A 144,179-nucleotide genomic window follows, 5' to 3' on the forward strand; every position below is an offset into this window, starting at 1 on the left:
TCTTTAGCAAGCATGATTGTTCTAAACTGGAAAATCCTGTGTGTGAAGAGAGATAGCGTATGATGCACACAACAGTGGGGATGATGAATCCCAGCGATCCCACATTTAGGAAGCAGACTGCTACAGTTTTTTTCATTACCAGGCTTGGTGATGTCATGTGCACAGGCGAGTTTACATCCACACAGTATCATCCATAAAATGAAGTATAGAGATATTAGGAATTGCTCTGACATCTGCTTTCGCAGTTATATTTTACTTCCTGATTAAAACGGGTCACCACAGCAGGTAACCCCACATGTGGTGACAAAACAAAACAAGAAACCTCTGATTAGAAATGGTTTATTATGAATGGTATAGATCCCACATATTTATCTGATTCTAAACTTGATTGGTGACACTTTAATATTACTGCATTTGATGATGATAACCCTTTATTTCGAACATATAAAAGAAACAAACCAATATATATATATGCATACAGTTACACAGATACCTGCACATACATATGTGTACACATATATGCACATATGTACTCAAACAAAAGAAAAACTTACTGATATAAAACAATATCCATACAAGTCCAAAATGGAAAAAGAAGAAGTACGTACATACATTTAAATCCCTACCCCAGCTCAACACTGTTGATTTACCTTATTCATCATTACCCCCACTTCCCCACAGCACTGGCATACATTTGCCACAGAGAAAAAACAAGAAAGGAAAATATATGTTTAAATGTAGATATAATGATAAATATAATTCAGATCTAAATTAGCAAATGAAACTATGAGGTAAGATGGTTGAGGCTTATTTGTGTATGCAGTGGAAAAATCTTTTATTATATATCCTAGATTTGGATCTGTTTTTAACATGGCCAGAGGTTTTTTACTTAATCTGCACTAACTGGTCTAGAAAATTAAAAATAAATATTCACATCTTAAAAGATACAATTAGAATTTATTGAAGACATAAAAACACATCTCACCTGAGTAAGACTGACTGCTCCTGAACCATCATGAGTTCTCCTATTGAGGATTGGCGTCAGTGTCCCTTTTGGCATCTGTGACTGATCATGTGTGTCTATGAAACAAAGATTTAAAGCTGTTTCTGTTGAGATGGCCGTGGAAGGTATTCAGTTCATTCTGATCATGAAAAAAGATATGCCCAGAATTCTAAACCCTCCTGCTAGCTACGTGCTCATGTTTATAGCTACTTAAATTTCATGACAAATCACTGATGTTATTTCATAATTTTAACCGCTAAGAGTCATTTAAAATGTCAGCTCAGAGGAGTAGTAATTTCTTCTTTTGGCTTCTGAGGCTTGATTGAAAAGAGCCCGCTCTGGTAACTGAGGTGTTTATTCCAGACCTCCTAGAAGAATTTGATGAATGAGTGATATCTCTGCTCTGTGTAATGCTCTTACACTTGACAAAGTTAGATAGTCGTTTCTGGCACTGGGAGGATCCAAAGTAGTAGAGCAGGGGATCCAGGAGGCAGTTCAGGCTTCCCAAACACAGAAACACCAGATAGAGTGCGTAAGACCTATCGGGTGCCTCCTGGCTCTTCTCTGTGTTAAACTGCAGGTAGTGTGCAAGCAGCAGACAGTTTGTAGGCATGAAACACAGCAAAAATATCACAAGCACAGTCAAAGTCATCACCACTGCTCTTCTTCTCCTCTGTGATGTTCCTGGAACATCATGTTGGACTCTGCTCAATGACCAGATTATCTGAGCGTAGGACACCACTGTGATGAGCAGAGGTAGGAAGAAGAGGACACAGCAGATGGTGAGGAAGTACTTCTTTAACCAGATGATCTTATCTGTGGAGTGGACATCATGGCAGGTGGTGATGTTCAACTCACTGATGTTAAAAGTCTGGCCGATGGCAAAAAGGGGAACTGAGCCAGCGAAGGATAACATCCACATGATTATGCAGGCTATGATTGCAGCCTGTGGGCTCCTCCAAGTAAGAGAGGCCATAGGGTAAACTACAGCAAGCAGACGGTCCACACTGATGCAAGCTATGAGAAGAACAGAACAGTACATGTTCCAGTAAAAGGCAGCTGTGACCACGCTGCACATGGAAGGGCCAAATTTCCAGTTGTTGCCTTCAAAGTGGTAGGAGATCTTGAAGGGGAGCATCAGTGCAAAGAGTAGATCGGCTAAGGCCAGGTTCACCATATAGATTGCAGCTGGCTTCTTGGGACGGATCCCCCGAGCAAAGACAATCACGGCACAGATGTTAATTGGCACACTAATGAAACAGACCAGCGTGTAGAAGAAAGGTAAAAGGATGGTGGACACAGTGCCATTTAGAAACTTCAGTGCCTCTTCTGAAAGTCCGAAAGATCTTTTATTTGATGAATTATTTGGTGAATTATTATTATTATCAAAGTTAAAAACTGCTGGAGATGCTCCAGATGCTCCTGTTTTAAAAAGAAAATAGACTTGTCAGTGTATTCTAAAAAACAGAAATGAAAGGTTGTTAGCTGGGTATAAAACTATAATGGTAACATTTTCTCAGAGTTTAAAGGTCAGAAACAGACGCAGTTTTAAATCTGTTTGTCCGTTGACTTTCCTTTTCAAACAAAAGAACTAAAACATATCCAAAGTCACATCTTCTCTTTTCTAGTTTTGCCCTAAAACTTGCACAAAACTCAGCGACTGGGATGGTTTGCCAATTAAAAGTCTGTCATCTCAGTTGCAGGCAACTGCAACCAACAAATAAAGCTTATCCATCCATCCATCCATCCATCCATCCACCCAAAATAACATTGATGAGGCTAGTCTTCGGATGCTGCGGTTTGGTCACAACAACTCAGTCTGACCTTTACGTGTGCACAAATGTGACAGACCCAAGAACATTATCTCAAATATATTTTAAAAGGAAATGCATATCAAAGTTTGAATTTCTGAACATATGGTGAATATAATCTGATCTAAAACTTGTGTATACCTTTCAACACTAATGTTCCCTTTCAGATGTGCAAGCTGCCAGTGCCATAGCCATCAGTGCAAGACTATACTTGCAGGCTTTTGAACTGAGAGCTGATAACAAGCCTAAAACAAAATTAATCCCCCTCTCGACACTAACTGACATTAAACAAAAACGTTTAAATGAACTCTTTAAAAAAATCATTAGAAAATATAAAAATATAACTCTTGTCTGGAGGATGCAGTATTTTGTTTTTTTTAAAAAGATTTTGAAATGTTAAATTGTCTCACCACAGAACCGTTTTGTCCATTTTAAAATGTAACATTTTTCTTGAAATAGTACACTTTTTTGGGTTATGTCATGATTTCTATTGAAAATTATTGCATTGACTAAAACATTTTTTTGAATTAGGCTTGTATTTGTTCTAACAAAGATAACAACAAGTAATTTATTTGGATTTTATGAGTAGAGACCAACCAATTCAAGACATCACAGTGTTTTCAAACTTACCTGAAGTGTTTGCAGCAGAAATACAGCAGAAAAAAAACAGAGGTAACAACAACTGTGTTAAAGCCATGTTTGCTTCTCTCTCTCTTTCCTTTTTGGCTTCCTTTAATTCAACGGTGTCTTAAGTGTCTGTTTTTGCAGACAAGAAGAACAAGAACACGCCCTTAATGTACTTGTTTGTACCTGCTGGCTTTCTGCCTGGCATAATTCCAGGTTTCCTTGGAACTCTTACACAGGGAAATGAAACTTTCTGGATGTTGGATAAATTGCTTCTCAGTTCTACATAAATAAGGTTAAAGAGATAAAGATTAAGCCAAATTTCCTGACATTCCTCATTTTTGTGGGCGGACTGTTCTTAAAGTCCTCCCCTGGAAGTTGTTTATTTAATAAATTATTAAAGGTTTACAGATAATTAAAACCTTCTCCATTTACTTGTCTGAAAAGGGTGGAAAAAGTGTCCGTGTGGTCTAATATATAGAATAAAAGGTTCATTGCTGAAAATAATAGTTGAATACATGATCATCAGAAAGATGAGTATTTTCATTGTGAATCAAGCAATTTAATAAATCAAACATGGTTTCAAATGCATGGGGTTATATACTAAAATTAACTTCAGCATTTTTCTATGTTTACAGCTTATAGCTCCAAACCTTATAAAAACATGTTTTTTTGAGTCAATTTTTACAACATTTACAACAATATTTGTAACTTTTTATATTTAAATCTAAACGTTAAGTCTAAATGTTTAGCTAATATGCACATCTATTCTGCTGGTCAGAGGAAATACCAAAATAAACGCTTTATGAAAACCTGCTCTAAAGTGTGCCTGTAGTGGCGAGGACATGTGACTGTGGTCCCCTAACGGTTACTTCTAACCGCCATATGTTGCTTCAGTTATTTCCTACGAGCATATCTGGCGATTTAACTGAAAACATCAGAAGAGCCATTTTGGCGGTCTTTCAGCAGTAGTGCAATTTTAGTGGCTGCAGTCTCCACAATCACCAAAGCACTTGGTGAGTTTATTGTATAGCCTGGTGTACGGGTTGCAGTGTTAGCTAAAGTAGCATTGCTAAGTTACTTTGCTAGCCATCAGCATCCAGAAAGCAGTTTGTTTTGTTTTGTGTTTTGTAGCTAACGGTCCTTCTTGATGTAAAATTTCCTTAGGAATCCAGCAATGCATCTGGACCAACTACATAGACCTACTACCTCCACTGGAATATCATAGCGCTTGGTAGGCTTTATTAGTCATGTAAATTAGCTGGCAGAATTTTATATTTCCGTGGTATAATATTGCAGTTGATTCTCTTTAAACTCACATTTTTGAATTAAATTAGCTCGTGTCAAAGTAGTAATTCTGATTCAGTATACATTTTTAACTTCTTACACCTCTAGCATGAGCAGTGTCACGACATCAGCACCAACAACATTAATCCCACTCACGTGCCCGCCTAAAATACAAATCTCTAGCTAATCTGTCACAGTTTAATTATCTTGAATTGCCCATCTTTTGTTACAGAACTATGCTTATTGGTATAATATTTGCTGTGTTCTAGGATGGTTACCAAGCAAACCAGGCGTCAAATTTCCAATGTTTCAAAATGTTAATTCCCTGAAACCATCTTTTACTGAAGCAACATCTTGTCATGGTCGGGATGAGTGCAGTCTTTTTCCATAGCGCTAGGGCTCCACTTCAGGCCAGAGTCTCCATTAAGCCATCTCACCTGTCTGCAATCAAGCTACCCGTATTTAAGACCAGAATACTCAGAAGTTCTCCACCAGATCTACAGCTAACCAGTGTTAGTGTTAGGCTGCCAAGCTCACTTGTGATTTCCTCAGTATTCTCTCTTATTGTGTTTTCTCTGTTCTAGTAACCTGGCTGGTCATCAAGTTGCTCTTTTAAATAATACTCAGCTTCATTTTGGATGCTGGTCTTCCTCCAATCACACAGTCTGGTTACGCTCACTTCCCCGCTGCACTCCATCTGCCTGCCTCCCTGCCACAGCTTCTGGAGCAGTACATTTTGGATTCACTCAGGAGTGAAACCTCACCCAGACCTTTGGACTGCCCTCCTTCCACGCCGTACTCCACCTGCAACCTGTAAGCCATTAGAAACATTTCCCATCATACTTACCGTTAATCATTGGAACCTAGCAGACTCCCTGTTTACTCTCATTCTAGTGACTCTGCACTTCTTCGCCCGTGTGACAGCCCCTTCTTCCCCCATTGGACCACTTTCATGGACTTTTGAATTTAACATTAGTTCACAAATTACGCTTCTCGTTTCTGGTTTAGTCTCATAGTTCACAGTTCATCGTCGATACCTTAAAAGTATAGGCATAGTTCACAGTTTATAGTTGTCACCTTAAAGTCTTGTCTCACTTATAAAGTAAAGCACTGTTTTCACATCTACTTGTGCCTCTGACTGTGTCTGGCCTATAAGTCCTTGCACCTAGTCCGACCTCTCAGTTGTGACATGTCTATCCTTTCCATTCAAGGCCAACTTTCTAAGAGTTACTGCAAGACTATAATATCTGTGTCAAAATTCAATATAATCAGTGACAATAATTTGGATCAGATAGTGTTCAAGATAAAAACTGAAATTCCAAATTATAGAGAAGTGATGCTGAGGCGACATCTGTGTTCTAAAAACATAGTGGTTCAAAGACAGCATGTAAAAGAGTCACTGTGGAGGGTGTTCTATCTACAGAAAAACTGCAATAGTGAGTTTATTCTGTGCCTCATCCAAATTCCATATTGCATGTAGATGGACATCACAAGCTGATTTGTTGAATGTTTGCTGTTCACGGTGCATGGCTATAGATGTTTCTTCAGTGCTGCAAGAATAATCGAGCTGAAACCATTTACTGCAATTGTTGGAAAATTTGGCAGACCCCTGCACATCAGGAGTGATCATGGAGGAGAGAACCCTCAGATATGGAAGAACGTGTGAGCAAGCAGGGGTGAAGGCTCGGTCTTAATAGGAAGTTCTGTGCACAACTCGAATACTCGGATTGAGCATTTCAACCGACACTTAAACAGCAACTGCAGCCATATTTATGCGCCTGTATTTTATGAATTTGAATAGCTTGGTATCCTCAGATTTTCTTTCACTTTTACCAGGAAGAAACTTCTTGACAGAACCATTACGATGACAGGAGCCTAATTAACATGCTTGTGCAGGCATGGTACCAAACAAGCTATCCTGATTTTTGAGCTTGGGAAAAATCGGGTGATTTCCAGGCAACAGTTTATGTGAAGAGAGGCAGTTGAGGCTTCTTTTCCTTGTTTGGAATAAAGCTTTCCTGCATCAAACGGAAAGATTCATGTCAGGGGACTTGAACGGGCGAGAAGACCTCTATTATGTAAAAACAAAAGTCATCCAAAAATAACTTATTTCTAACAACTTACAACTTTTTAAAGAAACAATACTAACATGTTTGAATATAAATAAATATCAGACATCTAGCTTAATCATACCTGATATAGAAGGAGCTGGGAATGTGCTTCATACCTTGCTCCATCAGTAGCACTTTGTTGGCTTTGTCCGTTTGTACATTCTTGCCTTGACGTCCACCTAGCGTTCATGTCTCATGCCAATTACGTCACGGAACGCTTGGACATGTTGCTATGACAATAACCACGCACATTAGCTTGCACTCTTGGACAGTGATATAACACCAGAGTAAGAACTAACTAAATGAAAACTAAAATAATAATATTACTAATAATAAATTAATTGAAAAACACGGTATACCATTATTTTAGGTTGTTTTTAATATTGTGAAAGAAGCTAAGGGGACAATCATCTTGATCCTGATAGTACATGTTTATTGAAATTGTCTGCTACCTGTGAACGTGAAGTGTCTAACTTGTGAGTGAAGTCTCGGGTGCATCTCTCTGCTGTCATTACTGCTGTCAGCCAGCAAAATAGCCTTTTTTGAGATGATATGTAACATGACTTTCAATTCTTTTAGTCCCTGTTGATTTGACTTTTGTTTTTCTCTGAATGTTTTCTCAAAGATTAAACCTGTTTATGAAATTGCCGGCTAATCACGTTCACCTTAACATGTTTTGTGCATGGAAAATAAGTTTTCTTAATAAATTATAGTCAAGAATATGAAATGCATTTTTCACATTCATTTGGATAACGTTAGTCTAATTATTCATTTATTCGACATAAGGCAGGATTTTTGCTTTAAATTCATGTATAACATAATAATATATATATAACACATATTATTAGGCAATTATTAGGTAGGTAATTATTTAGGTAACTATAGTTTTTCATGTTTTCATGGTAGTAAAGTGGACGTAAAATCATCACATCAAAAATTAAAAAGAAGTGGCAGTTCCGATGGGATAAAGAGCCAAAATAAAGACGCCTGTATACTAGAGAAAACATGGAGTCAGAACAAGTCAACAGGGAACATCTGTTTATTTTCTTGCAAGAGAATAACTCACAGGTTTAAATACAACCATGCATTTAATAGGAAAACACCAAGCAAGCCATTTAGATGAGACTCATACAGCATTACATTTTAACTGATATTTTCCTTTTTTATCTACATCAAGGCTTTTATTACATATTTGCTGTGATCGTTATGCCCCATACTGCCAGTAGCTGTTGATCTTGAACAACTATGATGTAACTTATCAAAGCTTTTGAGGTTTTCATGCAAATGTAAGAAGGATAAATGGGATGAAAGAATAACATCCTTTTATTTTAGTTATTTATTTTTTTGGGTGTCTAGAAATGTCATATATCATTTGATGGTATCCCAAGGTTTCAGTATAAGGGTGTGGTTTGGTGGTTGCACAAACAAAAACAGCTAAGGAACTGCAAGAGAAGATAACTCTTTTTTCTGCTCTTTCACACAGAAAACACTAAATATCCATTACAAATATTCATTACTTGCAGCCCAGCACAGACGTAAGAGCTTCTCTGTAAGATTAAGAGCTTAACTGCATCTTGATAATGGAGATCGCTTGGGTCACTCTCCAGTTATTTAACAGTAATGTGGCAATACCTGCTGGACAGAGAAGCACAGAGACAGTGGTGCAAATTCACAGCATAATAGCATATCTCATTTCTGTCATGGATGTATCTTCTACAAAGATTTTTATGTATTCTAATATATTAAATAGAAAAAAGAAACCTAAGCAGAAAAAAATTATCATGAATAGAGGATATTCCACAAATAGGCAGCCTCACTTATGATACTACACTTTTACATATTGACATATCTATGAGCATTATTTTGATGCTCATATTCATACATTGTGTTATTCCAAATAAATCAATTCATCAAATAAAGAAGCTTGAATTAAATATACATTAATTAATGTAAAGTTTGCACCAGCAGGGGGAAGCATAAAACAAACTATGAGGGCAGATATTTCACTCCATCTCAGTACTTCAAGCTCAATAACAGTTTAATCAATAAACATACATTCAGAAAGAAAATCATTAAAGAATAGAAAAATTAATTTTACAATGAACTTTCACTTTAAATAAACTTTAAAATTAGACATAAGAGTTAATTAAAATGTCAGCACAGTGTGAGAGTTAGTCAGACTAGTAGTTTCTTGTTTCAGTTGTTGAAGATGGAAAGAGTCCACTGATGTGTTTAATTCAGAGTGTTTGGTATTTTCCAGGTTTCTGGTTTTCAGCATTGTTCTTACACTTAACCTCCAGGAATCAGTTGTTGAATGAGTGATATCTCTGCTCTCTGTCACCTTCTTACACTTCAGCATATTGGATAGTTGTTTCTGGCACTGCGAGGATCCAAAGTAGTAGAGCAGGGGATCCAGGAGGCAGTTCAGACTTCCCAAACACAGAAACACCAGATAGAGTGCGTAAGAGCCATCGGGTGCCTCTGTGCTCTTCTTGGGTCCTTCGTTTAATTGCAGGTAGTGTGCAAGCAGCAGACAGTTTGTGGGCATGAAACACAGCAAAAATATCACCAGCACAGTCAAAGTCATCACCACTGCTCTTCTTCTCCTCCGTGATGTTCCTGGAACATCATGTTGGACTCTGCTCAATGACCAGATTATCTGAGCGTAGGACACCACTGTGATGAGCAGAGGTAGGAAGAAAAAAATGCAGCAGATGGTGAGGAAGTATGTCTTTAACCAGGTGATCTTATCTGTGGAGTGGACATCATGGCAGGTGGTGATGTTCAACTCACTGACGTTAAAAGTCTGGTCAGAAGAAACAAGAGGCACAGAGCCAGCGAAGGATAACACCCACATGGTTATGCAGGCTTTGACGGTGGTGCGTGAGCTCCTCCAAGCTAGAGAGTCAATGGGATAAACTACAGCAAGCAGACGGTCCACACTGATGCAAGCTATGAGAAGAACAGAACAGTACATGTTCCAGTAAAAGGCAGCAGTGACCACGCGGCACATGGATGGACCAAATTTCCAGTCATTGCCTTCAAAGTGGTAGGAGATCTTGAAGGGGAGCATCAGTGCAAAGAGCAGATCGGCTAAGGCCAGGTTCAGCATATATATTGCAGCTGGCTTCTTAGGACGGATCCCCCGAGTAAAGGCCAGCAGAGCACAGATGTTAATTGGCACACTGATGGAGCAGACCAGGGTGTAGAAGCAAGGTAAAAGGATGGTGGACACAGTGCCATTTAGAAACTTCAGTGCCTGTTCGGAAAGTCCATCTCTTAAAAATGTTTCATTTGATGATTTATTAACTGCGGGCTCAGGATATTGAAAACCTGCTCCAGATGCTCCGTCCGGTCCTCTAGTATTGTTTGAAGTGCCTAAAGGAGAGAGAGAGATTAAAAAAAAATGTTTCACTTTAACATATTTCAACTATGTAGCTTTAATATAGATATTAAAGCTACATCATTGAGATTATTGGATGAAAGCTCTGTTAACAGAAGGTAGGAATGTTATTATGAATCTAGTGATTTAAGAAATGAAATGAAATACGGATAATTTACTGGCTGATTTCAGGTGTAAATATCTGAATATTTATTATTATTTTATTTTTGTATTAATCCTTTATTTTTCCAGGTAAAAATCTAATTTCCAAGAGAGATCTGGCATCATCAGCAAAAGTTTAAACATTGCAAATTTTAACAACTAGTCACAACTGAAGGACTTTCATTCTAACATACCTATGAACAGGTTGTTAAGTGGGCTCTAAGTTTAACATATGATGAGTTAAAGCTTTCTTATCATTATTGCCTGCAGGAAAGATACACACGGTTATAACAGAACCCACAGAAAACATTTCACAGAAAGCAATTTTCAAGCCAGATTTCAAGTGTAAATACTTCTTTTTGCCTCTTTTTATATAATTCAATAGTCTTAATTTAAAAAATTCAGTATAAAAACTATGATGGTTGATCTTTACAATTTTTTTCACAGGTTACATGACAAATAAATTAGTTGAAGCTCTGAATCAGTAAAAAAGAAACATGCCAAATATTCTGTTTTAAAGTTGTTGAACAAGATTTTAATGTTGCATACTTAACAATTCATGAAAATACAGAGAATTTTTAGAACAAAATGAGAGACTGACAGATAAAAACACTTTGTTTGTGTTATTTTTTAACGGTTAACACATGCAGTAAACACAAATAAAACACAGGTAATCATTCATTTATATGAAATTTAAAAAGTAAATAAATATAAGTACATCACAACTAGAAACACAAAACTCACTTACCAGGAATGTTTGTTTGTTTTTTCTTTTGTTATTACTATTATTATTTTTATTTTCCTGCTATTTTCTTCTTAAATATAACTGCACACTTTCTATATGCTCATGTAAAGCTGAGGAACACGAGCCAAAGAATTTCATTGTGGGTAAATGTGGCTACACTGTATCTGTATATGACAATAAAACTTGAACCGTGAAACTATTATTTCTGCTTGAAAACTGTCCAATTTAAATTTGTTTTAGAAAAAACAATAACATTATGTAGATTGACAAAATCATAAAATATTCCGATTTCATCTCTAACATATCCATCAATTGTTTTCTAAGTGTACCTGTGGTAATTTAACATTAAATAACTCAAAGCTTTCTTACCATTGTTGCCTGCAGGAAAGGCACATGCACACAACAGAACCCACAGAAAATGTTTCCGAGACACTAAAACCATGGCCATTAGGACAATGGTGTTAAATTCATTCAATCTTCGTTCACGTTCCTACTGCTGAATGTTCATTTCAAGTAAATGTGTTCTGCCCGAAGTCCAACCAGTCTGTTCCAAACGTGCTCCTCCACCAGTCAGAGCAAACTCCACTTAGAGACACTGTCTGCCTTTTCTCATTTCACAATCTGCACATCCTCGATATTCTCAGTGAGACTTTCACGTCCCTCCCTTTTAACAGGAAGAAACCTCTAGCTGAACCAGGCTCAGGGAGGGGCGGTCATATGCCATGACCAATAATTTACTCATAAATTATCATTTACTGATAAATTATAATGTACTCATAAATCACAATTTACTCATAAGAGTGAGGCCTTCTTTGGAAAGACACACACACACACACACACACCGCAAAAACACAAAATTAATAATAATATCATATCACAGTCAGAGGTGGGGAATGGAAATGTTTATTTAAATATTTATTATGCTTAAAGTATGAAGTCATACCATCTTCTTGAACAAGGCCCATTTAAACCCACTTAGCCTTGCTCAAGTTAGGACATTTGTAATGTCTCTCTGATATGGGACAAATGAGAGAGGCCAATGAGCAAGGGGTCACTGTACCAAACAATTCTTTAATTACGGTGCTTTTTCCAATTCTTCATTTAGTATTTCGTTGTGAATCGAACCACCCCCAAAATGAATCAAAGCACGCCCAAACGTTTCTTACTTTTTTTTTTTACAATATTTGCTGTTTGTGTGACACACTACTAAAAATATAAAAAGCATACAGTACTTGGTTGAGACGCAATATTTTAAGCCCCCCCAAAAAATGGTTTGTTCCAGCTCGCCTCTCCCCTACTCTGGCTCTAGCGCCCTTTCTGCCAGAGGGATGGTGGCTGAGACGCAGCGGAGCGGAGGTGTGAATGGGAGCTTGAGGATCCTGCACAGTATCTTAGCTGTTCCCAGGACTGCGCTCCTCTGGACAGAGATCTCCGATGTTGTTCCTGGTATCTGCTGGAACCACTCGCCTAGCTTGGGAGTCACTGCACCTAGTGCTCCGATTACCACTGGGACCACTGTTATCTTCACCCTCCACGTCTTCTCGAGGTCTTCTCTGAGCCCTTGGTATTTCTCAAGCTTCTCATGTTCCTTCTTCCTGATTCTGCTGTCTTTCAGTATCGCTATGTCGATCACTACGGCTGTCTTCTTCCAGCCACCACTATTTTGTCCATCTGTATCTGGAAGTCCCACAGGATGTTAGGTCAGTCGTTCTCCACCACCCTAGGGGGAGTCTCCCATTTTGACCTCGGGACTTCCAGGCCATACTCAGCACAGATATTTCTGTATACTATGCTGGCCACCAGGTCTTGCCTGGTGTGGTAGACCCCAGCCTCTATAGAGCTTGCTCCTGTGCTGCCATGATTAGTGCCTCTGTGCTGTCTTTCAGTCCAGCTTTGTCCAGCCACTGGTAGGATTTCTGGATGTCAGCCACTTCCTCTATCTGCCAGTGGTATATACCACGAAGGGGATTGTCCTTCCATGATGGTTCCTCCTCTTCCTCCTTTTTCTTGGGTTTCTGCTGTCTGAGGTAGTAGAAACTGTTGCAGAGATTCTGACCTTCAGCTTGTAATTAGGGATGGGTATCGTTTAGGTTTTATCCGATACCAGTACCAAACCGGTACTTTTGAAACGGTGCCGGTGCTTAAACTGTGCTCGAACCGGTGCTTAAAGAATGAAGAACACACACTTTAGCTGTGTCCCAAAACATCGGCTGCATCCTTCGCAGGACCCGGCCTTCGCGGTCTACGTGGGCCGGGTCCTTCGAAGACCGAGAAGGCCGGAAGTGCGAGGCTGTGAAATGGTAAATAAATGGTAAATGGCCTGTATTTATATAGCGCTTTTCTGGTCCCTAAGGACCCCAAAGCGCTTTACATATCCAGTCATTCACCCATTCACACACACATTCACACACTGGTGATGGTAAGCTACGTTGTAGCCACAGCCACCCTGGGGCGCACTGACAGAGGCGAGGCTGCCGGACACTGGCGCCACCGGGCCCTCTGACCACCACCAGTAGGCAACGGGTGAAGCGTCTTGCCCAAGGACACAACGACCGAGACTGTCCAAGCCGGGGCTCGAACTGGTAACCTTCCGATTACAAGGCGAACTCCCAACTCTTGAGCCACGATCACCCCAAAATGGGACGGTCTAGCCTTCAGATTTGCGTCACCGCCGTGTCTGTGGAGTTTAATAAACTCAGCCGTCTGCTCCTTGCTATCTAAAATATAACAGGACACTGGCGTAAATTATCGACCATCTCACACTTCTGTTTAATCAGTTTTCTGTTTGACGTTTATTCAGCTGTGTGAAAATCCTGGAGGAACCCAGCTGATGGATTAATAAAGTTTTACTTAATCTAATAATCTAATAACTTTGATCTCAGCCAAACCGATTTACTCCAGAACAAATAAAACACCGAAAAAAGGCAAACAATTACATTTTTAAGTTATCCGAGTGACTTATATATCATGTTTAACCTGAGTAGCGAAAGAGCGGGGGTCTGAAAACGATGAAGCCGGGAGTCCGCTGCTCTCGCCGGCTCGAGTTACCATTGAACCCCCCGGCTTGCTATCGAGCGGGTGGGTAACAGACGTCTCCGAAAACGTCGGCGCACTTTTGCAAATATGCGATGTCTTGATAAACCAAGCAGATATTTGAAATTTACACAGCTACTTTCTCGCCTGAAAATATGTTGAAAGTTTATTTTGTGACCCAGAAAGATTAATAAGACTAATTTTAAAACTTAGTAGCGGCCGCCATTGTTGCCAGCTGAAATGTGGCTGGGCCGCGCTATGAATTCTGGGATATGGTGGGCCACGAAGGACACACCCGACCCATCCTTCAAATTCGGGGAAATGAAGGACGCATTTGTCGGCCGCATTTGAAGGAGTCGACGAATTGGGACAGCCTTCGTCGCCTGGCTGTGACGTAATCGGCCTTCAAATGCGGCCTCCGGAGGATGCGGCCGACGTTTTGGGACACAGCTTTTGTCCAAAAACCTCTCATGTTTAGCTGTTTTTTTGTAAAAAGATAACAATGTTAGCCTTTTCTGCAGCTATAGGGCATATATGGTATCACTCTTGGCTGGAAGCAGTGCTTAAACAATTGGAAAACACAAACTTTGTCCAAAAACCTCTCATGTTTAGGTGTTTCCCACTTTTTCTTTGGTCATTTTAGCCTTTTTGGCCAGGGTGAAGATAGTATCTGCCATCAAACAAGAAGACAGCCGCATGTAACTACGACGGTGTTTGCTAGTTCACCTTACATGCATTAATTTAATAACGTGGTTAGCCTACTCAACGTAAATTACACACGAACAACATTAAGCTACTGACCCAGAGAAGAACGGCTGCTGCTGCCGTCATCATCCATCATCATTCTGCTGCACTGGCAGGGCTAGGGGCCAGGACTCTACTCTTCGGGTTCCTAGGGGATGTTGCTAACTCCGGGTCCGATAACAGGCGCCACACCCGCAGTAGATGTGCACGGTGTGAGGTCTTGCAGCAAGCTATCAAATACGGTGCATTTCTCGGCTTTTAAAAAAACGCTATGCGTCGCCAGGTGTTTCATCAGATTCGAGGAGTTACCTCCTTTGCACAGTATCAGCTTAAAGCACTTGTTGCAGGCTGCTAAGTTTGCATCTTTTGCTGTGAAGTACAGCCAGACTTTTGACCGCTTCGCCTTGGGCATTTGTAATCTGTAGCTCTGCTCTAAAAGAACGTACGTACCTGGGCCCGCCTACTACGCTTGCAAAGGTAAAATGATAGGCTAGAATCCAAAGTGTATGACATCTCAGTTAAAAAAAAAACACCGAAATAAAGCACCGAAATGTGCGCTGCTTTTCGGTCTGGTTACTACCGTTTATTTCAGAACCGGTGCCATTACTGGTACCCATCCCTACTCGTAATCCACCTAATCATGTCAGTGCCAAGAATTACTTCCTGGAACCCTGTCGCACAATCATGTCCATGCCACTCAAGTTCATGTAACCTGTGCTCATTAGGCATAGATCCCAGCTCTTGTTCATGTGCATAGTTTTGTTTAGTTTTAGTTTAGTTTCTACATCTATAAATAGTATTGCCACACTGTTGTATATAGTACCCTCACTCACCCCCCTGTAAATAGCTCCTTGCCCATCTCAATAGTGTCTATGTTCTCTCGTAGTGATGTGTCGGTCGAACTAAACGGCTCTTAGAGCCGGATCTTTGAAGTGAACGATGCGAGCCGGCTCCCAAGGGTTTTTTTTCTTTCTCTCTCCCTTTCTCTCGCACTTTTTTTCCCGCTTCACTTCACACTCGATCCTTGAGCCTTGTGGGCAGTAGCAGTTTTTGATAATCAATGGCGGTTGCCTGGGGTGGCATCGTGGTGGGGGGCGGCATCACGGGCATCGGCAAAAAAAAAAAAGTTGCTTGTATTCATGCTGCCCCGACGTCATGCCCGTGCATATTGGGAATAGCATAGTGCGCCTGCTGCTTGCGGCACAGGGAGGAGAGGGCGGGGCAGCGGGGATTCTCTGGCTGGCTGGAGCAGCATCTATTAACCAACTCGCAAAATAAAACAAAATAAAAACAAACCGACAAACACGAAAACACCAGACATTATGATACAGCCTTATAATTTGCACTGATGTTTTTTCAAAATTCTATACGCGAAAAGTGAGCGCGAGAGCCCTCGGTGCGCCTGCTTGCTGCTGAAGTCAAAGTAAACTTTATTGTCATCTCCGCTCCAGTTACAGCAGTGCAAGTAAACAAACAATAAACATAAGAAGAGTAAGAAAATAAATCTACACTTTAGGACTAGGGGTAAAGGGATCAATAACAATTTATAATTTACAGTTTGATGACTTAAAGTCTCACACACAACCCGTCGAAAGAGGAGGGGGCCGGCTGCTTCCAAATAGAGCACATTTCATTCATAATGTTGTAAATCCAAGCCCATTATGTATTCATGATTGAATCCTGGGTTGTGAGAAATCCCAGAAATAAACCCTAGACAAAGCATATCTGTGAACTAAGCTGTAGGTCTATTAGGTTATGTTGTATTGATCCTCGAGTTGGGGGATGGGTGTTCTGGAGTGCAAAATTAAAACCAATGGAAGATGGACAAGAAAAGTTCAAAGCCATCAGGTGCTCAGTTTAGAAAAAAAAGAAAAGAAGAGGAGGAGACACAAGCAAAAGATAGGCTACAGGTAAGCAGATGTGTCATTGGATAATGGCACGTCATGTATCCTGAAACAATCAGAATCAGAATACTTTATTAATCCCTAAGGAAATTATGCGGGTTACAGTTGCTCCAAGAAGAAATGGTAAAAATAGCAACAGTAACAGACTAAACTCCAAACAATACATTATGTTACCGATTTAAATATTAATTAGTCATTGTCAATTGTTGATTTATCTTGTTCTCATTGTATGACGAATTCTGATGGCTGTTTGGTAGCCGTTTGCATATTATGCATACTCTCTCTCCCTTCATATATGTGTGTGTGTGTGTTTTTCTGGTGAAATTCAGTATGGTTCCAACCACAGTTCTATGTTAATGTACAATCCTTAATATGTTTTGTGTGTGTGTGTGTGTGTGTGTGTGGGGGGGGGGCGCAGAGGGAGTGCTCGCCCAGGGCGCCAAACAGGCTAGGACCGCCACTGCTTGTGGGCGGTAGTTACACTTTCAGTAGCAAAGGAACAGAGCAGGAGGGAAAGAAAGAGAAAGAGAGCCAGGGACAACGTCACATTAGAAAGGTATAGTAATGGTCCACAACTATTTTCAGTTGCGGATGATAAAGGATTCAGAAAATTTATTCATGCAGGCCCATATGACAAAGAATGTGCATCTTCGTTTTGTTTTCATATTTTAATTTATATGTAATTGTGTTGTGGTTTGCAGTGTTAAAACTTTAAATTTGTTTAAAAGGAAAAAGCTGAAAATTTAAATAGTTAAAAGTTGAAATGTAAATAGTTGTTTTTTGTATTATATGATATATTTATTACATTTCATGTGGAGTGAATAAATAAAAGTATATTTACGGTGGCCGCTAGAGACAAAGCACATAAAAACTCAGAAGCACGTACAAACTCCGAAGCACGTAAAAACTCCAAAACACAAAAACTCCATAGCACATACAAACTCCAAAGCACGTACAAGCCCCGAAGCACGTACAAACACCAAAACACGTAAAAACTCCAAAACATGTAAAAACTCAGAAGCACGTACAAACTCCAAAACATGTACAAAACACAACAGAAGTGCTCCAGGATGCTATGCGCAGTGTTGAGCTTTTGTTACCTAGTGGCTACACAAGCCAGGAAGTACCAATGACCGGATTTGGTGTGTGGTAGTAAAAGGTAAATGAACATTTTTTTTAAATTATTTGAGTATATATGAGTGCTTGTGTATAAATACACAAACAATACACATATGCTTTCAATTGTGTAATTTAAGTAATCTAGGTAGCTCTGTTTTGGAAGTTCAGTTAACCCTAGAAATGTGTTTTGGAGTTTGTACGTGCTTTGTCTCTAGGGGCCATATATAGGTATATATTTTTTTAATAAACATATATAAATAAAAACACAGGTTTTTTTACATTAGTAATTCCTTTTGTGCATAATTTTATATTGTTGTTACAGTTTTTCTCGATTGCTAAAACACATTTCTTGAAACTACGCCTCATATCCGCACAACAGTAAACACAAATCCATAACATCTCACTCAATTCCCCAAACATCCTATTTCCAGGTCAAAATGAAGCTCTACACCCAAAACTATTCACTCCTGCTGAAAAACCGAACTTTGCCCTCAGACATCAAACACAAGCCCTCAAAAACACACACACTACAACAGAGTTTTGCACACTGGTACAATTAATTCAAAACAATAGTTCCAAAACAATTAGGTTGCTTATGGTTCTCCCCTTCAAAACCCTTGTCACATGATAAACACAAAAGACGCAACCAATGTATGTACAGTGGCACATTGTCATTCATGTACTATACAGTACAACACACACCAGAAACATTATCCCACCACAGCATCTTGTCTTTGGTCTGGGTCAGGCCAGAGAATCTCATCCACATCACAGGCTATATTGGCCCCAGCCAGGCAGCGGGGTAAAATCCTCTTGCATGCCTGATCCACCCCTGGCATGCATCTACTGATATGTCTAGGCAGGCCTCTTCCATGGCCTGAAGGAGGTGAACACGGACATAAGGTTCTCGGTCATACACTTTCCACCGCCATGCCGAAAATAACTCCTCTATCGGGTTTAGAAAGGGGAGTATGCAGGCAGAAAGATATTAGAAAACCTTGGGTTATTGGTAAACCAGTCACGAACCAGAGCAGCGCGATGGAAGCTGACGTTATCCCACACAACAACGTAGTGAGGCTGCTCTGGCTGTGCTGGTTCCCTGTAGTCCAGCTGGAACATATGTTGTCTTAAACCATCAAGAAAAGCAAGGAGAAGCATAGTGTTATAGGGTCCTAGTACGGCATGGCGGTGGAGTACCCTCGTTGGCTGATGGCTGCGCACATAGTGACATTCCCCCACGCTGACCAGGGACATTTACAATAGCCCGATGGCCAATTATGTTCCTCCCCTTTTCCTTCTTTTGGTCAGGTTAAAACCTGCCTCATCCACAAAGATCATTTCATGGGGAACAGGCCGTCCTTCAATCTCAAAGATTCTCTGCAAAACACATAACACAGTAGAGTCAATCGGTACCCTGAACCAAAGTTCAAGAGTGCTGAAATGGCAGCATAAACTGCCATGCTGTGATGGTACACAATACCTTATACAGTATCAAAACTCATACCTGAACATATTCCACACGTTGGTTTTTCACTCTGTCAGAGTTTCGTTCGAAAGGGACTCGGTATGCCTGTTTCATCCGAATTGATTCTTTCGGAGGATGCGGTCAATTGTGGAGAGGCTGATGGCATTTATGCCTCGAAAAAGATGATCATCCTCAATCACTCTCCTTTGAATCTCTTGCAGGCGGATTACATTATTTGCAATTACCATGTTTACAAGTTCCTCTCTTGCTCCTCCGACAAAAGCCTTAACCTGCCTCCACCAGGTGGTCGTCTCTGTGTCCTACAAAAAAATAGAAGCACTCATTACTGTAACTGTCACACATTCATTTTACAGGAAAATAATGGAAACATACTGAAACTCAAGACACATAAATTCAGTAACTTAAACGTTACTGTACAAAGCAGTCTTACTGCAAGTACACCTACCTGTTTTCCTCCCTGAAGGTTCTGATGATGGAGGCAACAGTGAAGCGACTCAAATTTGGTTGTACTCGTTGCCCAGCCTCCCTCATAGTCATCCCATGGACAAGGACATGGTCAACTAAAGTGGCTCAATTTCATCCGAGACTGACTGTCTTCGTGCCCTTGCTCTTCCCCTTCCTTGTCGCCGTCGTTCTCCACCTCCACCTCCTTCACCACCTCCTCCTCCTCTTCCACCACGTCCTCCTCTTTCACCATGTCCTCTTTCTCCACCACGTCCTCCTCCTTCACCACGTCCTCTTTCTCCACCACGTCCTCCTCCTTCACCACGTCCTCTTTCTCCACCACGTCCTCCTCTTTCACCACGTCCTCTTTCTCCACCACGTCCTCCTCCTTCACCATGTCCTCTTTCTCCACCACGTCCTCCTCCTTCACCACGTCCTCTTTCTCCACCACGTCCTCCTCCTTCACCACGTCCTCTTTCTCCACCACGTCCTCCTCTTTCACCACGTCCTCTTTCTCCACCACGTCCTCCTCTTTCACCATGTCCTCTTTCTCCACCACGTCCTCCTCTTTCACCACGTCCTCTTTCTCCACCACGTCCTCCTCCTTCACCACGTCCTCTTTCTCCACCACGTCCTCTTCCTTTGCATCTCTTTGGATCCATTGTTTCAAACCTGAATGAGCTGACTTTGGCCCTTTTATCTATCCATCGCAGGTTCTGATTGGTGTGTGCTAAATTTTGACTCCTAGTGTTTCCACCTGGTTAATTGTGTGCTAATTGGGCTCAAGCTATGCTGACTTAAGTTAACATTATTGCATGCTAGTGCTTTCTACATGACTACATGGTGTAAGCACTGTAAAATGTAGGGATTTGTGTGTAGAGTTTTGCAGTACCAGTTCACCAAATTTGAGTCATGTGTCAAAGCAGGGAATAGTGTTTATAGTTCAGGGAAATGGGTGAGCTTTTTGACCAATAGCATTTATGGTTTTGAAATTTTAGTTTAGAGGCCTGGTTATAGTGTTCAAGCAATCGAGAAAAACTGTAATAATAAGTTAAAGCAACAAAACAACCTGAAGAGCCAGTTGGGAGCCGAAAGAGCCGGCTCTTTTTAGTGAGCCGAGCCGAAAGAGTCGGTTCTCTAAAAAGAGACGGAAATCCCATCACTATTCTCTCGTCACTGTAAATAAATTAATTCACGTCACACTTTGAGTACCTGTGTGCTGAATCTGCCCTTTTAGTCCACTCTGCCTGACGGCCACCGGCATTGACAAGATTGGAATGAAACTCAAAGTCTCCAAAAGTTGATTCTGTTCATCTGAACATAGCGTTTGATTGAGCATGCATCAAGACGAAACTCAAAGTGTTGATCTATGTGATGGAGAACTGGTTAGGAACTAATGGAAAACAGGAAACTAGAACCCTAGAAAAGAAGTCTCCTGGGCATCTGAACCATTAGCCAGACAATTAAGGTAATTTGCCGAGAATTACTTTGTGTCCATGTTTGTTGACATTTATGGGTGAGTGTTATATTACAGACTAAATTTTCCTGAAAACTATAAACAAACAATGATGTAGTGGTGAAATAATGGCTAAATGGCTTTGATAACCACATTCAATCACACCCAGGCCAGCTTGGTGCTAATCTGCAACCTTATGAACAGACAACAACCCTTCGAGTATTCTGTCATGGAAGGTGAATACAGTTTTATTTCTAGTTATGTCATGTGACTTGATTTTTTTTAATTTAAAATTTTTTTGGTTAATACTCAGTAACTGGATTACTTAGAGCAGGGGTGTAAAACTCACGGCCCACATAAAATTATGTCCTGCTCGCAAGATAATTTCATATATCAATTCCTAATGGCCTGTCGGTATGTGGGAGACAGATCTTCAGCCCTGCTGAGAATCCAGTCATTGGGTGGGACTTTATTTTTATAGGAACACCATAGGTCAATCACATTGTGTGAAAGAAGGAAGGGGGGAGACCTTTTGAAGTGTAGTGGTATAGGGCAGGTTCGCAGAGAGCATACTTGCCAACCTTGAGACCTCAGAATTAGGGAGACATTCAAAAGGGCTGTTGGGGGGTGGTATACATATACATATATATACAAAAACTTGAATTTTACAGTGTTTATTTGTCAGATAAAATAAGTTAAATGTCACCGTTATGATTGGCTGGCCGGAAACAGCGGAGGTGTACAAATTCAGAGGCTGCATCCTGCGGGCTACCCGGCTTTCGGAGGTCCCGGCCCGGTTAGACCGCGAAGGCTGGGTCCTTCGAAAGCCGGGTAGGCCAGAAGTGAGCGACTGTGAAATTGGACGGTCTAGCCTTCACATTACACATTACACATTACATCACGAGCTCTCTGCCGTTTACTCCTTGCTATGTAAAATATAACCGGATGCTCGCATAAATTCTTGACCTCACACTTCTGTTTAATCAGTTTTCTGTTTGACGTTTATTCAGCTGTGTGAAAACCCTGAACAAATAAAACACAGAAAAAAGCAAAAAAAATTTCATTTTTAAGTTATCAAAGTGACTTATATATCATGTTTAACCTGAGTAGCGAAAGACCGCGGGGGTTTGAAAATGATGTGCCGGGAGTTTGCTGTTCTTGCCGGCTCAGATATTTGAAGTTTACACAGCTACATTCTTGCCTGAAAATATGTTAAAAGTTTATTTTGCGACCCAGAAAGAGTAATACTAGTAATATTCAAACTAGAGATGGCACGATACCACTTTTTTATGTCCGATACCGATACCGATATCATAAATTTGGATATCTGCCGATACCGATATGAATCCGATATAGTGTGTTTTTTAATCAATAAAACTGTTTTTTTAATATCTTGCTGCATTTTGTATAAGTTCATACTCAAGTTTAAGTAAACAACAACACTAAAGCTATTCTGTTATACCTGTATGTAAAAAATACACTGCACCCAAAATATTTCATAGTTCAGCAATACTGATCAATCTAATAAACTTAAACCTACTCCATACTCCCTATTCTGGTATTTTAAAGAGTACTTAGCAGAAATATTAAGCAACCTAACAAATAGGGTTGCAAACTCCCAGCAAAAAAAAAATAGAGAACCACCCTCCACCTCATGATGCTTAATCGACGTAATCAACTTTAATTTGATGCAGGGTGAAAAAAAATGCACAGAAATAAATTATTTTTCAAGAATAATTAAATAGATTCAACATCTTTCTTCAACAGAATTGCAGACTGCACAGATGGTACCTTCCCAAAGGAAACAGTACTATAGCTTACTAGGGTATATTAGACTTAACAGTTACTATATACAGTAATGGACTTCTATACATTTTACATCAGATTAAAACTTTGGGTGTAAGATTCAGGTAATTATTTATTAAAAGCTAGACATTTTAAATGAGAATAAGAAAGAAAAGTATGTCTTTGTGCCCCCTTTTCCTGTTCATGCCCTATCGGCCCCCTGGCTAAACTTTGCTAGATCCGCCCCTGCACAGTTACCAGCCGTCAGCTACGTAGAAAAGGATCCTGGTGTAGAAAGTAATATTAAATAAATTCTAACAACAGCTTATCAAGCTTAAACGTGCTGCTGTTGTTCAGCCGCTGGTTTCCTCTTTCTGGTGCAAAGTGGGCCAAAAACAAAGCAGAGAGACGGACTCGCGACAGAAAAGCCGATCAGCTGATCATTAAGCAGTTTTACGATTGAAGTAGGAGCAGGAGAGGGAGAGAGAAGGGCAGTCGCTCCATATATCGGTTGTTAAGCTTAACGTGGGAATGCTTTACAAACATTCAGAGATGAACTTACACACTTGCTTTACTTCTCTCTGGGATAACTTCCTCGGAGATGAAATCCTGGTTTGGTAGCGAGGCTACAAATACACACAGCCGCTCAATCACGTGGTGCATACTGCTCCGACGTGCTACGGTTATGAGCCGAGTTACACCATGTCGCAAGTTTTGTGAGGTGTTTTTTTTTTTATATTTAATGGATCGGATTACATTTTTTATTTCTCGCCGATATCCGATCCAGTAATTTAGGTCAGTATCGGACCGATACGTAATATCGGCAGGGCTGGACTGGGACAAAAAATCGGCCCGGGCATTTTGACTAGAGACCGGCCCACCAGGTATTATGGGAAAAACCATAAAGCCTTTAAATGAAAACAAACGTCGTTGTGACAGTGATGTACACTGTCTTGTTGGTATATATGTATCAATCTAGAACTTAATTTAAACCTACACCATCCTCCCTATTCTGGTATTCTAAACAGTACTTAGCCGAAACCCAAAGACTGCTTGGTCGAGTTAACCTCCTGAACTATCTACAACACATGGAGGAAACCTGAAATTAAGACAGAGAAGACTAGAGGTGAGACGTGACCATTATTGAATATTAAAAATAATAAATGACAGATTTAGTGATATTTTCATAAACTATTTATCTACCACATCAATAAACAGCATGGCAGGGCAAAATATTTTTTCTAACATGGCAACCTTTAAAAAGTGAAAGGAGACAGAAAGAAAGGTGAGAAAGAATAAAACTTCCTCACTCAAAACTTACCATCAAAACTTAATTTTGATGGTATTTTACACACAGTACTGGTACAGAATCTAGAAAATGTGGGAAAATACTGGTATCATATACAGTACTTACTTCTGAAGAAATTATATTGGGACCCTGAAAAAATTACAATATGTACAATAATGGATTTCTATACATTTGACAGCAGATGAAAACTTTGGTTGTATGATTCAGATAATTATTTGTTAAAAGCTAGAAATTTTAAATGAGAATAAGAAAGAAACATATTTTTGTGCCCCCCTTTCCCTGTTAATGCCCTACCTGGCCCCTGGCATAACTTTGCTAGACCCGCCCCTGCACAGTTACCAGCTGTCAGCTACATAGAAGAAGGATCCTGGTGTTATTTGTCTCTCAGAAACAGTTCATAACTTCCCTTCAACCCTTCATCCTTCCAGCAAACATCAGCTGATACTAGAAATTAGGGATGCACCGATCCCGATACTGGTATCGGGTATCGGTGCCGATACTGTAAAATGTGTGCGTACTCGTACTCGTAAAAGTCAACCGATACCATGAACCGATACTAATGTAGCCCGGATGGGAATTTGGTAGTAGATACTCATAATTCCCATGGACTTGAACGCCACATAAGGTGTTCACAGTTCACAGAAGAGAACGGCATGGAGAGATGCACGAGGTTAGCTGAACCAAAGTGAGAGACTCGGCTAGTTTTACTGAGGTTAACTTGCACAAAAGAGTGTGTGACTAGAAAGCTAACTGTGTGAGAGCTTCGCAACAGAGTGTGGGTGAAGTGACTTTTTGTTTCAACGGTCGCACCACCGTCCGTGGAAAACTGTGTTTCCAGCCATGACCGCCGAGGCTAAAGGCTAGCCCGGACTGCTTGGCTGCGCCACGGAGGCAGCTGCTATGGACTGTCGGAGAGCTGGACAGTGACTGGCTAACGCGCTGTAGCAGAGACAGCATCGGGTCCGCAGGGAGTGGATTTAGTGTGGGACTGGTGAACGGCGACCTACCGAGCAACGGAACTGTAAGTCAGACTTTTGTGCTCTTACTGGGGAGAAGAGGATTTTTCTCCATCGTCCGGCGTGGGCAGCGATCAGGCCTGCAACAAGTGTGAATGTGAGTGTGTGTGGTGCCCATGTGTGAATATTGTATGTTTAGTGGATTTATATAACGTGTTTTGGAGTGTATATTAGTGAGTCACTTGCCAAAAGGTGATAACATAAGTTGGGTTGTTTAATATAATTTGAAAGGGAATTATTTCATTTATACAGTGTATTTCATTTGGTTAAGGAATTGGAATATCATTTGAGTTTAAAAAAGGGATGTGTTGTACAGTATTTGTCTCTGCCCTTACGTTCAGTAAACGTTTCGTTTGTGTTAAAGAGCTGTGTGGGGTCGTTTCTTTACTACCGGTTAAGTTTAACTTGTGTGTGGCAGAAGTATCAGTTTTTGTACTCGGTATCGGCAAGTACTCAGATCCAAGTATCGGTATCGGATCGGTTTGAAAAAATTGGTATCGTTGCATCCCTACTAGAAATTAATATTAAATAAATTCTAACAACAGCTCATCAAGTTTGAAGGTGCTTCTGTTGTTTAACGCGACCTCCGCAGGTTTGCTCTTTCTGACGCAGAGAGAAAAGCCGATCAGCTGATCGGGACAAATCGCGTTGCTTTTCACCTCAACTTTAAAGTTCGACCTCCTCGGCTGTAGTCGGTCCAGCCCAGAGTCGATCATGACCAACTGGCCAATACACCACTATTCATTTATACCGTTGAAAAAAATAAAAGAAATAAAACCCCATCGGCCCATAAAAACGAAAAATCACGAGCGGCCCACCGGGCAAATGCCCGGTATGCCCGATGGCCAGTCCAGCTATGAATATCGGATCGGTCCATCTCTAATTAAAACTAAGTAGCTACCGCCATTGTTGGAAACTGGAATTGGCTGGGCCGCACTATGAATTCTGCTATATGGTTTTTCAATGTTGTTGTCTGGGTGGGAAATCGGGAGAAATTCGGGAGAATGGTGGCTCCGGCACATTTTCGGGTGGGGCACTGAAATTCAGGATTCTCCTGGAAAAATCGGGAGGGTTGGCATGTATGACAGAGAGGTGGGGAAAACCCTTGATTTAAATAGAAGTGTTTCAGGAAAAAGTGAAATAAATGAGCAGCACCTGGCTGAATTTCAATGATACTGGAGACGGAAAAGCTGAGTGCTGAATTTATAAAATTAGGAGCTTTCTAAAGTGATACCTGTTTTTATTTTCAGCCATTTTCCATTGTGGAGGACCAAAGGTTTCAAACTTGTCCAGGCCTTGAACCTAATATGTGTTCTCCCTGTTACTAATAATTGCATAAAAATAAGGCTCTTATGAAAACATTGAATAAAAAAATTCCTCGAACAAGACTACATTTTCAGTCCTGTATTGAATATTACATAAAATAAACTATATACAAAGTGTCTTTGAATGGCTGAGATGCTGAAATTTCTGCAAGTAGCACAGAGTCATGGCTCAGTTTCTGAGTGTCTGCATGAGTCTCACAAGCCTGAATGTGCGTCTTAAACCATTTATAGTTCTTATGTCACGTTTTGCAGGGCAAGCCGTGTGGTGTTATGAGAAAGGACCCAAGATGCAGGCAAAGGCTGTGATGCGAGTGAGCTTAAGTTTTTTCTGAATGCTTAAACCCTAACTGTGATTCTTGTAGCACAATTTCTAAAACTATTAATACTTATAGAAAAACCACTCACTGAGTTTGCAAAACTAAAAGCACAAACACTGCTTTGCACTCAGTTTGCCATTTTGTAACACACACTTTGCAAACCTGTAGCTACAATCCACTGCACAGCACTCTTTTTGCAGAACTGTAAACACAACTCACTCCTTTACACTCAATTTGCAAAGGATCAACACACTCCTAGCAAAACTATACACATTTATGGCCATTATGTACACTATTTTGCCAACTGTCTGGCACACTGTCACATGTGAAAACTTTTTTAGATAATTAGTTCACTTTGCAATCAGCCTAAGCACTATAATACAGGTAAGCTGTGTGTGTGGAGTACAGTGGAGGGAGCAGGAAGAGTGAGAAGTAGAGGAGGCCGAGGAAGAGGACGTGGAGGTGAAGAAGTAGGATGAAGAGGACAACAAGGACAAGGAGGAGCAAGAGGAGGACGAGGAGGGGGGAGAGGAAGGGTAAGAAGAGTAAGAAATAGAATTGCTGATGACATCAGAGCTACAATAGTGGACCATGTAATCAACCATGGAGTGACCCTGAGGGAAGCTGGCCAACGGGTTCAGCCTAACTTGAGCCACTACACTGTAGCAAGCATCATAAGGACATTTTGAAATGAGAGTCGGTTAGTACAGTCACTTTGCACTAAGATTTGTAGCACTGCCATGCTAATGAGAAACACAACGATACCATAGATGTAAAATTCCAGAAGATATTTTCCCCTGTGCCTTGGACTAGAGCAGCGCTCCCCAACTCCCGGGCCTCGGACCGGTACTGGCCCGTGAGTCGTTTGGTACCGGGCCGCGAGAGTTGAGGCTCAGGTGTGAAATGTATGGTTTTCAGGGTTTTTATCGGTTTTCAGCGTTATTTTGTTATCGTTTTTATCGTTAACTCGCTTTTCCTGGGTCTTTTCACATGTGTTATGAATAAATCTTCTTTTTTTGGTACCGGTACTAGTTTTATTTTGTTGTGTTTATCCGCGACACCTTAAAGGCCGGTCCGTGAAAATATTGTCTGGCATAAACCGGTCCGTGGCACAAAAAAAGGTTGGGGACCGCTGGACTACAGGACATTTCATGTGATGTAGACGAAATTTTGTGGCCAGATCCACAGAGATGACACAATGTAGACTGATTTCTTTTTTTTCCTCAGTGAAATTACTATTTCGTTTTGTCTTGGAAATAAACACTTGTGTTTGTTTTGATGTGTGTGAATAAACACCAGTACTTGAAGTTTGGATCCCTCTATGCTTACGGATCTATGACAAAAGTATGAGCTCAAACTGACATAGCCTACCTTGTGCACAGAGCAAGCAAAAGCCAGATGTGTTTTTCATTCATACCATCAGTGTGTAGTTGGTGCATTGTGTGCTTATTAATTTGATGGCTTGTGTTTACTGTCTGATACAAAAATACCATTTTTACAAAGGTGTGGTGAGTTAAGCAAAGGTTATTCGCTTTTACAAGAAAACTACAATGTTTTGCTGATTGGGTGAAGAGTTTTCTTATTTGTGTGTAGAGTTTTGCAAAAATAGCCAATAGTTACAAAAAATGTGGTCAAGGCATCAGAAAAAACTGTAATAGGCTGGTGTAGAAAATTGCTGCCACACTGCCGCCTCGACCTGGGCTTCGAGTATCCTGATAGTTTGAATGACTCGAGGGAGTTGACTCATTTAAACTAACATAATCATCCTGCTGTCACCAGGTTTCTGTAAGGCAGAGTAAATTGATTTGTTGAGCAATTATTAACTAATGTACTAACAGAGACTTGGAAGAGAGAGACCTAATCTTTAATAAACCACATTTCACATTGTTTTACTCTTTGGTGCTGTTTAGAATACTGTATCCATGTGATTTCTTTATGTTTAAGTCATCTTTTGCTGATTTTAGTTTGTTTTTTGTCAGTTTTGTCAGTTTGGGAGCTTACACTCTCTCCCTGGCTGGTGTCTGATCTTATCTAACGATATGTTTTATGCATGCGCATTGAAGGGAATGTAAACTTCAACACTGAAGTTTACCGGAAGCAAACACACACAGACCAATACCTACTCTTTGACTCCCACTACCCTCTGGAACACAAACTTGGAGTAATCAGTAACCTAAAACACCGGGCAGAAAATGTTCCTTCTAAGCCTGAGGGGGAAAAGAGGTAACACACACATATAAAAAAAGCTCTTAAAACATGTGGTTATCCCAATTGGGCTTTCATCAAGTCAGCAAAGATGCACAGAAAAGAAGATCAGACACCAACTAGGAAGGATCAGAAAGACAAACGCAACAATATAGTCATCCCCTGTGTAGCTGGTTTATCAGAAAAACTCAGGAGAGTCTCCAAGAACAAGATCCCAGTGTACTTCAGACCCAGCCACACACTCAGACAAAAACTGTTTTATCCCAAAGACAAAACTCCTGAACACAAACTTAACAACATAGTGTATCCTATACAGTGCAGCGAGGAATGCTCAGATGTCTACATTGGAGAGACAAAACAGCCACTTGATAAATGCAAGGGACAACGTAGAAGAGCCACCTCCACGGGACAAGACTCGGCTGTCCATCTGCATCTAAAGGACAAAGGTCAATGTTCACATTTTGGACAGAGAAGACGTTCACTGTGAACGACCATCTTTGAACAGAGGCGGTGGCTTACAAGACCAACTGTCTGGCACCCATAATCCAGTTTTGAGATCCCTTCCCAGACGTCTTAATGCCCATCCACATCCTGGGTCGACCTCAATAAATCACATGATATAGTTGGGCTAGGTTTCACAATGGGTCCACCCGAAACCTTGGCTGATTGTGACCCACACCCGTTTTCATGCCTTGGCTCATGCGGACACTCCCATAGGGTTTAAAATCTGGGACTCTCCACTGATTGCGTTTAGAATTGAATAAGCTTCTCGGATGAGAGGTGAAACGTCTGCAAGAAAACTTAAAGAAGTCCAGACACTTTTCTTTCCAAGTAGTTTTGAATTCTTCCCTTACAACAATATTTATAGTAATAATAATAAACACCTTTTTTTAGTAACTTGATTTTGTGCTCACTTATGTTATCTTTGTTTAATATTTACATTTGTTTGATGATATGAAATATTTAAAAGTGATAAACACAGAAAAAAAGAAAAAAGAACAAGAAGGGGGCAAATACTTTTTCACACCACTGTATGTGACTCTTTCCTTACTGTTGTGTACTGTAACTTGATGATAGCTTAGAAATCCCAATCCACCAGGAGATTTGAGCCTGGAAACCTTCGTCCTCAATCCAATTCTTCTTCATCCTGATCCTGAGACAATCAAGGGCTCTTTCTCTCTCTCTCCTTTCATTGCGGTGCTCATTATGGTCTCCCACCCCTGGCCCACGCACCTGCCATCTCCACACTTGCTGCCTATCTTCATAATCCCGAGCACTACTTAAGATGGCAGCACTGTGCTACTCGTCGCTGGATCATTGAGCTATCAGCGTCAGTCGCTCAGTAGTTTGAAAATCTGAATCTGAATCTGTGAGTTGTTTCTGTCAGTTCGTCTCTAACTGAAGTTTTTGTGTGCAGATCTTTCCTGGACCTTTCCCTGCCTGCCTGTAATCCTGTGAACGAGTGTGTGGATGTGTGTGACCCAGTTACGGAGTGAGGAGAGTGATTTGGAGACCTTTTGGAGCCCCCCCCCACCTGGTGTTGTGTGTATAAATAAATTAAATGTCTTCTCTACAAGGATTCCTGGTCTGCGCCTGAGTCCATTAACTAATCGTGACAGGTTGACATTGAACTCATCCAAGATCTTTGATAGATGGTGTCAATTTGAAAATCCTTGGTGACTTCCTTTTTGATTTATTGCATTGAAAAGATTTTTTTAAAACTTGATCTTCTACGTCCATGTCTTGAGGTCTATGTCAAGATCACTGAGATCCAAAATCATCCTAGATTTTTAGTAGTGGTATCAATTGGTATCAATCTGCTGCTGGATCAGAGACTTTCTCTCAGACCATGTACAGAGAGTTAGAATGGGGCCTCCTCTTTTCCCCAGCCTTAACACCGACTCGCCACAAGGCTGTGTACTAAATCCCCTACTGTACACTCTGTACACACATGACTGTGTCAGTACCCACCCAGGCAATGAAGTGATTAAGTTCGCAGATGATACCACCATGGTGGAGCTCATCTCTGGGGGCGACGAGACAACATACAGAGCTGAGGTTCAGAGGCTGTCGGATTAATGTGCAGACAACAACCTGGACCTCAATACAACAAAGACAAAAGAACTTGTTAGTCGACTTCAGAAGGAGGAAGTCTGAGCCGCAGCCTGTCAGCATCAATGGGGGAGTGTGTGGAAAGGGTGTCCAGCTTAAAGTTCCTGGGTGTGCACATAGGCACACACCTCCAATGGAGCTCAAACACCTCGGCGGTTTTAAAGAAGGCCCAACAGCCACTCCACTTTCTGAGAATCCTCAGAAAAATGGACCTGAAGAAGGAGCTGCTGATTGTCCTCCAGCTGCACCACGGCACACAAAAAGGCACTCCAGTCATCAATATGGCCCAAAAAATCATTGGGCATCCTCTTCCCTCACTGAAGGACCTGTACAGCACTCGCTGTCTCAAGAGGACACGCAGCATCCTACGGGACTGGACACACCCAGGACACCGGGTGTTTAAGCTGCTGATGTCTGGCAGGAGATTCAGCTACTGAGGTTGGGGACAAACAGACTTAAGCACAGCTTTTACAACAGGGCAATAGCCATAATCAGTGCGAACAGCTGACCTGATGTTATGGGTTTTCACTGTTTATAAATAAGTGCTTAAAAGCAACTTATTGGCAATAATGTATAAACAATAATATGTATTAAATAGAAAATGGTTTCCTGCAATTAAGTGTAATGGCTTATAATTAGATATAACTGTGTATGTTCTAGATCACTATCTATGAAAAACGTCTTTAAATTCATTGTTTTTCTTTTTATTTTATTCATTCACTCTAAAGACCTCTGCCATCACACTGTGTATCTGCTGCTTTTGTCGGGCAGTATAAATAGCAATTTATCAAAATAGACATGAGTGAAATACAGCAAATAAGGCAAAAACAGTTTTTATAATTCTAACTAGCTTGAAAGTCAATATTTGGTATGACCACTTTTATTCTTCACCATGACTTGAACTCTCCTGTGAAAGCTTTCATGTAATTTGTTTAACTAGTCTTCAGGAATAGTTCTCAAGGCTTCTTGAAGGGCATTCAAAGCTCTTCTTTGGATGTTGTTTCCCTTTGTTCCATTCTCTGACAAGATGATCCCACACTGCTTGAGTAATGGTAAATGGACTGGTTCAGGCACTCAAACCACCTGGTATTTCCATCCAAGTACTAACCAGGCCCAAAAGAGCTTAACGAGCCCCTGTAGTCCCTGAACTATTGTGATAGGTTGGGTTTATATTGGCAGCCATGTTCATAATTTCTTGAAGTACAAACAGCTTGGAGTGTTTTTAAAGACAAGCTGTACTTACACTACATTAATATAAATGTGTTTTCCATTGGCCATGTAACCACCGACAACATAAAGATTTAGCTAACAGGCTAACATGACTGGGACTTCTGTATTCAATGATAACATACTGTAGATTGTAATAAACTCAAAATGTTGATATAGATAAGTGCTGCACAAATGGTTAAGCACTAATGGAACCTAGGAAATTTGTGTCTCGACATGAAGTCTCCTGAGAATCTTATCCATTAGCTGGGAAATGTAGATCATCTGCTTAGAATCAATCACTTTGGGCAAGTAAGCTGAGTGTTATATTACTGACCAGTTTCCAGAAGACTGTACATTTACAAACATTTATCTCCTTGGGGGTAAATGACTGGCAACATGACTTTAAGAATCACATTCAACCGCCAGCTTGGTAATAAACTTAAAATATATAGTCTAATTTCTTTGCAAGTAAAAAATATTAAAATGTTTTATCTTTATTATTTGTGTTTTGTAATGCAAAAGAGTACAGGTCTTTTCGAGTTTGTGTTTATTATCATAAACTGTGCTCCTTGTAGCTTCAACTATAGCAGGAGGTACCTCACAGATGGCTTTGAGTACTTGGTATAGGTTTATAGCTGTGCAAACTGCAGATACAAAATGTATACAAAGGTGGATAACATCAAAATAAAAGACAGAATTTCAAGCTAAGCGTGTCCAGAGGTCAGCTGGACCTCATTGTAAATGCTCTATAGTTTCAGCTTAATTTGTTAATGTCACTGTTTAAATATACCTTTCTGCCACAGGTCTTTTCAAGGATAAATTAACTTTTTAGATTTTGTGTCAGAAAAAGGCTGTACTAACATCTGTAATGACAGCCTGATGACCGATTCTCATCTGCAGCCAATTTAGAGTAACCAATCAAGTTATCTTACAAGTAGTTGGACTTTGGGAAGAAATTAGAGTACCTACGGTAGCACGGGGAGAGCATGGAAACTCCACACAGAAAAGGTGACCTGTGGTTTTAAACCCAGGATCTTCTTGCTGTGAGTGAAATCCACAGTGTAAATTTAGGCCTTTCATAGTGAGATTTTCAGCTTTATTTATGCCATGTTAGTTCATCTAATGGCATCCACCTCACGCTCTAAGAACTGACTGAAATAAATCAAGTAGAAAGATAGACTTCTTTATAAGAATGATACAAAGTTTCAGTTATGCTGTCAATAGTTTTCTTTAAAAAAAAAATAAATGAATAAAAGTTCAATATCTGAAGGCTATTTTTTAGATGTTTATATTTTCCTGCTGGATGATTTTTAAAAGGCTATTTCAAAACGTTTGTATCTAAAAAGATTACTTGGTATGCTATATTAGGCATACTATGTAGCTCAGAGTGATGGAAGTATTGAGGCCCATAAAATATTTGGATGTCTGATCTCTGACAGGAGAGTTGGAGATTTGTAGAGACCACATTTTTGTAGCAGTTTTCATGTGTTTTTTTAAATGATCCATTTTTACACTACAGTTTTTTCTGAATGCTTAAACCCTAACTGTGATTCTTATAGCACAATTTCTAAAACTATTAATACTTATAGCAAAACCACTCACTGAGTTTGCAAAACTAAAAGCACAAACACTGCTTTGCACTCAGTTTGCCATTTTGTAACACACACTTTGCAGAACTGTAAACACAACGGGTTCAGCCTAAACTGAGCCGCTACACTGTAGCAAGCATCATTAGGACATTCTGAAATGAGAATCGGTAAGTACTTTGTAGCACTGCCATACTCTAATGAGAAACACAACAGTACCATACATGCAAAAATACTGAAATTGTTACTTTAAAGAATTGCTAGATGTCCAGATGTTGGGGGCAGAGGCAGAATGTTCACTCCAGAGCAAGAGACCCATATAGTGAACATGGTGATTGCCAATAATGCAATAAGACTGCACGAAATACAGCAGCGCATAATTGATAATGACACCATCTTTCAAAATGTACACAGTGCAAGCATTTCTGCACTAAGTCGTGTACTTGCGCACCACAGAATAAGAATGAAGCAAATTTACAGAGTTCCTTTCGAGAGAAACACAGAACGTGTAAAGCAACTGCGATATGACTATGTGCAGGTAAGCTAGTGTCATTGGTTCTGAATTTGGAAGTGCATACTGTAGTGCTGTGCATGGGCCTGATGTGTTGCATTTGTTTTGTCTTGTCCAGAGAGTGATGGAACTAGAAGCAGATGCAATGGGACATGAGCTACTTTTTTGTGGATGAGGCCGGTTTAACCTCAGTAAAACCAGGAGACGTGGCAGGAACATTATTGGACACCGTGCCATCATCAATGTCCCAGGACAATGTGGTGGTAACATAACCATGTGTGCAGCTATAAGCCAAAATGGTGTTGTTCACCATCATGCAACCATAGGCCCATACAACACTGCACATTATTGCATTCCTGGACACCATGCATGACATGCTCACTGTTCAGAGACCAGAGCAGACCCGATATGTCATCATATGGGACAATGTTAGTTTCCATAGGGCTGCTTTGGTCCGCAACTGGTTTACAGACCACCCATCCTTCATGGCACTCAACCTCCCTCCATACTCTCCATTCTTAAATCCCATCGAGGAGTTCTTCTCTGCCTGGCGCTGGAAAGTGTACGACCGTCATCCTCATCAACAGGTAGCCCTTTTACAGGCAATGGAGGAGGCATGTGGAGATATTGACCAGGCATCATGTCAGGCCTGGATACGCCATTCAAGGAGATATTTTCCCCGGTGCCTTGGACTGGAGGATATCGCATGCGATGTGGACGAAATTTTGTGGCCGGACCCAGAAAGACGACATGATGTAGGCTGATTGTCTTTTTTTTTCCTTTTTTTGTGAAATTCCTATTTTGTGTTCTGACTTTGTCTTGGTTTTGATGAGTGTGAATAAACACCAATACTTGAAGTTTGGATCCTTGTATGTTTACATGACACTATGACAAAAGTGTGACCTCAAATTGACATCTGTACACAGAGAAAGCAAAAGCCAGATGTGTTTTGTATTCATACCATCAGTGTGCAGTTGGCGCATTGTGTGCTTAGTAGATGATGGCTTGTGTGTACTGTTTGATACGAAAACACCATTTTTATGAAGGTGTGAAGAGTTAATCTAGCTGTGTTCGCTTTTGCAAGAGAACTACAATGTTTTGATAATTGGGTGACAGGTTTTCTTATTTGTGTGTAGAGTTTTGCAAAAACAGCCAATAGTTACAAAAAATGTGCTTAAGCAATCAGAAAAAACTGTAAATACAAAACACTGTGAGACAGCGGGAAAATAATATTTATCTATTCATTCATTTATTCTTGTACTCACATTTTAACAAAAAAAGAGCTGCAGTAAAAAAGATATATATACATTAAAAAATTACATATTTTTACAGCATATTCAGATAATTTATTCCGCTTCATCATCATGCCTCTGTGCTGGGACAGGCCTCAGGACTTCATCCACATCACATGTTATGGTCTCCCTTGCAAGGCAACGAGGAAAGAATCCTTTAGCATGCCGAATTCAGCCCTGGCAAGATTCCAGTCCTATCTCACCACATGCTCCATTCATTGCTTGAAGTAGATTTTCCTTTGTGTAAGGGTTTCGGTCGTATACTTTCCATCTCCATGCTGAGAAAAACTCCTCAAAAAGGGACAGTATGGTGGAAGAAACACATTGATAAAATGCTGCTCATTGTGAAACCAATTGTATATTCTTGGACCATGGTGAAAGCTCACATTGTCCTAAATGGGATGCTCTGCCTACTCGTGATCTCTCTACTCAAGCAAAGTAGAGAGATCGCGAGTAGGCAGTAGTAGACCATCCTGGAATGTTGCTAGAAGTTCGGTGTTGTGTGGCTCAACAGTAACATGACTGTGGAGAACCCCATAGCTGCAGCTATGGGGATAGTTACATTTCCACCACGCTGGCCAGGCAGTTCAGTTCAGTAATGGCATTGCGACCTTTTCTTCTCCTTTTTGCTAGATTCAAAATGTATGTTGTCTTCTATAATCCACTGCTGTATTTCATGCAGTCGAATTGCATTATTCTGATGGACCATATCCACAATAAGTGTCTCCTGGTGTTGTGAGCACATGCATGTTCTTCCACCCTCACGTGGCCGTCTTTCAATTCTAAACAAAATACCATTTAGTTATAAGTATACTTGTACACATAGCACATGTATACACCATACTATTTCATTTACAGAACTAAAATTAGTTTGGTGTGTACAGAGAATCTTTGAGCTTGACTGAATGGTTAGGCCTCATGAATACATCTTTGTGGAGGAAGCTGTATTCAATCTCGCAAAAAGCAGAAGAAGAGGTTGCAGCATGTGTTTTCAATTTTGAGTGGTAGTGTGTTAATGATGAAAACAGTGTGTTAGTTGTGTTTAATTTCTGTGGCCTGTGTGCACCATTCAGGGTACAAGTGCACCACATTGCTAAATGTGTTTTGTGTTTGAGAATGTGTTTAGAGTTTTGGTAAATGGGAGATTCAGATTCGCAAATGGTGTCCTAACCAGATGAATAGTGTTTAAGATTTTGGCAACTGTGGGATTGATTTGATGAAAGAGTTTTCATAGTTGACAGTTTAGTTTTTACAATGGGATTTAGTGTTTTAGCAATTCAGAAAAACTGTAAGACCTTTAACATATATGTGAAAAAACAACATGAAATACTTATTTTTAGTTTTACTCTCATACTGCAATTCACTGCTATGCTTAAATAAATATGATGGCTAGGCAACTTAAATTTTTCTCTCTTGTCCTCTCTCCTTTGCTCTGTCTCTCTCTCTCCCTCTGTCGCCTGGCCGGAACTCATGGGTTTCTGCTTTTGGCCTACACACCTGTGGGATGGTGAACACCTGCATCCCATTAGCCTCCCACTATTTACAGTTTTTTACAGACGCTAGGACACATTTCGCAATACTTAGGTCACTTTTGCAAAACTCCTCACACAGTGAGCACAACAGAAGTCTATGTGGGCTAAACTGAGGATCAGTTATCATTGTTTTGGCACAAAATGCATTCAATGACTACATCTCTCAAATTTCATGAATTATTTTCTCACTCAGACACAACAACTGCCAAAAATCTTCGTACGTACAGGACATTTTGCATGCACTTACATACTGTTTTCAAAACTGTTAAACTTATGGTCAAAACAATAACATAATGCAAAACTGAATAAGACAGCAAAATTCAACAGCAATATTTTATTGAAACATATTTTAAATCTAAAAATGCAGTTTAACCAGCCACAGCTGATTCTCATTGTAGATGAACATCTACACAGGTGCTACTCCTTCAATTTCAGTACAAAAGGAGACAACTGCTGAATAGGTTTGTTTTGTGATGTAAACATGGACCCAGCCAGAAATGGAGAAGTGGCTGAAAGAGGAAGAAGAGTGGCTGGGAGGGGGCGAGGAATACGTATGCATGGTGGAAGAAGAATAAGAGGAAGATCAAGAGCTGTAGTCGCAGATGAGATCAGAGCTACTGTAATTGATCATGTAGTAAATCATGGTCACTCACTGAGAGAGGCTGGTCAGAGAGTGCAGCCAAATCTGCAACGCTCTACAGTGGCATGTATTGTTAGAGTTTTCCGGCAAACCAACAGGTAACTTGTATTCTGCAAGGGCATTTGCACATTTCAGAAGTAAATAAGCTTTTGTGTAATTGTTGTTGCATTTCTGCTTAGAACTCAACGGTTACCTCACACAGGAGGGAGAGGACGGATGTTCACTGATGTGCAGGAAACTGCCATTGTTGATATGGTCATCAGAAACAATGGGATAAAACTCACTGAAATTAGACACAGAGTCTTGGCAGACAACGTTACTTTCGCAAATATTCACAGTGTAAGCATAACAACAATTTCTAGAGTCCTGAAAAAACATCAGGTCAAGATGAAACAATTGTACACTGTGCCTTTTGAGAGGAACTCTGAACATGTCAAGCAACTCAGGAACCAGTATGTCCAGGTAAGATCACAATAAAATACAGATCTGTTTTGAACAAAACCAAACACGCACAAAGACAATTTTACAAATTTACTACTGTAACAGCTTATGTTGCCTTGTGGATTTATGTTAGAGAGTCATGGAGATTGAAGGCAGGCAAACACACCACATTTTCATCTTTGTGGATGAGGCAGGTTTCAACTTGGCCAAAGCACGGCGACGAGGGAGGAATGTGATTGGGAAGAGAGCCACAGTGAATGTCCCGGGCCAGAGGGGTGCCAACATCACAATGAGCGCAGCAATATCCACTGATGGACTGCTGTTACACAGACCACTAATTGGGCCATACAACACTGAACGGCTCCTTGCGTTCCTGCATGATCTCTATGGAAGGGTTGTGCTAGGTGAGGAAAGGGATGCGGAGAGAAGGAATCAGCCAACATTTATAATTGTATGGGACAATGTGGCATTTCATCACTCCCGTGCAGTCACCGAGTGGTTTGCAGCCCATCCCAGAATGGAGTCTCTTTTCCTCCCACCTTACTCTCAATTCCTCAACCCCATAGAGGAATTCTTTTCCTCATGGCGGTGGAAGGTTTACGACCATCATCCACATGATCAAATGTCCCTCCTGGATGCAATGAATGCTGGATGCCTGGAGATATCAGCAGAAGATTGCCAGGGATGGATCAGGCATGCCAGAAGATTCTTTCCTAGGTGTATTGCCCTAGATGACATAAGATGTGATGTGGATGAGAACCTGTGGCCAAATGGAGAAGACCGAGTAGATTAGCATTACTATTGTATGTGTATCAGTGGATGGTGTGTATACAAATTCTTGTATTTTGGGATTACTTAGTGCAAAAAAATAAAAATACATAAACAAATATTAACGAATTCTGCATGATGTTCATTCCAGTAACATATATTGAAATTATGAACAGAGATGTGTCCTTGTTTTACACAAGAAAACACTGTGTAATGCTACATGTTGTTAGTGTTTTTTAGGTCATTGTTTTGTTGGTGACAAAGTGTGTTTGTCGGCTGTCAACCTTTGCTAGTGTTCTGGACGAATGAGTTTATTTGAGACCTGAATAAAGTGTTTTGGTAGTTGTAGTGCATTTTGAATGTGAAATGAACTGCTTTGCCAAGCTGAGGGTCAGTTAGGAGAATTGTGTGAAGAGTTTTGCAAAAGTGACCTAAGTATTGGGAAATGTGTCCTAGCGGCTGTAAAAAAAAAACTGTAAAGGGAAGAAGCGAGGCTACTCATGGCTGGATTTTTGTTTGACTCATGTCAGTGAAACCCTGGCTTACAGACTGCTTGCATAGCTCTCGTGGATTGTGCATTTGTTCTAATTCACCTTCTCTTTGTGTATAGACAGATAACCTGTTCCTGTTCCTTGTGGATACTTGAGTGTGAGTGAGAGGAGAGTGGCTGGTAAAGCGTTGTGTGTGACAGAAGAGGAGTGAGAGTGTTTTTCCCCATTCCTGTCAACAGAGTCCCGCGCTTGAGTCCCCTAGTTTACCTTAACAGATGTGATCCCAACTTCCAGTGTGGTTTCCTTGTTTTTCGCTTTGTTTCCCCTGTATTTGACCATCAAAATTATAAATGGGTATTACAGTTTTTTTCAATCGCTAACAAGCGCCTACCCATACTTCAGATACTTTTTCTAAACTCTTAACACAGACTCACACCTACAAAACACAATTGGCCAAATGGATAATTTTCTTCTCAAAAATACATTTTGTTAAATATATACTAACTCTTCATTTCAAAATAGAACACATCTTTCTCTGCACACACTAACTGTACAAAAACACTATAAATCTGACTCAAAATGAAATTAGTCTGTCAAAGAATAACACTTGTTTTCACTTCACAAGGTACATGCAGTCAATCAAAGTACACCAGGTTTCAAAATACTGGCTATTATTGACATTACAAAAACTGCATAGACTTTTATGTTTCAGTTTTACAGGTATTTGCATGCGAAACATGCAATCCACCATTTGACACCAGAAATGTCTTGGTTGGTAACTGTATGTCCACATGTACAGTAATGTTCACATTCAAAAGCATTCCAGTAAAAAGCAAACAAGTTTTTGTTTCTTTACTGTTTACTACAGGAGGTACAGTAGAAACACGGTGTGATAGGACAGAGAAAGTTTTACAGTATTGCTTACAGTGAACAAAATATCCATGAAACACACAAGAGCATTCTGAACAAAAAACAACAGCAAAAAGCCAAGATAAAAAGGGGGAGGGGAGGGGAGGGGCTAAAAAAGGCAAAAAATTTGCATCTAATCTCTGCGATCTTCAGGGTTAGGCCACATGTTTTCATCAACATCACATCTGATGTTATCCAAGTCGATGCACCTGGGATAAAACCGCCTGGTATGTCGGATCCACCCTTGGCAATCGTCAACTGTGATGTCCCTGGAGCCAGCATCCATGGCTTCAAGGAGGGACATCTGGTCATGTGGCTGATGGTCATAAACCTTCCACCTCCATGCAGAAAAGAACTCCTCTATGGGGTTGAGGAAAGGTGAATAGGGTGGAAGGAAGAGACTTACCAGTCTTGGGTGGACTTCAAACCATGTTGTTATTGCTTGCAGTGATGGAAAGCCACATTGTCCCAGGTAATTACAAAGGTCCTCATGTTTTCACCCTCCTGACCCTGCTCTGGAACCAGGCGCTGGTGGAGATCATTGAGAAAGGCAAGCAAGCGCTCTGTATTATAGGGTCCAACCTGACATCTGTGAAGGAGTAATCCTGCATTTGCAATTGCTGCACACATGGTAATGTTTGCCCTCTCTGTCCTGGCACATCAACTGTGGCCCTTTTTCCAATTACATTTCGTCCACGTTGACGCCTTTTGGCCAGATTGAATCCTGCCTCATCGATGTATATGAATTCATGAGGGGCCTGGTTGGCCTCAATTCCATAACTCTCTGAAACAAAGTTTTTGTAAGTCATGTTATTACTGTATACCATACTGTACTGTAACCTAGTATTGTGTAGGTTACCTACTTGCAAAGTGCAAAGCTTATAGAACTGGACATTGGATTGAATATACACTATACCTGGACATATTGTCGTCGTAGCTCCTTGACCCTCTCACTGTTCCTCTCAAAGGGAACAGTGTAGAGCTGCTTCATCCGCACTCTGTGTTTGGACAATGTCCGTGTAATGGTTGTGAGGCTGATTCTATCGATATTGTCAAATATCTCATGGTCGCCACAATTCTAGTTTGAATTTCATGCAGTTTTATTGCATTATTTGCAGCAACCATTTCTACAATGGCAAGCTCCTGATAATTACTGAGGAGCTTTCCTCTTCCCCCAGAGGGTGGAAGACGTTGCATTCTTTAGAAAGACAAAAAATTCAACATATGCATTACTGTATGACCATATTGACATGTCAAGTGAGAATAGAAACAATCCATGTAAATGCAATACTTACCTGTTGGTTTGTTGAAAGATGTGTATAATGGAGGCAACCGTTGACCGCCTCAAATTGGGCTGCACTCTTTCACCAGCCTCTCTTAGTGAAAGACCATGGTTGATTACATGGTCAATGATAGTGGCACGAATTTCATCACTGACTACTGTTCTTGCAGCCCTTGGAATGCCACCACCACGCATTCTTACACCTCTACCTTGCCCTCTCCTTGGGCCTGCTCTTCCCTGGGCCCCTTGCTCTTACTCTTCCTCGACCAGACATTACAGTGTTTGTCTTTTTTTGTTTCCAAAAACATCACTCCTCAAGGTCTTGCCTTATAAACCCCACTGAGTCTAAGCCAGAATGGAATAAGCTGTGGTTGGCCCAATTTACCCAACATAAATCAGCTGTGTGTCAATTATTCAATTGTTTGTTTATTATCAGCTGAGATATATTTTTGATATTGATATTGTTTTGTACTGATATCATTGCAGAAGCAGAGGTTTTTATACTGTATCTAAGGTTTGGAATATTGTTTTTGCTATTGTGGGATGTTGTGTGTTAACATTCGTAAATACTACAAAAACAGTCCATAATTTTGTTGGGAGGTATAGCTTGTCTGTTAAGAAAATGTAAGCATTGTGGAAATGTGTTCACTGACTGCATATTGGGTGAACACGACATGAAATGTGTGAATGGTATGGCCACAACAGACCGATGCTGTGCTAATTGTGTTTAGAGTTTTGCAAATGTGACAACTGTTTGGACAAACGCTTGTTAGCGACTGAAAAAAACTGTAATTGTTATTACTTATAACCAGTGTTGGGTAAGTTACTTTAAATTAGTAACTTAGTTACATTACTAGTTACTTCCATCAAAAGTAACTCAGTTACCTCAAGTTACTTGTTACTTTAAAAGTAACTAGTTACTAGGGAAAGTAACTTTGGTTTTACTCAGACTTCTCTTGTTAATGTGTTGCTTCCATAACTGGATACCCAGCCAGATTGCCAGTCTTCTAGCTTGCTTACTTGCCACAAGTGCACTGTGCCACCTGATAGGTTTGTAGCTTGAACCTATTCGCTGGAACGTTGAAGGCAATGTAATCACACAGCAAGCAAGACACGAAGTAGGCAAAGTTCTTTATGTTTCACGTGCACGGGAGAGAACTGGACAGGCGCCGTTCCTTCGCTTGACCCCAGTTGCTCTCTTCCGCTCTCCCGTAACACTGCTCTTTTATTGTGGTTTCATGAATATGCATAGGTTCATTAACATACGACATCTTATATAGGTATGCATGTGAACAAAGAATACCCTGAGTGTGTGTGTGTGTATATGGGGTCAAGATGTAACCCCAGGAAGACTCCCCAAAGCTGGTGCCAGGAGTCTAGCGGTACATCTGAACAAAAGGCTCTTAGACTCAAACAGATATACGTATGTTTGCTATACCATATATCAGCAAGAGAAGATACGACCTCTCCTAGGAGGTGTATGATCTATGCCAGAACACTCTGAAGAGGAGTGAACGCACTCCCCTCTTCATGCTACACAGAGTTGTTACAGACCTCCTAGGATGAGACATTCTTTCAATCTACAAATGATTATATACTTCTAAGCATATATGAGTAAATATTTCTAAGCATAAATGGCAATAAACAATACAAACCTAACATTTCCCCCCTTTTGACAATTATGCTAGAAAAGTCCCCAGTTATGATCACGTCATGTCTGACAGTGTCAATGCAACCATTTTCATACTCAGCATATGTAAACGTACACAGTCTGACAAATATATTAGCAGTTATCCAAGTTCTCATTAATCTCATTCAATGGTAAACTGCATCCTACGAGCAAACAAATGAATCGTTAATGGTCAAAAGAGAAATTAACATTTTCAAGATCACTCCAGCTTGGTGGTGCTCCTCTGCAAGACATGTAAATCACACGTCTCTCTACAGGGTGGTTTAAGTTCTGCAGGGCGTCATAAATGTCTCTTCCAGTTGTTTCCATCACTGTTCATAGGACCAGAGTCCAAATGTATGTAGAATAGACATTCAAACATACCAGTTGAGTTTATTGTTTGTTAACATGGGTCTCAGCTATCGTGAAAGCTGCAGACCTCTTCAGCACTCTAGTTTTATGGCCTCTCTGCCAACCCCCATCACCTCACTTCAGGCCTCTGTCCTGTGGGGGATACATATGACTCCTCCATTGTCCATCCTCTGCAGGAAAACCCTCTGTGGAAAGGGTGCTGGATCCCGTTATCTTACTGCTGTTATGATTCCAGCAGTCTTCAGAGTGCCATCGTGTGCATAGTACAGTGACACAGCATTAGGTGATGTTCATAGGAAACTGCTGTCATCACCACCATAGCTTCTGGTTCCTGTGCTTCTCACAGAATCATGATGCCATCCTTGAACTCCCCCTGCTCTGTCGGTGGAGCTTGGCATGCTCCCCTCATCCTTCAGGTGCCCGTCTGTCGTCCACGATCTCCTCTGTTGGCCTCTGGAAAGCCCCCTTGGCACAGCTCTCATTCCAACGCAGCTTCGTGGTCCTTGCTGTGGTTGTGGAATCTGATCTCCCAATGGGCCCCAAACAGCTCGACCTTTGACCTCAACCACTGCCTGGGCGCAGTTATGCCTGGAATGGTTCTTGCTTCTCACTGGGCCTCTGAAGATTTCTCAGGAGATTCCTTTCAGCAATACTCTGACTGCTGCACCTGTATTTCCTTGCTAGGAGGAAAAACTTCTATTTGGAGAGCATGTAAAGCATCATCAAACCACATTCTTTAGTTCAGTGAGCTTCTTTTATGGACCATCAAAGTCTCATCTGAACACAGATGCACCACTTGCATAGGTTTAATACCCGCTGACTAACTGTTAATCACACAAAAATCATAAAAACATAGTTTAGAAAACATAGAAAACATAGTTTCATGTAACTCTGTAATTCTGGACCCCTCCTCTTGATGCATGGACACTCCCATGAGTCAACTCATCAAACCCAGATTTCTGTCTGAAAGAAAAAGGTTAGCTAGATCATGTCCCAGGCAACATCAGGGTGTCTCCCCCCTCTGGAGTAGCTCTGTAACCCTGCAATAAAAGATGTTAGTGTGTTTTGCACAGTAAGTGTGCTCAACATCTGGCTCTGCCTGGAGCCATCATACACACCATCATGGCCTGGAAAACAAGATCCGGAAGTGAAATCAACCTTCACACTGGTAAACAATTGTATCATAAGAGTAATAAAGCATCAACAGGACAAGTATCATGTGCAGGTTTTCTCAAATCAGTAAACTACAATTATTGGCATAATTTGCCTCAGACATGGATCATCCCATGTACTCAGTTAACATTAATGTAATCGGTGACTTCCCTTAAGCAAAGTCACTCCATGTATTTAACACTAGGAGCTCAGTAGTGGCCAGCTAATGAGCCCCATATTAAACTATTCCTTAAACACTGCATCTCTTAGTTGCTTTCTCATGTTACTTGTCCGTCTCTGCTGAATCCTCTACATGCACTCTTAGAAAAACAAACATTAGCAACACACATCGACAATCCTGGAGGTCAGGCACAAATTGACAGGTTCCAGAGGTGCTATAAAAAGACCATAAAGACCATAGCTGTGGACAGAAGTGGCACTAGTTTCAACACAGGGAATGGTTTACATGTTATTCACATCATCAAAGTAACCTTTAACATTTCCCCAACAACACAGTGTAACAGCATCACCAACTCATAACCTGTAAGCACAGTCTTCTTCACACGTAAACCCAGAAATCCTGTAGTAGAAAACATCAACCAGCTATCCTGGTATAAATCACATGAAGACTGTAATGCTGTAGAAATGTTAGCGCTGCGCAGGTGTATACACCCTTTCTCACAGTCACCTCCGTGAGCAACACAAGGTAGTGAATAACACCCCTGGTAGATGCGCAGACACAGAAAGTGACATTTAAAAGGTTAAATCATCACACAACCTCGAATGTTGTTGTCATCTTTCCGCTCCTGTAAAAAGAAACACACATAGATTCATCTGCACCTTTGTCAGGTGGGGGTTAACTTCGCACAGTGATGTCAGTCAGTCTGTCAGCTTCTGTCCGCTTTTACCAGTCAGTCAGTTTTATTTTCTCTCACTCATTCATTCATACATTCATTCATTCTTTCTTTGCTGACAGTGGGAATTACCGTCGCATTTTCATTTCCACTTCTCAGCAAAATGACGTCATTTCAAAAAGAAAAGAAGAACTTTATATTGGATTATCTCGCTTAATCCTTTTTTGGGTAGGGACCTATTCTCTAATTGTCCCATATAAGTGACTTTCTCCAGAGCCCATTTTAATGTGGAGAAACTCACTTGCAACAATTTTCTTGACGACGTGTCGTATAGCGCTTCCGTTCTAATCGTGCAGATCTGCTCAAACAGAGATTATCAATAAAACCTTCAGTGCACTGTGAAAGTATCAAAATAAAAAGGCCTCGTTAAGTCATGACACACGCTCCTCATCTCAGGAGGGTAAATCATACTATTAGCATGATTTATCATACCATCATACTAATTGGCAGGCTCAACTTCACAACAAAAGAAAAATCATCAGCTAGATTAATTCAAAACCAACCATCAGCCACACAACACACAACATAAGCCTCATGTCTCATTAGCTATGAATTTTAATCCCCAGGACTGTACTTTTTACTCATTTAGGCCACAAATTTTATTTAGTTTTCCTTTTCCCCATCATCATAAAACATGTGACATGTTGTCATGCATTTCGCAAAAGAAGTTTGTTCTCATGTATTCAGAGTTTTGTATCTGGGTGCAGGACTCACTCGCACATCACAACAGGGACCTCAGTGTTTTAGAGTCTCCACTCTAACAAACCCCATCACATCCCATTCACTCGTACTAGAATTCAGTCACCTTTCATTAATCTAAGAACCATCAACTAATTTGCATATCAGCTATTAACCCACTAAGTTGACAGGACAACAGAAATGCATGTTCAAAATATTATCATAGAAACAGAATTTTCCCTCATACAGTAAAATATTTTGTGCTGCATCAATCAGGCAGAAAGCATCTCCCAATTTACTATATTAACAACTAAATTTATTTTCTGATCACTGGTTGGTCAAACCAGAATCTTTTCTTTTCCCACAAAAATTAAACTGTTGTCCTGCAACATAGTTAGTTAATTGTCAGCATTGGATAAATTCAGCATTTGATAACAAGCGTCTGTTAAATTTACACTATTTTAACACTGATGAGAGATAACAAGCTGATTTTCATTGCATGTGTGTTTGTGTTATTAGGCAGGTTTAATCAATGTCTGTGGAGCTGCATCTCCAGCAGGGCATGTTCTTAAAGCTGCCTTTCCTACACACTTCTCTGCTATTATTTGATCATCATTTTCAACTAATGTGCTATGAGTCCACTGGTCTTTGCATCACACGAGGTGACTTGGACAAGATGATAAACAGGCTCACATACTCAAGATGGTGTCTAATCTTCATGAGCTCTCTTGTGTTTGTGTTAGTAGGGTTAATGCATGTTCTGCTTGTGTGTGTGATTTTGTATATGTTTCTTTTTGCAGTGTTTCAGATTCCTTCACAATTTTCCACTTAAGCAGTCAGTTTTCTTTTCCCCAGGTTTGCTAACCCAAATTTTGATTTCCCACATTAAACAACAGCTTTCCTCTGTGTCCTTACCTCCTCTCACTCTGTTGTCCTCTCCCACTTCAACAGTCCAACAGCCGGCAGTTCTCCTTCAGCTTTGTCATGTGTTCCACTGTCTCTTCTTGCCATTTTACTCCGAAAGTGGCAAATGTCAAACCCCAACAGTCTCCTCAGTTCTCCTCAAACGTTCTTTTCACAAGCACAGTGACTTTGCAGCTTGTTGGAAACACAGTGTCATTCATCCAATCAGTCAGGATGATGGTTTGCTCTTCTTCTCCACTGCTGTTTGTCCACACTGCTGCTGCTTGCTGGGTCTCTTTGCTCAGGACTTTGCTGCTGTCTCTTTATCTGCCATGTTATTGCTCTTTGGAACTGCATTCCTTGTCTTCAGGGAGGAGTGAGAGCTCGCTTGTGAGGATGAGGGACACATGGTGCTGTAAATAAGTTAGCCAGAACCTTGGCCTGAATGTTTCCAATGATGTTAAACTATAACTTTATTCCGACTGCTGCATGGGGAAAACTGATCCAGATCTGCTTTTCATCTGAAAGTGACAAAACTAAGACATTTTCATTATTATTATCACTGCTTAACCAACACACATCTCTCCTTTCTTAAAAGCAGAAAATGAGATTGTAGTTGTTCTTGGCTAATAAACACAAAACCTGTTTCCTATTATTTTTCCATCTACAATATAGATTTTGTCTCTGTTTTACTCTTTTTTTTTCTTTACACTAGCTGGTGACCTGCAGAATCACCACTCTCACAATTGGAGACAATTACGTTTACACAACGCACACACACACTGCGACGTCAGGCACATTCACACTCACTTTTTTCATCTGCATAAATAAAACATATGGCTGATGATATGTGCCATGGTGATCCATAAGTATGATCACAAGTTTATTTAATTATTTTTCAACCCAACAAAGCAAATAAACAAAAACATGATGCTGATGCTATGAACACTCTACACACGAGTCAAGATCCAGGAAAACTGCTGCGCATCTGAAAGAAGAAGCTGAACTCACGGATACGCTACATACTCGAGTTATCATAGTTCTCTTCCCCTTTCTTTGATGAGTTCTCAGCCAGCTCCCGATCTGATAATGTGTAGCTTGCTCATCAGCTCAGAAGAGACCGCAACACAACCTCACACAGTGGTTGCGTGCTTTGCCCACAGTGGCAAAGACTTGCATTTTCATATTCAACTCAGCTTCTCCATCATGTAGTTTTCAGCTGTTTCACACAGGGTTCAGCATAATAGTTGTTTTCACAGGTGTGCTCTATATCTCAACAATGGCTCATAATAAGACGACAGTCTTACAAACAGGTTAAGTGCCTCTATGCACTTCATTAGTTAGAATATTTGCCTATTGTACTTCATCTCATATGTCATTGTACTGAATTTGAGCAACCTTAAGCTTAATGCAGATTACTTTTAACACTTATCCACCTCAATCAAATCTGTGGTCTGGAGTACGGCTGTTGTTGATCAGGGCAAGCTAAAAAATAAATAAATAAAAAAATAATCTAAACATGTGTGTGTATTGGCAGTTTTGACGGGTACTAATCATTTATCACAGGTGGGGTTACTCAGGCTTGCGCTTAGGACACTCTCTAGCATAGTGACCCCTTTCTCTACATGCATAGCATTTCTCCTTCCTTCTGTCGCGTTCCCACCTAAATCCCCGCGGGCCTTCACCTCTCTTATTCCTGCCCCTATTCAGCCCTCTTCCAGTCTGTCCCTGGAAAATGATTTTATCTGCTAGGGAAGCAGCGGCTGCAGAGTTTTGTGACTTCTTCTGTGTGTCTTTAATTCCTTCCTGTGCACAGCGGGTGCAGTTAATGCATGTGAAGGACCCGTTAGAGTTATGATTAACATTTTGCTTCCTAATGAAATCAGCAATGGGTGGGTGAAAGCCATTCACCAGAGCATAACTTAACTGCTGCTGATGTGGGCTGGCCTTCTCTGTACGCTCATCAAGGCTAATGTGTTTTCTGAAAACTTCCAACATTTGAATCTCTTCCGCGACCAGTTTACGCTCATGACAATTATGAGAATATAAATGGCTCGCGCTGCCGGGAGTGAATTCTTGCACGAATGTGTCATCTCCCTGTGAGGCAGTCTTACTTGCTCGGGAACCCATGATAACAACAACAACCGTGTCACAGACCGCGCCTGCTCCGCAGTCATTCACACAAACACAGCAACACTCTTCTGGGACCCTTACCCAGTCGCGCGACTCAAAACCCAGTGAAGGGACGCTCGGGACACAAACCCAGGGCGATTTCAAAACCGGACTCTCACCGGACGCTTGGGCCCTTGGGCGATTTTACCAAAACCTCTCTTTCGGGACCCTAACCCAGTTGTGCGGCTATATAGTCGCTCTCTCAACTTACTCGGTGTTGCTTAGTGTGTAATATCAGCCTCGGATCCCGCCGATCGTCATTCGTCGGGGAGAGAAAACAGACAGCTCATCCACCGGCCCGATGACAAATTCTCACGTCTCGCTGACGTCAGGGTTCTCTCCTCGGTGAATGCCGACTCCAGGGATCCGGCGTCGAAGGACCAATTAATGATAGGTTTGTAGCTTGAACCTATTCGCTGGAACGTTGAAGGCAATGTAATCACACAGCAAGCAAGACACGAAGTAGGCAAAGTTCTTTATGTTTCACGTGCACGGGAGAGAACTGGACAGGCGCCGTTCCTTCGCTTGACCCCAGTTGCTCTCTTCCGCTCTCCCGTAACACTGCTCTTTTATTGTGGTTTCATGAATATGCATAGGTTCATTAACATACGACATCTTATATAGGTATGCATGTGAACAAAGAATACCCTGAGTGTGTGTGTGTGTATATGGGGTCAAGATGTAACCCCAGGAAGACTCCCCAAAGCTGGTGCCAGGAGTCTAGCGGTACATCTGAACAAAAGGCTCTTAGACTCAAACAGATATACGTATGTTTGCTATACCATATATCAGCAAGAGAAGATACGACCTCTCCTAGGAGGTGTATGATCTATGCCAGAACACTCTGAAGAGGAGTGAACGCACTCCCCTCTTCATGCTACACAGAGTTGTTACAGACCTCCTAGGATGAGACATTCTTTCAATCTACAAATGATTATATACTTCTAAGCATATATGAGTAAATATTTCTAAGCATAAATGGCAATAAACAATACAAACCTAACACCACCTACCAATAGAAAGGAAAAAATAATGTGCATACTTCCACGAGAGAAATCCCACGCCTGGACCATTGTCGACTGCCGCCATGATTCTAGCCTACGTCACAGCGTCATGTGCGCTTTTTACATCCAACACAAAACTGCAGTCGTGGTGCTTTTGATTGTACTCAGAACTCAGAAATTCTGCCTTCTGAATAGGAAGATGTAGGTAACACCAGACTGCAGATGAGCTGCATACAGAGCTGGACTGGGACAAAAAAATCGACCCGGGCATTTTGACTAGAGACCGGCCTGCCATTATAGGAAAAATCATAAAGCCTTTGAATGAAAACAAACACTGTTGTGACAATGATGTACACTGTCTTGATGGTATATATGTATCAATCTATCAATCGTTTGTTGTAAGACTCAGATAATTATTTATTAAAAGCTAGACATTTTAAATGAGAATAAGAATGAAAAGTATTTCTTTGTGCCCCCCTTTCTCTGTTAATGCCCTACCTGGCCCCCTGGCAACACTTTGCTAGATCCGCCCCTGCACAGTTACCAGCTGTCAGCTACTTAGAAAAGGATCCTGGTGTTATTTGTCTCTCAGAAACAGTTCATAACTTCAACTCATTCATGTGACCTAAAAGGTAAACCTGTTTCTACATCACCTGTTCAGCTCTGATGATTCAGTAAGAACATCTCCTGGTTTCATCTGCATGTTTCCCTCTCACCAGATAACCAAACCGATATCATGACCAGCAGCTTTACAGCTGTGGCTCCAGCAAACATCAGTTGATACTAGAAATTAATACTAAATAAATTCTAACAACAGCTGATCAAGCTTAAACGTGCTGCTCTTGTTTAGCGCGACATCCGCTGGTTTCCTCTTTCTGGCGCAAAGTGGGCAATAAACAAACAAGAGAGAAAAGCCGATCAGCTGATCATTGATCAGTTTTATGATTGAAGTAGAAACAGGAGAGGGAGGGGGAGAGAATGAGAGAAGAGGCAGCTGACAGCGTAAACACAGAATAACTCCAGCTTTGTGTCTTTTTCATTGTAGCTGAAGTCCGGGACAAACTGTTCCTTTTCACCTCAATACGAAATGCATAATATTTTCTCTGAATACGAGACGATTCCGTTTTTTAGGGCACGGTTGGCAACTCTAATAATTAATCTTATGAACAAAATAAAGTTCAACATCAGTAACATAGCACCCACCCGGCTGTATAGAAACTCCGTCATGCTAGCTAGCACGCAGTACGAAAAAGTCAGCATAACGAAAATAAACTAAACCTAAACTTGGTTTATATGTGACCCAGATAGACTGCAGGTCATAACTTCTTACCTGAAGTTCAGTTCACCTGACACTCGGACCGGCGGCCGCTTCGGGTCTCTCCTCTTGCCTCCACTTTCTCTCATCCACCTGCTGGCCTCCACCACTTGCTAATGTTACTGAATCTGTGGAAGCTCCGCGATAGCCACCACACAAAGTAACGAGTAACGAGCCTATCTAAATCCCAGTAACGAGTAACGCGTTCCTGATTTTGGCATAATAACTAGTTACCGTGCTCGTTACCACAATAATAACGTAGTTACTGTAACGCGTTACTTAATAACGCGTTAGTCCCAACACTGCTTATAACCCAGCACAGAAATAAGAGCCTTAACTGACTCTCCTGTTGTTGATAGTAATGTTGCACTACTTGTTGGAGAGAATAGCACAGACAGTGTTCCTGGGTCCACTTTAGAAAAATGTATTGTTTATTTCTGACATTTCCGTACAGCTGGATTTCAGGATTGGTCTCTGTCATTCAGATGACTATCACCAATAGTCATCTGAAGGCCTCACAGGCCTTTTGAGCTATTACCAGGTGAACTCCCAAAGATGTACTAACCAGGCACAACCTTGCTTAGCTTCCAAAATCAGCGGAGATCAGGTATGCTCATGGTATCATGGCCATAATATCCATATGGTTACGCAGGCTGTGTTCCTTTCATTTTTCAATTTATTTCAATCATGTAAACAATATAAAAAGGAAAAGTCAGGAAAAAGAAAAGCAAAAAGGAATTATAATACTGTACAAAATAAAGCAAATACACCCCAACATCGCTCCACCTCAGTGTTTCCATCACCGATTGAAGGTCAGTCTAATACTACTCACCGTCCAGTGCCATGAACACATACATACATTTTCCTCCTGTTTATAAGAAGCAAGGGGAAGAACGATCATGGAAGAACAATCCTCTACACAGTATGTACCACCAGCAGATAGAAGAAAGACTGACATCCAGAAATCCTACCAGTGGCTGGACTGAAAGACAGTCCAGAGGCACTAATCATGACAGCACAGGAACAAGCTCTGAGCACAAGATCCATAGAGGCTGGGGTCTAGCACACCAGGCAAGACCTCAGGTGCAGGCTGTGTAAAGATGCCTCTGAGAGAAACCATCACATAACAGTATTGTTGCAAGATGCTAGCAGGCAGGAAACACATGGAAGGCCATAACCAAGTGGCTGGCATAGTATAGGACAGGAACATCTGTGCCCAGTATGGCCTGGAAGTCCGGAGGTAAAAATGGAACACGGAACATGCCTTGGGTGGTTGAGAATGACCAAGCTAAGATCCTGTGGGACTTCCAGATACAGATAGACAAACTAGTGATGCTTAACCAACCGGACATAGTAGTAGTGGACAAGCAGAGGCCATGGTAAATGTAGCTTTACAGAGAGATAGCAACATCAGGAAAAAGGAAAGAGAGACGCTGGAGATACCAATGACTGAGAGGCTTCACTTCTCTGCACCTCTTCCTGGCCTAAGTATTGTAAAATATGTTTGCAACAACAAAATGAAAGCATGGATCCATTCTGCCCTGTATCAACAATTGTAATATTGTGAGCAATAGTTTCTTGGCACACATTGGGCCCCTTAGTACCAATTGGGCACCATTTAAACACCACAGCCTACCTCAGTGTTTCTGCTAACCATGTCCATCCCTTTATGATGACAGTGTACCTGCTGGTGTATCTTTTGATGGTGCCTTCCAGTAGGACAAAGCACTATGTTGCAAAATGGCTTCTTAAACATGACAGTGAGTTAACTTGACTCAAATGGCCTTCAGTCACCAGATCTCAGTCCAGTGGAGTACCTTTGGTATTTGATAGGATACAAGATTTAGATCATGAATTAATAAACTGCTCTGTAAGTGCATAAAGGGGACTTTTTTTTATTCCCACGCATCTGCTTCTAGGAGGTTTGCACTTGTATCATGCTGGTATGAGAAGTGCACTTCAAAACAGACAAAAGAAGAAATGCCAGTGTAAATACATGACACCTGGGACTTTTTTGTCTTTATATTAGTTTGCTATTTTCCCTTATGGGGAATAAAATTCTTCTCATAGATCTGATCGTTGTGAAATTACAGTACTTTGCAAAAAGTCCTGAGTAAGCCCTCATTTCTATAAATTTTGGTTTTAAGGAGCCAGATTTTTTTTAATCATTTTATAGTTAATATAGTTTATAGTTCTTCTGGCCTTCTGCAGAACTATGGACATTGGCTGCTTTTTTTTCTCTTTCCATTTTCAGTGCATTCATTGCACCCATTTCCTTGAAACTACTCAGGGTGGCTGTCAAGAAGCCATTCTTAAGAAAGGGAAACAGGGAGAAAAGGTTGAAGTATGCCAGATTACACACAAACTAGACTAAAAGTCAGAAGGTTTTTGTCAATACATAGTTTGTGGCTGCATTTTAGCCAGTCGTGTTGGGGATCTTGTCAAACATTGATTGAATTATGAACGCAGTCCCATTCATACAATACCATCTGGGAAGTATCTGATTGGCAATTGATTTATTTTTCAGAATGGTAATTATCCCAAATATATTGCCAATACATTTAAAGCATACTAAAACAAAAGGCAGCAAAAGAAGAGCTGTGGACTGTCCTTCAAATCTGTTCTGCCTTATATATATTTTATAATTTATAAAATTATAAAATATTTATATTTTATATATTTTCATGCTTCTTTACACATATTTCCCATTTTACTAGGAAAATATAAAGAATATAAAGGGGTTACTCAGAACTGTATTTTATAGGAAAACAGTAGGTGAGTGATAGTTCCTGTGGGTTGTGGATAATTGTACTCATCACTTCAAAATTATACATGTCATGCCGATAATGGAAACTGTCATCTCTGTTTAAATGTCCACTTTGACCAGTAAATCTATCAGCAGTAGCCGCTATTTCTTGTTTTGTTTTAAATATTCGGCTACATCCACCTGCACCTCTGAATGAAAGGTAAGGCAAAAATTCTAGACATTTTGATTCCAGCCGCTGAGTTATGAGTTTTATGACATTGCAGAACAATTTAGGACACTTCAAGGTGGAAATTCCATGATTCAGTGTGTGATAATTCACGAATTTCTTATATTGCACTGACCAATTCATAAATATGTATCGAAATTAATCCTTACACATGACTAAATACAAGATGTAAGTGCCAGGGGAGGCATCCCCCCCTCTGTCCCCTTCTGGCTGCCGGTGCCTCAATTTTATCCCACAACTTAGACATTCACATTACTCACACTCTCATAACACATACATATAGGATCTTGGGAGTGGGCACGCTACACGGAATCCAAAAGACCATCAGGGTGTACAACCTCACCCCTGGCGTCGTTGCCCACCTCTCAATTTTAAATGCATGTAGACATTGAGGGCTATCAGGAGGGGCTATGCGCTTACCTGCTGCTCTCTGGCAGGTAGCTCCATGCCCTCCTGGGTTTTAAATGCACCTTAGAACACACATGCATCAACACTACATATGAGCGGGCGGAGGGAGGTTTGGAGTCTTCACACACACCCGTTCTCTGCAGCCTGTTGGAGCGGGGGGGCTGGGAGGAGGAGTTGGCCGTCCGACTGGGGTCTGGAATGTGGGGCCTCCCTGCTGCTGCTGAGCCGGGGCAGTCTGCTTCTCTCCACCCCAGGGAAAAGGGTAACACCACCTGGGTCTGGGTGCAGTTTCCCCCTCCGGGGGCAAGGGTACCTATAAACCTGGGGCTTTGAGTACGCTTGGGGAGTGTGATTGTGTGTACAGTGTCTATTTATGTCTGTCTCCACGTTGGGTGAGTGTTGAGTAATTGCATATGAGAGCATGAAGGTGGGAATGGATGTTTGTATCTGTGTGTGCCTGTTTGTCTGTGTCTATATGTCAGGTCGGGTATCAGACGCCACCTCTCTAGGGACATCTCAGGCCCTCCAAGGTATGGAGGCCTATCTCCCCCCACCACTTCTCCTGCCAGTGGCAGACGCCCTCAGACATCGGTGCGTTGGTGGTTCTTTGTGTCTGGGGATGGGCATCCGGGTACCCACTGGCTCACTCCTTCGTGGCTGCTTGTCGGGGCCTGGAGCCTGGGGCTCGCTCAGGCCACTTCGGGGGTGGGGTGCCCTCGGCCTCTCGGCCTGGGGCTCGGTCACTCTGGCACAGCTGGCTGCCGGCGGAGCTCAGGGGCACATCACTGCAAACCCCCCTGGCTTCTGCTCCGCAGCTGCTGAGTGACCCCTCATCTGGGGCTCTCCTCAGCTCTTTCTGGGATAGTGGCGCGGCTGCCCCTCTGTTGGTCTTCCTTGGTCTCTTGTGTTATGAGGGCCTCTGGATGTCTGGAGTTTTGATCTCCTCCATACCTGCTTCATGCCCTGGAGGACGGGGCTGTGGCCCCCCACACCCTCTAGCAGATCATTACATGAAGTTGTTATTATGTTGCTCTTTTTTTTCTTCTGCTTGTTTTCTCTTTTTTCTTTCTCAACAGGTGATCCAGGTGATTGATATATGTATTTTTTGTCTGCTTATTTTGTTGGTTTTTGTTTTTTGCCCTTTATCCCCATCCCTCTTCCCCACTGTTTTTCTTTCCCTTTCTTTCTCCCCTTTCTTTTCCCCAGTCAAGTCTGTCCCGTATTTAACAAGTGAAAATAAAATAAAATAAACAATAAAAGGTGAATCAAATGGACCATTACGGCAAGGCTGGGATGGTCCATTTGGTAAAGTAAATCCGTTGGGCATCTTTCTTCACCTTTAGACAATAATTCTGATGGCAAAAGAGCCAAACGGGACAGGCAAAAAAATAAATAAATAATAAAAAAAAAAAAGATGTAAGTGCCTCACTAGAAGTGAAGGTAGTGTTGGTCCAATCTTGGATAAGCATAGCAATATAGAACTGCCTACTGGAGAGAAAAGGACATTGGTGCAGTAGGATGAAGTGACACTTTCATAAGAAATTCATCAATGCACACTCTCACCAACAGAGGGAAGCATGAAACAAACTATGAAGGACAACATTTTTTGTTTTGGGGGGGGGCTGTAAATTATAGATGACATTGAGACATGCTTGTAGTGTGAATCAAAATCAAAATATTTATTCAGTGACAAAATGTTGCCAAAAAAAATAAAAATAAAACTGGTATATGTAGAAAAAACAAAAAGTCATAAGTAACTGCTTTTCACTGGTTATATATATATATAAGCACTTTAAAACAAGCCTAGCAAACAGTTTAAAAAAAAGGACTGAATAATACTTAAAATAAAACCAATACTTAATACAGAACAGTGAGCCTTTATATATATATAGGGTGCATAAAATAATAGTATTTCAAAGCAAAGTCTTATCTGAACTCCCTTCGTTTTTCAAAAGGCATAATTAGGAATCCAAACAAAGCTAAACCCTATATATAGGCTTAAATTGTTGTTTCATAACTACAAAAAAAAAAAAAAAAAAAAAAAAAAAATCACATTTAAGGATTCAATTAAAATGTCAGCTCAGTGAGAGTTAGATGAGTAGTTTCTTATATTGGCTGTCGAGGTTTTCTTGGAAAGAATCCACTTTAATTGAAGAGTTTATTTTTGAACTTTCTGTACAGCTGGATTTCAGCATTGGTCTGGTGCTGGACCTGCATGAAGTAGGTAATGAATTACTAATATCATTTCTCTTTGTAACCTTATGACACTTGAGCACGTTGGAGAGTTGTCTCTGGCACTGGGAGGATCCAAAGTAGTAGAGCAGGGGATCTAGGAGGCAGTTCAGACTTCCCAAACACAGAAACACCAGATAGAGTGCGTAAGAGCCATCAGGTGCCTCCTGGCTCTTCTCTGTTGTAAACTGCAGGTAGTGTGTGAGCAGCAGACAGTTTGTGGGCATGAAACACAGGACAAATATCAACAGCACTGTCAAAACCATCACTATTGCCCTTTTCCTTTTGTGTGAGCTTCCAGGGAGCCTTTTTTGGAGTTTGCTCAGCGACCAGATGACTCGAGTGTAGGACACCACTGTGATGAGCAGAGGCAGGAAGAAGAGGAGGCAGCAGAGCGTGAGGAAGTATGTCTTTAACCAGACGATCTTAGCTGTTGAGTGGACATCATGGCAGGTGGTGATGTTCAACTCACTGATGTGAAAAGTCTGGTCCGATGTAACAAGAGGCACAGAGCCAGCGAAGGATAACACCCACATGGTTATGCAGGCTATGATTGTGTTCCTTGGCCTCCTCCAAGCCAGAGAGTCAATGGGATAAACTACAGCAAGCAGACGGTCCACACTGATGCAAGCTATGAGAAGAACAGAACAATACATGTTCCAGTAAAAGGCAGCAGTGACCACACGGCACATGGACGGGCCAAATTTCCAGTTGTTGCCTTCAAAGTGATAGGAGATCTTGAAGGGGAGCATCAGTGCAAAGAGAAGATCGGCTAAGGCCAGGTTCAGCATATAGATTGCAGCTGGCTTCTTAGGACGGATCCCCCGAGCAAAGGCCAGCAGAGCACAGAAGTTTATTGGCACACTGATGGAGCAGACCAGCGTGTAGAAGGAAGGTAAAAGGATGGTGGACACAGGGCCAGTTAGAAACATCAGGGCCTGTTCCGAAAGTCCTTTTCTGTCTTTGGTACCATTTGAAGAACGATTTAATGTGCCGTTTTCATCATAATCTATTGGTTCATCCGTCACTGACTGGTGTAAGTCATACAAAAAGCCCCTTCCGCGTGGAGCAGCTGGGGAGAGAGAGAGAGAGAGGGGGGGGGGTCAGTCCGATCAAAGGTACAAGAAATGGTAAAGTTTTGGCTAATCCAACAGGAAGATTACAATCTTCATTTGGTATTAAACACTTTAACATACAAACATATACTACATTTTACTAGTTCCAGATTATACATTTCTAATTAATCTAATTACTTTAAGATCGGTTTTGTCCATTTAAAAAAATTAAAAAAAAAATCAATTTCAATTTTAACAATACTTACCAAATTTAAAATCGCTAATTAAATCATTCGTTGAAAACTTAAAAAGTACTCTTATTTGCTACTGTTTTATTATTTCTGCTTGGAAGGGAAAACACTTCCTCAATGACTTTAAATTAAAACAAAGAAAACCATCAATTTTATGCCGACTAAATGTAGCTAAATCAACACATAACATTCCCAGTGAAAGTTTTAAACAGTGTGCAGGGAAAGCCAGAGTTTTAAACAAAGTAGAAAGTTTTCTTACTTGCGTTTTCTCTTGCGTAGGCAGCACCGAAACACGACGCAAGGCACAGATAAACTAACAGAGACATCGGAAGCATTCTGCTCACCGGTGAAAAATAAAACCACTAAACGAGAATAAACTGATGAAATGTGCGACGTTAATACTCTCCGTACACGTTCCCAGTCTACCCAGGGTCCCTCTGCTATCGCTCTTCTACAGGAGCACGTCAAATGTGGCTTGTTTACGCCCAAATTTCGGCTGGTCAGATCCTATCGCGCCCCTCCACCAATCAGAGAGGTCTGCACTCAGACACATTCCTGTGGTGTGATGTCACCTTTCCAGTCACACAGCAAGGTCAAGATCTAATCAAAGACATGCGAGCAGCATCGACCCCCCAAACCTCGTCAACAAATTAGGACCGTTTTAATGATGTAAACGGTTAGAAAGCAGTTCATAGATTTTGTCTATTTTAAGTAAAAAAACAACAACAAACAAACTATTTTTTAAAATTATCCAATGAAACCTTTTACCTGTCTTGTCGTTTGTTTTAACACACGATGAAAAACAAAATTCGACTGAGAAAGGGCTTATAACTTAGCATATTTCAAAGAAAAAGTCACAATGTGTTTCAAATGGCACATTTAAAGCAGTGTGGGCTTTTTTGTTTGTTTGTTTTCTTTAGACAGTGAAGTTAGATGAGCCACATAAACTCTCCTCTCAACCCAGGAAGCGTGACTAACACTGCAGAAAGTTGTGTCCTTTTTTCGGACAGCACATTGAACTCTGCCTGAGAGCTGCATTCTATTTGATGAGTAATAAGAAACAATGATAATGAACCACAGTAACCTAGTAGTGAAGGCACAACAACAGCAATTTATTTATCACCACTTTAAACTGATCTGTTCTTTTTTTCTTTCTTTCTTTCTAGCCAAATATGAAAAAGCTGAGATTTTCTGTTCTTGTGATGTGAACATCCAGCAGCACATTTCAAAGTATTAACTTCTGGGAAAATGTTTTGGAATAAACAACTTTGTTTGAAGTGGTTTAACTTATCCCTGCAGACTCTTAACTGCTTCCTTTGTTTGTGACAGAAGGCAAATGGAAAGCTCTATAGGGTCATTAATTTTGGAGCAAATATATTTTCAGACAACAAAAGCCAAACTTTTTCCCCTTTCCTTCTTTCTATTTTTTTTTAACCCTTTGTGATGAGATAAGATGTTGCCATTACTTTTTTAGACATAATTATAAAATTATAAATGTGCCTTTACATTCTCTGTTCCCGGTAGCAAATTGCTCTCCACATTTTTTCCTTTTTTTGTCTCTGTGACCGTACATTTTTGTTTACTTGCCTATGTAAACTGTTTATCCAGATTGCAATTGCCTGTCTTTCCAGGAAATTACATGATGATGGCACTTCCCACTGGTGAAAATGACCAAGAGACAACCAATACAATAACCAATCATACAAGTTAAAGTAATGGGAGTTTTTATATTCATGTATCTGCTTCATAAAAATCTATATTTATAAAGTGCTGGGATGAGAACAGAGGACAGTATTTAAAACCATCAAAATGAAAGGCACCTTTGCCTTGAAATGTGCTGATTACTTTGTCTGTGTAAGATGAAAAGAGACTTCCTGAGGGAGGGATGGGAAGTAGGGATTGTCAGCAGCTGGACTTTTTCTCCTTGCTTTTTGCTTTGGGTTTTTGCTTTCATGCTTTTATATTCACTCAAACTCAGAGAGGCAACCCCATTTCCTCCCAGAAATATTGGTCACAATGACTTGTTTCTTATTTAAACATTCTTACATATATAAACATAAAATCTATAGTATCTGCAGTTTTTGCATTGGTGTATGTTACCTAAAGCAATAGTTTAACATTTTGGGATAAATAAATTTGCTTTCTTGCTGAAGGTGCATATCTTGCACAACTATAAAGACCCACCCAAAGTACTTGAGAATAAAGACTGGAAAGCAGGAAGTATATCTATTTATTTGTTTATTTTTGCAGGGCCTTTTTATGGCTTTATTTTTGATAGGGACAGTGAAGACTGACAGGAAAGTGGAGGAAAGAGAGAGGGGAAGACGTGGCAAATGGCCATGGGTCGGACTTGAACCCGGGCTGTCATATAGTCCATATATATCGCCTATCTATACCAGAAAAGCTCAGCAATTATAGCCTACATTATTTTCTTCATTAGGACTTCCTGACAAAAATAAAAAATAACCTGGAATCCCCGCCTGCCTGCCAGTAGCCCCTCTAAATCTCCAGCCTTAGTCCAGGAGTGAAAACTCCGTCCAATGCCACCTATTTCCTGGTTCATATCAATATAGACATCAAGCATGATTTTGTCCTGTTGAGATTTGAGGTTTTTTTCAAAGTAAAACAGCCGGTGCCTGCAGCAATAATATTTCTTGCATGAGACCAATCATGATTCATGTGTTATTAATCATGTTCATGTCTTCTTCATAGTCAAGACTGCGATTCTGGAGTCTGCTTGAAAACCAAGGAGTTTTGGAATACGTGTGCATTCTCTTGGATTTTGGATGTTCTAAATATCTAATTAATTATCTATCTATGCTGTGATCCTGCAATAGTTTACCTCAACCTCTGCTGAAGAAATGTGCTGCTTTCTCTGTGAGTTTTAAATTACATGGAAAGAAGTAGGTGTGCATATAGATAGTTAAAGCTTTTTTTATATTTATTGTATTCCTCTTGTATGCCTTAGTGCATGACGATTAATTGATGCAAAACCTAAGGTATTTCAGTCATGATTCACAAGGTATTGATCGTGTTAAAGTTTTCATAGTCAAGCCTTCAGTTCTTGGTGTGGGGCAAAAAACTGAGCAATACTGGCAGTAAGTGTGTATTCTGGTGAATTCCGTATGTTGTAATCATAATGCTGTAAACTGAACTTTCTCATGACTTCCTCAGTATGACTGGTGACTTGGCCATTCTTTAACATATATAAATAACAAATAATAACTAGTAGCAGAAAATTGGTTGGCAAAATGAAAGTCACAGTATTTACACAAAATGTATTGAAGACACATAACATTTGATTTTCACCAAGAAGAAGCAGAATTTGAAGTTGATTATTTTTTTGATGTTATCTAGAAACTTCTACATACACGATACCACAAAACCACTTAACTCAGGGTCCATGATGAAACATGATGAAGTCCCAAGGAAGCTATGTTAGTTAGTTCAACACAGCATTGCAGAATATGATTATATCCCCCGAAGGATGATTAATATACTTTTGGTAGCGCATTAGTGTTAGTGCATTAGTATAGGATTTTTTGTATGAGGATATCTTCTGAAATGAATTTCTACTTTTTGAACTGCTAAATGCACCACTTTGCTCTCTAGACACTCCCCAAGTTAGCTGCTGCTTTAGTGTTGGGCAGGAAGGAAGCATTATGCTTTCAAATACTTTTTTATTTCTTCAAACAATGAGTGTTGTGACAGTGTAGGAGAACAATAAAAATGATACTATAAGGCTCTAGGACTGGCAGTATATTTCTCTGGGTTAATGGCTGCCAGGAACTGTTTTCCTGTACATTTTTGTTGTGAGAAAAAGTACAGTTTGGTATGCACAGTAGAGGACATGTTGTTCCAGTAGCCTGCAAGGCTTGGGGAGTTTCTAAACTAACAGAAGTTCATTCGTGCAAATAGAAGGAGGCAGGATACAGACTGTGGGAGATTAGCTCCAGAGCAATGTCACTGGCAGACATCCTGCTTTCTGTTTTTTTAGCGCCTGTAACAGCTGAAACAAATGTCTTACTGTCGAAGACTTTAGCATTTGTTTTTCTTTCTGTTGGCAAGTGTATACTGTATTACTGTTTTTTTAATGAATACACCCATAACAATTTTATGTGCAAATACTCAGATATTTACTTTAATGTAGTTCTGAGAAATACAGACCATATAAAAAAATATATATCGGAAGAAATGTAACTGTTGGTGTTTACTTCTTTGAGCTGAATTAGAAATTGAGCATATTCATGTAAGTCATTACAACACATCAGCGCCTTTGAACAAATAGCATGTTCATGCCAGCCTATGCAACACGAGGGTTCTTGCACTTGATGCTTTTAATGTGTATCTTTAAAGGAGTCATAGCATTTCATTTGTTCCAGATTTCGTCATGTTACAGCCTTATTCCAAAATTTATTAAATTTATTTTTCAACTTAAATTCTATGCACAGTACCCAATAATGAATAATGAATGGTACAAGTGAACATGAACATGAACAAGAACAAGAAAATGTGTAAAACTCAGATAATCAAATAAGATTCAACAGCATGTGATTCAGCATATTTGAAGGAATTGAACTTCTCTAAATTCATGTTTTGTCCAAACAAATAAACAACAAACTACAAATTTCTGAGCTCATAAATCCACCATCTTTTTATAATGTTCATGAGCTGCACAGTTTCTGTCAATGAGAAGACTGGCACTGCATAGATTCAACCAGAGAGCTTCATGTAGGAGTGTATCCACTTAAGATTGTTAGAGTTGTCTGGCTCTACCAAACTCCAGAAATGCTGAGAATGCTGCTGAAATTTAAGCTGGACATCATTTTGGAGATTTATGATCTCCATCTCCAAAGGACCAACACTGAGAAGCTCAGCCATCTGCCCTGACAACTGACTAATGTCAACATCTAGGGATAAATGTCACAGAGGGCTCCAGTTTCTCAAAGCCATAGAATCTGTCTGAAAACTCCTGTCCCAGCTTGGACACCAGTTCACAGAATCTGTGTCCATTAAACACCTTTTCTGCTCCTGAATGGGACTCCAGTATCTTTGCAACTGAGATGAAGTGCTTAAGTCTTTTATTTATCTGCTGGATATAAAAAGAGAATTTAGCTGTGAACGCCTTCACAGAACTGATCATTTCAAACACTGTTTTGTCTCTGCCATGCAACTGCTAGTTCAGCTGGTTAATTCTTTCAGTCACGTCCACTAGGAAAGCCAGGTCCAACAGCCACTCAATATCGCTTAGTAGTGTGGTATCCTCTCCTCTTACTCACATAGACATTCACTGTGTATGCTATTGCTTCCTTGCAAGTAAATAAACGCGTTGGGACACATTACTGTGTGTCTAACTTCATAAGGGAATTTTTCTGACAAGTTTTCTGTTTTCTTTGTATTATTGTAGGGTCTTTACCTTACAATATAAAGCACATTGAGGCAACTGTTGTTGTGATTTGGTGCTATATAAATAAAATTGAACTGAATTGAATATATTGTAAAAGAACTCAAGAAGTGAAAAATGTCAATCGATACTCCATTTTCTAAGGCAGGCTAACTTGTTTGATAGAATTTAAGGTGTTTTTTTATTCCTCTCCTTGAGAGCAAGTGGCTACATGGATAAGTAGTTCACATATCTAACTATCAAGCAAATTATTTGAGTATGGGAGGAGCCATTAATGCATTGACAGCTGTGTCAGGAAGACTATCTGTTGCAATACTCTGTCAAATCAACTATATGTAAATAAGAGAGTGGTAACTAAAAGATGCTAAAGATCATTAGAGGGTATTATACGAGAACTGATCTGTGTCTAAGCTGGTTCACAGGGATCCACACACTTGCTGCTGAACACAATCTGACTGCTTATCTACTCTCCTTATTCTTATAAGGAGAATTTGTGTCTGAAAACTTCAATGTCAACTGCAGAGAGAGACACATATATCAGATTTTAGCATCTGTTGATCTAGAGCTGTGAAATCCAAAAATAGTACTTAGATATAGAATATTTCCGCTTGAAAAGATTACAGAAAGAGGAACTTTTTTTTTAGACTTGCAATCTGCTGAACTAAACTAAACTAAACTACTAAGTAAAATACAATATTTGCCACTAGAAAACAGGAAGCAGCAAACATAAGAAAAGAGCTGAGTATGAGATCTGACAGAGAACACAACAGCAAAATGTCAGACATCATTCAACTGAAAAATAGGCACATTTCTTCTTTGCAATTGGACAAAATATTTTCTTTTTCTAGAAAGAGCATTGGTCCACTGATTTAAAAGAAAATTAGAGAAAAGTGAAAAAGGAAGTGCCCCCACCCCCACTCATTTCTCATTAACACTAAAAAAAAGACAGAGTTAAATAAAGTTTAGCATGTTCCTGCTGGCAAGCATATATCTACAAGTACCTTGAAGAAATATCCTTTCTTCTATTACAGATAGGATCAAGATGACAAAAACACAATCGCATAATTTTTTAGAGAGTCACATTAACGTCATGTCATCTTTCTTGTTTCAAGACTCTGTTGACAATAATTAATTTCCTAGGTTGACCTTGATCAGACAAAAGTACTGATGTCAAAGGAAAGTACTGGAGTACTGATTTATTTTAGTATTTTCAGTGTTTGAAAGTGTTCCTGTTTCTTTATGTTTTGACTGTATCATACCACACTTTTACTAACCAAGTAACTAAAGAGGAAGTTGGCAAGCACTTTTCCCCAAAACCACTGTGACACAATACAGTTTTAGCACATGACTGTGAACAGCACATTTTTCCTCACCTTGCCCTCTAGTGACAGTACACAGAATTCCATGGCAGCAGAGTAAAGGCTTACAAGATTTAAATGACACCTGCTGTATGATAGCGTAGTAGTTTACACCTTTTTAACATCTGGTGTAAAAATGTGATAAATAAAATATGCAAAACTACCCACTGTGGTAACCCCTTGTAAACAAGGGATACTACTACTAGTAGTAGTAGTAGCTTCTCTTCTACTGTTGTGTAGAAGAGTGCAGATAGACTTTTATATTCTGTAGTACTGGAAATTTTAACCTTTGCAGAAAGAGGTGAAAGGTATTATATTGCTAAAAATCCCTGGAAGTCAGAGCCATGGGAAGGTCCTTGAAGTTGAGGGTGCTGAAGTAAGAGCGTGCATGTATTGAGTTGGGGGTAGTAATTTCTGAGGTATAAAATATATATAATATATTCCATCTGACTCCGCTGCACACAGCAGACAAACATAAACAGCCAAAACTTAACTGAACTGGTTGCACAGTTGAGAAAAATACTTAACACAGTATTTGTGTCCTGTTTGTTTTATTACACCAGACACAGAGTCTGCTAACTCCAGTCCAATCTCTAGAAATCTTTAAAAACTAATACACCTACTGGTAGAAAAAATAATGAAAGGTCACTGATGAGGGGAGAGGGAGCAAGAGACTGAGAGATGGATTGGGGGCATGGCTGCAGTGATCCAGATGCTGTGCTGGTCCATCGTGGTGAAGAGAGAGAATATAAACTATAAAGTATAGAATATAAACTCTCAATTTGGCAACTATCTTGACTGTCATTAATTCTATGATTAATTAACTTTCAGTGTCAGTGTCAGAAATGTTTTTTTCTTTTTAAAATTCAGTAATGTATTAATTATAATGGAAGATATGATAAACATGACATTAAAAAGTAAAAGTGAAAAATATATTCAAACATTAGTTAGATCCCTTTGGAATCTAACTAATGTTAGATGGAGTTGGAATGAGTGAAGAAGCAGCCAGCGCCCAAAGAAACTCTGGAGAACTATCAATTAAGATCATTTAAAAATATTTACAATGTAGTCTGGCTACTTGGAAGAAATATGTAAAGAAAAAGCTTGAATCCTCTACACAGCACTGTAATATGCCTTTATTGTAACATTATGTGGTTTGATTCACTGCAGTGGCCAACTTTTAGAACAATTAGTCACACCAGGTCATGTATAGATAAACTTTGTCATGAAATTCTTTTGCATAAATATTAATATATCATGATTATTAGTTTGCTGTAAATAAACCTTTTGTCCTTTTATGTTTTGTCATATCAGATAAATGTGTCATATCTTACATACTATAGGCTCCAGGCCCTCTGTAGCCCTGACAAGTATAAGCGAAAGAGGATGGATGAATATTTTCATTGGTCACAAATTTCTTGTGCCAGATATCTCTGACTGTTACTGAAACATAACTTAAGCACAGCCTTTATCATATGGAAGGAACAAATTAATGTTTTGACTTCCTGCAGTGGTGTGGCTGATATTTGTCTCAGTTTGAGATATTTTGAGTAAAAGGATGTTGATATTATCTCTGGATGTTATTAGTCTAAAGACTGGCATTACATTGCTGAAACAAATGCACCACTGGAAGGAATGTGTAGAAATGTAGATTTGCACATTTCTATTCGAGGGAGAGAGAAACAAAATATGGGGAAGATACTTGTTTTATTTGTTTTTGCTCTCTGCATAAGCGGTACACAGCTGAAAAAAGGTAAGAGAAGTTTATAAAAATGTAAGAGCAGATTTAAGTGTTTTTTCATGGAAATTGACAGTTAAATTTCCACAGTTTCATTATTAATATAAAAACACATGATTTTGTCATTGAATGGTTTATTATAGAATGGCTTTGAATAGTTAGTCAAGCATTGCCTTGTGCGGCATTGCCTTGTGCAGCCAAGCATTGCCTTGTGTCAGTTTGAAAAGTTTCTATATTTTCTGTCATGCATATTCATCTTTGGTTTTTCAATCACAGAAACAAGCGTGGCACTGAGAACAGTTTTCTATTAACAAAATATATAAGTACATGAATTACCATTTCAAGTTGTGTTGCATTGTCCATAGACTGTATACAAATACGCTTGGAATCTATGTTGGTACAAATATATTTGAAAATCATTTATATTTCGAATGAACAGCATTTTCATTTTTGTGTTGGTTGTTTTTTTTGTTTTTTTGCAGCAAAAAAGAGGTGGGGGGAGCAGAAAAACAGCTCTGAGGTTGCTTTTCCCATGCCCAGAACATTTAAAGGAACCCCAGTGATTAACATTCAGCCCTTCCTAAATGGGACTCAGACTTCCTTTCTAACTTATTCCCCTCCAGCTCTGCACTTGCTCAACAACAGCACCGTGGGGTACCTCGGTGGTTCTCTGAGCACCCGAGTCATCCCCATTATTTACACATTGGTGGTTACAGTTGGGATTCCAGCCAACATGTGTTTGCTAGTGACTAAAATCAGAAAGGTGTCTTCTGCCATCCTCTACTGCAGCCTGGCTGTCTCCGACCTCTTCCTCCTCCTCTCCCTCTTCTTTAAGGCTCACTACCATTTCCATGGAAACCACTGGGTTCTCGGAGAGACTGCTTGTTGAGTTGTTACGGCATGTTTCTACGGCAATTTCTACTGCTTGGCCATGACGCTGGCTTGCATCAGCATTGAACGCTACCTGGCTGTGGTATACCCATTCATATAGAAAAGTATGCCCAAGAGGCTGTGTGCTGCCTGGGTGAGCCTGGCTCTGTGGGGGGTGTTTGGTGTCGCAATCATCCCAGAGCTCATCGTCCAGCAGAGCTACTGGCTCCCTCAGCTCAACCGCACAACCTGCCATGATGTGTTGCCCCTGGATCACAGCTCTCATATCTTTCTGCTCTACTATCACCTGATTCTTATCATCTTATTTCTTATGGTTCCGCTGGTGGTTACAATTGCATGTTTTGCCCGAATCATCAACGAGTTAACAAGATCACACTTTGACTGGGGAATGTACATCAAGGCCAGCTCACTTGTGTTTAGTATCTTCCTGGTGTGCTTTGTCCCCCCTGGAGTCTTGCACTTTCTTCATTATGTCCAACTGTTTGTGGATGGATCAGAAACTTTGTATGTGTACTTTAATGCGGCAGTGTGTTTGTGCTGTGTCCATGCCTGTCTGGATCCCTTCCTTTTCCTTCTCGTGTCCAAGGCTGCACACTCTAGGTATCATTTTAAAACTTTCAAGAGCAAGACACGGAGCAGTGTCTTGTTAACACGTAACATGTAGACTAAGTGTTAGCAATAAGTAATTATGACTTTTTATTTTTGTACCCCATCATGAGGAAAATGATTCTCCTTGGCTGCTATCCAAAGAGAAATCAAAAATACCCATTCTATTCATTTAAAACTTGCAGTTTACCTGAACCTCATTTTATCTTTGTTTAGTTTATGTGTGTGTGAGACACATATACAATTGGAAATGAAAAAAAGAAAGCACTAACAGGTCAATTTATTAAGTACAGCTTACTAGTACTGAAATGGACACCATTTTGCCTCCAGAACTCCTTTAATTCTTCATGTAATATTTTCAACAAGATGCTGGAAATATTCCTCAACAATTTTGCCTATATTGACATGAAAGCATCTCGCTGTTGCTGCAGATTTCTCAGCAGCACATCCATGATGCATGATGTGATTAGCCAAGAAGTTAGCTATTGCTTTTAAAAACTATCACAAATTAATCAACATGAGTAACCTAAATCTTGCTAAGAGCAAACCTAACTTGATAATATATTTGTTATATTGCATAAATAATAAAGAAAATATCTGAAACGCTTACCATTTATTCCAGAAGAGAGTTTTTGAGGCATTTTTTCTTTTCCCTCCATATTCCAAAGCTATGACATCACAATAACATGAACGGTCAGCTGCAATGTTGATCCTGGATGAACATTATTAGGATGGAATGCCACTGGGTGAGACCATGTCAACTGTAGCGTCAGTTGTATTTTCTTAGCTGACAGGAGTGGCATGTGGTGAGGTCTGCCTCTGTTGCTTCTGCTATAATCTTTCTGCTTCAAAATTCAATGTGTTATGTATTCACAGATTGTCTTGTGCATACCATGGCTTTCACAAGTAGTTTTTTGAGGTCCTGTAGTCTTTCCTTTCAGCTCAAAGCAGACCAGCCATTCATTCTGACCTCTGGCAAGAAAATGACCCAAAGAACTGCTGCTCTCTCAATATTTTGTCTTTTTCTAACCAGACCATCACTTAAATCACCTCTTTATCAGGACATCTTGACTACATCTGCAGGTTCAAATGCATTGAGGTGATGCCACATGACTGGCTGATTATGTATTTGCATTAAGGAGCGGTTGAACAGGCATGCCTAATAAAGCCAGTTTGTGGATATTAACTGACATTTCCCCCATTTTTGGGCCAACAGTGGGCCTCATTAAATTCCAGAAAGAAAAAAAAAAACAATACAAAAATATTCAATGTGTTTGTCAGCAGGATTCTGACTCTTGTTTGGGTTTATCTCAAGGAGCAGCTCCACACACAATAAACACTGCTGTGTGATTAGATGTTAAGCTAACACACTTATTTTGCAGGCAAGCCAGTATTTCTGGTAAACGCATTTTTTATCTGTGAAAAATCAGCACACTTAAATTTCCTCTTGCTTACTTTGGCTCTATAAGTAGCACATGACGTTTATTTTCTGAGTCTATAATACTAAAGGCCTTCCTGATGAACACTCCTGATGTTGCGCTGAGGCTCATAGTTTAAAATTTGTACATTAAATTATGTGAAAAAGCACAATCTTTCTACATGTTGATCTATAAATTGTGTTTAGGAGAAAAGGTTGTGGGAGTCACAAAAGCTGTTTGGGGGAACAAAAGCATAACAGCTGAAAAGAGCTCATGCAGGAGACATTATGTCACAAAATGTGGCATAAGCCAAAGAATATCACTTCCATGTACTGGGTTGGCCCAATTTTTAATTTTCACTAATGGATGCATTTATTATTAATGTGGGTCAGTTGCAATCCACATTCACACAATGTGAGACTGAAGATTTCATTGTAGTCCAACTTCCAGCTATTTAGACTTGGGTGGGAACTAACTGGAGCTTCACAGGCTTTTCCCGAAAACCATAGGAGGAGAATTTCAAGGAACAGAAAACAAAAGCAAAAGGAAGACACTGGAAGGTACTAAATTTTTAATTTTCAAAAAGTCTATTAAATTATTGATAGAAAAATCAGGGGCAGCACGGTGGCACGGTGGTTAGCACGGTTGCCGCACAGCAAGAAGGTCCTGAGTTCAATTCCACCATCAGGCCGGGGTCTTTCTGTGTGGAGTTTGCATGTTCTCCCCGTGTTTGCGTGGGTTCCCTCCAGGTACTCTGGCTTCCTCCCACCGTCCAAAGACATGCAGTTTGAGGTGATAGGTTAATTGGATAATCCAAATTGTCACTAGGTGTGAATGTGTGAGTGAATGTGAGCGTGAATGGTTGTCTGTCCCTGTGTGTTGGCCCTGCGACAGACTGGCGACCTGTCCAGGGTGTACCCCGCCTCTCGCCCTATGACAGCTGGGATAGGCTCCAGCGCCCCCCGCGACCCTGGAAAGGATAAGCGGAAGCGAATGGATGGATGGATGGATAGAAAAATCAGTTGAATTAAAAGGCTGTGTATTACATGGTTTACTGTCAACATGCATGGGGGCAATAAATATGTGAATGAAAAATTAAGGTGGCTGGAAAACAGTTCAGGTAAGCTTATTACATTAAGTAATTTTCATATTTGTTAATCTGAAAGTGCTGTGAGCCTGCACCTGCTACACTTGCCTGTTTTATTAAACTAGACATGATCATATTATTATTATTATTAACAACTTTTTTCAAGCTCCATCTTCTCTGCATCATATAAGTTGACCAAGGTGGTTAACAAGATGAAACTGTCATGATGCTAAATCACTCAAGCTCATTTAATTGCTAATGCTAACAGACTAATAACTGATGTCAGAACTGTGAAAGCTGAGCTGGCCTCTCGCTAGCCCAGCTTCCGTCTTTGTTAACAGGACACTGACACGCCCTCAGAGAAAGAGAAGACTGCACTTTGTTATGAGATGAAATAAGCACAGTCTACAACAGTAATAGTCAATTGTGGCCACAAGATGGCAATAATGTAAAAGATGAATGCACATATTATTGACAGGTGAGGAGTTTTACAATAGCGCTGTCTGAGATTAAAGGAGAGAGAGATCCCTTCATGTGAAGAAGGATAGTCTCCTGTGACAGACTGAATGTACTATCAAGCGAAAGCCAATCAGAATGCTCCCTGCTGGCACGAGGAGACTACTGGTGGAAGGGGAGTGGAAAGGGATCATGGTGGAAAGACTGGAGCTAAAGTGTTGCTTAGAGTTTTGGGGGGGTGTTCATATATTTTGTCCAGAATGTGTGCGTGCAGACAATCAGTAAATAAATTCATATTGTGCTTGTGATAGCATAGTTTGGTCCAACTTTCCATGTGGTCACTGTTGTTTATATTTGCGTCATTGGACAGTTCACTACTTTGCGTGCTGACACTTGAACAAGCTCATATGACTTGCATAGTTTAGGGAATACTTTGTGACTTTATTGTTGGTTCACTGTGTAGACATATAGCAAGCACTATCTATATGTTAGAACACATAGCACTGAGGCCTCAGTACTCATTATTGCTTTAGAATCTGTTTATTTTAAGTATTAATTTCTGGCGTTATGTTTGAGAAATAAGCAGTCAGAAAAATAAGATCATGTCCAAATAGATGTTACATTGCAGGTTTATACAGAAAATATTTATCTGTTTATTATTATGTCATTTATTCCTTGTTACAGAGCCATGCCCCTTTACATACAAACAACAGCGCAAGTAATTTATTTTTTACACTTAATTTCAGTAAACTGCATTATTTATCATTCCCCAAACCTATTCCTTAAATCTACTGCAATACTTTAGTACGTTTTAATTTAAGTTTATTTATAATGGCATTTTATAGATATTACCATGATTTGTTTGGCCACAAACAAATCATACAAATTTGTAAAAATTCGGATGTTGTCATATCCGTTTTACTTAAAAAATGAGTAGTCTGAGGGTTTGTGTGAACAGAGTGACTTAAAATCAAGTCATACTAATACACAACTGTAGTTTTATAACAAATCTAAAAGACTTTAAATAATTGGTTAGTCAAATTATTAGACTTTGAGATTATTCCTTTTAACGGCCCAATACGAGTAGGTGGGCATGTATTGTGTAGCTTCATGTTTACCATTCTCTTCCATATTAGAGCCTTCAAGGGGCTGCTGTTATGATTTGGCGTGAATACATGAAGTCTATAAGTTCTTTGCTATTTATTTTCTGAAAGCTTTAAACTTAAACTTTTCGTAATTAGGAAATAGAAACAGAAAGTAACACAATGGGACAGCAAGTTTGTTTTGTTCAGTTACGACACAAGAAAGATGCAGTTACTTCAGACATACCACTCGCACCACTCTTAAGAAAAGAAGGAGGGGAATCATGCTTAGTATGACTATGAAAAAAGTGATTTCTGCCTACGTCACGACTGTTCGTGGTAGACAAAATGGGTGATTTGTAACTGGTCGTAAATGAATTGGAATGACTTGAGGAAGTATTCCTCCTCTGTCCCCTCACGGCCACTTGTGCCTCAATTTTATTCCACAACTTAGACACTCATGACACATGCATTTAGGTCCTTGGGGGTGGGCATGGTGTCCAGAGGGGGGTCTGTTCATTCAGCATCACCACTGGTGCTGGTGCCCACTTCTCAATTTTAAACTGCATGTAGACATCGAGAGTCACAGACACACACACACACTATGTTGGTCGGCTGCTGCTTCTAAAAATATCTTCTATTATTAGTACTGTGTGCTGTTCAGCAACATTTATTATTTATTCTTTACTATTATTTATGCATATGTCGGTTGTTTCTGTGATTTCTCTGCTGTGGCAGGTGTTGAAGCAGAATATGTGTTTCTTCCCTCTCTCCCTTTCTGTCTCTATCCCTCTTCTTCTCCTCTATTTTTCTCTCCCTCTCCTTGTGTTAAATTTCTTCCCAATTTCTCTTTCTTCTTTTTCTCCATCCCCTAGTGTTGTGTGTTGTAACTATAATAATCCAAAATAAAAAAATCCTAATCCTAATGACTATCAAGTGTAACATTATGGAAAATATCATAATGGTCCACTTTGGAAAGTAAATCTGTTGGGCCTTTTTTGGCCTTCAGACAACAATTCTAATTGACACACTGCCGGACAAGACAAGAGGAAAAAAAAGAAAAGAAATGTAACCAGGGCAGGATGGTCTCTGACTTTCACTGAAACATAGATTAAACATAACCTGTTAGTCCTCCTCAAGTTTGGAAAGAACATTCTAAAGTTTCCATTAAGTTGACTACAGTGGGGAGCATTTGGTTGTCTCAGTTTGAGTCATCTGTGACATTTGGAGTTTGACGTCACAACAGGAAGTTGAGGTCATCACTGGGGCACAACAGACCCTGATACTGATGTTACTTCTTCCCTCTGTTAAAAATATACGCCGAAAACAAGGCCTGGGTCACATCTGTGATCAGCTGGATGTCTGCAATAATAAAATATTCTTTGATAAAAGCAGAGAAAATACTCAAACAATCCTTTCACCAGCATGTGTCCTGATCTGCCTAACCCTGATCACTTTCAAGCATATTAAGTTTCCTGTAAATGTAAAATTAAAATATAAATAACATGCCAAAAACACAGCACAACTTAAACTGCAGTAACGGAAATCTTCTGAAAGGTTTCTGAACCAAAATAAGTCATGTTTTTAGTAAGTGTACCTGTCCACAAATAGCTGCAGAAAAGGAAAGGAAGACAAAGCTGCTCATGTTGAGGCAGGCTTATCGTCTTCACACAGGCATTTCCTTGCCTCACCACTTTTTCCTTTTTCTGTGTTACCTCTTTTCATAGCTCCAAACTTAGGCATCATATAACTTAACTGGAATGAATGCAGCACTAGGAGAACTGTGTGAAAATGTACATTTGAACATTTCTATTTAAGACAATGAAAATGATACACAATACACATGGGAAAAACTGCGTAGAAAGTTCCTCAAGTACTGAGATTTTAGGTAAAAAGTGGATCAGTATTTGTTTTGGCAAAGATACAGCAGCAATAAAATAGTTATGCAGTAAACAGAGGAGACAGTGTAGGGAAGTTAAACCCATTGTGGTTCATATTCAAAACGAAAGCAAAGGTAATTCTGTGTTGGGTGAACGTGTGATTTTGTTTTTTTCTTACAAGGGTCGGCTTTCAAGTTCCTCCCACAGAGCTAACGGAGAGAAGCAGACTGGGGTGACAGAAAAAAGCAGTGAAAACAAACAAAGAAGAGACTTGCTAGTGACTCTTAAGCTGAGAGCCGATCAACAAGAAGAAAAATATGGGGAAACTACTCCTGGTTTTCTTCGTTTTTGTCCTCTGTATAAGCAGTACACAGCAGAAAAAAGGTAGGAGAAGCTTGTCAAAATTCAACAACAGCTTTAAGTAACAGTTTCATGGACTTGAGAGATAATCTAAAACATCTGGGGGTGTTGCTGAGGGTTGGCGAGTAGAATGACTGTTTGGTAAAAACTGGCTGAAACAGGATTTGAAGCAGATTCATGACCCTGAATTGTTTATTATATATATATTTTGAATAGTTAATATTTCAATATCTTGACATCATATTGTCCAGCTATTTCAGTGAGAGGATTTTTTGGTATTTTCTGAGTTTCCTAATCATTTTTGGTTTGTGAAATTTAAGTCAGACAAAAGTGTTTTGAGAGCATTTGGCTACAGGTGAAATTAAATATCTAAATACCTAGCACATTGTATAGATACTTTGAACCAGTACATTTGAAATCTGTGTTGGTACAAATATATTTGAAAATCCTTTATATTTTGAATGAACTGCAGTAATTTTCATTTTTGCATTGGTTTGTTTTTTTTTGTTTTTTTGCAGGACAAAAGAGGCGGAGGGAGCAGAAAAACAGCTCTGAGGTTGCTTTTCCCATCCCCAGAACATTTAAAGGGGCCCCAGTGATTAACATTCAGCCCTTCCTAAATGGGACTCAGGCTTCCTTTCTAACTTATTCCCCTCCAGCTCTGCACTTGCTCAACAACAGCACTGTGGGGTACCTCGGTGGTTCTCTGAGCACCCGAGTCATTCCCATTATTTACATGTTGTTGGTTATAGTCGGGATTCCAGCCAACGTCAGTATCTTGTGTTTGCTAGTGACTAAAATCAGAAAGGTGTCTTCTGCCATCCTCTACTGCAGCCTGGCTGTCTCCGACCTCTTCCTCCTCCTCTCCCTCTTCTTTAAGGCTCACTACCATTTCCATGGAAACCACTGGGTTCTCGGAGAGACTGCTTGTCGAGTTGTTACGGCATGTTTCTACGGCAATCTCTACTGCTCGGCCATGACGCTGGCTTGCATCAGCATCAAGACCTACCTGGCTGTGGTATACCCGTTCATGTACAAAAGTATGCCCAAGAGGCTGTGCGCTGCCTGGGTGACCCTGGCTCTGTGGGGGGTGTTTGGTGTCGCAATCATCCCAGAGCTCATCGTCCAGCAGAGCTACTGGCTTCCTCAGCTCAACCGCACAACCTGCCATGATGTGTTGCCCCTGGATCACAGCTCTCATATCTTTCTGCTCTACTATCACCTGATTCTTATCATCTTATTTCTTATGGTTCCGCTGGTGGTTACAATTGCATGTTTTGCCCGAATCATCAACGAGTTAACAAGATCACACTTTGACTGGGGAATGTACATCAAGGCCAGCTCACTTGTGTTTAGTATCTTCCTGGTGTGCTTTGTCCCCCCTGGAGTCTTACACTTTGTCCATTACGTCCAACTGTTTGTGGATGGAACCGAAACTCTGTATATGTACTTTAATGTGGCAGTGTGTTTGTGCTGTGTCCATGCCTGTCTGGATCCCTTCCTTTTTGTTATCATGTCCAAATCTGCAAGCTCCAGGCTTTACTTTATGACTTTCAAAGGCAAGACGCTGAGCATATCTTTCTAATGGAAACCTGTTTAATAGTGTTAAAAAATAAGTGATCTTATTTCTTATTTTTGTGGCTGATGATGAGGGAAATGTTCTCCTTGGCTGGAATCCAAAGAGAGATCAAAAGCACCTTATTTTTCATTTAAAACTATAAATGGATTTCATTATTGTTGTATTAACCTTATTCTATGAGTCATAATTGTTGTTTTATTATAAAAGTTCTGTTTTTGGCCACCCACGTAACTGCTATATTTAAAAACTGGAAAACAATAAGAAACTTGAAAGTGTAAAAGAAAAAAGAAAACAAATGTATATGTACATATATGTACATAATACATTTTCCTGTTTAATGACAGTAGTGGCAGCAAGATTTACAGCATGTAGGGTCATTTTATGCTTACTGTAATTCACAAGTTTCTTGAAAAAAAATGTAGTGTCGTGATACATAAAATATGAGTTTTAGTGTCTGCCATTTGGTTGTTATTATAATAGTATTTTAGTAAAGGTACTGTAATCTGCATAAACAGTTCATTAGTGTAAAACGCATCCACACATGTTCATGTTCCCTGAATTTCATTTTTCTCTCTACAGTGTTTACAGTAATTTCCCTACTATTTGCTGTTTTGTAACTACCCTGAAGTTTTGACTGGAAGTTAATGTTATGATGGGCCTTAGCTAAAACATAGCTGCATCCCATATCCACAACAATCAAACAGAAAATAAACAAAATAATGATCAAAATTTGAAATAATCTTTGTTTTTGCAAACAAATCGCTGTGTGTTTTTATATCAATTTGTATATGTATATAGTATATGGGTGTATATAGAAGATGAAAGGATGTATATTATTTTTTAAAGTAAATAATAAATATATTTAATAAATGTGTCAAGTAAGAATACTATACACCTATATTTAAAAAAAATGATTTCACAACATTTTTGAACTTTTAGAGTAGTATATAACTATATTCTATACATTTCTGTATCTACAGCTTTCCTGTGAACTTTTGAAATAGATAATCAGTTATTAAACTACTCTACTTCTCTCTGCTCTCTACCACTGACTTGGTATTTCCTGACCAGCCCTTGACAGGATGTACAGTAAAGTGACACTGAGGAGTAGAAAAGTCTACTACTACTATGTTAAAATTGTGTCTATGACTCACTTCTGGCTGTAACTGACATTAATGATAAGACAGTTTGCTGACATTAATCTTTATTCTTCATTAAAGATTCTTTAACTGTGTCTTTGAATAAGGGCATGCAGAGAGAGTTGCATGTTTTGGTCAATTTAATATGAATTACACCATCTGCTGGTAAAAATGAAAGTTCAACAGTTGCTCAAATGAAACTCTTTATTCAATATGTAGATACCAGAGGAATCCACCTTTACACTGCATTCACTAGAGCTTTTTATCAGCCTTATCAAAATAAATCATATCAAGGTCAGATTTTTATCTTTACACACACATCTGCACATGTAGTTTGACAGCAGGGCTTTTCAGATCTGAAAGTCTCAATGTTGGCACTTTAACCCTTGCTCCAGTGACAATAATAACTAATCTAACTGGAAATCACCCAAAAAACGGATCTGACAACCCCTGCTGGAGGTCAGTTTGTAGTAAATACAGTCATCTCATCACTAGCATGCCCCTTCACAATGACACAGATGAACAATTCAGTTTAAGGAACACCTGTCCACAACAAACCTGACAACACACGAGAATGATACATTCACCTTTAACCCGGGAATCACATCTGTTAACCTCCATAGAGGAACAGCAAAGACACCAAAATGGCATATAGCACACAAAACAGAGGGACTTGAGTAACAAACATGCAGGATTTCAGTCTGGAAACTGTGATGTACAGTATAACGGGTTTGTTCAGCACAAGTGGAAGAGCGAAGGAGAAGCCACAAGGCAAGGCCGAGGACAGACAGAGATAAAGCATCAAACACAGGAAAGCAGATTCATATCTTGAAACAGCTGCAGTCCATTTATATTGGTTTAAAAGGAAATAATCGGTCAATAATAGGTCCTTTACCACCAAAAATTAAGATATATATGAGACATGAGAAACATAACATAACATACAATAACAGCATCACCAAAGCTGACAAAAATTATGAAATTCCAATGATTTTTTGTATGATGGAACAAATGCAGAACAAACTATAGGTTTATTTTTTACTAATGACCTAATGTGTGTTAACATCAACTCATTAGCACTGAAGCAGGAGGTTATTCAAGCATATAAGTCACAAAAAATAATGTTTTACAAATATCTTTTTGTTTTATTTTATTAGATATCCCTCTCTGAGGTCACTGTAGTTTTCTTTGTGGTGCTCACAGTGCTGAAAAGTGTGATTTGTAAATATTTCCAAATATATGTGTTTCCTTTGCAAATTAAGAAAGAAATACTGTTGAAGCCGACTTTCATGGATTATCCAAAAATAACTAGTATTTCAGGATAAACTGTACTGTTGACTCCCCCCAGTGCTTGATTTTGGAAGGTGAACCAAAGTTAGGCCCAAAGTTGGTCCACTTTGGATCTAAGTGACTACTTGGGTCCATACTGAAATATGTCATTGTTCATGTTCCCCAGAGGATGTATCCTACTTAATAAAGCAGTTCATTTAGTTTTCTCCATATGTTTAATTAGCTAGATGGTTATTTTTGTCTTGTATGACATTCACCTCCAAAAGACACTGACTGCACTTGTCTGCACTGGACTACAAAATATTTATGCTAGCACAGGAAATGCACATGATAGCTTAGCTAGCACGATAGTGCAATGCATCCAAGGCTGAAGAGTCTTTAAAATCTTAAATAAGTGAGCATCACAAACAAATTGTATTTGCAATCTTACAATCCTAGCATGTTAAATATAAACCAGGAAAACAGGTTTTTTTTGGGGGGGGGGGTTCTTGTTTTTTTAGAATTTGGGTGACTTGGCCTTTTACACATGGCTTTTAGCTTCAATTCATGACATAAATCAAAATTTAAAAACATCAGTTACTTGGTTTAAGAAAAAAAAGAGAAAAAAAATATTTGTCCACATAGTGTTAGTCTAGATATACATGCAATAAACTTACAGTCGTAGTCAAAAAGTTCTACATAGTCATCATGGGCATCAGTGTCATCTGTTGGGCTTTCAATGAGTTCTCTGAACTGTCCTTTTTTCCAGGATGTAATAATTGTACAGCATACAATTCTTTAGTCCTTTAAAACACAAAAATTGTGTGCACAAGTTAGAATTTGTTTTGGATATTTGGTTAAATGTTTTTTTTTAGCAAGTTATACCTCGACTAGAGGCCTTTGGTAGCACTGAACAAGCTTCTGTGGTTAGGAAATAAGTTAGATTGTTCAGGAAGTCTGAAATCAACCTGAAACTGCTGGAACACTAGCATCACTGTCCACATTGAAGCCAGTTTTATATCACCATGGCCTGAGAGGTTGTGGACCAGGAAAGAAGCCCCTGAACCAAAATTGACACCTTCAAGCTTGAAAGATTTATGGTCAGATGAGACAAAGACTGAGCTGTTTTGCCACAATGACAAGAGGTATGTTTGGAGCAGTAAACATGAGGCTTTCAAACCTAAGAGCACTCTACCAAATGGCAAGCATGGGGCTGGCATCATAATCCTCAGTGGTGGTTTTACTGCCAGTGTACTGATAGAGTGTGCGGTGGATGAAATAATAAAAAAGAGAGATTACCTCAGAATTCTTCAACTACAGCTGATATCAATAGCTAGGTGGTTGAAACTGGGGCACAGCTAGGTGTTCCAACAGCATAATGACCCCAAACACACATCAAAGCTGGTTTTGGAACAGTTTAAGCAGGCTAACATTATACTTCTGAAATGGTCTTCCCAACTAACCAGTTTAGATGAACCCTGACACTTCTGCTAAGAAGAGTGGTCAAATGTCCAACTAGAATTATGCCAGAAGCTTGTTGATGGTTACTAAAGTGGTTGATTGAGGTACAAATTGTTAACAGTCATTTAACCAATTTCAGTGGGTGTATATACACTTTTAAATCTGTGTGGATTTGACAATAAAAACAAAATTCACCTTGTGCAGCCATTTCTTATTTTTAGGTAAGTAAATGAAGATGTGTGCGGTACAATCATTCCACCCTGAAAAAAGAACCATTCAAAGAAATCATTAAAAGCCCAAATTCACCATGATATTCATGGCCATGATGAGTGTATACAACCTTCTGATCACAGCTGTACATACAGACAGAGAGAGAGAGAGAGACACGCAGATGTGCTCAGTGCAGTATCAAGAGATAGGAATGAAAAAAGAAAGATAGAGCAGCAAAGCTTCCAGCAAGGTTTGGAAGGAGAGGTGGGCTTGACGGTAAGAGAGGCACGACATCTGAGAAAGGCCTTTGAGTTTCAGACGGAGCAGCAGCAAGGCAGGAAGAGATAAACAGGGTGACAAAACAGACCAAGTGACACTATGAAGAAACCAGGACAATGAGACAGATAGAGAGGGGGGAAAAGATCCAAAACATAATTTGATACCAACAGACGTTTCCTACAGTATAAATTCTTTTTGGCAGATGGAATTAAAAGAAAGAGCAAAGCCCTTCATGGTGAGCTAAGCAATACAGACATGAGAGATGCAGAGAGGAAGCATTCAGACAAAAGGATTCCAGGCCCAAAAATGTCTCTTACTGTAAAAAGCAGAAAATGTAAACTTCTTTTCACTTTAGAAATGTAGCTGCTGAAGCTGCCAGTTTGGACTAAACTACTGTATATATCATTATTGATTTTTATGGCCTTGTTATTCTTGCAAATTGCAGCAAAAGGCTTAAGTATCATCAACCTATTTTATCAATGGAGTGAAAATTGTAGGAGCAAAGTTCAAACACAGTAAATCGCCACCACAAAAAAAAGAAAAGCACATTGGTAAAGCAATAAATAAGACATAAATTAATAAATAAATAATAAAACAGCCTGTCTAATTATAAACACTTAATAAATAATTTCTTTTTAAGCAAGCCAACATTGCCAACTTTCAAGTTTTAACTCAAAACAATACCTCCTTCCCCATCCTGGTGCTATATGTTGATGACAAACTTGCTTTAGGTTTATTTATGATATTTCATGATTTTATAATGAACACTGAAGATCCTAACCAATGTCCAATGATAACTGTACCATATACCATTAAAAGTGTTTTCATTGTTACTGGTCATAGTTACTGTAATGACTATAGCATGAGGTATGAGCAAATAATTTTCTCAAGGGGCCAATAAATAAATGGGGACTACTTATTAGGCTTACACTAATAAGCTGAACTCAGTTTTGCTCACAATTTAATTTTATATCTTTATAAACTTATTGGGCAGACATCCACAACAGTCCCAATTTCTAATTTGGCCCCTTGAGAAAATTAATTGCCCAACACTTTACAAGAGGGTAACTGTTCCTATATGTAGTTACAGTCACACATTGATACATGAAAAAGGTTACTGCTACAGAAAGCAACTATGGAATGAAAAACTGTCTACAATAAATAAACAAATAAAAATAAAAACTTTAGAAAACAGATGAGACTTGTACACACAGTAAATTAAAAATGTCCTAATAGCTATAATAGAGAAGGCTAAACAAGTAATTAAACTGCAGCATGAAAACTGTGACTGTGTGTGACATCACCTGTCTGGGAAAAAGTAGAGCATCATTTGCTGACAGATGTTTATCACTTGTGTGTCATGTTCATAAATGTTTTTAACTCTTTAGTTTTGGAGATGCTCATATGGATCCTTCGGCTATATAACTTTTACAAATTTAAGTAAAAAGTCACTGGAAAGATTCCTATAAACAGCTGCAAGCAAGAAACTGAACTCCTGTGCTCAGTGTTTTGTGCAATCGTGCATGAAAGATCTTCAGTTATTTTGGACTGTGTGTCCTTTGTTGACTAAGGGCAAGCAAATTATTGACCAGCATGAGCCACACGAGGTAGAGCCTCAAAGCAAGTGTCTCATGCCAAAAGCTTGACAGTTGGCAAACCTGAGCTGCTGGTGGTGGCTCCAAATGCACATGTAAACAAAAATGTCACACATTTCCTTTAATCAGCACACAACTGAGTGGAACTCGGAAGGGGAAGGTTGCTAGAAGCCCAAGCCTTTTGTAGCTTTGGCACATGCATTTGTGGGCTGCATGTGTGAAACCGCCCATGGTAGTGCTGAGCTGCAATGAGCTGCTGTTATAAAGACTTTAATGGCCACTGATAAATTTAGCTTACTTCTCAAAAGAATTTTTTCTTCTCCAAATTCCTGCAAGCATGCCAATAGCTCTGGTAAAAAGTCACTGGCATAACATTTGATATTCTAAATGAAGCTCCTCTGTACACCTACTGCTCTGCAAAACTGCATTTCATTATCCTAATTTACCAGGTATTTCTCTCAGAAATAACAGAATAATAAAACTCGTCATGAATCTGAGTTTGTGAACATATTCCGCATATTTTATGAAAAAAAGTAAATAAAAAAACAAACTGCAAAGCTAGTTTCAAAAATATTTTAACAAATCACTTTCTATAAATAAGTTGCTATTCAGTAAACTGAGAAAATACCTGGTAAACAACATACTGTTCTGTGCTGAGGTTTACATGAGGACATTGGCACGTGTGTCTGGCAGTCGGAGCCCCACTAGCCCACCGCCAACCAACACGGATGATGCCAGCAAAATGGGAATGGCCTTGGTGATGCCAACCAGAGAGCCAAAGATCAGGTTGCCCAGCACTGCTGCCAGCTTACACATGGCATTACAGAAGCCAAATCCTGTGCCCCTACAGACAAAGAGGAGAAGAGGGTTACACATGTACAATAAGTATGTCTCATTTGTTTCTGAACAACATGAAACACCATGTTTTCTTAAAAATACTGCTCCAAATATTCCAAATGTGCAGAAATTTAATTTCTATTCAGTTCTTGCTGTAATCAAGGGCACCAGAAGAACTTTTGATTACTAATACAAAGTCAAATCTCCTGATTGCCACCAGTTTAGAGAGCCAGAAAAAGCTGTAGATAGTACAGAAGCCTTGGCATGTTTTTGTAATCACTCAGACTCAGTTATAGAATAAATTTGAGGTGAGAAATCATCTGTAGTTAGGTTGAAAATCTTGAAAATCTCTAAAATGTTGTTTAGAAGTTGTTGTTTTTTGTTTTATTTACTATAGTTCATAATAAAAACTGACATGAGCCCTGAAATACAGTTTCTGATGTAATTTCTGCACCGGGCGTTTTATTATGAACACTGACCAGCTTCCCTATGCCTTTACTGTGTCTAATGTCTTGACCTCCAAATATGGTCTGTGAAGCTTGATGTGACTTCTGTGAAAAGCATGGCTATTTCAAGGGATGCAAAGTTGAGAGCCACTTCTAAACACACCACAGTGCATCTTGTAGATTTGCATGTATTGTCTTGAGTATGGGCTCTCCATTTAGGCTCACATTAGTTGGTTTTTGCAGTGACAGGAAATAATAACTCCCTTCAGATATTTTCAACCTAAAGTAATGAGCATGTTGTGAAAATGTAAGTAGTAAAAAGTAGAGGTATTTACTGTATGTTAAACTGTAGAGAGTACAAGTGATAAGTTGTCAGAAAAATAAATGCTCAAGTACAGGTGCCTTAAAATTCAACTTAGTACAAAATACAAAGTATTTGTACTTGTTTACTTCCAACCTCTGTCTAGAATTAAACAGTCCACTGTCGTGACAAAAAAAAGACTTCCAGTACTGTGAAGTGACATTACAGTCTGTGAATGTCCTCAGTCTTTCACTAATAAAAGATTCGAGGTTGCTACATATCAAAGTAAATTTGAAATTATTTATCACTCCCCAAACTTCACAACTTGAATCAGTGTTATAGCACAGCACTGCTTAGTTTTATTCAAAGATCAAAGCAAAACTTCATAGCATGAGAAAAAACTCGATTTTTTTGTTCCAGAACTTTTTGTTTGTTGTTGTAATGTTTCTTGGCCTTAGGACTCTGCAAGACTAGTTGTTGAAAAGTCTTGAAAAACAAGAAATAATAAAGACGTGTTCTTCTTTATCTTTCTTTCATATGGGTGAACTGACACGATAAAATTTTGCACACATATTGGTTTGCTCAGTGATAAACCACAGTGCCACACTATTTCCTGTATTCTAAGTTAGTATATGCAGTAAGTGCACCACTCACCTCCTGTCTGTTGGGTACAATTCAGTGGTGACCACATCCAGGGAGTTCCAGGCGGAGATACTGAGGCCGTTGTAGAGACAGAGCATAAAGATCATCATTGACTCGCTGGTGCCAAACCAAAGGAAGAAGCAGCTGATGCCTGATAGCACCATGGAACCTCCTGCAGAGCACAGCATGAGTTTTACGTCTTAAACTTGAAATAACTTAATTCACGTCACTAGAGGTCACTGCAGGCACAAAAGCCAACTGCACATGACACTAGAACAACAAGGGGAAAAATTGCTATTCATATCACACATCGAAAGGAAATCCTACCTAACATGCTTAGGCGTCCTATTTTGTCCATGAGGAGAGCAGAGACAATGTTTCCAGGAAGCACAGCCAACGTTCCCAGGAAGTTGACAAAATAGACCCAGTAGGCACTGTAATCGTCATCAAATGTCATCTGACAGCCTGTCTTGTTGTGGTGAAAAGAGCTGTTGATCACCCTTGAATTTGTCAGCTTGGTGTCATCAATATCTGTAAATGTAGAGGATAAAGAAGAAAGTTTTTACATGTTGACTCGGGATTAAAAGTTTGTATCTGATTGTCACGTTTTACTACCACTTGCTATTTACTCGAACAGTGGCAGACAAGACATTATGCATTGTAACCTGGAAACCAACACCTAACAGTATATTCAAAAGCACAAAATTCATAATTTAAAAGTGTTTACTCTTTTAGTCTTTATTATATCCAGACAAAAATGAGCTTTAATCTCAAATTTGATCATGACTCTTGGGCTCAGAACTATATAAAATACAACTAATTGAAAAAAGTGAACAATGTATAACCTAAGACCAGATGCAAGATGTGAAGAAGCAGACAGATGAATGTTGACATGGAGCTGACAAAAAAGGGTAAACATAAAAATGACCCAAGAACACGAGAAAGTTAAAAAAAAAAAGAGAAGATTATGAGTGTAAGAAACAAGACATCATTCATTAATATGTTAGCTATTTGTTAGCTTCAGATGTATTGATAGGCACATTTGATCAAAGCCATTCTTTCTCCAGTCATTATGCCAGTTTAAACTAACTAGCTTCTTTGTATAGCATGTTTTGCCTGCTAGCTGAGAAAACTATGATTTGGGATTTGCCTGGTTTATGTGGCTAACAGTTATTTTGCCTGCCATTGCTACAAATTTTTGAATTTCATTGACATTCCATGATGTCTTTATAAGTTGCTAAATAACTGCTAGCTTCTTCCTGTCTGAACAACCCTTTACATGCAGTCCTCTAAAAAGCTAACAGCACTTAACTTGATGGCGATGATGCTATGCATCATTAGAATACTGACTGGTTAAAAAGTTTGCTTGGACAGGATAGGAAATGACACCACAGTCCATTTAACATTACTACAGAGAGCCAAATTACTGCAGCACTACCAGAGTTCTTTGTCTGTCTTCTCTGCAGGATAAAGGACTAAAGACTAAAGGACAGACTAAACAACTACGATGCTGGTTCATGCTGTTTGAGTAAAACATCCATTGTGTGGCAGTTCTCTGGACAGAAACGCTTTGTTGATGCCAGAGGAGAGGGGCTAGACCATCTCAAGGTGACAGGACGGGAGCAGTAACTCAAATAATCACTCGTTAAATCCAAGGTATGCAGAAGAGCATCTCTCAAACACAACACGTGAAATTCTGCTCTCTAGAGACACATTTCAAATTGCAAAAAGACTTCACGTCCCATGGAGCATTACTGGCAAACCCGACGTGCCCCTGCTGTTGCTATGTTCAGCGCTTTCCTGAGTGCTGAAGGGAACTGATTTTCTACCATGTGCTCCCTCAAGATCTGATTCAGCTCCAATTCTCTCAGACCATTTAAAACACCTCTCCTGCTTTTGCCTTTTGTTTCAACTTGTTTCTTTGTCAGCCTTAAAATAACTGGATTACACTTTCATAACTTAGATTTATCAACAGTACAGTTTGACACTTTTGGTGCTGCTGCAATTTTACATTTGTTTCTGAAAAAGAAAACAGTAATCAGCAAGACCGCCTTAGTAAAGAATCCACATGCACAGAGAAATATTTCGAAATAACTGTCTGACTAAACAATCACATAAGAAAATGCATCACTGCAGGAGTCATCATGTGGTTACAAACTGCCATTTTCAGTCCTCCGAAGCACAGCTTGGCCCACTTTTTTTGTTGTTAAATAAAGTCACAGTTAGTTCAGAGAGGCAATCTGTGCAGGGGGCACAGAGGTTAAGCAGTAATTTAGAGGCATAACACAGAGATATATAAATGCTCAAAACCATTCTTTCTTCTCTGAGCAAGAAGTTTGGATCCATAATGAACTGCCAGACAGAGGCACGGAGCCTGAGTGAGACTTATGATTAAGGCAACAAGAGCCTAATAGGATTTTCTGGGGTGGAAGGAAGTACCTTTGTTCTGGACAGGCAGAAGAGAAGTGCCCTGAATAAGTGTGCATTTTACAGATGTGGTTTACCTGTGTTGTAAAAGAAGGAGTCTACAAAGGTACAGTTCCTGAAAAAGGATCCTACTGAGGAGACATCTTCAAAGTAGCAGTTGAGAAAGGATGAGTCGATGAATGTGACTGCCTTAAATTTCATACTGATGAACCTAAAAAATAAAAATAAAAAGTTATATAGAGTTATTGCAAGAAAGAAGCACCTACTGACAGGGATATGCAACACATATTATTGACAATTAGGGTGATGACAGATAATTTTCCCTCAAACCGGGGAAAGCGAAATGCAGAGTCACTATTTCAGTGACTGCACAGACAACAAAGGCAGGGATGAATTGCTGAATGCAAATCAAACGGTCCAATTTCAAACTTCTTAAGATGGAATATTAGAAATTAGATGTAACAAAGGCTTCTAGATGGAAGGGAATAGCTGCATTTAACCTGATACAAATCCTAAGCAGAAATTTGAAATATTTCTACTAATATTTTTTTATTTTTTGAGATACAATGCCTTTTACTTTTTACTGAATTAATTAGGCATTGAGGACATCTGTAACTGAACAGATAAAGCACTTAAAACCAGAATGTATAATATTCTTTATAATACTAATACTAATAGAATAATAATAATAATGCTGTCCACATTTTTTTTTATTATTATTCAGGAACAGGAAAAATAATCCAAGTTGAATTTTATTGAAGTGCTGGTCAGCATGATAGCATCAGCAAACTGTTTTTTGTTTATTTTCTCTTCAAAAAACATATTTATTCAGCTCAGTTCCACTCCATATTTTTCCATGGTCAGCTGCACTCCATCTGCAGTGGATCTATTCCCCACCAGTGGTATATGTCCCACAGTTTGAAAACCACCAGCATCTCCTCCCTTCAGGATGTCTGGCCTTAGCAGTCAGTTATCTATGTGTTCTATTTCACACCACGATGCACAGTACATGATACTGTTTTTGATTTAATCTCTTATAATAAATGCATTCTGGTCTCCAGTGAGAAGGCAAAAAGAACAAAAACAGCATATCAATGTGTCTTCGCTCGGCTCTCTTTGTGAGAATTGTAACCAGGAGGAGGAGGAGGACCAGATGTGTGTATATGGGTGAAAGAGAGACCATAAGAAAGAATAAGGGAGAGAGATAAGCTTTTTAATTTCCTGGTGGCAGACGAGAAAGAGGAAAGATTTATATTACCTGCAGTGGTGTGTTGTTTGCGGGAATGACAAATAGTACTGCTATCCCACAACAGGACAAGCAGCTTTAAACACAACGTTGTACTAAAAGACGCTTACAGGATCACAATGTGTTACACTGCAGCTGGTTTTAATAATTTCTCCCACTCTTGATATCGGTGTCTGAGAGAGCTGAAGATCACTGGAAAGTATTCAAATAGAAGTCAGTTTGTGCACCAAACCTGCCGTACCTGTCATTTACAAAGACCCCATTTCTGTGGATCTGGTTCTCCAGGGTGAAATTGAAAGTGAAGTCTTCAATGCGTTCATTGTTATGAATCTTTACTCTGGAGGCGTACTCGTCAGCTTGAAGGTGCTTGATGACATCTGGGAACCACACAGACAGCCCGTAGTACCTGAACACAGCAAAAGATTCTGTATTAAATTGTGTTACATATGGTCATTTTTAATAGCCTCTAGTAATCACTTTCTCTATTCCCCATCATCTTATTCTGCAGAATTGCGTTAAACAAACTGGTTAAAAGATCCACTGCCCTCTCTCATCTCCATACCTTCTCAGGTATCCCATTTGGACCAAAGGCTTTTCCACTCGGCATCCTCATCATAGCTGACCACACTTTGTTCTTATTAATCCTCCACACTTGCTGATTCACCATCTTTACTCCATCTCCACTTGTCTCTCTCTCTCCCTTATTTTCTTCAGTCATCAGCTCTTCATAGTACTTCTGCCATCCTCTTAACACACATTTTATACTTACTAACACATTTCGATCTCAATCTTTAATCACCCTGACCTGCTGCACATCCTTTCTGGCTCTATCTCGCTGTCTAGCCAATCGATACGCGTTAGTTTCTCCTTCCTTAGTGCCCAGACTCACCTACATCTCAATATATGCTTTTTTCCTTTGCTTCTGTCTTAACAGTACAGCCAGGCTCCCAGTGCTCCTGTCTTTTTCTTTATTTTCTTTGCTAACATCTCTCTTTGAGTTGTCTTTCCACAAGGCTCTATATTAAAAGAACAAGAGTCAGATGCAACACTACTGCATAACATCTCTGCTGAGAAATATTTGTCTGGGTGTACATACATGCAGATGGTTAGGTGGAAGGTAAAAGACAATAAACTGGAATCAGCCTGTAGTAGATGTTTAAATGATACTGCTTTGTCTAAATTGCCACAAAGTCATTAGGACAGTGCAGTGTTAAGTCAGCACAAGTTCAAAGCCATTGCCCTGATGTTGATGTTTTCTTGCAGGTAGAGTATGAGGTGTAATTAAACACCAGTTTTTTTTTTAAAAAATATCATTGTATTTGACTTGGGTGTCAAATGGAAAAAATCCAGTCAATCATAGTAGGTGTGTAACAGGAAAACTCATAAATATGTTGTAAAATAAAAGCAATGAAAGACAAAAATTAAATGTAATCTAACTGACCACGGCTCATCAGGCAGATATAAGTGAGAGAACATCTACTTTGGTGCCAAGCGCATTACAGAAATTTATATTAAGCTGGAAAATTCTAGTGATTCAGCTATGCATCATCCAGAGCTAAAAACAGCATATCTGAACATGATCAAAGCCAACAGTAAAAACACATTCAAAGTGCAGAAGTAGATCTGTATGGGATGTGTAATAACTTTCTTACCCAAAGGACAAAGTAAACCAGACTGCAGCCAGCTTCATAGTGTTTTCTTTCACTGGGTGGTTGAAACATTTCATGAATGTCAACCAGATCTGATATAAAAGAAAAAGGTTTTGGTGAATTTTATTCATAGCAACCATAAATATTGACTATGAAAGAAAGTGCAGCAAAAAAAAGTGAAGGTTAACAAAAAGGTGATAAAGAGTCTCCTACTCCTCTGAGTTCAGCCCTGATCTTGAAGAGGACCTTGAGTACAGGGTTGGCTGACTCATTCTGCATCTCTACCAGCTCATCCAGCTGTTTGGGGATTTTTATTCTGTTCACCTGCAGGGGGAGACACTGATCGGTCACCTGCCAATGGCTCTGCAGCAGCAGGAATGATGAAGTGCAAAGCCCAGGGTGTACTCACAGTGAAGACTCTCTCTGGCTCTCCACGGGCACGCATGTTGGTGTCATGGATGTGTTTGAGCACCATCCAGGCCTCGTCGTGTTTACCCATCTGGGGAATAGTTAACATAATTTGGATATATATGCTGGATTTCAATATTTACACTCCATATACACAGTGAAGTGGGCACTGAATGTCTGTTTTTATAAAAATAAATAAATAGCACATGTATGCGATTTATATATCTGTGCGACCTTCACCTCTATGCCCCAACCCCAGCATCAGAATCTCCACACTGCTGTCCTAATAAGTACGCTTATTAAGAAGAGCAAGATGAAAATAAGCTTGTTGCTCCTCTCCGAGCAAAACGATTTTGTTTCATTTAATTTGTTCTTTTTGATAAAAGGATAATATAAAACAATTATTGTACATAAACTTCAGTTTCATGCAAGGGCATCTAACAGATGGTATCCACTTTGTGAAAAAAAAAAGCTTCATTGTGTGCCAGTGATTTATTTTTTCTTTGCAGCCATGTGTTAGGGAGGCAGCATCAGAGAGAGTGACTCTAAGAAACTGAACAAACTGATAAAGGCTGGCTGAGCTCCATGGGGAATACTCTGAGGTCCCTACATGTGTTGTGTAGAGAGGGAAGCGACACAAAGTGGTCATTGCAATGAACAACACTACACACTCTTGCTACACAACATACTAGTTGGACAACAGGCTCTGTCAGAGACTCCTTTAGACTTCTATTCCTCCAAGGTGGTATAAAAGTCTTAAAATGGGAAGCATTTAATGCTCACTACAATAGCCATCTGGAGTTTAGGATTCCACTGTGTGTAGGGAGAGGAGACTTCTCCATTGAATGGTAACACATTTAAAACTGCAGACTCTTTGTAACATCTGCTTTTAACTTTAAAATTCTAATTCTTTTTGTTTATTACACCCCAGTGGAAGTCTTAGTAGTACACTTTGCATCTCCCTCTATGAACATTTTATTTGTAATAATAAATAATGATCAGAAATAATAGAGAATAAATAAAAATTCATAAAGTTTCAAATTTACCTGTTACAGTTTTACTTTCCATTTTCATGTTCTTTATATACACTACTACAGTAGTGAGCGTTTAAGTTTCAAATAATGAGGTCAGCATACGTAAGTAATTACTGTAATTTTTTCATCTCTTGCCTAATAGGGCGCTAAAGCTCACCTACCTGTAGTTTAATATGTATCTTAGTGGGCTGCCAATCAGAAAAAAATTGGCTTAAAAAATGGCATCAAGACTGTTTTTCACTACGGTGTGACTTTGTATGAGAACAACAAGAATCATAATTATTCTTTTCTTTAAATAATAAGGCTAATGGTTCTCTGTAAGAGTGTGTTTTCTTTATAATGAAGAAGGCATGTTACCCAGTCCATCAGTATGGCTCACTAATGTGATTTTAATTGAGCTTCATGGCAAAGAAGAATGAACAAGTTGCAAGCAAGCAGGAGCAGTTCATATACTAAACATCTCCTTTACCTCCAGGTAGAAGCGGGGGCTTTCAGGCATAAAAGTGAGAGCTACCACTGCAGAGACACAGGGCAGCGCACACACCACCACAAACACTCGCCAGCTGTGGAACTGGTAGGCTGATCCCATGCTGAAACTCCAGCCTGCACAGAGAACCATGCACACACAAGGACAATTAGAAATAATGTGGCATAGCATCACGTTGTGAGCTCAGTCCTCGTTGCACGAGAAGACATAAAACTTAAATTCAAGCACACATGTATACTTGCTGTAGTTTCTTTTTTCTGTCCCTCAAGGTTGGACAGAAATGCAGTTAGTGGGATTATGTTAACCGCTAAATTCCCCATAGGTGTGAATGTGAGCGTGAATGGTTGTGTGTCTCTCTGTGTTAGCCCTGCATCAGCTTGGCAACCTGTCCAGGGTGTACCCTGGCTCCCACCCTATTGTAGCTGTGATAGGCTCCAAAACTGACCATTGCATTAGTTCAGGTAGGCCATAAAGTCAAGCTGCAGCATTCCCGTCAGATCAGCTGATCTGAACTGCCAGACCACATGACTCAGCATTTTTCGACATCCAACTGGAAAATCACTTAGGTGTGGTTATTTAAACTGCTTTAGCTGCTTTTACAAAACTGTGCCTGAAAACAACAGTTTGTGGTGTCTAATGCACTGTATTCACAATGGGTTGTTAGAAAGATTTAATCCTCTACAAAATGTTATAATAGCATTCTAGTAGAGCTTCAATGAGTCCCCTTAGGATTTGGTCCCATCATAGAAAAAACAAAAGAGACAAGAAATGATGTCTTTAAAATGATCTAATTAAAAAACAAAAATACTTTAATTATCACTTTCTAACAATATGTGGGTCACTATGTGTGCTGAAAAAGAACAGAGATCTTTTGACACTGGCTCCATTCCAATAGTAAAATCTGAAAAACATGAAATCCAAAAGTACTCTGTGAATTCTCTAAAAGTTTCAAAAGCTCCAAAAGACATTCTACAATGACCATCAACAAGTTGTAGCAATAGAGGGAGTGCAGAATTATTAGGCAAATGAGTATTTTGTCCACATCATCCTCTTCATGTATGTTGTCTTACTCCAAGCTGTATAGGCTCGAAAGCCTACTACCAATTAAGCATATTAGGTGATGTGCATCTCTGTAATGAGAAGGGGTGTGGTCTAATGACATCAACACCCTATATCAGGTGTGCATAATTATTAGGCAACTTCCTTTCCTTTGGCAAAATGGGTCAAAAGAAGGACTTGACAGGCTCAGAAAAGTCAAAAATAGTGAGATATCTTGCAGAGGGATGCAGCAGTCTTAAAATTGCAAAGCTTCTGAAGCGTGATCATCGAACAATCAAGCGTTTCATTCAAAATAGTCAACAGGGTCGCAAGAAGCGTGTGGAAAAACCAAGGCGCAAAATAACTGCCCATGAACTGAGAAAAGTCAAGCGTGCAGCTGCCAAGATGCCACTTGCCACCAGTTAGGCCATATTTCAGAGCTGCAACATCACTGGAGTGCCCAAAAGCACAAGGTGTGCAATACTCACACCTGGCCAAAAGTAAGAAAGGCTGAAAGACGACCACCACTGAACAAGTCACACAAGCTGAAACGTCAAGACTGGGCCAAGAAATATCTCAAGACTGATTTTTCTAAGGTTTTATGGACTGATGAAATGAGAGTGAGTCTTGATGGGCCAGATGGATGGACCCGTGGCTGGATTGGTAAAGGGCAGAGAGCTCCAGTCCGACTCAGGCGCCAGCAAGGTGGAGGTGGAGTACTGGTTTGGGCTGGTATCATCAAAGATGAGCTTGTGGGGCCTTTTCGGGTTGAGGATGGAGTCAAGCTCAACTCCCAGTCCTACTGCCAGTTTCTGGAAGACACCTTCTTCAAGCAGTGGTACAGGAAGAAGTCTGCATCCTTCAAGAAAAACATGATTTTCATGCAGGACAATGCTCCATCACGCAGCGTCCAAGCACTCCACAGCGTGGCTGGCAAGAAAGGGTATAAAAAGAAAAACTAATGACATGGCCTCCTTGTTCACCTGATCTGAACCCCATTGAGAACCTGTGGTCCATCATCAAATGTGAGATTTACAAGGAGGAAAACAGTACACCTCTCTGAACAGTGTCTGGGAGGCTGTGGTTGCTGCTGCACGCAATGTTGATGGTGAACAGATCAAAACACTGACAGAATCCATGGATGGCAGGCTTTTGAGTGTCCTTGCAAAGAAAGGTGGCTATATTGGTCGCTGATTTGTTTTTGTTTTGTTTTTGAATGTCAGAAATGTATATTTGTGAATGTGGAGATGTTATATTGGTTTCACTGGTAAAAATAAATAATTGAAATGGGTATATATTTGTTTTTGTTAAGTTGCCTAATAATTCTGCACAGTAATAGTCACCTGCACACACAGATATCCCCTAAAATAGCTAAAACTAAAACAAACTAAAAACTACTTCCAAAAACATTCAGCTTTGATATTAATGAGTTTTTTGTGTTCATTGAGAACATGGTTGTTGTTCAATAATAAAATTATTCCTCAAAAATACAACTTGCCTAATAATTCTGCACTCCCTGTATATGATGGAGTGGCTATATGTTTGGAAGCCATCCTGTCTACTCACACAGCAAAGTCTGTATGCAAAAATTAACAATAGAAAAGTGTATTAGGATGGACATACACGCGTGTGTGTGTGTGTGTGTGTGTGTGTGTGTGTGTGTGTGTGTGTGTGTGTGTGTGTGTGTGTGTGTGTGTGTGTGTGTGTGTGTGTGTGTGTGTGTGTGTGTGGCGCCTGTGGCACTGCTCTAGCCTGTACCAATACAAACCTCATTAGGGGGATTATGGCTATAATGGACTGGAGGAGATGGCTGACTGATTCAGATACTCAGCAAGATTTATGTCCCTCCTCTACAGTAAGTGAACACTGCTAAAATACACATACAGTACACACACACACGCACACACACTGTCCTTGGCCATTGCTTAGTGGTATCACACAAATTTTAAAGCATGACACACTTGCACACACACAAGCATGCACAAAGACTCACAGACAGAAAAGTCCTAAAGAGACCTACCATACATGTTGCACATCACATTTGAACTGGCCATTTTGTTATTGAAATTTAGGTGCTTCTTTATTTTAACACAGTTTTACCACCTTAAAAAGCTAAAATCTCTCACACACACACACACACACACACACACACACACACACACACACACACACACACACACACACACAGTTATCTACAAGTCAATGGAAAGAGCACTGCGGCAGAACTTATTACCCACACACTGCTGCATCTTGTAGAAAAAATGTGTTACAACACTGGCGTCTAATCAATTGACCTCAATTATAAGGCTCTGCCAGCCCTCTCACACTCAGTCGCTCCTGCACTCTGACGGCCACTGGAGAGCTTTAGGATGTAAGCTTCTATCTTTAGATTTTTAGGAGTCATTTATGACCTATAAAACAGAAATACCTTTCTGTGAATGCTTGTGAGCTTCACCGCACACTAATTTTTCTTCTTTTTTTCTCATTAAACGGTTACTTCTAATTTTTGGTGCTTATACATTAGTAGTAGTACTTGCAGGGACAAAACACAATGCAACTATTTTTACCCACTGACTCAGAGACATACTGAGTTTGTGCTCTGTTTTACAATAACAGTATTCTACTGACAAAATCATGGTAAAGCATTTATGAGAAATCCCATGTATTTGTCACGGAGATTTCCCTTTATTACTGTATTGCTTTAAAAATGTGTCGCAGAGGGTTCTGCAGCACCCCCTGCTGGATAGTATAGAGCCTGCGTGTCTAAAACTACTTTAAGTTAAAGTAGTTGTGGACAAAGTAAATAAATGAATACATACATTAAAGAAAAAACATTTATGTAATGAATTTATTTGCAGATTATTTTTCACATCCTACTGATATTTTGATATCACTAAGAGTTTAATAGGAAAGCTAAGATACTTACTTGCCATGTGTAGTCAGTACTGTCATGGTCTTTAATTTTGTATTTGTATTTGCTGAGTCCTGGTCCCTGTTTTGATATTGTGTTGTCTAGTGTTTCTTTATAGTTACTTCCCTCTGTCTTTTCTGTATTTTTGTTACCACTTCTTTCCTCCTTATTGCCATTTCCTGTTGTTTAGGTGCCTTTTATGTAGTTTCACGGTAGTAGTTCCTAAAGGTAGATACTGTTACTTTACTTTACTGCATGGGTGCGAGGAAGGGAAAAAAAACCTCAATGTGAACTATTTTCAAAAGTGTGAGCCCAAAATTCAAAATTCCTCCAAGTTCATTTAGTGTGAAATGAAATCAGAGGTAGTGTTTGTGAAATGTGAAGTTGCACAGATTGAAGAAGTTTGCACTTCCTCAACATGTTTTCTTTACCTGCTTAAAAAAGTCAGTGTTGTCGCTTCATTCTAAATAAGAACACCACTTGGTGTAAGTACTTAATCAACCCTGTGCCCACACACTATAGTGTCACACACTCACAGAATAGTCTCCAGCAGAGACAACATCCTGATGGCCAGTGTCCAAGAGCAAACTTCATTATATCTGATCACCAGGACCATGGAAAACAAGAAGCTTTCCTCCTCCTCCCCCTCCTCCTCTCCTTCTCTGCTCCTCTGTTGTGTAACAGTCTCACTCTCTCACTCTGTCTTTGTTTTGCCTCCCTTTAGCCCTCTCCTGTATCCCTTCACCTTTTGATTATGCCCGACACAGCCCTCATAAATCAAGTGCCCTCTTCGCTTCTCCTTCGCCATGTCTTCCTAATCTATTTCTCTGCTCCTCTTTCTTTATCTGCAGCCCCCCATTCCTGATTGATTTCAGTTAGCTCATTTTTTGTTCATATGGTCTGACACACCTCCTCCTCTCTTTCACTATATGAGATTAACTATATGAGTCATCTTTTTAAAAAATTTTTCACAACCTCAAACAGTTTGTCATAAAATTCCAATAAACGAGCAAAGCCATTGATTTTCCATTATAGTATACTGCTCCAAAAAGGATTTGATTAAAAAGAATGCTCTTTTAAAATAAAAGTGCTGTATGTCCAGATGAACCTTGCTTTCCTAACACAACTCTGTACATTTTAGTGCCCTTCATGCATATATTCATTGTGCAACCTGACAGACACTTTGTTGCTTTTTTGTTCTGCTGTTATTGCTGTGGTTTCCACCTACATCGCCACCTGCTATGTGTTTGTGTGCCCCCCTGATGGGTCTTGATTTCTAAATTAAGCCCCACGATGGGGGAATTATTTGCGAGGCTCACTGGATGTTATGTATCATGTTGTGATGTACATGCCTTACTACGGCAGGGGGTATCATCAAGAGTGGAACAGTACCGCCAAGTCCAACTTTAATGCCTTTTCTTTTTGCGGTAATGTTCAAACTGGTGATGTGAGTCTCTCCTAACAGTGGGAAACCTCTCCACTTTGGAACCTGGGCCAGTAAAGTTGTGAGCACATTGCATCACTTTGCCATTAATTTAAATAAAACAATGTCAGCTTTTGCTTATACTTTGTGTTTATCTGTGTGTGTGTGTGTGTGTGTGTGTGTGTGTGTGTGTGTGTGTGTGTGTGTGTGTGTGTGTGTGTGTGTGTGCGTGTTCCTCTGGAAAAAACAAAAAGAACATATGTATGTGTATATATATATATATATATACATATATATATATATATATATATATATATATATATATATATATCATTCTTATTGTTTGTTTTGAAACAGGCTGCTCATTATCTGCTGAAATGCCGTAAATTGCCTTAACTTGGATGCAACCGAATTCTTGAGAGATTTGCAAAATCACACAGGTTTTAATATATAGATTGTTTTTTGGTATGTAGCACTTTTATACTCTGAATACTTAAAGTCTCATTTTCCCAATCACACACACATTCATACCATACGTACAACTCACACACATACTCACACTCCAGTGGATGCATCAGGGGGAACTTGGAGTTGATCTAGCATACTTCGACATGCTTGTGTAACCTTCTGATTCTGATTTTGATCAACCTTCTGATTCATAGGTGATTCGCCCTACCTCTCGAGCCACAGTCGCCTCGTTACACAAGGTGGAATATAAAAGATGGATATACTATAACGTCTCACGCTGGTTAGTGAAAACCTTGAACTAGGTATTTAGTCATCACCATTTTGTGATAAGCAAGGAATGACACTCACTGTTAAATTGAGGAATACTGCATAGTCATTGGTTAGAAACTTGAAACTGACAAATTTTGAGGAAGCAGTGTATCCTTATTTTATCCTGCTTTCTGACTCTAATAAATCATACTTAGAATAATTTCTAAAAGAATGTATTCAATATTAATTTAATTTAGCAATTGAACACATAAACTTGTATACAACCTGCGATTTAAAAAAAAAAAAAATTAGCAATCAGACCAGTCACCACTAAAAAGGAGGGTAGGCAGAGGAAGTGGTAGTGGGATATACTGAAATAAATGTGATGCCAGCACACGACATTCTCGCACGTAAAATGTGTTATCCACATCAACAACTACTCTTTCAGTTGAAAGAGTAGTTGCCAAACAACTAACAGATCATCTGCAGAAGAATGGGTTATTTGAAGAGTTTCAGTCAGATTTCAGACTCATCTGACTCATCACAGCACAGAAACAGCTTTAGTGAAGGTTACAATTGACCTTCTTATTGCCTCTCACAGTGGACTCATCTCTGTGTTTATCCTGCTAGAATTCAGTACAGCGTTCGATACTGTTGGCCATAATATCCTATTAGAGCGATTAGAGCATGCTGTAGGTATTACAGGTACTGTGCTGCAGTGGTTTGAATCATATCTATCTAGTAGACTCCATTTTGTTCATGTAAATGGAGAGTCACACACTAAGGTTAATTATGGAGTTCCACAAGGTTCAGTGCTAGGACCAGTTCTGTTTACATTATACATGCTTCCCTGAATAATCAGTCCCCATCTTATCTTAATGACCTTATAGTACTATATCACCCCATTAGTGCACTTTGCTCTCACACTGGGCTTACTTGTTGTTCATAGAGTATTTAAAAGTAGAATAGAAGGTAGAGTCTTCAGTTTTTAGGCCCCTCTTCTATGGAACCAGCTTCCAGTTTTTTCGTTAAGTTATTATTGTTTGCAATATAAAACACTTTGAGGCGACTGTTGTTGTGATTTGCCATTGTATAAATAAAATTGAATTGAACTGAATTGTTAAAACAGAACTGAACAGAAATGAAGTTGATGACGAATACCTGGACAATAACATTGTAGTTACTGGCAGGTTTTAGGTATGTTAACAGATGGTTTCATCTAACCACCTGCAAAATATGTGTTTTAAGTAATTGCCTGCTGGTGAAAAATATGAAATATTATGCAAAATATTACAAAGCATCTACATAGTTAACCATACTGGCTATTTTCCAGTCTCAAGGCCGTTAGAAGGTAGCTTATCTTTTGTTTTCTGTAATCTCTACATCTGATTGGCTAAAGTTAGCCCATAGTGGCTACAAGCATGACTTCAAAGGATGTCCTATATACCAAGAAATCTGGCATGTCAGGATGCAAATATCTATTATTACCTCACTTGTCTGTTCCAGTTCCAGTGCAGCCTTGTTTCATTCAACAGAGGCACAATCAATTTGTGTTCTCAATCCAAAATCATCGATATCTTTATCTCCTCCTCATATGATGAGCATTAGACACTTTATTCTCTTCTTTGCAGTGGAACAAAACATCCATAGACTATAGCTTCCATAGAAAACGTTACTGCCAGGCTTTTACTGATGTACTCCAGTGATTTAGCATTACATGCTTGTGTTACAGGGTAGCAGAGTAGTTTCGTCCCTAGTATGGGTCTCCATTAAACTTCAGTGCTTAGTTCATTGAGTATTCCTCATAACACACCTTGGCAGCATTATTTCATTATATATTCTGTCCATGACGAACACCCACATAGGTTATACCACTTGTCCCTGATTTTTAATACCATTTTATTATAAATGTGGTGATATAGTACTTTTAACATTATTGGTCCATTTTCTACCATCAGGATTATTTTTCACAAGTCCTCATGATCCAAAGAAGATTTCATATATCAGTTTTTATAGACTGGCTAGGACAATGCAATTCAATTCAATTTAATACAATTTTGTTTATATTGTGCCAAATCACAAAAACAGTTACGTCAAGTTACTTTATGTTGTAAGCTAAAGAACCAACAATAATAAAAAGAAAACCCCAACAAATAACCAAGCACTTGGCGACAGTGATAAGGAAAACATCCCTTTTAACAGGAAAAAACCTCCTGCAGAACCAGGCCCAGGAAACAGCAGCCACAATCAGCCAGGAGTGAGGGGAAGGAGACAGAGCTAAAGAAAAACTGTGGAAGAGAAACTGTGGAAGAGAGTTCAGAGTAATAGTTCTGATGAATTAGACTGATTCATTAAATGTGAAAGATAGATGATAAATAGAAGCACTTTTACATCATCCCCTGGTTTTTGAAGTCTCATGTTGAGGCCTTGAACACCTTATTGGTGTTTTAAAAATAGATGTGATAAGAGAACAGTGAATCATAAAGCACTGCGTGATCATACATTAGTGGCTTCTCATTCACAGAGTAGGTAATAGGTAATAACGTCATGTTGTATTCAGTAACAGTGCAATCTAGCAATTGAGACCATAAACTCATTATGAAAGTGTTTATTTAAGGTAGATTAAGGAAGACAAGGGCTGTTTTCTTTCTACGTCTGTACAATTATTTCATTTTGGCAACCAGAGCATTCGCCCTCTGCTGGCCATTGAAACGAATCCCAGTTCAGGGTATTTCCACATTGGACTCTATGTTAAAACGTCTGGCCTTTCTTCACTGCGATCATCTTACCTAACTTCTGTCCTGTCTCCTTCCCTCTTCCCAGAACCAGTCACACGATGACTGCCTCCTGTTCAAAGGGAGTTTTTCCTTCCCACCTTCGTCAACTGCTCAGAGGGTCGTCTGATTGTTGGGATTTTCTCTGTACTATTGACACAGTCTCTACCTTACAATATAAAAGACCTTGAGATAACTGAACTGAATTGCATTGAATTGGAATGACTTCCTAAATCTGGTTGGGTTATGTGTTCATTGTAAACTCTACTAATTTGATAATATTCAAAAAAACAAAAATACAAAATAAAGGAGCAATATCCACAGACTATTATGAAGTGGGAAAATGCAATAACACACTTTAACATTTTTATGACAAATTTTTTCTATTATTTTAATGATTTCCCTTTAGTGCTGCTTTGCTGTCATGTTAATGTAACCTTTTTTAGAAGTGGTACATCATGTCACTCACCATAGTGTGGGATGATGGCCCAGGCCATGGCTGAGGCATAAATTCCTCCAATCATCCAGAACATGCACAGCCAGCTCAGATGCTCTCCTCTCTTCTCGCGAGCCAATACCTCCGCAAAGTATGAGAATACTATCGGTACTGCTCCACCGATCCTGTAAATACAGCTTGCTGTAATTAGCTATGCATGCTCAAAAAGGCAATCCTCATTTGCCTCATCAGCGCTTGCAACAATGAACATTTATCACAATATCAAACTGATTGATTGTTACAGAAAACATTTCTTCATTTGTCATTGTGAATTGTACAAACGTCTGAAACTTTTTTTAGAACAGTAAGACAAATCATGAGACAAGAAAAACTCAAGTTACATGTATTGAACATGCTGTTTTCAGTTGTCATGCTGTATATAATGAATGCACATTATTCTGAGTAGTTCATGTTTCAAAGCATTTGTTTGGTTTTTGTGGATGATTTAAGGGCTTTTTTAATGTAGCTTTAAAATTGGACTTTGTGTTCAGAGTTTTGAGTGAAGGGAGCGAGGTTTCCAGAAATGTGTCTTCGCACATTTTTTGTTCATTCATGTCACAAAGTAGATTCCACACTGTTCTGGCTTATTTTCTGAGTCTTACCACATCGTCAGGAGGCAATGGCACTGTCCACTGCAGCTTAGTATTTGTTTGCACAAACTGTGCTGTCATCTTCTTGACCAAAGAAAATGAAAAATCACCACACTGTAGCACACAGGATATTACAGTCTTTGAGCCATCTTTGCTGCTTTCTATTAAACTTGCTTATTATATCATTTTCCAGAATCACAGGTTGTGTGGCCTTTAAATTTAACATAGTGAACATCAAATTGTATAGTTCCATATTAGTACGTTGTTGTATCTTGTGTTGATGTGAGGGATAGGTGCACTGAACTGAACCCTTTCAGCGAGGTGTCAGTAGAGTCAGAAGGAGCCCATCTGTGACTGCAGTGACTGTCCCCATTTTTTTCACAGCCTCAGAGTGTCGTAAATATTTGAAGAGGAAAATCCAAATGGCAAATCTTACTAGTGTATCTCTTAAAATTAGAATATCATCAAAAAGGGTTTTTTACATAATTTATTTCAGAAACTTACATTTTCATGTAATCGTTAAACACAAAGCCTTTTTGTTTTAATTTTGATGATAATGGCTCATAGTTCATAAAAATACAGTATCTGATAATGTAGTAGTTATTTGTACAGATCAATCAAAAAAAAGCATTAACAATACATAAAACTTCTGAAAGGTATGTTCATCTATGTACAACTTTTTGAGATGCACTGGTTTTGCTGTCAGTGTTATGTTTGACTACAGTGTTGCAAATAAGAGGCAGATAAAGAGCAATCTGCATTTGTTTTATTATTATACATTTGTTTCTGATTCAGTTCAACATTAATTAGCTGAATTTAATATGGATAGATGGCTTTGGAGAAAAACAAAGATAGCATGTATTGAAAATGTTGAACTTCTCCTTTAAAGTCTGATCTGAGCTGTAGCTGTTATATCCCAAATGTCTCACTTGAGCAGCCATCTGTGACATTTTAATTTCTCACTACATGTCGACACTAAGCGCTAACTCATGAGGAACAAGTAAAGAACCTGCATTGTCATATGCTTTGTATTACCTGAAAGATGTCAATATTAGATAATCCATCCATTTATTCATACATTTTTTAAGGCTTATACATCTAAGATGAGGTGATAGAGCCTATCCTAACTAACACTTAATTAGAGGTGGGGTACACCCCTTTCCATTTTACATAAAGTAAATAAAATAAAATCAAAACCTTTTCAGATCATCAACATTACATATTCAAAGAAACTGCTATAAAGAAGGCTTAAAGCAAATGAAAATGTATGTGGTTTGTTTTCAATTCTCAAAAAAAAAACATGTATAAAGTATCCAGTAAATATTCAAGAATCTGATGAGATTGGGTCTTGCCTTTTGTCCTGCTTCCTTTACGTCTGAGTGGGAGAAACTTATAGTAAAAGGTTATACATGTATGAAAATACTTGTCTATGATATTCATTCTAAAAATGGCAAAACCTGTTTAAGGTTTTGCCAGTGGAGTGACTGATACGACAGACTGGTTTAGAACATTAAGTAAAATTTCTCCTGCATTTTAGCTTAAAGAGTTAAGAAATTCACTAAAACCTAATCTGTGTGAATTCTTTGTTTTTTCACTATGGCACTGTGAATGTCTTTTCCTATTTGCTGAGACAGCTTCCGATAGCAAAGTTAACAAGGTAGGGAAAAACTTAATGAAACAAACAGTGAAACACACAGCACTGGATGCCAGATCGTATTTTTACCAGAATGAGGATGTAAAAGAAAGCAGAAAATCTCAGTGACCCCTTACAAAGCAATGCCTCTTTGTTCTTATTCCCAAAGGTATATGTACAATCATAGATACTATCCCACACCATAGACTACTTTCTGCATACAGATTGACAATTAAGTGGTGACATAAAAGCTAAAGCTGCTAATGAAATTTTAAAGCCATTAAGGCAGAAGCTGTTTTTCAGATGATGTGAGGTTTACTGATTGCTTACAGAACTGTAATTAAATGCACAAGAGCTGAGTGCAGCTCAGGTAAACCAATCATGAATGCCCTCAGGCACTGTGGCCCATTCTGATTTGAATATCCATTTTGGTCTAGTTATGAAGCAGCACCAGCTTAAGCCATCACAACTTGATCTAAATGTTCATACAGTATACTATCTGAAGAGGATATCATGTCACTGAGATGGGAGGGCTGTCAAGGATCTGTGCAGCCAAGCAGACCATGCTAGCATTAAAACACCCAGATGTTCATTTACACTACCAGCTGATTTCTGCAGACCTTTCTCTTTTGCTTTATTTCTTCTATACCCCTGGGTACGAGGATGAGCTGATGCCTGGCAGTTAGAATAACCTCTTATCATGTGTTTTGAATTTGGAGGAGGAGAGACAGCAGAGGAAGTGGTGGGAAGATAGATCAGAGGGTCTGCAGGAGCATGAGAAGAGGAAAGTTAAACAAACTTACCCGAAGCCAGACACCATGCGGCAGAAGAGGAACATACTGTAGCCCTGGACAAAGGAGGAAAGGAAGGCAAAGAAGCCGTTGACTGACATGGATATAAGCAGGCACTGTCTGCGGCCCACTTTGTCTGAGAGGCCTCCCCAGAAAAAGGCTCCAAACATCATCCCCAGATACACAATGCTGCCTGGAGGAGGGGAGGCAGGGGGAAAGACAGTGGTAGAGAGAGAGAGAAAGAGGGAGAGCTATAAATGATCACAACCATCTGGAGTCAAGTGTTTGTTACTGAAACCGCTGAGTAAACAAAATCCATTTTACATTTTGGAATATAAAAAGACAGTTTCAGCACCAAGTTATTCTTGCATCCTCACAACACACACAGCTTTTAAACTAGAGTTCATTTCAGAGAACAAAAACCTGAACTCCATCACTAAAACTGAATTAATGTACACTTACAGTCTGTACTTAAACTACAGACTTTAAATTATCCCATAATCTATCATCCAATTATTGCTTTACATCTGTTTTTTTTCTATCAGACATGGAAGAAAATTAGAAAAAATTGAATACAAAATAGAATTTTTATTTTTTCGTTTAGACACAAAAGACAAAAACAGATTTCTTTGATATTTGTTATGTCTAGTTATTTGTTTTTACTCGCTTACGTTCTGCTACGCTAGATGGGCATATGTTAGGTATTTACGGTAGGGTTCTAGTGTTAAATGCATTAAATTACAAGAGCTGCTCAGTGTCCTAACAGCAAGTTAGAATGTTCAGTGCTCACAAACAATAATGTGGTTCAAAAACTTCGGCTTAGAATATTTATCTATTCAATGGGATCTCATAATGTGGTAACTCAAGATTTTTTTTTCTCCTTTTTTTGCTGAAAGCCTAATATTGTATATTTTGTGGTGTAATGAAGATTTGACCATATATTAAATTTCTCCAAATCAAATCACTGTCTGACAACTGATATTTCTTAAAGTGTCTCTAGGAAAAATAGAGCAGCAGTTGACTTTGTGGCTCTGCTTCTAAATCCAGGTCTTTGTACTGCTGCTTACCTGTGCAAGCTTGGGGTCATTTCCCTTCCCATGCAGTAAAGACATTGGGTGGCAGTGGTGGAGAGGGGTTAGGGTTGTCCTGTAAACAACCCACTTTTCTCCCTATGTCCTAATAAAAATGCTAATTTGCAGAGGAACGTGTTTGACATGGCAGCACCTGAAATAATCCTGGCATAATCCTCCCCCCTCTATGTTTGCGGTGATGGGACAGATACGCTGAAAGTAAAGGGCCTTATCAAGCTGGGCAGACATGACGCTTAGAGCTAGTGATTCATTACAGGTGACAGCCCCTGGATCTATGCACTTCAGCTGCAGAGAAGGCTCTCCTATAGGCAGAAGAACATAAAGGTGAAGCTTCACTCGAGCTGTCTTACAAATATCAAACTGAATATCAAAATTGCTGCATTCTGCACAAACTGGTGACACTTTTTGATTTGTGTAGCTACATCTGAACGTGTGTACTGAAGAAGATGCTATCTGGGAGCACTAGCTCATTTGTTTTATGGCTTCACTCACGCTGAGTTTGTATCTGTAATAAAGGGGGAGGGTGATGGGGCATCTGAGAGGCATTCTGAGATTGGATTTGTGATTTCCTGCTGGGTTCAAACTCAGGTCAGACCTTAAGGGCCTTTATGCAAATTAGCAAGGGTCAGTTAAAGGCACTGAAGCACATGGGGAAAAAGGGTTTAAGTGCTTTTCTCAAGCAGGAAACCATACATACAAATGCATTTTAAACATCCCAGTGGTATAAATACTTCCATATAAAAGAAATTAGTAAGTGAGACTGCTTAACAACAGCAGGACCAAGGATACTGAAAGCAGTGCATCCATCCAGTAGTGTTTGCCGTAGAGCACCATGGGTATTCATGTAGATATTGAAATTGTAACTGAAGGCCACTAATTGCTAGTTTCACCGTACTATGAATAGTGACATTAAATATCATTCATTCATTCTAAGAAAATATACATAAGTTCTTTGACTATACAAAAAAAGCCCAAACCAGATGTATTTTTTTACTCTGCAGTCAGTTGATTCAGTTTGTGTGTGGGAAGAAAGTTTATTGCAGACTTCAACTTTTATAAACATTAGTTTTTAATGGAATGTGAGTATAGAGTGCAAACTGAATCCAGATATCACAGCAAAACATGTAATAGATATGCCATTTGATTATGTCTATTTGACGCTTTTCCTCTCCAAAGCGTGAAAAGGACATGCTTGCAGTAAACTGCAGTAACAGCAGAGGGAGATATTTTATTTCAAGCCAACATGAAAATAATGGCAGTGTTTAAACAGACAGTATTAACACATTTGCATGTACATACATATTAGCCGCCTAGCTTAATCGTTTCTGACAATTACGAATCCTGGAATGCATTTCATACGTTTTTTGCTCACTACCGACTTCGTGGCTTTAAATATATTATTTCCCCTTGCTGGTAATGCTACTTCTGCATGCGTGCCGATTTCACGTTTTGGATAGGCAAAGCATGAAATGGACACGGTGGATCAGCATGTCTATTACTTGCTTTGCCGTGGATAGACACAACTATCCACTACTGCTAAGCCACAGTACCTGCAAAGGCAGCATGTCAATACAAAGTTGACTCCATGCTGACCCCAATTAAGCAGCCAGAGCCTGACCTTTACGGTTAAGAAAAGCAGCGATAGCAGTCTAAATTGTCTTTTTCTACTTCTATCCATACCCGTTTCTACCGAATCTCTTTGGCAATCACTGTAAAGTTCTCTTTGGGATGGTTTTAAGCTTTCTTTCAGTTTTATGTTCACACTTGTGCTTATTAGAATAAGGATTTATTTGGATGGATTTAAATGATAAATGTGTGGCAGCGCATCTGGGCACATGTTATGGAGCAATACAAATGTAACAAGTAATGTAATATTTCTCCAGGAATGCAATGTAAAATGAATAAATGCATAAATAAAACAGCCTTAGATTACTTGTTACTTTTACAAAAGTAAAGATAAAGGACTGCTTTTTTGACCAGATCTCTCTTGTAAAACAGCCTGTGTTCTCAATAAGTCTAACACATTACTTTTTTGTGAGTTACAATCCCAACCCTGATTACCAACTACCAAAGAAACCAGCAAAGTTTCCATTTCATCAGTGTTACTTGACTGTGCACATTGTCAGCATACTACCTGATCAGTTATTAGATCATGAATATGAAAATAAAATGACATGATTGTGTGACAGTTCACTTGATGGATGTTATTTGAGATAGTTTACAAGATTAGAAACCTACTGGTATAGCAGTAAAATCAAATAATGTATCATAAATAAGTGATTTATGCATGAATCATACTCAATGGTTAAAACAGACAGATATTTAAGCCCCCAAAACATGCAATGGTCAATCAGCCCTGGCACCAGAGTGATTTTTTTTGTCAGATATTGCAATTCAACAGTGTATTCAAATTTTATAGTTCCATATTTACACTGATAAGGCATGACATTAGGACCACTTACAAATGTAGTGAATAACACTGATTATCTCTTCATCACGGCTGCTGTTAGTGGGTGGGATATATTAGGGAATAAGTGAACATTTTGTCCTCAAAGACCTCAAAATCCTGGACAAGATACTGAACCCCAAGTTGCTCTCTGGTGTGTTCATCAGTATGTGAATATTAAAATGAAGAAAATTTGGTGTAGACTGGATTAGCTTGGATGAATATTGGTGATTGTGGAATTTTATATAAAAAGCTTGAGTAGAAAAGTATACCATACCACTTCATTTTTAGCCACCTAGATGGATTTGGAAGTTTACTCAGTGTGTGTTCAGATAAAACATCTAAATGACAAAATTATATATGGTCCGTAAAAAGTTCTAAAAGGATTACATTGTACAGCAACCTCTTTCACAGAGTATCACAGCCATGGTCAACCACCCTAACACAGATAGGGGTTATGACTCACCTCCATTTCTCAAACACTTATAGTACCAGGACCTCATAAGTGCAAAGTAAACCTTACTAAAGTTGTTCTGAAAACACCCGAACTGTTAAGTGTGAAGTGTTAATCTTCTTCTTAAGTAAGACCAGACAGTGTCTGCTTCTAATGTTACACTGTGTAGCTTTCGTTGCATCCAGTGGGATTATTTCAGGAGTGGAGTCTCAGCAGTCTGCATGCATGCCACTTCCTTTTCCACAGTAATTAGCTCTTATGTGCAAGTGTAATTCTCTCTTGACACATTTCTGCTCTGTTTTCTCATCCTGTCACCATGCAATGTCCTGGCATGGATGAGAGGAGAGCTTCAGGATTTCAACAGATGAGGGGATTCCCTGAAGACCACCTGTGATTGACAGGTGGTTGCTGCAGGGAATCATAAAAACAGTTGGTTTCAGGGAGGGAGGAGGAGAAGACCCCTGGGAGCAACACACATTCTGGCATTAATTAAATCAACATGAGCTAATCTTTTTTCTTTTTTTGTCAAAGATGAAGCTTTCTTAAAATACTCAGGACTTCTGGCTCTCCTATGTTCATCTGCTCCATGTTAAATTACAAAAAATATGATAGATATATCAAACACACAGTGATACATATTTACATTTATCCATTATACAGGTAAGAAATTCATAGATTATAACAACAATCAAAAGATCAGGTAGAGCTCTCATGTGTTAGTTATCTGTGTGAGAAGAAAAAAGCAGAAAATAGAATGTGTATTGTGTTACATTTAAGCAGCTTGTGTTACCAGTACAATACAGACACACAGCTCCTTTAAAATTAAAATCTGTTACTGCTAATACTATACACTAACAGCTACTTTATTAGGTACACCTGTTCTACTTATTAGGTACAACTGCAGACAAGGTCAAGATGACCTGCTAATTTTCAAACCAAGCATAATGGGGAAGAAAGGTGATTTCCAACATGGTTCTTGGTACCTGACCACAAGTTACAGGTCTGAAATACTAATACAGTCTTTTAGAAACTGCTGATCTACTGGGATTTTAAGGTCTGACAAAGATGTAATATCCAATGAGTAGCATTTCTATGGGCAAAAATCCCTTTTTGATGTTGGAGGTCAGAAGAGAATGGCCAGACTACTTAGAGCTAACGCAAAGGCAACAGCAACTCCAATAAGCATTTGCTTACAACCAGGATATGCAGAATAGCATCTCTGAACCTACAACCCCCCAAACCTTGAAGCAGATGCAGTAACAGAAGACCACCTGGTGTGGTCTTCTCTTACTGCACACCAGACAGCTAAAAAAAGGAAAGCGATGGTACAATTGATATAACGGCATCAAAATTGGATAATTGATGATTAGAAAACATGTTCTGGTCTAATACCTCCATAATAAAAAGGCATTAACCTTCACCGAATACATGTCCAGCTGAAAAATCTACAGTAACTGTGTAACAATATCATATTAATATAGATCAAAATCTAAAACTAACTTAATAAACCTAATGAAAGAACAGTTAAAAGTAAGTGAAAACAACAGTGGCCTGGATAACAAACTACTTACTTCACCAACAGCTTACAAATGTTGTCACTCCTTTAAGCAGGTTCCTTCAGTCACTGCTAAACTTTAACCCCCCCAGTAACCAATGAGCATACTCTGACAATAATTTACAAAATGGACTTAATGTTTTTCTTCAGTATTACCTAAAATGAGCTATTGAGACCATAAACTGATCTTCAGGTTTTATTATTGTCATACACAGGTAACAATGGTAATCACCACCAATAATGAAATTCTAGAGCCCCCTCAATATTCTATGTAGAAAAGCAAAACTGTACATAAAGTAACACTTAGATAAAAATAAAAGAAAATATATGGATAAAGAAAATATATAGAAAAGAAATATATATATAAAATATAAAGAAAAAAAAGAAAATATATATTTAAAAAAGAGTCGAATAAATACACAGCTTGAAAGTGTCTGGGCTTTTATAGGATCTGAAGTCTTTCAACAACCACAGCTATCGTTCACTGGTGGCCTTTAAAAAGATTCCAGATTTAAGGCACTTCCAGGTTGACTTCAATTCTCAGATCAGGAGGCTAAATTCATCTTTTATGCTGTCTGAGTGTTCCCTCTCTTCTCTTTATGTAGTGATGATGAACTCTAAAGGCAAGAAGTATACATCATTGACTTTGGGCCATTATGAATACACCATGTGGGTACCTGTGGACCATTTCATGTAGCTGTATGTACTCAGAATAATAAATGTAAGTATTGAAATATGCAATTTGATTATTGATCCTGCTTTGACCAACAATTCTAGTCTTGCTTTAACAGGTTAGCACTTCATAAGTTTTCAAATTGCTTGTGTGAAATTGTTTACCCAGTCAGCTGATTACTGATTACAGTCAAAACAACGATTTCACTCAGATCCTTATTTTCTCACACATAACAGTGCAAGTGGTAAGTGTACAAGCTGGAAAAATTCACATGTGACACATGGACTTTTTTCCCCTTCAGATTTTCTCAATAATAAAGTATGCTAAGCTCTTAGTCTCTCGTGTATTTAAGTAATATCTCCTAGGACGCATAATCAGTGATGTTTCCTGGGTTCATCAGATGTTTTGGGTTTCACAACAGCAGACATCCTCACCCAGGTGACCCTCTGTATCTTTGCTCACAGATTGAATGACCATCCTCTAAGCCATTCCTGTAATGTCCAACCATTTAAGAACTTTGCACAATGAGAATCCTGCAAAGCCTTACCATCATACTTCTATAGGCTTATAGAAAGTCTTCCAGTCCCTCTTCCTCCCTTCTTCCACCAGTTCTTAGTACCTAGCTCATTTCCTCTTTTGGCTTCCTCAATATGCTTTCTAGGGCACTGCAGATGAGATGTTTTGAGGCTTCAGAATGATGATCAGGTTTGGTGTAAGTGATGTTTTAGCAATGTGTTCTAGGAGCTTCGGCTGCTTTCCCAGAACTTCAGCACCAGCTGTGATGCCAATATATCCAGTCAATAAGTTTTAGACTGAACAAAAAATCGTGACCTTTTGTCCTGGACATTAAGTGGGTGAATAGCTAACAATGTTGTCCTTGGTTGTGAAGAGGACATGTTTAGCCTAGGTTTTTAATTAGCTAACCTCAAGCTGCACAGAGCCTATTTATCACTCTGCTGTGCTGATAAACTTCAGGTGTTTGTGGTGTTTGTGACTATAAGTACGTAACCACAGCATGCAAAGCTGATAGGCTTAAAAAATATCAGCTGGCCAGAATCCCCTTTAAAGTCTTCTTACTATGCTACACCTGCAGCATGGCTTCATCTGAGCAAGCACACATTTGAACTAAAACAGTCAAAAAGGCTGACTGTGATGCAGGAAAACACCGGCAGACAAATTAAAGCCATATGTGGTGGAGGAGAAAAGGAGAAGAGGACATTTAGAGGAAGTGTACAAAATCTCAGCCTCTCTCCTTTTCTCCCGGGAGATACGTGAGCCAGTCTACCATAGCTAAACTGCGGTGAAGCACAATGCTGCAGAGATTAACTCTGGCCCATATCTTCAGATCGCCAGTGAGGCTATGAAACACAAAGAGGTTGTGTTAGAGAGTAAGAGCAGGATTACAGCAGGAGGGTAACAGAAAAGACAGGGAGTTTAAAAAAGTGGAACATCCCATATCAAGATAGCATTTCACCTTTTACGTTATATTAAAGGGAAAGAAAGTATTTGGAGTAGATCAGGGACAGAAATATAAAAATGAGAAAATTCCTTTGTATAAATAATAGATCTATTTGTGTTAGTAAGGCTTTGACCTGGGACTACCCAGACCTTTAATAGGTGTGCATTGAAAGCCAAAATTGTGTAGAATAGCAGCAAGTAATCAATGATAATATATGTGGTACTTATTTAGTCATAAACAGCATAAAAAAGGAGAAACTGAGGTAAAGATGGGTTGCAAACTGACTTGCAGATGTGCTGCAACAGTAGACAGGCTAAAAGAGATTAAGTGAATAGTGTGCCCTGTCTAAAATATACCTGTTAAATGTTATTAGCTTGACCATCAGCCTATGTGGGCTGTCATCAAGATCAGCGGATGTGCAGGGACTGCAGCTGAGCTTGGCTGCCAGATGTTGTATTATAAGAGAAACATGTTTAAAAGAAAAGGTTATATAAATAATTATTCATTTATGGGTGTTATTTAGTTTGTATCAAGCTATTCTATCTAAAATAGTATCATAAAATCAAATATATCATAATTATGCATGATAAACTTCATTTCCTGAGTTATGGCCAAAAACAAGTTCTGTGAGGTCACCTTCCCTTTTGCACTTTTATCTACCCAATTTTAATCTGTTTGTCTCTTGACTAAATTTACTGAAATATGTTCTCAAAGATGTGAACCTAAAACTAAATGTGTCAGGAAGTTGCCAATATTATAAGGCTGTGAGATATCTTTAATCTGAAATCGGTGAGGGGAGAGCCAAAGGTTTTTTAAGTTATATCACATATATATGTATTCAGTCATTCAGACCTCACAAACACTAATGTACGAGCTAGCATGAGTGTTTTAATCAAATATAAGCAGATATCTCTATCATTTTAACATTGTTTTTCCTTTTAACAAGACGTCTACTGAAGCTTAACTTACTGACCATTTCAAGAGTCGCTGACCTTAACAGAGAATCTGTGATAAAAATCACTAATGAGTGCTACTGTGTAATGTTTATTCTTTTAAGCATATCTGCAACTGAGCACATATACGCATCATCTATTTATGCAGCGTGTGACAAGTTGGTGAAATGACTCATTCTTTCTATTCTTTCCCTGCTGTCTCCCACTGAGGGATGAGTCAGAATACAGGAGAAATCTGGGTGAATAATAAACCATCTTGCTCCCCCAAACAAGAAATAAGGTTAGTACTCTCTTCTACATGTACTTCTGGTAATAAAGCCACACTAAGATAACGTAATAAGAGACAAGGATGACTTTTTGTCTCAGAATCTCATTAAGTGACAAAAACTTTCATTTAGCACAAACACACTGAGAAAAATATCAGTGCCAAGCTAGTATTTTTATAGTTGTGTTAGAGATGATAAAGCCAAATCACACACCATCCACATTTAAACATACAGATACATACTGGCACACAAACAGACAACTTTTCCCTAGAGTGGGAGAGATCCATCTAGCTTAACACACCTCCTACTCAACTATCCAAATACCTGGTGCCATGACAACCCACTGGCAATTCCTAAAGCAATGAGATTATGGCTAAAAGTGTCACACACCACTTAGTTTCTCTGCATATCAAATGTCATTAAAAGGACAAATCATGTGAAGGTTACGATCATGAAACTAATTCTGTCAACACCCTAATACTTCTATAACTGTCATATAAATCTTAACTTAATTTATGAGCATCAATAAGATTACGCTCCATGTCTACAAAGCTGACTTTGCAGAAGCATTAATGTCTCCTGATAGCAATGTTAGGTGACTTTTAGATGGTTCATTAGAGTGCTTCAAAATCAGAGTCTAGTTGTAACTTGTTGTAACAAATTGCCTTAAACAAAAAGTAAGGCAATTTGTTTTTGGTCATTTATTTCTTTTGTTTATTTTTGCCAAAATGAATTGTTACAACAAAGTAATAATTACCTAAACACTGATTTCAATATTTCAATATTTCAATATGGCTCAGATGCTGACTCAGCTATATCAGGTATGGGTGACAATGAATTAATCTACATGGCAAATCTATTCAATGTAATTCCATTTAGTCTATGTTCACTCTATCTAAAAAAATAATTAGCTTGATGCTAAACAGTGCACCAGTTGCTAGAAGGAGTGCTTGAATGGCATGGAAGGAGCTGAAGAATGTCTCATTAGCTATGTCCTTTATACTCTCTATGTCAATGATAGAAAAGAACAGTAAAGACTCTCACACTGAGCTGAAATGAAACAAGTCACACACAAAAATTGGTGAATTAAACAAATCGCATTGCTTAACTTAACAAAAAAAAATCATGTTTTATCTAAAAAAAAGTTATGAAAGTTTAAGAATGTTTAAGCCCAGTCTATTGTTGTCTTAAAGATGAAGACATTTTATTATTTTATTTCTATAAATTATTGCCATGCTAACATTGCCATTAGCTCAAAACACTACCACTAGCACAACTATATACTCAACCCCGTTGCTTAACTATGGTGCAATAAAAATCACTTTTTAAAAAAAAAAATCTGAATCTTACTTCAAACTAAAGAGTAAAACAAGACTAAAAACACACTTGTTAAGTTGAATAATGAAAACTGGACCCTGGTCACTTAATTGAACAATCTGACTAAAAAATGGATATAAAAAGTTCTTCTAGAATAGCAATCTGATATTTAACAGCTATCTCTAATTGGCTCGGAATGGCCCAGTCAGTTTTTATACACAACAGTGAAAAGTATATTGTATGCATTAAGATTAATAGCCAGAGAACTAGACATACACTAAACACATTTTCTTTGCTAGGAGGACTTTGATAAAGTTCCTCTTGTTTGTCTTTATCTTTTTGTTTCATTTTATTTATTTATAGTATTATTCACACTAGTATATGCATAGCCAGAGCTGACAGGTGTGGAGGGGTAGGAGAAAAGTGAGAAAGAGCGAGAGAGTTGCAATTCTGTGCAAATTTGGTTTTGGTTCTTCCTTCATAGACTGGAACAAAACACTACAAAGCTCTCCAAATGCATGTGTTAAGACAAAAGCTTCAGTCTGCACAGGGGCACCAAGCTCGGTGGCCTACTCTCCCCTTCACTTCTTGTTGTCTTCACTGTGCCAGTAGCAGTAGCAATCCAAGAAAATAGAAATATTAAAAAGATATTAATAAAGAAATTAATACTATAGGATAAGCATTTTACTGATGATGTAAAACTTTTCCTTGGCAATTCACAAACCTCTCTTCTGAAGACTGTCACATTAACAGATGAATCGTCAGAACTAATGCCATAACGTGAATGTCGAACTCTATTTTAACCCTATGCTGCGACCTTCTTTTTTAAAAAAATATTTGACTGACATTTGCCCTATATCGAATAGAGACAATATAGATGGACAAGAAAGCAGGACTCAAACCCCTGCTGCTTTCTGGCAGCCATGTCATCGCCTGCTCACACACTGAGCTAAGCTCCACCGCAAACTTCTACGTCACCTGATGTGCACCTCCTGAGAAATGTAGCTACATGTTGGGTCAACACATACCACAACAACTTGAGTTATGGGAAGATGTAGGGATAAAAGGAGTTTCTGGTTATGTGAATTAGGACATAGATTTCCCACAAAAGTCTACGTCAAGTTTTATAGATAAGTTCACATCTATATCAGACTACTCCATTGAATGGTGTTTGGCTCTTAATTGTTATTTTCAAAACACCTCCACCAGTCCACAGTCAGGTAACATTAATCTCTGATTTCAGGTATTTTCAGTCCCATTTCCATAGGTGTATAAAATCCAGTTCCTAGCCATGCAGTTTACTTTTACAAACATTTGTGAAAGAATTGATGGTTCTAAAGAGCTCACTAAATTTGAGTGTGGTACTCTAATAAGATGACACTATTGCAACAAGTTATCTCGTGATATTTCTTCCCTATTAGATATTCCACAATCAACTGTAAGGAGAAGCACCTACAGCAACTCAGCCATACAGTGGCAGACTACGTAAACAGAGCTCCTGTAAACCCGACTGTTCAAAACACTGCTGACTCAATAACGGCATGGTCCCAAACCTCCTCTGGCATTAGCATGAGCACAAACACTGCATGACCGGAGCTTCATGGCATGGGTTTCCATGGCTGAGCAGCTCTTGTAGTTACTTAAGCTCAGCCTTAAGGTTTACATGTATTTTATTTGAGTAGCTCCATTTTGTGGTAACTCTGTTTCATGTTCCTCATTGATGGTAGGGTGATATCAGTGGTGAAAAACAGTAATATTCTTACTCTGCAATGTAACTTTGTAAAAATGCAGACTTCTTTGAAGACTGAGGAAAACTCTTTGGACGTCAAAACCATTCAGTGAATAATGCCAAAAATGTAATATTTTTCTTAATATAACATCTTTTTCAAAGAAAAAAGAAAACCTTACCAAGCCATCCAGCACCAGAGTTGGGAACACACATGTCTGTCTCAGCGCTGGGCAGGACAAAGCCCACTACAAACACCTCCACTCCATCTGACATGAGTGCCAGACCTAGAACAAAGAACAGCTGCCACTGGAATCTCCCATGGCCACACTCCTGCATGATCAACTCATACTGCTGGGCGAGCTCTTCCTCATCTGCTTGTCTCTCATTTTCTAGTTCCTTGCGGCTCTTTAGGCTATCAGACACTGGCTGGCCCAGAGCCACCTGACCATCCCGTGGCTTCCCATCATTGTATGCAGGCACTCCTTGGTACTCCCCCTCATAGATCTCATCTTCATCATCGTGACCCTCCGTGGCATCACTAGAGGCCCCGTCCTCTTCATTGGTTGCATTGTCAGCATAAAGACCATCTTGTTGAGTATAACTGTTGTAGTTGTTCTCTTCTTCATCCTCATTTTGGAAACGATTGTAGCTGCGATGGGTTGAGTATTCATCAGAGGCTCGATCAACAGCTTTGCTGAAATTTTTGGCAGCTTGCCTTTTGGCTTCCTTAGCGATGTCCTTGGCACCTTTGACCAAGGAAGTCCTGTTGTTATGCGTTTCCTCCATCTTGGCACGAGGGTAACAAGCACTAAATTCAGCTTTAGTGCACTTTTATTCCACCAGATGCAATAAATATAAGTTACTTAGTTGTTTTTTTTATCTTCTATTCCCAGACAGAGCAAGATTTATGCTAATGTATTACCCCTGAAATACCAGCCAACTGCCAGAAGATTAGCAATTAAGTAATGATGTCTAATTCCATTGGATTGCAGTAACTAGACAGTGCTGAAGAGAAGACAGTTGATCTCAGACTGGCAAGATTCAAAGTCCAGTAACCACTCAGGAGAGGAAACCTGCAGGGACAGACAGAAAAAAGCAAGTTTAGCTTGATTAAAGACTGCCAGTCACAAATACCTGCCTCCAGTATTTCTTGGCACACTCCAAAAGAACATTTTTACACCGAGACAGCCACACTCCCCACTGATGTTGACAGAAAGCGCAGTCTACTAATGAAATGAAAATGATGTACTAGGAAGAAAAAGTCACCGAGGCCAAATTTTGCATTTTTGAAGTTGTTAGCTGAAAGTAGCATTGATGATTTAAAGAAACTCTACATACCATGAGTCAAATGTGTTCTGTTATGCTCATAAATGTAGCTGCAATATAAATCTACTGGCATAAAATAACTATTAGTGAGTAGAGAAGCTATGGATAAAATATAAAGTAAAGGTTTTACTGGCCAAATTTTCTATGATAGTGAAATATCCTCTGATATTCCTGAATACAAAATATCCCAAACCTACACTACTGCTGTACTCTCAGTCTGGCTGAAATATGCTCCTATTTATGGTTTGAACTACATAGAGAAAAAAAGCTATTTGTATGAGCGCATCAAGAAACCAATGTCCAAGCAAGTGCACAAATAAGCAATACAGTAGGTATAATGGTGTGCTTGCTGTCAGAGTTTCATTTAATTACAACTCAGGCCCTTGAAGTACTTCTAGAGTACACTGTACCACTCAGTACAGTGCTTTGTATTCAGTTCTTGGACATGATCTGTTCACACATTATTAGTTTGTTGATGGCATGACAACAGTAGTCTAAACATAATTAATGACCAACCCATGAAGCATGATGTGTTGACATCAGTGGCTAGAAAAGTGTAACTAGGTGTTTGTGGTCCCTGCACGTACACTAAATGACAAAGTACTGGGACACATACACATTACACCTACAGGATTTGCTTGGCCATAGAAAGTAATATGTTGAAGTTTCCAGCACACAGCTGTTGTGCTGATGTTAATGCCAGAGAAAGTTTTGGAGTGAATCAGCTGAGTGTTGGTGAATTTATGCATGTCTCTGTGTTTGGTGACTTTACATGACCTGCTACTTCATGCCTGTGTTGATGTAATTCCTAAATATTTCCAAGACATGTCACAAACTAACTTGTTGCAGTGGCAGCATCCCACAATCAAATTCGGTGAGCTTTTTGAAACAAAAGCCATGCAGTCTGCCTGTCTATAGGTGCTTAATTTTATACATCTGAACTCAAAGCTTAAGAAATGTGACTCAAGATTTTTGCCCATATTGCGTATTTTAGAAAATGTGAAACAATTTATTAAATTTATATACAGCATTGCTCAAACATCTCCAATTTGCATAAAAATGCTATGGCCCAAAGTTTGACTATATAAAATGAGTGATGTGAAGGTTTATTTTCATATATTAAACCGTTTTTAAGATTTTTTTTTTCTTTTTTGAAAAATGGCCAGAGGCATTGAATGTGAATGAATATCTAAAAAACTATTAAAGATAAAAGCCCAATTTTCACTGGTCACTCTTACCGTCAAAATAAATCAGGATTTGTAATTTGGGACAGATATATAAAAAATATCTGATAATTGGCTTGTTAAAAACTGATTTGTGTCAGAATCTTGGCTACTAGCAGCAGGCCTTTTCCATCATGGATGTCATGGATGGACTGAAATCTGGGGGAATTTGAACACCAGGTAATTGCCTTGGGCTCTTTGTGATGTTCTTCAAGCCATTTAGGAGCAGATTTCGCAGTTTGCTGGTATGCACTGCCCTCCTTACAGAGGCCACTGTCATTAAGGAGTCTCACTGCCATATGGGTGTGGGCTTGATTTGCGACAATATTTCAGTGGGTGTGGATATGACAAAGTGGAATTTGGCACATCTACATGAATCCAGGAGCTCAAGGTTTCCACTGCAGAACACTGCACTGTAATGAGACTGTCAATTTCATTCACTCCACCTGTCAGTGGTTTTAATGCGGTGGCTGATTAATGTATATCTTGAGCATTAATGATACTTTCTTTGCATGGCGCTGTGATTTGATTGATCAAAAATTTATTTTCAAGCCTGTTTTGTTTTGTTGGCATTAACATGTTAGAATTATAATTTCACAATGCTGAGTAATATGTTGCATTTCAGCACCACTGTCTGTTGCATTGTTTTCTGTTCTGTATGTCAGGTTTGCTTTGTATTTGTTTTTTTGTGTGTTGTGTTTTTATACATGCAGTTTACATTTTTGTTAAGTCAGAATAAACTTTATTGTTCTGAAAAGATATCCATAACTATATGTTTTTCTGTTATGCATTCAAAAACAATACATCCTTGAAAATGTGGCTTTTGTCGCTCTGTTTTATGTCAAAGTTGATTCGTTTCTGGCTCATGTTTCTAGGCTGGGATTACATGTCAGCTAGCATGACTGACTCTCCTTAGGGGACTCTGTGCTATGACACTGGTGGGGCATTTCAGAAGACCTGTCAACCCACAAGGCCAAGCCATATGAGCACCCAGCAGTCACTGTACCCAAACACTGCTGCAAGAGAAACATGAGAAAGCCTCTGGGCCATCACTTTCCATTCCAAAGCCATTTTAGCATCACTATATTACTGACAAGGCAATCATAGAGTCCACACTGAACAAATGGTCAAGTGGTGTTTTACAAGCCAGGTATGTGAGAAAGAAGGCTCGTCGACTGAGTTTGTTTAATGGTAAATAAATCCTCGATAAATCAAATACTGCTTTATTCTTCTTAACTTCAATGCTGACCTCAAGAAAAAGAGCAGTCACTGGCATCTACTTAACAAAATTACTAGTAATGGCAAACAACCTGAAAGAGTAATTTATCTATGGCTACACTCTTTTTATTTTAATTAGAAGCATTAGAAGCAAATTGTAAGTACTTCCTTGTAGATTCTAGTACGCATATCAGTAAGACAATACATTGCAGTCACACAGTAATGTGAAATGATTTTGTCTAAGAGCAGATGAAAACCTTAACACACTTCTGCATTTCTGTGTGAAGTCTTTTGGGTGGAAAGCATACAGTGATGTGTTAAGACTGGGTGAAGTACCCTATTGACCGTGGCAGGTTGATGTATTGTGCTTCTACCACCTTTGCTCTGCAGCATTAGATAAAGCATCAGTCGGACTCTGTCATTTGAACACAAGCGCCAGAGCTCCACAACGACGTAAAGCAGATTTTGGTGCAATGCAGCAGTCAAATGATGTGGCGAAAGTGCCCTAACTAACTTTGTGCACAGGCAGATGATGACACACTACCCCCCCACCCCCCACCCCAGGCAACAATTTCCAAAGAGACAACACTAATTCTGTGGCTACAGGACAACGACATAATTTACACTGGTTCCATGTGTCCTACAGTAAAAAAAAACAAAAAAACAAAAACAAAAACATGGATTACAACCTGAAGTGGAAAGTGAAAAATTCTACAAGGTTAGATGTTGGAATATCTAATCTATCTGATGAATCAGTGCTTACAGTTTCAGGCTCAGGTATGTTACTGTTTTGTGTAGACATGTGTTATGGCAAATATTACGTAGACCAGATGTGGACTCAATGTCCCAACATACCTATCACCTAATTCATACTGTGTGCACCTTTGGCTGAGATGAGGCACCCAGACTCAACCTGAGTCAACATAGTCATTCAAGGCCATGGGCGCATAAACCTATAGATGTCGATTTGGTTTGGGCCAAACATCCATTATTCTCTGGATCAGCAATGTATTTTTAGTGTTTGGAGAGAACTTTTGTAAATGTAATTTGTCCCATTTGAGGTGGGAAGCAGGAAATTCCAAATTCACAGTCAGAATTTTCAGCTAGAAGCCCCCATTAAGTCGGTCTTACCACCAAAACACTGTACTACCACTGGTGTGTATTAGTAACTTGCTTAACACACCACATACAGAGCACTGGACAGGTTCTATCCATAAACTTGCTGAAGCATTCTTTTTGAGCACAAAAAACAAATATTGCATTGTACTCTTGGTAATGCAAGCAAAACAAAACATTGGCTTTTTTTCTTACTATTATTATTGGAACACAGCTAACTCGGGTTTGACGTTGTTCCCAGCTCCAACATTTGACTTCTGAGGTAAAGGATAGTGGCAAGCTAAACTAATGTGCCTAGCTACTGAAGTAGTAGATGCAGGATATATTTCAAAATTACAAAACTACATAACTAGAAATATCTAAGGGCAGATCACAATGTGGTTTGAAACAGATTATGTAGATTATCTTGTCAGACCTTAGCATCCTGTTTAATAACTAAATAACTACATATTTAGTTATTTATATAAGAGCCCTATATAAATCAAACAAGATAGTATATAGTATATAACACTCGGATTTACAGTATACATCAAACATTATTGGTCAACTATGACATTCTGTGCTTTTATAATGCACAAAAGAGCTTCCATTCAGCATACCACTGTGAGTACAGAAGCACATTCCTCCTTCCAAACTTCCCCTCATTTCTAACCACACTGCTCCTCCAAACTGAGCACTTGATGCCTCTGACTAAAGGTCGAAATGTGTGATAAACCTCATGATATGCTCTGAGAGTTTCCGCACCAAATGGTCAGGAAGAAAATAGCCAATCAACTAACTGTCCAGCAATGCTCAGAGAACTTTTTATAAAAGAGGGAAATGGATAATGTTGTATAACAGTCACCCGGGTCTGCGTGTAATCCCTGGTCTCCATGCTAATCTCTACTTTCCTTTCGCTCTGGCTCTCAATCTCTCTTCACCTCCTCCATTTTTCTCCCTCTCTTTCCCTCTTCCATCTCTCATCTCGCTTATCCAAGTGCGCCAAGAATTTCAAAGTCATCATCTTGATGGTAATGCAGAATATGAAAGACATGCCTCTTCTGTTGACATTTCATTATTCATGATAGGCTAACCGTTCTCCTCCTTATGCAAATGGCCATTAATGCTGACATTTAGAAGTCTTTCAATATAGTTTGGGCTGCAGAGATAATTCTTAAAAGTCCAGTCCAAATGTCCAGTCTCTTTTTGAAGCAATCTTTAATCCATTTCCTCACATACACATATTGCTGATGTCAGAAATTACCTACGGTTATACAATAAGTCACCACACTTCAACCAACAACCTTGGCATTTCCTCCAATAAACAGCTAATATCGTTTATGGCCACTTCTATTTTCTTTCTGATGGCGACTCCCCATGCCTTCTGCTGTGACGCAGTTATTGGGGTTATTATTACAACAACCCTCATGTTGTGATTTTAGCAATCAGCAAAATTCCTGCAAGTTCTGAATCAGCAGTCCGCGGAGGGTGAAGGAATGATTTCCTTGCAGTCGAGCTGTCATGGCCCGCTGACGCCATCCAAAAACATTCATTAATCACTGGCAAACACACACACGAAAACACTAGATGCCTGCAAGCACACACAGGTCCACTTTGGAGGTGCTTGCTATGAGACTCAGTAAGACATATTCTTATGACACAAGGTAAAAGGAAGAAGCAATTTTGCGCAGTATATTATTCAATTTGAAACTATAATTCAATGTTGATAATATCAAAATCAGCAACACAAAGCATGCCAACTCAGGAGCATAAGATCCAGTGAGTGCATGCGACATGCTGGTTGACAATATGTGAGTGTAAGCGGTATGTGCAAAGCCCTACAGGCTCTCTACGGTGCCCACAGATGGCTGCAGTGAACATTTGTTCATGCACATCATGTGAATAAAATTACATGCCAAGCTCTGCAGATGCTACACAAGAGAAGTTTAAGTTTTGACAGAAATAATACAGAACCTCCCATGTGGTTCCACATGTAGACATGCAATATGAGTACTTTTATAGTGGTACGATGGGTAGGTAAAGTAAGCCTTGAATTTGGATTTGCTGCCTGTAGGAGACAGAGAGTAAAAATTTTAAAGCACTGACCAGAGTTGGTAATTCACCCGAATATTATTAAAATTAGCAGGACAAAAATGTAACAAGAGAATGTGCTTTCTATAGAAGACTGTTCTATTTTCTACACTCAGTAACATTTTCCTGACTCACTGAGACATCTAAAAACTACATACTTTAGAAGCATTAACAGTACTGTAACTGTATTGCATGAAAGGTGTAGCAAAGCCTGAAGAAAACCTCACAACTGTCGCCAAAGCAAAAAAAGAAGAAGGTATAAAACGTTTCGATCCCTATTGATCTCAGAAAATGATGAAACATTACGCCCTGTTCTAGCACACCTCTTATCTATGTGTATATTTAACACCTGGTTGTTTTCTAATAAAAGGTTAGAGGGATACCTCTCCATTGTAGTTTTCCCTAAAATTGACACAAAAGATGCAGTGTGATCAAACCACTACATAACAAATTTTAGAGGCCACAAATGAGTATTTTCCACAGAACACAGAGGGAGTGGAAATAACTAAAAACTTACAAGCAAACCCCACTTGACTCCTTTGATCAGAATCCCAAAAGGCCATTTGACAGTTGTGAAGGTTTACTGACTGCTTGACTTGGCCAGCTGCTGTAGAGGTCCCTCTGTAGAAGTCTGAATCGTGTGTGTCAGTTGTCATGATCAGTGCAATGCTCAGTTGAACTTTCTGTATTTTTAGGCTTTGTCAACATGTCAGAATCCACCCCTTTGTATTTGTTTGTCTCTCTCCTTATGCTGTTCAAAAAAGGGGACACTGGAACATCCTTTAACTTTTTAGTGGGATTTTTGAATCCAGCCCTCAGTGGGTGGATGATGACTGCTGTTGCATCATTTTGTTCTCAGCAAATTGCACAGTGCCTCTCAGAAAAAATTTCCAACTTAAATATTCACTTTCAACCAGCCAGTGAAGTTCAAAGCAACAGACCGGGTGTGAGTGTGTTTGTTCAGCTCAGCTTCTGAATAAAGTCAGATCTCTATAGTCACTCCAGTTCTTCCTGGTATCTCGCTGTTGTACCTTCTTGTCCTATATGAAACAAATTCATTGTCCTATACGTGACACATTAATTAGGCCAGGGATACTAGAAAACATTTGGTCAGGTGGAAACATTTTAACTCATTATGATTTCAATTAACCTCCACACAGTAAAACAGTGAGCTGCTGAAGCATTAGACATGAAGGTGGCTTCACATCGCTGATCTCAGCAAATGAAGTGAATTTTACAAAGGACTCTCCCACCTTTGTTGGCATACTGAACACTGAATCCAGTTAAAAGAAGACATAGTCATAACGTGCTACTAAATAACTGCACACAATGGATTGAGAGAGAAATTCTTCACTTATGTCCACATGAATCGCCTGACGTTACCTGCCCTGCTCTCTACAGGCTGGTGACCGCCTGACAGATTGTATCCTGACTTTCTGCCCCCACCATCTGTGTGACGTGTGCCTCAGACATGCTAGCCAAACCCTCCTTTGTGCATACTGTCCTCAAACAGAGATGAAAATTGAGATTAACAAAGAAGAAGAAACGACTAATGTGAATAGATGAATGGATGTTTTCATTGCCATCTCGCGTGCTAAACCAAACACGGAGGCACACGGGCCTAAGGCAAACATCAATTTACTGACTTGGGTGTTTGACAAATATCTATTCAAATGGAACATTTATCCGGTCAAGAGAACTGCCTCGAAGCGAACACCTGGTCACAATTTCCAGAAGGATGAATGGGGAAGTTTGGGAAAGCTTTATGCAAAAGTCATCTGTCACTTTCCTCTTTGTTCCACTTGCAGCGTTTTTACTACTGCGGCTTCTACGCGGCGGCGCCACCGGGTGAGTATAGCGCAGAGCACGAGCGGGAAGGAACATCAATCACCGCGCGGCCCTCTGACGCAAGTGGCGTCCCATAATTAGATTTCGGGCAGCCCTTTCAATGCTCCCTTGCGAGACGACGTCGCACTACGCTGTACAGTTAGATGGCTCTCCTCACACCGCATCGAGCACTGACTCCTGATTAATGGATGAACCTATCTCCCCCCCTCCCCTCGTCCTCTCTCTCTCTCTGTGCGCATGTTACTGCAGATTTCACTCCGGCTGCTCGTGCGCGCTAAGCGGAGGGGGAAGCTCGGGGTTGCCTCGCCGTGCGTGCACCGACTCGCTTTTTCTATGACCAATGATCGCGTCAGGATGGTAGCACCCCCTACCCATCACCCTTTCCATGGACACACACACGCATAGCAAAAAGTCGCTGCATTGCTCCAAGATGGAAAAAAGGCTAGACATAAAAAGATATTTAAAAATAATAATAATAATCAATAAAACTTTGGCAGCAGGCAAAAGCTGACACACGCCTCAGAATCTGCTCTGATCATCAAGAAAATGAGGAGCTACTCTGATCAAACACAGTTCTGTGGTGTGGATTTCTAATTCTAAGATGCTCGCGCTGGGCGACTTCGAAAGTTGCCCAACTTTCCCGTCAATCATGAGCGCGGAGCATTTTATTTTTTCTACTGCAATTTTTTTAAGCAGCAGGTGAATACGAAATTTCCTCTTACCGTTGCATTTAATTACAGTTATACAATCCAGACTAAAGCGTGGGTGATGGATGAGATGAACTTATAGTTGCTGATATTCAGTGAGACAAATAAATAAATGCTTACAATTTCTAGTACATCGAACCGAACTCGAAGACTCTGAAGTGTCCGTTCCTTGATTTGCGTCTCTACACGGCCACGGAGGTAGTGAGCAACGAGCCTAGATTAATTCTTTCTTTCTTTTTTCTTTTTTCTATTTTTTTTCTCCTCTTGTCTTCTTCGATGCAGCGGTTTCTCTGCTGCAGTCCAAGAAAGCCCAGGGATGCTGATGGGAGGTAGGAAGCGTGAGTGAGTGTGTGAGTGTATGTGTGTGTCTGTGATGGGGAGCGAGTGGGAGAGGGAGGGTGCAGGAGCAATAGGCAGACTGAGATCAATAGTGGCTTTGCATCCTACGGACAATAGTGAGCATTTCCGTATAATAGTCCACAGTACGTATTCGGCGAAGGTTCCGTGACGTGCTACAATCACAAGCTGCTGGGTTTAGACGTAAGATGAGAGTAGGGGAGGGCTGAAATTTGGCTCCCGGGGAGAAGTTTGAAAAGAAGCTGCTGGTTAAAGCTGCAACTTCACTAAAAAACAGTTGTGCAGTGCCTAAATCCTCTGAAGTGCTAATGTACAAAAGCGGCTTCTGTTAACACTGCAAAATACACCCCAGGTTTCTTTTTTTCATGACTTGACCTATAAAATGTGAGAAAATTATGAGTATGTACTCTCACCAGCCACTTCATTAGTTATACCTTGCTAGTTAGTAGAGATGGCACGATACCACTTTTTTATGTCTGATACTGATACCGATATCATAAATTTGGATATCTGCCGATATCGATATGAATCCGATATAGTGTGTTTTTTAATCAATAAAACTGGTTTTTTTTTAATATCTTGCTGCATTTTGTATAAGTTCATCCTCAAGTTTAAATAAACAACAACACTAAAGCTATTCTGTTATACCTGTATGTAAAAAATACACTGCACCCAAAATATTTCATAGCTCAGCAACACTGATCAATCTAATAAACTTAAACCTACTCCATCCTTCCTATTCTGGTATTTTAAAGAGTACGTAGCAGAAATATTAAGCAACCTAACTAATAGGATTGCAAACTCCCAAAAAAAAAATAGGGAACCACCCCCACCCTCCACCTCATGATGCTTAATCGATGTAATCAACTTTAATTTGATGCAGGGTGAAAAAAAATGCACAGAAATAAATTATTTTTCAAGAATAATTAAATAGATTCAACATCTTTCTTCAACAGAATTGCAGAATTCACAAATGGTACTTTCCCAAAGGAAAAAGTACTAGAGCTTACTAGGTTAGATTAGACTTAACAGTTACTATATACAGTAATGGACTTCTATACATTTTACATCAGATTAAAACTTTGGGTGTAAGATTCAGGTAATTATTTATTAAAAGCTAGACATTTTAAATGAGAATAAGAAAGAAAAGTATGTGCCCTCCTTTTCCCTGTTCATGCCCTATCAGCCCCCCTGGCTGCACTTTGCTAGATCCGCCCGTTACCAGCCGTCAGCTACGTAGAAAAGGATCCTGGTGTAGAAAGTAATACTAAATAAATTCTAACAACAGCTTATCAAGCTTAAACGTGCTGCTGTTGTTCAGCCGCTGGTTTCCTCTTTCTGGTGCAAAGTGGGCCAAAAACAAAGAAGAGAGACGGAGATCAGCTGATCGTTAAGCAGTTTCACGACTGAAGTAGCAGCAAGAAGAGGCACTCGCTCCATATATCGGTTGTTAAGCTTAACGTGGGAATGCTTTACAAACATTCAGAGATGAACTTACACACTTGCTTTACTTCTCTCTGGGATAACTTCCTCGGAGATGAAATGCTCGTTTGCTAGCGAGGCTCCAAATACACACAGCCGCTCTATCAGGTGACGCATACTGCTCCGACATGCTACGGTTATGAGCCGAGTTACGCCGTGTTGCAAGTTTTGTGAGGTGCTTTTTTGATATTTAATGGATCGATTACATTTTTTATTTCTCGCCGATATCCGATCCAGTAATTTACGTCAGTATCAGACCGATACTGATAAGTAATATCAGATCGGTCCATCTCTAATAGTTAGTATTGGTTTTGGCTACATAATTTCCTTAATTCCTGATAGTTTTTGGTCCTTTCTGACATGACATTGTCCCAAAAGAGCTCTATTGAATTTAGAAAATAAATAAATTTTTCTTACTAAATATAGTGAGGCAAATAATTATTTGATCCCCTCTTTATAAAAACTCTGTGAAGCCTCCAGGTCTCATCTCCCTCCACAGATTTTTATTTATTTATTTATTTATTTATTTTATTGGACTGATGTCTGGAGACAGCACCAAAGAATAATGTTTCCACCCCCATGCTTAACCGTGGGGATGGTATGTTTTTTAGCTCATGCTCACCATTTCTCTTTCTCCAAAAGGGCGGCTTAAGTTGATGCCAAAGAGCTTGATTTTGGTTTCATCTGACCAAAATAACTTTGCTAAATAATTTAGAAGTTCACAGGCACTTCAGTCCATCACAGCATTCTGTTTTACAGAAGGTGTTCTTAGCGTTTGTGGTCCCAGCTGCCTTGAGATTATTACCAAGCTCCTCTTGTGTGCTTTTAGTCTGATCGACCACCTTTCTCATGATCATCCTCACCCCATGAGGCAAGATCTTGTGTTGAGCAACAAACAGAGAGCAACTGATGGTTATTTAATATTTCTACAATTTCTGAATAATCACACCAACAGTTGTCACCTTCTAACCAACTTTCTTGCCTAATGGTCTTGTCTACACGATTGTAGACCTACACAAGACCATCTTTTTGATCTTGCCATGGTGATGGAGGCTTGATTGTGAAAATAACTTCATCCACAACACAAGGTTAGTGTTTAATATGTTGCTGCATGGCTTTAATTACTTGTCTTTGGTCCATACTGAAATTTTACTTAGCCATGGAGGCATTCCTTTTTGAGGTGCCTCTGAAAGCACCTTCACCAGCACTTGACCTGAGGCTAGTTTTTCCTGCACCAGATCAGTCATTATGTTAACAGAGATAGCCTAAGGTGAACAAATGAAACTACTTTCTACCATGGGTGTCTGACATTGCCATCAATCCCATAGACTTAGCAGTATTTTGTTTCTTATTAAAAGCATTACAGTCAGCTATGAAATCACCTGGCGTTTTACTGTAAAAACAGGTCACTCAGAGTTCCCAATGCTAGCATTCAGAGCTTTTATAATTGACCTTGAAGAAACAGAACCTTCCTGGCTAGTTTTAGAATACAGTACCAGAGAAAAGGTGCTGCGCAGATGAACTGTGTGGCATCCTAGGTTATCTGTTCAACCTGAGCCTGTCACTGGGGAAAGTACCACAGCTGTGGAAGACCTCCTGTGTGGTACCGGTACCAAAGACCTCCCATCCCAAGGACATCAGCAGCTACAGGCCGGTAGCCCTGACATCACATCTGATGAAGACCCTCAAGAGGTTGGTTCTAAACCATCTGCGCCCCCTGGTGAGGTGTTCATTGGATCCGCTGCAGTTTGCTTACCAGCCTGGCATTGGGGTGGAGGACGCCATCATCTACCTCCTGCACCGAGCTCTGACTCACCTGGAGAAGCCTGGAAGCACTGTGAGGATCATGTTCTTTGATTTCTCCAGTGCTTTTAACACCATCCAGCCACGACTTCTGAGAGACAAGCTGGAGCTATCGGGAGTGGACCACCACATGTCCCAGTGGATACTGGACTACCTCACAGAACGTCCACAGTATGTGAGGTCACAGGGCTGTGTCTCTGACACGCTGGTCTGCAGTACGGGGGCCCCACAGGGAACTGTGCTGGCACCGTTTCTCTTCACCCTCTACACTGCAGACTTCTCCATCAACTCCCCACGCTGCCACCTACAGAAGTTCTCTGAGGACTCAGCCATAGTCGGAGGACGGAGGACGACTCAGAGTACAGACAGTGGACTCTGGACTTTGTTGACTGGTGTCAGCAGAACCACCTGCTGATCAACGCTGGGAAAACCAAGGAGTTGGTGGTGGACTTCCGGAGACGCAGACCCACCACACTGACACCGGTGAACATCCAGGGAGTGGAGATTGAGATAGTAGACTCTTATGGGTACCTGGGTGTTCACCTGAATAATAAACTGGACTGGAGCCACAACACTGATGCTCTTTACAGGAAGGGTCAGAGCAGACTCTACCTGCTGAGGCGGCTGGGGTCATTTGGAGTACAGGGAGCGCTTTTAAAGACCTTCTATGACTCTGTGGTGGCATCTGTCATTTTTTACAGTGTGGTATGTTGGAGCAGCAGTTTATCGGCAGCTGAGAGGAAGAGGTTGGATAAACTCATCAGGAAGGCCAGCTCTGTTCTGGGATGCATCCTGGACCCAGTGCAGGTGGTGGGAGACAGAAGTACTCTGGCTCCCACCCCATGCATGGAAATGTTGCTGAACTGCAGAACTCCTTCACTGACAGACTGCTGCATCCTAGATGCATGAAGGAGCATTTCCGCAGGTCCTTCCTCCCTGCAGCTGTCAGACTGTACAATCAGAACTGCTCCCAACAATCATAGATGTTTACATCAGCACTGTAACTGCAATAAGTTAATCAACCGATTCGCACTACAACCTGGTTTGGCTCTTATCTGTAGTTATTTTTATTTAATTTAATAACTGTACAGTACTCTCTGTATATAGTAACCATTGTCCTTAATGTAAATATGTAAGAAAAATTGTGTATGTTTCTGTTCTATGTCCTGTGTACTGTTTGTTTGTTTGTTTGTTTGTATATGTGTCTTTTTGGCTGCTGTTACAACCAAATTTCCCCTTGTGGGACAATTAAAGGATTATCCTATTCTATTCTATTCTAAAACATAGCTTTTAGTTTCATGTTTGTCACTGAGAGCTACTTTATCAACCGCCACAGGAACATCATTTCTAAATTCCTCAGTAAGAATTAAAATGGCTGTTTTAACAGCCTTGTCGAGGTGTTGTTTTCGTGGACACATAGCAAAAATGATGTTCACCTTTGTTTGAACCTTTGTTTGCTCCATCTTGCTATTAAACACATAAAAGACTACCTCAATTTCACCTTCTCAACAGGCTGACTATTTGTATTCATATCTCATTCTTCCTATGAGAACTAGACCAGTTTCAGTGTGGCATTGCTCTGCAAAGCCACAAGCTGTACTTTGGTTCAGCAAAAAAATATAGTCTGTTGTTAAAGTTTCATAGAACTTCTCAATTTTCGCCGATATAAAACAAGTGACTACAACAAAATTTACAAGTTCCTGTTGAGGCAACACAAACCACCTCTCCATTGATAAGCTTTTAACACATTCACAGAGCCACCAACGCACACAAACACAGAACTGGTTTTATGAAGTGCAGTTACCAACATATACCTGCACAAAGCCAAGAGTAAGGAACCGAAGATAGTTAGCACCAGTAGCAGTTACTCAAGACCGTTTTATACCACAGAGTTTATATATGATTAGGACCATTGCTACCTTGATACTAGCAAATCAAATTCAAAGAATAAACACTAATTGTCTTACAACACTAAAGTACACTACACTACACTTAGGCCACACAAAAGCAATAGTGTCTGCAAAAAGCACGCGACTACTCAAACGCAAAGATGAACATTAAGCTTCTCCTGCTAATCATGTTAGAATACCTGGGTCGTTGACCCAGTGTTTTGAAGTTTTGCATAATTATTTAACTTTGATTTTGTCATTATTTATCATTTCTAGTCTTTTGGGCTCAATGTTAGAGTTTTTAGTCTTCTGGATTCTGTCTGTGTTCCATAGTTGCTCTGTCTCACCGTCTGCTCGTCAAGTCCGTGTCTCTGTATTATGTTTCCTGTTTTACTTTGAAACTCTGTGTCTCATGTCAGTGCTTCTAGTTTGCTTCCCCTGTCTTGTTAGGCCTGATTTGTCCCAGCTGTGTTTCCCTCCTGTCCCCCGTTCCCTGTTTGCTCCCTCTGTGTATTTAAACCCTGTGTTTTTCTTGGTCTATGTTGTGATTTGCATCATACCTCACTGTGTGTTCCATCTGCCTGCCTTGCATATCTAGTTTATTTGTATTCTTCAGTTTAGTTAGTTTGTGTCCAGTATTAAAACTGCATTTTTAGTTCACCTTTTTTGCCTCCGTTAGTCTGCACTTTTGGGTTCACCATTCCTACCTGCACAGAGTACATGACAAATCAAGTCTCATAGTGTGGTATTTTTTTATATCACAGGTTCATGTATAGAGTTTTCTCAATAATAATTCAATAAGCAAATGCGTTTGACAACACGGTAGAGATGTTGATTGTTTCCTGTCTTATCTTAGATGTAATAGAAGAATATTGGATTTCAGCATAACATCTATTCATTCCAGCAAAAGTTGTTTTGTCTCTTCCTTTTTTTTCTTCTATATTTCACAGCTGACTGCACTTTTTGATTACTACGTTTTTTTCTTTCAAGACATTACTCTTAAATGATTTATCATAAGTTCTTTATTTTTTTAAATGTGTATTTAAATAAATGTTGGTGTTTCATGAGTGAATGATTTAGAGTAATCAATAACTTTTGCAGTTCAAATGGTTAATGCAGAAGATGTGTTTATGGCTGCAAGGAATTGTTTGTTTGTTTGTTTGTTTGTTTGTTTGTTTGTTTGTTTGTTTGTTTGTTTGTTTTAGGTAGCTGGCTCTTGGCTACATTAGCCCCAGCATAAAGCAAAAGAGCCATTTTGAAGTAATAATAATCCAAGTCACAGATTTAAGGCAATCAATAACTTCTTATATTTTTAGTTTATTCATTTTTTTGTATTACAGAGACAGTAACAAAGGCATATGTGTAAGGGAATAGGAAAAGGGAAATAAATAATTAATATCAGCTAAAATAAGATAGTTGTCTGCTTGACTTTCCATTACTTTACATTTTAATCACACTGTGTGCTTGTCTATATGTGCTTGCACAGCTTTTTTGCATGTCTACACTCAGTATTATATGACATTCATATCCAGGAATTACATATACCTTTATTCCTTCTGATGCACATGAAGAACCCAACGCCTCTGACTGGCTTGTTGGTTGGATTTAGCCATAAGGACTAGTGACTGGACCAGTGTATGACTATCAGGATAAACCAAGCAGAAGAGACGGTGGGTCACAACTTGGCAATGCAATGAAAAAGAAATATTCTCTGCTGCCTACCCATACTTTTGGTTTACTTTAAATAACAGCATGAATGTATGTATTTTTATTTGATTATCAGTGTGAACTTTGACAAACAATCTAGGTAAATCAATGCTGTTAGCCACCCAGTTGTCCTACTTAACTAAAACTTCAAAATACATTGAAAGCACTTTTTAAGAGCTGGACTTCATTTATTATAAAAATATAAATTACCAACATATGCCAGGTGTTGACATTATAGGACTAATACAATTTCCTAATGTTTTTAATCTTATAATTGTGACATACCCACGGTTATACTGTGATTTTCAAATCAGGTCTACAAACAGAAAGCTTATAAAAGAAAAAAAATGGTCCACAGACTTGCATGGTGAGAGAATAGTCCAATTTTCATATACTGAGAGCAAAATATGCACTTCTTCTGCAACAAATGTCCTCACTGGAGGAACTTGATTGAACTTAATGAAAGAACAGTCTTATGTATCACTGTTTATAACACTGGACACTTATCCTTTCCTGGATGGTCTGCCTAAAACAAAAATATTCATGGTTTGAGTTCAGAGCATAGCCACTTCTTCAGAAAGTGCCACTCCTCCTCTGCCTGCACTCAGCGTCTTTATATCTGTTCCTTTTAAAAGGTGTTGTGGTGGACCACTAGAGGGCTCCACTCACACCCAGTGTTAAGGAAGTGTGTTCCTGTGTTGTGTGGCGCGATGTGTGCAGTTGATGTTGGAGAGGAATAAAGAAGGAGTGAGAACTGAGAGCTCTGTGCCGTTAATGCTTACCTCCACATTGGTGACCCCTGACTCGAGCATGCAACGGGCCGCAGATAACGCAGACTCCGCTATGGATGCATCAGCGGCCACCGGACCTCCGCCTCCTGTTGCAGCTACGTTCGCTGTGGCGCTGAAACTGCCGGACTTTTGGCTCCATGACCCCCGTCATGGTTCGTTCACGTGAGGCTCAGTTCGCCCTTCGCGGCATCTCGGCTGACGACACGGTATCACCATGTGGTGGCCTCGCTCGACCCGCTGGCCACCCGTCGCGCGATGACGCTCCTCCGGGACCCACCCGCCCAAAGGAAATACGCCGCCCTTAAAGAGCTGCTTCTTCGGCGTTATGCCCTCTCCGACGCTGAACGAGCCGAACAGCTCCTCAACCTGTCAGGCTTGGGTGGCGGTACCGCGCTCGAGCTCATGGAGAACATGCTATCGTTGCTCGGGCCGGATGACGGGGGATTCCTCTTCGTCCACCTCTTCCTCCGCCAACTACCGGCCGCCGTGAGAGCTGTCCTTGCAAACTCCCCGCTTCTGCCTGCGAAGGATTATCACTCCCTGGCTGAAGAAGCGGATCGCATTCTCCTGGCTAGCCGCACTTTCGACGTTCACGCCCTGGCTACAGAGACCCGCCGGCAGCGCCTTCCACGCCTCCACCTGCCTCCCGGAGCATCCGCCCCTTGCTGACGGCAGGGATTGCACGCTGGCACCGCCGAAAGAGCATCTGTTTCTACCATCAGCGTTTTGGCGACAGAGCGCGTCGCTGCCTGCCGCCTTGCGCTTTCACGGCCCAGGGAAACAGACCCGCCAGCGCGCCATAGCAGCCGCGACCGCTGGCAATACAGAAAGGCTGCTCTTCATAGAGGACTCGCGCCCGGAGACGTTTCTCGTGGACTCCGGCTCCCAGAAGAGCCTTCTTCCCCTACCGCTGCCGACGGACTAGCAGCGAACTGTGGGCCGCAGCTCATGGCAGCTAATGGCTCTCCCATCAAAACGTTTGGGGAAAGGTTGGTGACTGTTTGTTTTCATGGCCGGGATTTCCAGTGGAACTTTGTTGTTGCCGCTAGTTCAGTACCTATTTTAGGTGCTGATTTTCTGTGTGCTCATGGACTGCTTGTCGATGTTGCTAACAGACGTTTAATTGATGCTCTCTCGTTTTCTTCGCTACCCTGTTTTACTCGGGCTGCCGAGCCCCTGATTCGGGCTAATGTAGTGACCTCCGGGGATGCTTTTCAGCGTTTGCTTTTAGAGTTTCCATCGCTGTCTGTCCCTAATTTCTCTAGCACGGTAACGAAGCATGGGGTTGAGCATTATATTCCCACGGTTGGGCCCCCGGTGTTCGCGCGCGCGCGCCGCCTCGACCCCGCGAAACTGTCCGTCGCTCGGGAAGAGTTTGCAGCCATGGAGCGCCTTGGCATTGTACAGCGTTCGAACAGTGCATGGGCCTCTCCGCTTCACATGGTGCCCAAATCGGACGGTCGGTGGCGGCCATGCGGAGATTTCCGCCGTTTGAATAATGCCACGGAGAATGACCGTTACCCCATCCCCCACATTCAGGATTTTTCTGCCAATCTCGCTGGAACGTCGATTTTTTCTAAAATTGACTTGGTGCGGGGGTATCACCAAGTTCCCGTGCGCGCCGAAGACGTTCCTAAAACCGCTGTCATTACCCCCTTCGGCTTGTTCGAGTTTTTGCGCATGCCGTTTGGCCTGAAAGGTGCCGCCCAGACCTTTCAGCGGCTGATGGACTCCGTTTTGCGTGGGCTGCCGTTCGTTTTTGTTTATCTGGACGATATATTGGTGGCCAGCTGCTCAGCGAGCCAGCACGAGTCCCATCTGCGCCAGGTTTTCCAGCGTTTGGCAGCGCACGGCCTGATCATCAACCCTTCCAAGTCCCAGTTTGGGTTGCCTGTTCTGGATTTCCTCGGGCACCGCATTTCCGCTGAAGGTGTGGTTCCGTTGCCCGACAGAGTCCGGGCCGTTTCAGCTTTTCGCGTCCTACATCGGTTAAAGCGTTGCAGGAGTTCTTGGGATGATAAATTTCAACCGCTTTCTCCCCAGAGCTGCCCACCTGCTACAGCCACTCTATGCTGCCTTAAAAGGTAAAACAGCCAAAGATCCTGTTGACTGGCTGCCGGAACGCATCCAGGCGTTTTCCGCAGCCAAGTCTGCGCTGGCTGACGCCGCCTGCTGGCCCACCCGCTTCCATCGGCGGAGATCGCGCTGACCACCGACGCGTCCGACATGGCAGTGGGTGGGGTGTTGGAACAGCGGGTTTCAGGTCTCTCTGGCGCGCTCGCCTTTTTCAGTCGTATACTCAGGGATGCTGAACGCAAGTACAGTGTTTTTGACAGGGAGTTGCTGGCCCTGCACCTCGCAACACGACATTTTCGTTTTTTCCTCGAGGGTCGGAAATTTACTGCATACGTTGACCACAAACCTTTGACGTTTGCGATGCCCAAGGTCTCTGACCCATGGAGCGCACGCCAGCAGCGCCAGTTGGCGGCCATTTCAGAGTTTACCACAGACATTCAGCATGTGGCTGGTAAGTCCAATCACGTCGCTGACTGTCTCTCACGTGTGTTGGTTTCTCCGGTGTATGTCGGCATCGACTACGCTGCCATGGCCGCTGAACAACGTGCTGACCCGGACGTCCTTGCCCTTCAGTCAACGAAAACGGGCCTCGTGCTGGAGGACACCCCGGTGTGGGATGGCGGTCCGCACCTTCTTTGCGACGTTTCCACCGGCCGCCCCCGCCCAGTGGTTCCCCTTTCCTGGTGTCGGCGTGTTTTTGACTCGGTGCATGCCCTCTCTCATCCCGGCGTCCGGGCCTCGGTCAAGCTGGTCAGCGCCAGGTTTGTTTGGCCGGGCCTTCGCAAAACGGTGAAGGAATGGGCGGCGGCTTGTATCCCATGCCAACGCTCAAAAATCCACCGGCACACGCAGGCACCCCTCGAACCTTTCCGTGTCCCCGGTAGGCGTTTCGATCACGTTCATATAAACCTGGTTGGTCCCTTGCCGCAGTCACAGGGTTTCACGCACCTTTTGACTGTGGTGGACTGCACCACCAGGTGGCCGGAGGCGGTACCCCTGGCGTCCACGACAGCGGTGACTGTGGCCAGAGCATTTTTGTCAATGTGGGTTTCACGTTTCGGTCCCCCTGCTGACATTACCTCGGACAGGGGCCCCCAGTTTGTTTCTGAGCTTTGGTCTGCTATGGCTGACGGCCTGGGGGTCAAGGTCCACCGCACCACGGCGTACCACCCGCAAGCTAACGGGATGTGCGAGCGGTTTCACCGGTCACTTAAGGCCGCGCTCTGGGCTTCCTTAACAGGTGGCGACTGGGTCGACCGTCTTCCGTGGGTTTTGCTGGGATTGCGTAGCGCTGTTAAAGAAGACCTTGGGGTTTCCCCGGCTGAACTGGTCCTCGGCCAGCCCCTCCGGGTCCCCGGGGAATTCTTACCTGAGAGCCCTCCCCCATGTTTCGATACCTCTTTGTTGCCTTTTCGCCCCCCAAGAGACTCATTTCCTGTTCCTGGTCCTGTGCACCACTGCCTGCGTGACACTTTTGTTCCCAGTTTGTTGGACTCTGCTCGTTTCGTTTTCGTCAGGCACGATGCCCATAGGACTCCGCTGCGTCCACCATATGACGGGCCATACAGGGTTCTTAAACCAGGCAACAAACATTTCATTTTGGACTTTGGCGGTCGGCAGAAGGTTGTCTCTGTTGACAGACTTAAGCCTGCACATGTTATGCAAGAGGATCAGGTGGTCCCGGCCCAGGCCCCTCGCCGCGGCCGCCCACCTGCCACCGGGCTGATGGATTCTGGGGGCATGTGTGGTGGACCACTAGAGGGCTCCACTCACACCCAGTGTTAAGGAAGTGTGTTCCTGTGTTGTGTGGCGCGATGTGTGCAGTTGATGTTGGAGAGGAATAAAGAAGGAGTGAGAACTGAGAGCTCTGTGCCGTTAATGCTTACCTCCACAGTGTCAGTGACTCATGATTCTCCAAAAAATGTTAGAGGGTAAAAGAGTTTAATGCAAAAGTGTGGGCAGAGAAAATAAGCAATCCCCAAAAACTCATCCTATTCTGCACGGCTAGAGAAGGGCCATTATGAACTTCAGTGAATGAGCACTCCTCTCCTCAGCTTTTAGAAATAACCATTATGGGAGAAATCACATTGAGCGAGGAAGACGCTTGGAAGGACATCCCTCTTAGTCAAATAAAAATGTTTTTGCATTTCTATCCAGCAGCTGTTGTTTAATGTAAGGTTTGAAATGAATAAAATAAAATACAAAATTATATCAAGACACACACACGTGTACACACAACACCTGTCACTAGTTTGCTCCTGTAGTAACATCATGAGCTCTGTTCAGAAATCATCATGTAGGTATATAAAGTCATACATTTTACCATGATTATCATCTCACCTTTTCTCTTATTTTCCCTTTTTCTTTTCATGAACGTCACCAAGTCATTGATCAATCAAAAACAATGCTAATATGCAGGGTGAGAGGTGAGTGGGTGGAAACAGTGAATGGAGAAATAGTAAGAGGACAGATGAAGAGATTTCTGTCCTGTGTGCCACTGCATGCATAATAAATTGATTGTAATACCAACCATGACTCCTTTCAAGTGCTCTACTATAGCTTTACCATCAAGGATTTAACTTTCTGACTGAGGCCTGTAGAAGCTGAAATGTAGCTGTTAGGCTATTAGCAGTTTCCTTGAGCATCGCACAGTCTGACCTCAGGGAGAACTTGCACTGCATGTTCTCTCCAGCAAACTGCCAAAACGTCTGCCTTTATAAAGGCTTCTTTATACAGTTGCTCATAATCAGTTAATCAAGTGCATTTGCTTAGCTCTTAACTTCTTTTTAGTTTTTCACAGGACTGCATAAAATCCCCTGAAAACTTCTTTTTTGACATGATTGTATTTCTTCTTTACATCTAGAGAAGATATAAAGGTGTCTGAAGTCTAAGAACAGAGCTTCACTAAGCATAGTGTTAGTTCTAGGATTCCAGAGAGTCACTAGGAGCCAGCGAATGGGCAGATCTCAATGCCCAAGTCAACAATTTCCTTGTATGACCAAGCACACAACAGCTGGATGGTCACAGAACAGTCCCATGCCACCAAATATAAAGTACTGGTAGAATAACAAGATTGCACATGTGAACAGCAAGTCTGTGTAAAACTACATTCTCCTCCAAGAAAATCAGATTAACCACCTCCAGTTCACAAATAAATGTAACTTAGTTAATATATGTATGAATTCAAAAGTCTTACAGGGCTCTCACAGATTCATATGACATGAGTTATTTGTAAAACTTGACAAAATTATAAGTCAGAGCTTCTATATAGCAAATCTGGTGAAAGATGCCAAGAATCATCCAATTTGGGTATTATTTGGGTGCCCAGAAAGAAATCTATGAAGCTGCATTATTAAAATTAAACTCGGGTGTCCTTGGTCCTTGATCACACACCACATTGCAGACTCATTTTTCATCATATCAAATTCAGCTCACACTTATGACCTGCTCACTCTGTCAGCCCAAGAGTCTGTGCAATGTAATCTTGTAATTAGCTGCTTCAGCGTTAAAAGAAATGGATCCAGAGACAATTTTGAGAGGATCAAACAAGCTGCATCACAATGTCAACATGCTGTGTCACTTGAGTACTCAGTGCTAACGGCTCAAACCACACTGGTCTTGGAACTCTGAATTCCACACACCTTAGTGTATCTTTCAGTTTGGCAATATCTTCTTGATAAAACAGGCATCCACGTACCAGTCAAAGTACAGTACACAAACCACCACGTTGGTGTTGGTCACATTTTACTATGATGTCAGATAGACAGACGCATAATATGACAACTATACTAGCTGCACTGTAAGCATGCATTAAAAAGTGTGTGTGTGTGTGTGCGTTCACATGCATCTGTATGGCAGCACAACTACAATGGTTTAGTGAAATACTGTAAACTCTCATTTATATAGGGCTTAATATATGAAAATAAGTGTTCTCAAAGGCTCTTCTAAATGCACTTCACTTTTTTGCAATCTTCTCCAAAACTCTCAATATTACACCCTTGGGCTGTACACTTCGATAATACACTGCAAAATTGTTTTGAGTAATTTAGTTGGATGTGTGATATGGAGTTTAATTGATTTCTAATTATACGCCCTGGTGGGTGCATAATTTTATAGGTAAAAAAACAAAGCAGGTTGTTAGCAAGGTCTACTTTAGAATGCATCAGGATGCACTGCTTTGTATTCCGTGTAATTACACACTCCACTCATATTCCTGCTCTTACTTAACACATACACACCTCTGAAAAATGTATTTTGAGAGGTAGATAATTGCTTGTTTTTGCTTTAACTTCCAAACTACTGAATAAGTACTTCAAAACAAGACCGACTGATTCATGAAAACTAATAATTGTGTGCCAGTTTGGAATTAACAAGACAAAAATTTGTTGAAAATTATAAATTTTACTAGTTTCGATTATGATTTTAAGATTAGAATTAAAACATTAATTTCATCAGAACTTATTACTGATTTCAAACCTGATAAAAAGCAGTGTCAGATAATTTCTAGCACCCAATGAGAGTGAACGGAGAATTCCCTTCCGATATAAATTCCAAGAATTTGGCCACCATCTAAAAACTTGGTTCAATTTTGAAATTTTCAACACACAGCTTTTTTTTGTTTTAGTTATTTCTGACTTTTTTTTTCCATCTTCTCATCAAGCAGCATCAAAAGCTCAAGGTATTAAGGAACAGGAGGAAGGGCCTGTGGAATAATAGGTTAAAACAAGGTTAATTACATTTCTTAACACACAGGGGTAAAGTGCTGGAGACAAGGAGGTGGCTGAAAGACTGTGAGATGAAGGGAATAAGCTCAAAGGGGTAGAAAGGAGGGGTTAAGAGGTATTTTTAATGTTATGAATCCCACCAGGATTTATTCTATGTCTGAAAAAAAAATTGGCCTCTTCCTAATAAATTACTGGAAATATATGCATTTCTTGATGTTCCCAGCAACAGCAGTGTGAGATGTCGTTTGTCAATTGTTAAACAGATAATCATATAAATGCAGTCAGTGAGGCAGATGAAATGCTATTTTTGATACCTATTCATTTTGCCTAACCTGCAAAGTTCCATGACAACAGCCTGATTTGCCTTGGCCCTGTGATCTTTTGTGCGTCACATGGTCGAGCCCCAAGGAAAGCAGATACTTTTGTCTACAAAGCTTCTGCAAATGCCAAAGTGTCAAGTCACTTTGCCCCTTGGAGGAAAAAAAATGACACACGCATTCATATTGAGGCAGGAGAGTTTGATATTTTATTTATATATTTTAGCTTCATAGATGATCTGATTTGAACAAATTCACATTATGTTTTGTTTCATGTGCTTATTACCTGGTCTTTTAATGCAGAGTTTTCAAGCAAACATCACAGCAGTATTTATCCATTATGACACTTGGCTGTTTAAGTGTTGTTATATTGGAGATTGATTGCACAGAGGGACTGAAAACTTAGAAGCACAAAGCAATCAAGAAAATACTTTTGAGTAAGTACTTTAATACCTCACATTATCACTCTTGTCAGTAATTTATTTTTCCTCTCTGTTCAGGCATAAATGCAGCAACACAAAGAAATAGCCTATTTTCCTAGCACTGAAAGGACCGAACAGTTCCTTTCGACATGAATCTGATGATGATGATGCTGAAAAATGCTTTGGGGCTCCACCTTCATCTCTTCTTTCATGTCTTCCCATCACAGGAACAAATGGAAGACCAGTGATTATCAAAGAGGAAAATAACATCTTTGAAGCTCTCTACTCTCCACAAACCTGCCTGTGTACTAATTATAAGCACTGCTAATGACATGTGCGCATGTGTAGGTGTAAAGATGCTGTCGAGTGGATGTGTGAGTAAGTGTCATTTGAAACTTAATGCACTGAGACAAGTGTGGGCGAAAGTATAGGAAGGGCACATCAGTCAAAGCAACATGTAATCACATTTACATTACATTAATACATTAGGTTAACATTAAGTTAACCTAAGGACAAGGACACCTGGACCAACAAATAGAAAAACACATGCTTATTTATAAAACTACAAACAAAAAAAGCATCTTCTGTTCTCGCCAAAGAAATGGGAGAAAAAAGACTTCAGATTTCAGGAACAGCTGGAAAGGAAGACGGGGGTGGCAGCCTCAAGGTTCACGATCCATAAGATGAAGAGCACTGTTCACAAAAATGTGCTGAAGGTACAATAGAGGTAGATTTTTCTATAAAGATAGAAATGAACACTGACTCAGTTTATCCCTCTGGTGCTGAACAGTCTAGTTGTAAGATATCAGGATGTGGAAATAAATAACTCACCAGTGGTCACCTAAAGTCACAGATAAAAAACAAGAACTGGTAATCAAGGAGAGGTTCAATGAAACTGCATGTGGTGGTGTGGTAGAGTAATAATATGCAATATGTATAGGTAATAATTTGTTTGCTAAAGCCTATTTTAAAAATGCACTTGTTCAGGCGTTCATCACAGAAAAAACTTTGTTTGCTATCAGAATCAGAATCAGACAGACTTTATTTATCCCCAAGGGGCAATTAAGATACAACAGAGCAGCATGACGTTGAAGATAAGGACAGGGCATAAACAGGCAATAAGAGTGAGATAATAAATACACAGAATATACAGTATATACACAGTTTTTAAAATTACACAGTTTTAAAATTAAAGTGACTGAATAGGTGAATAAATAACTGTGACTAAAAGTGCTATATACAGTTGTGGTCAGATGTTTCCATACACTTTTAATTAGAATGAATGGTAATTTGGGGCTTTAAATGATTTCTAGGGTGGAATGATTGTACAGCATTAATTATTTTTAAAAACAAAAAAACAAGAATTGGGTGTGCAAGTTTGAATTTATTTTAGAGTTTCTCTCATCCACAAAGCATAAAAAAACCCTCAAATATACACCCTCACTAATATTTGATTAAAATCCCTAAGCCCAGCCAGATCTTTGATAGATACCACCAAGGTTCTGGCATAAGTCTGGCTAGATATTTGACCAGCTCTTCTTGGCATAATTTGTAAAGTTTATTTAAATTGGCTGGCTTTCTGGCACAGACCCAGCTTTAAAGAATAGTCCACAAATTTCAATACGTTTAAGGTCGAGGCTTTGGGAAGGCCATTCTAGAAGTTTAATATCAGCCTCCTTTATCGCGTTTTAATGTGTTTGGGATCACTGTTCTGTTTGAACACCCAAGTATCCGAGTTTCAAACCTCTAGCTGTTGATTTGAAGTGAAGCTTGGAGGTAATCCACCTTCTTCATTATTCCATCGACTTGTACTTGCAATGTACAAGCAGCACTGAAAGCAAAACAGCCCCAGAGCATGATGATGCCACTACCATGTTTAACAGTTGGTCAGTGTTCACAGGTTTGGAAACTTAATATTTACTCCTCTAGGCTACCTTATAATTTTGGCTAATATCTAAATCTTTGTCTAGTACGTTTCTCCAGAAACCATATGGTTCAAATTTCAGTCAAACCTGAAGGTGTCAATTTTGGAGTGAGGGTCTGTTTTCTTTAAGGGTGACATTGGTGTTCTAGCAGTTTCCACTTCATAACAGGCTTGAGCCTAAGTGGTTAGTTCATGAACATCCTAATGAATTTCTTCTCATTTGAGGGTGAGAATCTGGGTCCTCTTCCAGATCTTGGCAAAATGATAAATACCACATACTTTGTATTTAGATACAGTTTTTTGAAGTGATGAAATTTCAAGTTTAGAGACCTTCTTAGATCTATATTAAGCTCCTTTCACTTTCCCAATTTTCTGTATTAATATATTTGAACCTGTAACTTTTGCAAAAAAATAT

The 144,179-nt window shown here is 39.9% G+C and overlaps 7 protein-coding genes and 1 long non-coding RNA gene across 9 annotated transcripts; 4 read left to right on the forward strand and 4 right to left on the reverse strand.

The window, feature by feature from the left end:
- Nucleotides 1-323: 323 nt before the first annotated feature.
- On the reverse strand, nt 324-3,533 carry LOC116315919 (proteinase-activated receptor 1-like). The gene is made up of 2 exons (XM_031734366.2): nt 3,445-3,533; nt 324-2,425 (listed from the first exon to the last, which is right to left on the reverse strand). Exons 1-2 carry the CDS (start codon nt 3,509-3,511, stop codon nt 1,284-1,286), a joined length of 1,209 nt encoding a protein of 402 aa, XP_031590226.2. The 5' UTR covers nt 3,512-3,533; the 3' UTR covers nt 324-1,283.
- A 777-nt stretch (nt 3,534-4,310) lies between these two features.
- On the forward strand, nt 4,311-5,827 carry LOC120440827. Its single transcript, XR_005613552.1, has 4 exons — nt 4,311-4,454; nt 4,606-4,672; nt 5,310-5,538; nt 5,620-5,827. It is a non-coding gene; the product is annotated as an uncharacterized LOC120440827 (long non-coding RNA).
- A 2,030-nt stretch (nt 5,828-7,857) lies between these two features.
- Nucleotides 7,858-11,721, reverse strand: LOC116315923 (proteinase-activated receptor 1-like). The gene is made up of 2 exons (XM_031734370.2): nt 11,495-11,721; nt 7,858-10,214 (listed from the first exon to the last, which is right to left on the reverse strand). Exons 1-2 carry the CDS (start codon nt 11,571-11,573, stop codon nt 8,983-8,985), a joined length of 1,311 nt encoding a protein of 436 aa, XP_031590230.2. The 5' UTR covers nt 11,574-11,721; the 3' UTR covers nt 7,858-8,982.
- Nucleotides 11,722-37,967: 26,246 nt separating this feature from the next.
- LOC120441086 lies at nt 37,968-39,384 on the forward strand. The gene is made up of 2 exons (XM_039614760.1): nt 37,968-38,612; nt 38,725-39,384. Exons 1-2 carry the CDS (start codon nt 38,367-38,369, stop codon nt 39,382-39,384), a joined length of 906 nt encoding a protein of 301 aa, XP_039470694.1. The 5' UTR covers nt 37,968-38,366.
- An 18,255-nt stretch (nt 39,385-57,639) lies between these two features.
- Nucleotides 57,640-59,642, reverse strand: LOC116315897 (proteinase-activated receptor 1-like). The gene is made up of 2 exons (XM_031734327.2): nt 59,419-59,642; nt 57,640-58,925 (listed from the first exon to the last, which is right to left on the reverse strand). Exons 1-2 carry the CDS (start codon nt 59,492-59,494, stop codon nt 57,712-57,714), a joined length of 1,290 nt encoding a protein of 429 aa, XP_031590187.2. The 5' UTR covers nt 59,495-59,642; the 3' UTR covers nt 57,640-57,711.
- Nucleotides 59,643-67,566: 7,924 nt separating this feature from the next.
- On the forward strand, nt 67,567-68,548 carry LOC120441087 (proteinase-activated receptor 3-like). Its single transcript, XM_039614761.1, has 2 exons — nt 67,567-67,674; nt 68,142-68,548. The coding sequence occupies exons 1-2, from the start codon at nt 67,611-67,613 to the stop codon at nt 68,546-68,548; spliced, it is 471 nt and encodes a 156-aa protein (XP_039470695.1). The 5' UTR covers nt 67,567-67,610.
- Nucleotides 68,549-75,260: 6,712 nt separating this feature from the next.
- On the forward strand, nt 75,261-77,747 carry LOC116315914 (proteinase-activated receptor 3-like). Its single transcript, XM_031734359.2, has 2 exons — nt 75,261-75,463; nt 75,958-77,747. The coding sequence occupies exons 1-2, from the start codon at nt 75,397-75,399 to the stop codon at nt 77,022-77,024; spliced, it is 1,134 nt and encodes a 377-aa protein (XP_031590219.2). The 5' UTR covers nt 75,261-75,396; the 3' UTR covers nt 77,025-77,747.
- A 3,384-nt stretch (nt 77,748-81,131) lies between these two features.
- On the reverse strand, nt 81,132-117,550 carry LOC116315937 (synaptic vesicle glycoprotein 2C-like). Of its 2 annotated transcripts, XM_039614458.1 has the most exons (13): nt 116,944-117,550; nt 104,834-105,014; nt 101,781-101,932; nt 92,431-92,564; nt 90,929-91,018; nt 90,733-90,843; nt 90,523-90,611; nt 89,112-89,276; nt 87,702-87,835; nt 85,525-85,728; nt 85,210-85,369; nt 83,600-83,815; nt 81,132-81,147 (listed from the first exon to the last, which is right to left on the reverse strand). In XM_039614458.1, exons 1-12 carry the CDS (start codon nt 117,548-117,550, stop codon nt 83,632-83,634), a joined length of 2,211 nt encoding a protein of 736 aa, XP_039470392.1. In that variant the 3' UTR covers nt 81,132-81,147; nt 83,600-83,631. The 2 variants fall into 2 exon arrangements, with proteins under 2 accessions (XP_039470392.1, XP_031590243.1); XM_031734383.2 differs by lacking the exon at nt 81,132-81,147 and having other exon boundaries at nt 83,288-83,815.
- Nucleotides 117,551-144,179: the final 26,629 nt, after the last annotated feature.

The sequence above is a fragment of the Oreochromis aureus genome, linkage group 7, assembly GCF_013358895.1.
Source record: "Oreochromis aureus strain Israel breed Guangdong linkage group 7, ZZ_aureus, whole genome shotgun sequence".
In the NCBI taxonomy this organism is placed as follows: Eukaryota; Metazoa; Chordata; class Actinopteri; order Cichliformes; family Cichlidae; genus Oreochromis; species Oreochromis aureus.

Bases quoted from the DNA above. Each gene is read 5' to 3' on its own strand.
- LOC116315919 (XM_031734366.2), bottom strand. From the start codon at position 3,511: ATGGCTTTAACACAGTTGTTGTTACCTCTGTTTTTTTTCTGCTGTATT. The intron at 2,426-3,444 runs GTAAGTTTGAAA...TTTTTAAAACAG, and splicing joins TTCTGCTGCAAACACTTCAG to GAGCATCTGGAGCATCTCCA.
- LOC116315923 (XM_031734370.2), bottom strand. From the start codon at position 11,573: ATGGCCATGGTTTTAGTGTCTCGGAAACATTTTCTGTGGGTTCTGTTG. The intron at 10,215-11,494 runs GTAAGAAAGCTT...TCTCTCCTTTAG, and splicing joins CTTTCCTGCAGGCAACAATG to GCACTTCAAACAATACTAGA.
- LOC120441086 (XM_039614760.1), top strand. From the start codon at position 38,367: ATGTTCACTGATGTGCAGGAAACTGCCATTGTTGATATGGTCATCAGA. The intron at 38,613-38,724 runs GTAAGATCACAA...GATTTATGTTAG, and splicing joins TCAGGAACCAGTATGTCCAG to AGAGTCATGGAGATTGAAGG.
- LOC116315897 (XM_031734327.2), bottom strand. From the start codon at position 59,494: ATGCTTCCGATGTCTCTGTTAGTTTATCTGTGCCTTGCGTCGTGTTTC. The intron at 58,926-59,418 runs GTAAGAAAACTT...CTCTCTCCCCAG, and splicing joins CTACGCAAGAGAAAACGCAA to CTGCTCCACGCGGAAGGGGC.
- LOC120441087 (XM_039614761.1), top strand. From the start codon at position 67,611: ATGGGGAAGATACTTGTTTTATTTGTTTTTGCTCTCTGCATAAGCGGT. The intron at 67,675-68,141 runs GTAAGAGAAGTT...GTTTTTTTGCAG, and splicing joins CGGTACACAGCTGAAAAAAG to CAAAAAAGAGGTGGGGGGAG.
- LOC116315914 (XM_031734359.2), top strand. From the start codon at position 75,397: ATGGGGAAACTACTCCTGGTTTTCTTCGTTTTTGTCCTCTGTATAAGC. The intron at 75,464-75,957 runs GTAGGAGAAGCT...GTTTTTTTGCAG, and splicing joins CAGTACACAGCAGAAAAAAG to GACAAAAGAGGCGGAGGGAG.
- LOC116315937 (XM_039614458.1), bottom strand. From the start codon at position 117,550: ATGGAGGAAACGCATAACAACAGGACTTCCTTGGTCAAAGGTGCCAAG. The intron at 90,844-90,928 runs GTGAGTACACCC...CTCCCCCTGCAG, and splicing joins AGCCAGAGAGAGTCTTCACT to GTGAACAGAATAAAAATCCC. The intron at 85,729-87,701 runs GTAAACCACATC...CTACATTTACAG, and splicing joins CTCCTTCTTTTACAACACAG to ATATTGATGACACCAAGCTG.